This window comes from Oncorhynchus tshawytscha, linkage group LG01 (genome assembly GCF_018296145.1).
Source record: "Oncorhynchus tshawytscha isolate Ot180627B linkage group LG01, Otsh_v2.0, whole genome shotgun sequence".
In the NCBI taxonomy this organism is placed as follows: domain Eukaryota; kingdom Metazoa; phylum Chordata; class Actinopteri; order Salmoniformes; family Salmonidae; genus Oncorhynchus; species Oncorhynchus tshawytscha.
In genome coordinates, this window is record NC_056429.1 from 46,486,012 (window position 1) to 46,615,226 (window position 129,215).

The 129,215-nt window shown below is 43.2% G+C and overlaps 4 protein-coding genes, 1 long non-coding RNA gene and 1 pseudogene across 5 annotated transcripts in view; 2 read left to right on the forward strand and 4 right to left on the reverse strand.

The window, feature by feature from the left end:
• The window catches only part of LOC112261573 (tetraspanin-4), a 13,340-nt gene extending 1,304 nt beyond the window's left edge, over window positions 1-12,036 (forward strand). The window contains exons 2-8 of the mRNA XM_024437020.2: window positions 511-580; window positions 3,647-3,838; window positions 4,035-4,109; window positions 4,437-4,532; window positions 10,475-10,588; window positions 11,097-11,180; window positions 11,489-12,036. Coding sequence (XP_024292788.1) covers window positions 512-580; window positions 3,647-3,838; window positions 4,035-4,109; window positions 4,437-4,532; window positions 10,475-10,588; window positions 11,097-11,180; window positions 11,489-11,557 — 699 coding nt within the window. The 5' untranslated portion in view covers window position 511 and the 3' untranslated portion in view covers window positions 11,558-12,036. The remainder of the gene's footprint in view (window positions 1-510; window positions 581-3,646; window positions 3,839-4,034; window positions 4,110-4,436; window positions 4,533-10,474; window positions 10,589-11,096; window positions 11,181-11,488) is intronic.
• Window positions 12,037-40,924: 28,888 nt separating this feature from the next.
• On the reverse strand, window positions 40,925-47,016 carry LOC112261536 (paired box protein Pax-6-like). The gene is made up of 8 exons (XM_024436962.2): window positions 46,700-47,016; window positions 43,542-43,680; window positions 43,037-43,204; window positions 42,798-42,880; window positions 42,429-42,585; window positions 42,219-42,289; window positions 41,847-41,991; window positions 40,925-41,709 (listed from the first exon to the last, which is right to left on the reverse strand). Exons 2-8 carry the CDS (start codon window positions 43,627-43,629, stop codon window positions 41,642-41,644), a joined length of 780 nt encoding a protein of 259 aa, XP_024292730.2. The 5' UTR covers window positions 43,630-43,680; window positions 46,700-47,016; the 3' UTR covers window positions 40,925-41,641.
• A 10,155-nt stretch (window positions 47,017-57,171) lies between these two features.
• Window positions 57,172-65,473, forward strand: LOC112260606 (annotated as a pseudogene).
• Window positions 65,474-69,795: 4,322 nt separating this feature from the next.
• Window positions 69,796-79,893, reverse strand: LOC112261549 (sarcoplasmic reticulum histidine-rich calcium-binding protein-like). Its single transcript, XM_024436983.2, has 6 exons — window positions 78,856-79,893; window positions 73,447-73,598; window positions 73,215-73,283; window positions 72,226-72,277; window positions 72,031-72,067; window positions 69,796-70,218 (listed from the first exon to the last, which is right to left on the reverse strand). The coding sequence occupies exons 1-6, from the start codon at window positions 79,304-79,306 to the stop codon at window positions 70,185-70,187; spliced, it is 795 nt and encodes a 264-aa protein (XP_024292751.2). The 5' UTR covers window positions 79,307-79,893; the 3' UTR covers window positions 69,796-70,184.
• A 4,292-nt stretch (window positions 79,894-84,185) lies between these two features.
• On the reverse strand, window positions 84,186-86,979 carry LOC121846529. The gene is made up of 3 exons (XR_006083444.1): window positions 86,171-86,979; window positions 85,619-85,848; window positions 84,186-85,521 (listed from the first exon to the last, which is right to left on the reverse strand). It is a non-coding gene; the product is annotated as an uncharacterized LOC121846529 (long non-coding RNA).
• An 8,494-nt stretch (window positions 86,980-95,473) lies between these two features.
• Window positions 95,474-121,559, reverse strand: LOC112251482 (splicing factor, arginine/serine-rich 19). Its single transcript, XM_042322073.1, has 9 exons — window positions 121,550-121,559; window positions 119,205-119,314; window positions 119,005-119,084; window positions 118,079-118,182; window positions 114,073-117,942; window positions 113,850-113,932; window positions 99,803-100,084; window positions 98,424-98,552; window positions 95,474-96,029 (listed from the first exon to the last, which is right to left on the reverse strand). Exons 5-9 carry the CDS (start codon window positions 117,833-117,835, stop codon window positions 95,880-95,882), a joined length of 4,407 nt encoding a protein of 1,468 aa, XP_042178007.1. The 5' UTR covers window positions 117,836-117,942; window positions 118,079-118,182; window positions 119,005-119,084; window positions 119,205-119,314; window positions 121,550-121,559; the 3' UTR covers window positions 95,474-95,879.
• Window positions 121,560-129,215: the final 7,656 nt, after the last annotated feature.

Consider the following 129,215-nt stretch of genomic DNA (forward strand, 5'->3'; position numbering starts at 1 on the left):
ATCATGTCTCTGGCTGGTCATGGTAACCTTCCACGACCGCCCCACATGAGTTAAATTAGCACGCACACATGCACACAGACACAATTAGCAGTCCAGCAGGAGAAGGGAGGTTCCTTCCTGTCCGCTCCAACAAGCTGACTTCCTGTGTGTGGAACAAGTCACTAGATTCCACCACAGTGACTGTGTGACTCAGACCCACTCAGGAACACAGCCTAGGGAGTCCACGATACACACTGTATTGGCTGGCTAAGAACACTACAACACAGGCATAGCCCCCCCCACACACACACACAACTAACCGCAGCCATACCATATAAATACCTTTACAAGTAAGCTAACCACAATACACAAAACCATCTGCCACCACAACCACACCTCAAATGTGCTGCATGTCCAAGATCCAAGGAGTAAAGTTAAGTTGATTAAACTTCTCAAGTCTTGAACTTGTTATGAACTAATTAGCTTGAACTTGATATTAGTATATAAAATAATTTGTTCTCTATCTGACAGGATGTCAGCCTCTCGGAGGTGCCTGTGCTGCGTGAAATACCTCATGTTCGTCTTCAACCTCATCTTCTGGGTCAGTACCTTTACATCTCTGTTCTTTGGCATGCCTCAGATTTTTGAAGGCACAATCTGTACGATTTTAAATGAATAACATACAGTACAGTATACCCATTGTTTGAATCTTGAAGAATATAACTTACCAAACAAAGTGGGAGGGACAGGCTGTTGAAATCACAGATTGGGCTTTTCAGCTCCAATTCCAGTTCTGATCTGTTTCTGGTCTTTGTCTAGTCCTGTTTGTGTGGTTGTATTATGGTGTTCCTCTAGCTCTCTTCTTGTCCTGTTCTGGCTCAGTTCTGGTCTGTTCTACTCTGGCTTTGTTCTAGTTTTGTACTAGTTTTGTTGTGATACTGTTTTTATTATGTTCAAGTTTGGTCTATTTATTTGTCTCCCAAATGAATACATTTGTGATCCCAGATAAACGTGAATATGACCTTAGGATGGGGAACAAGTTCACCATGCACCACACATAATGTACACTATTGGCTAACAACACAAAGATGTGAATACAAAATCTGAATTAGATATAATAAAGTGCAAAGTCATAAAGGGCCATGGAGTAAAACATCTTTTTTTAAAGGGTCACGAAGTGGGAAAACACATGATAAAGCCTCTGGTTGGTGCCCCCAGGACAAAAAACTACACTCCAATAACTCTGGACATACAGTACTAGTCAAAACTTTGGACACATCTTACTCATTATAGGGTTTTATTTTCTACATTGTAGAACAATTGTATAGACATCAAAAGTATGAAATAATACATATGGAATGATGTAGTAACCAAAAAAGTTTTAACAAATATATTTTATATTAGAGATTCTTCAAAATAGCCACCCTTTGCCTTGTTGACAGCTTTGCACACTCTTGGTATTCTCTCAACCAGCTTCATGAAGTAGTCACCTGGAATGCATTTCAATTAACAGGTGTGCCTTGTTAAAAGTTAACCATTCAAGTAACAGACAAATCTCAATATCAACTGTTCAGACGAAACTGCGTGAATCAGGCCTTCAACAAATCAAATCAAATTTTATTGGTCACATACATGTTTAGCAGATGTTATTGCGGGTGAAGTGAAATGCTTGTGTTTCTAGCTCCAACAGTGCAGTATTATCTAACAAGTAATATCTAACAATTTCACAACAATACACACAATACATACAAATAAATAATTTTTTGCCCCACTGTACATGGATGTGGCTATAACCAAAGAGACTTCTCTTGGGGTGTAATATGGACAGCATTTGATTGTTAGGTATTCTTGGGTTGGGTGAACAATAGGACTTGGGTTTCTGTATGTTATCACAATCACACCATGAGTAGTTAATCTTCTTCTTCCCGGAGAGATCTATATTCCTGTCCGTGCGATGAACTGAGAACCCAACTGGCTGTACTGACTCAGACAGTATATCCAGAGAGAGCCATGTTTCCATGAAACAGAGTATGTTTCAATTACTGATGTCTCTCTAGAAGGAGATCCTAGCCCTGAGGTTGTCAACTTTATTATCCAGAGGCTGAACATTAGCGAGTAATATACTCGGAAGCGGTGGGTGGTGTGCGCGACTAGGAGTCCACTCCGAATACCTCTTCTCCGCCGGCTGTGTTTTAGATCAGCCTCTGGATTCAGTTCAATTGCCCTGGAGGATACGAACAAAGGATCAAATTCGGGAAAGTCGTATTCCTGCTCGAAATGCTGGTGAGTTACAGCTGAAAGTTATTTCCGGTTGTATGTAATAACAACAAAAAAATCAGGGCTAATAATCAAAGAAATAGCACATAGAAAAAATTACTGCAAAATTCATTGCCCTGGGAACTAAAAGCACAACTGCCCTATCTGTTGGCGCCATTTTATCATGGTCGAATTGCTGCAAAGAAACCACTACTAAGGGCCAAGAAACACGAGCAATAGACATTAGACCGGTGGAAATCTGTCCTTTGGTCTGATGAGTAAAATGTGAGATTTTTGGTTCCAACCGTCGTTTCTTTGTGAGACGCAGAATAGGTGAACAGAATCTCTGCATGTGTGGTTCCCACCGTGAAGCATAGAGGAGGAGGTCTGATGGTGTGGGGGTGCTTTGCTGGTGACACTGTCAGTGATTTATTTAGAATTCAAGGCACACTTAACCAGCATGGCTACCACAGCATTCTGCAGCGATACGGCATCCCATCTGGTTTGTGCTTTGTGGGACTCTCGTTTGTTTTTCAAAAGGACAATGACCCAACACACCTCCAGGCTGTGTAAGGGCTATTTGACCAAGAAGGAGAGTGATGGAATGCTGCATCAGATGACCTGGCTTCCACAATCACCCAACCTCAACCCAATTGTGAAGGCTTGGGATGAGGACCACAGAGTGAAGGAAAAGCAGCCAACAAGTGCTCAGCATATGTGGGAACTCCTTCAAGACTGTTGGAAAAGCATTCAAGGTGAAGCTGGTTGAGAGACTGCCAAGAGTGTGCAAAGCTGTCATCAAGGCAAAGGGTGGCTACATTGAAGAATCTCAAATATAAAATATATTTTGATTTGTTTAACACTTTTTTGGTTACTACATGATTTCATATGTGCTATTTCATAGTTTTGTTGTCTTCACTATTATTCTACAATGTAGAAAATAGTAAAAAATAAATAAAAACCATTGAATGAGTAGGTGTGTCCAAACGTTTGACTGGTACCGTATGTTAGTTGCTAGGAACATATGGAAACACAATCAACAGGAGACTCCTGCCAAATCTCTGCGTAGCAGGCAGCATTGATGATCTCATTCTGTTTTAGCTTTTAAAATGCACAACTTATAACACAGGGTAGCATGATCCCATATGCAAGTGCTTTTATACATGTAAACACATACAGATCTGGGACCAGTCACAACAGGCAGGGTGAGTCCCAATGCAAAAACGTCCTTTCCTATGTCCTATCTTCTATCTATGGAGGCGACTACTTCTGACTCGAAAATCTGAGTTTATCTGACAAATGGGTTACTTTTGAGTACTGAAAACATGGGTCAAACTTTGATTTTGGAAAGAACTACCACTACGTATTGGGATTCACCCTAAGTCACCTTTTATGTCTCCTCTCTCTGTAGCTGGGAGGGTGTGGTCTGTTTGGAGTGGGAGTGTGGCTATCATTCACCCAGTCCGAGTTCTCCTCCCTCCCGCTGTCTTTTCCCTCACTCTCTGCAGCAAACCTACTTCTGGTCGCTGGGGGCGTCACCATGGTGACAGGCTTCCTCGGTTGCCTTGGCGCCCTGAAGGAGCAGCGCTGCCTGCTGATGACGGTGAGTCCCCATGACATCACAATACATGGGTCAACCTCAATCATGTTAAATACCGTTACAAGTCAACTTACCACAACACACAAAACCACATACACACGCACAGGTCCAAATAATTTTAAATATCTATTCACATCTCTCTCTCCCGTCTCTCTCTCCCATCTCTCTCTCCCATCTCTCTCTCCCTCCCTCTCCACAGTTCTTTGTAATCCTTTTGCTCCTGGTGTTGACAGAGGTGACTCTAACCCTGGTTCTCCATATCTTTCACAACGAGGTGAGTCCAGTCTACCATCCATCTACAACCCTACTGGCCACTCATAAAGATCCAGTTTCACCCACTAATGTTTAACAACCCCAAATGGGGGTCGTTAGTAAAGTTTTACCGCTATATTACCACTAAATTAACAACCAGTGTTTAAAAAAAAATGATATACTGATACAGAGATTGATGCAGAAGACAAAGAGGTGGTACAGTCATCTACATTCTAGAGGCCTTCTGTACATCTGCATTATCCCCTATATCTGTCTCATATGCTGCAAGTATATGAAGGCCCCCACTTCATCCTTCTCTTTCTTTCTCCCTTTCCATCCCTTCTTTCAGCTGGACACGAAAGCTCAGGATGATTTAAAGGAGGGGATGAAGAATTACTTGACAGACGAAGGACTGAAGAAGTCATGGGACAATGTGCAGAAAATGGTAGAGGGGGATCAAATCAAATCAAATTTATTTGTCACATACACATGGTTAGCAGATGTTAATAAGAGTGTAGCAAAATGCTTGTGCTTCTAGTTCCGACAATGCAGTAATAACCAACGAGTAATCTAACCTAACAATTCCAAAACTACTTCCTTATACACACAAGTGTAAAGGAATAAAGAATATGTACATAAATATATATGAATGAGTGATGGTACAGAACAGCATAGGCAAGATGCAGTAGATGGTATAGAGTACAGTATATACATATGAGATGAGTAATGTAGGGTATGTAAACAAAGTGGCATAGTTTAAAGTGGCTAGTGATACATGTATTACATAAAGATGCAGTAGATGATAGAGTACAGTATATACATATACATATGAGATGAGTAATGTAGGGTATGTAAACATTATATTAAGTAGCATTGTTTAAAGTGGCTAGTGATATATTTTACATCAATTTCCGCTGCTGCGCCTTCTTCACGATGCTGTCTGTGTGGGTGGACCAATTCAGTTTGTCTGTGATGTGTACGCCGAGGAACTTAAAACTTACTACCCTCTCCACTACTGTCCCATCGATGTGGATAGGAGGGTGCTCCCTTTGCTGTTTCCTGAAGTCCACAATCATCTTTTTAGTTTCGTTGACGTTTAGTGTGAGGTTATTTTCCTGACACCACACTCCGAGGGCCCTCACCACCTCCCTGTAGGCCGTCTCGTCGTTGTTGGTAATCAAGCCTACCACTGTAGTGTCGTCCGCAAACTTGATGATTGAGTTGGAGGCGTGCTTGGCCACGCAGTCGTGGGTGAACAGGGAGTACAGGAGAGGGCTCAGAACGCACCCTTGTGGGGCCCCAGTGTTGAGGATCAGCGGGGTGGAGATGTTGTTACCTACCCTCACCACCTGGGGGCGGGCCCGTCAGGAAGTCCAGTACCCAGTTGCACAGGGCGGGGTCGAGACCCAGGGTCTCGAGCTTGATGACGAGCTTGGAGGGTACTATGGTGTTGAATGCCGAGCTGTAGTCGATGAACAGCATTCTCACATAGGTATTCCTCTTGTCCAGATGGGTTAGGGCAGTGTGCAGTGTGGTTGAGATTGCATCGTCTGTGGACCTATTTGGGCGGTAAGCAAATTGGAGTGGGTCTAGGGTGTCAGGTAGGGTGGAGGTGATATGGTCCTTGACTAGTCTCTCAAAGCACTTCATGATGACGGAAGTGAGTGCTACGGGTCGGTAGTCGTTTAGCTCAGTTACCGTAGCTTTCTTGGGAACAGGAACGATGGTGGCCCTCTTGAAGCATGTGGGAACAGCAGACTGGGATAAGGATTGATTGAATGTGTCCGTAAACACACCAGCCAGCTGGTCTGCGCATGCTCTGAGGACGCGGCTGGGGATGCCGTCTGGGCCTGCAGCCTTGCGAGGGTTAACATGCTTAAATGTTTTACTCATGTTGGCTGCAGTGAAGAAGAGTCCGCATGTTTTGGTTGCGGGCCGTGTCAGTGGCACTGTACTGTCCTCAAAGAAAGCAAAAAAGTTATTTAGTCTGCCTGGGAGCAAGACATCCTGGTCCGTGACGGGGCTGGTTTTCTTTTTACAATCCGTGATTGACTGTAGACCCTGCCACGTACCTCTTGTGTCTGAGCCGTTGAATTGCGACTCTACTTTGTCTCTATACTGACGCTTAGCTTGTTTGATTGCCTTGTGGAGGGAATAGCTACACGGTTTGTATTCGGTCATGTTTCCGGTCACCTTGCCCTGGTTAAAAGCAGTGGTTCGTGCTTTCAGTTTCACACGAATGCTGCAATCAATCCACGGTTTATGGTTTGGGAATGTTTTAATCGTTGCTATGGGAACGTCATCTTCAATGCACTTTCTACTGAACTCGCTCACCGAATCAGCGTATTCGTCAATGTTGTTGTTGGACGCAGTGTGGAACATATCCCAGTCCACGTGATGGAAGCAGTCTTGGAGCGTGGAATCAGATTGGTCAGACCAGCGTTGAACAGACCTGAGCGTGGGAGCTTCTTGTTTTAGCTTCTATCTGTAGGCAGGGAGCAACAAAATGGAGTCGTGGTCAGCTTTTCCGAAAGGAGGGCAGGGGAGGGCCTTATATGCGTTGCGGAAGTTAGAATAGCAATGATCCAAGGTTTTACCAGCCCTGGTTGTGCAAACGTTATGCCTATACAATTTAGGGAGTCTTGCTTTCAGATTAGCCTTGTTAAAATCCCCAGCTACAATGAATGCAGCCTCAGGATATGCGGTTTCCAGTTTGCATAGAGTTTAATAAAGTAAAGGGCCATCGATGTGTCTGCTTGGGGGGGAATATATACGGCTGTGATTATAATCGAAGAGAATTCCCTTGGTAGATAATGCGGTCGACATTTGATTGTGAGGAATTCTAAATCAGGTGAACAGAAGGACTTGAGTTCCTTTATGTTGTTGTGACCACACCACGTCTCGTTAACCATAAGGCATACACCCCCGCCCCTCTTCTTACCAGAAAGATGTTTGTTTCTGTCTGCGCAATGCGTGAAGAAACCAGCTGGCTGCACCGATTCCGTTGGAGTCTCTCGAATGAGCCATTTTTCCGTGAAGCAAAGAACGTTACAGTCTCTGATATCCCTCTGGAATGCTACCCTTGCTCGGATTTCATCAACCTTGTTGTCAAGAGACTGGACATTGGCGAGAAGTATGCTAGGGAGTGGTGCGCGATGTGCCCGTCTCCGGAGCCTGTCCAGAAGACCGCTTCGTTTCCCTCTTTTTCGACGTCTTTGTTTTGGGTCGCAGGCTGGGATCCATTCTGTTCTCCTGGGTGAAAGGCAGAACACAGGATCCGCTTCGGGAAAGTCATATTCCTGGTTGTACTGATGGTGAGTTGACGTTGCTCTTATATTCAGTAGTTCTTCCCGACTGTATGTAATGAAACCTAAGATTACCTGGTGTACCAATGTAAGAAATAACACGTAAACATTTTTTTTTTTAAATGCATAGTTTCCTAGGAACGCGAAGCGAGGCGGCCATCTCTGTTGACATCGGAAGTAGGGTTAGGGGAAACCCACCAATCTCTAGTTTGTCACCTTATATGGTGCTTGTGTCTGTTCTGTGTATATTTTGTGTATTTCGTGATAAATCACTTAATCTGACTGACGATGATAGTAAGGACTTACACTGAGTATAGAAAACATTAGGAACACCTGCTCGTTCCATGACATAGACTGACCAGGGGAATTGAGAGGTGAAAGCTATAATCCCTTATTGATGTGACTTATTAAAATCTACTTCAATCAGTGTAGATGAAGGGTAGGAAGATTTTTAAGCCTTGAGACAATTGAGACGTATTGTGTATATATGCCATTCAGAGGGTGAATGAGGCAAGAAAAAATATTTACGTGCCTTTTAATGGGGTATGGTAGTAGTTGCCAGGTGCACCGGTGCAATGCTGCTGGGTTTTCACAATCAATAGTTTCCCATGTGTATCAAGCCAACTTAACACAACTGTGGGAAGTTTTGGAATCAGTATGGGCCACCATCCCTGTGAAACACTTTCAACACCTTGTATAGTCCATGCCCCGACGAACTGAAGCTGTTGGTTACATTATTTCAAATTTGTGTCATTATTTCGACAGGCTATACAGCCTACACTTTCTCATTTTGAACTTCTAATGTGAGTGGGATGGGTTAGCTTCATGACAACTACACCAGCAGACACTCACCGATTTGACAGCTCTAATGCAGTTACACATCCAACATCGCAAAAACACCAGGGGTGAGTTCAGTTCACTTGAATGCTTGCTACGTTGTGGAACAGCTTGTACTGAATGTTCTTGAACAGACTTTGAGGTACGTCTGCTCTGTTTGGTGGGTGTGCCGGAGTGTGGCTTGAAGCAATGACAGACGTATTTAAAAGGCAGAGGTGCATTTTTAAATCAGAATCCAACCCCTCCCTGTTTTTTAACTGGTCGTTCAGTATAGCAGTTTATGTTCAATTTAACGTTCTATTAAGTTTTATGTACTGCACGCAGCCCAGCTCTGCGGGTGTAGGCCATCCCGGCCTTAGTGATCATCCCGGCCTTGGAAATCAGCTAACTTCCTGCATTTCAACACATTTTGGCATGCTGCAGAGAGAAACATTTGCAGTTTTATAATGCCATTCCACACATTTTGTCTTGAGGCTAAGTGAAAATGATGCAGTTTTAAAGCAAATGTCCTGCAATTCTATACTTTTGCTGTTTTATTGCTCTCCGCTGGGCACTATTCCATGTTGATTCAACGTAATTTCATTGAAATGACGTGGAAGCAAGGTTGATTCAACCAGTGCGTGCCCAGTGGGCCATTCCATGCTTTTGTTCACATTTTACCATGAGGCTGAGAGAGAATTGTGCAATTTAACAGCTAATTTCCTGCAATTCTACACATTTTGCTATCATATGCTATCTGGGGGCCCCCCGACCTCCTGATGTGGGCCCCAAAACCCCCCAAATTAAAAATGTCACGTTTTTGGGGGGTTTGGGGGCCTGGGGCACGTCCCCTGCATGCCCGTTTCGGTAATCCGGCCCTGTACCCTCTCCCATAACAGGAAAAAGCTGAAGGATGGGCTGGAGAAACGTAACCACTCTCAAATTTAAAGACAGAGCTATGGATGCTAGAGGGGTATCCTACGAAGCACGCTATATCTTCTCAGAGTTATCGAAAGCGAACCCGCTTCAATTAGCTTTACATTCCAGATAAGGCTTCATCCATACTACAATGGTGGATATTGCTCGTTCATCTGCCGCTAACTCTAGCAGGCTTGTAACTGTACGTGCATGTTGCACATGGCTAGTCGAACACCCAACTTTTCATTGAGACAATGCTGAAACATCAATCCGTGGGTGAGTCCGTGCCATATTTTCAATCGTGCCGAAATCAAAATGAAAGAAAAGTTATCTTGCAAATTCAGCAGCGTGAAATAGGCTTTTAGAAGTGCCGTTATTGTATTAATTATCCTTAATATGCTTATCAATGCACAAACTCCTTTTTTCCCCCACTCCTATCAATATTTATTAAGTCATACAAAAATGTTACATTGCGTGAAGTTGCATTCTGTCATTACATTGCATTCTGTCATTACTAAATGTGTAATTTTACATTTTAACCAAAAAATGTTACACACAAAAAAAAGTGGTTAATAAAATATTTAAAATCAGTCAACTTCCTCAAATGAAGGGATGATGATGCAATCTTTGCAAGAGGGAGGGATCTCGCCCTCAACTCGCAGCTCAGTCAGTTCATGCAGGGTAAATGGAGTTAGCCGTGAGTTCTGACTGATTCGTTGCCATAGAAATGTACCTGGCAAAAGGTGAGCCACATTCGTATGACCAGTTATACCTAGTTGAACTCAGAGTTGACCTAAGTTACCTCCTAACTCCTCAAACCTGCTTCGTAGGATACCCCTCAGAACTGACCATCCATTGTTTTACTTTGTTTACAAACATTGGAGTAAAACAAGCTTATATTTTGGGGTGCTCTGGTGGGGTACGACAGTTGAACTAAGCTTATGAGGCATTTATAAGTTATATTCTTCAACAATCAATGGCTACATATCATTAATTTATATGTCCAAATATGGATGTAGCTATTGCAGATTGTCCCTTTTCAGGGACCTGACTTAACCAGTCAGCAAGCTACTGGACACAGAGACATAAAAATAGTATCCATGAGTTCATCAGACTCTGCGTAAGTAGAAAAGGGGCCAACATCTGGCACTATCCCTTTAAATCTCCCGAATTGGCTAGAAAGTTACATCCATGTACATACTGTATAGTATCAGTGAGTCTGAGGGGCTGTGCAGTTGCCGATTCAGGGACACATTTTTTAGGGGCACATTTTCAAACAAACAAACTAACAATCTGAAAGAGTCAGAGACCAACAGAGATAATAACAAATGCAATATTTGTTTCTTAGTTCAAGTGCTGCGGCGTGACCAACAAAACAGATTGGTACCTCGTGGTCAACGGAACGCTCCCCTTTTCCTGCTGCTCTGGGGGGATGGACCAATGTGTTGAAGGATGGATCGAGGTCAGACTACTTCTCAAATGTTGGGAGGGATGGGGAGGAGGGAGAGTCAAGGTTCAACAGCCTGCTCACAAGACATTTCCCAGCTGTCTACATGTCTTGCTGTGCGATGTGCATGTGCGCTCACACTTACAAGAATGTAAAGAATGACCCTGACTGTGATAATACAATTTATTTTCTTGACTGTGTTCTTTCAACACTCAATTCTCATCAACATATTGCTCTCCTTCTCACTCACATCTGTCCTCCACTCTTCTCTTCTCTTCTCTTCTCTCCTCTTCTCTCCTCTACCCAACCCCCATCTCTCTCTCTCTGTCCCCCACCCTCCCCCTCATCTACTGCTCCTTTGCCTTTGCCCTTTTCCTCTCATATTTCCCTCTCCTCCTCCCATCCCTCCCTCCCTCTCCTCCTCCCATCCCTCCCTCCCTCTCCTCCTCCCATCCCTCCCTCTCCTCCTTCCCCTTTGTCCTTCTCTCTTCTCACGGTTTCCTCTTCCTCTTCCCTCTCTCAGCCGTGTTATCAGAAGGCCAGACAGTGGCTCCTGGACAACATCCTCTCTGTCCTGGTGTTTGGAGTCTGCATTGGCATTGTCCAGGTAACTACCACATATTAATTGATCAATCAATTTCCACCAAGCATGATCATTGTTAGTCAACTAAATGTGCTTAACACCCAGATATAACTTAACTGGCATGTTTACGAAGAAAGCTTGAATCTGGGTTATTAGTTATTTAGTCTGTTGTAACATATCTAAACTTGATGAACTAAGAAATATGAGCTTCAAACATTGAGTTAAAAAAATCTAAACATTTAGGAAAGTTATCTGGCAAACAATTAACTTATCCGGTTTTGTGAAATATAGGTCACCATTTTTATAACTCAAACATTCTCTTGTCGTTTCAGATCCTGGCTCTGATTTTCTCCCTGCTGATGTACTGCCAGATCCTCCGTGCTGAGAAGTACCTGGACTGATCTGGGACTGGTCCTTCACAGACAGGAGAAGCTGAATGAGAGACTCCCTAGCTGGCACAGAGTTCATCTAACGTTTCTTTAAGGTTTTCCTTCGGTTATTTGAAAAATAACTTCTCCACGCCGATGTGGGAACTAAAAGAAAAGTGTTAGCTGGTGTGTTTTATACCAACTGCTGGGAATGGTTTTTCAGAACATTAAATCCAGATCAAAATCATCCTTTTTGTGTGTTCAATTCTGTTAAGTTTAATAAAATATATTTGAATGAGAACACATCACCCATTTGAAGGGTTATTTTCATCTGGATTGATGGTTCTTAGAACACTGCACTAAAAACCATGGACAAGCAGTGAGACTTGCCCCAAAGAAACACTTAACACTATTCTGTTCAACTGCAGCATATTTTAAACAAAAGTCTAAACTATATATTTTAAAGTGAGCCTTACCAAAACAAATAAAATGTAAATACATTGTAATTTGTATGCATGTGAAGTGGTAGTTGTTTTGTGAACTTCAGCATTTTGTAAAATACACAAATGTATGACTCTGATTGTGAATGCGGTAATAGTTCAAATAACTTGTTTTCCATATTGTGCGTATGAGGTGTTGTCGGTATGAATTCACTTCTCTTATAGTTGAGATGAGCCTATGCTTTCATATACTTATTCAGTCCAATAGACAACTGAAGAGGTAATTGACTTGCAACAGGGTTCGTCATTCTAATGAAATATATATCACATATATAAATGGACTATGAAAGTATGCTTTTTAATCATGATCTGCAGTCATAACACCAAGTAATTGAAACCCAAAACAAACCGATGACTACACTGTACAGTGTTTTGTAAAACATGTCTATAGAAAAACATTGATAAGAAAAGAATTGTACAAGTACACATGATTCTCAGACATAAATACAATTGTGACAATTCACGTGTCGTAGTGTTATAAAAAGCTAATGCCTTCTCCGTCTCTCACCACAGGAGAGACTGAGGTCATAGGAAGGGCCCTGAGTTCTACCTGACCTGACCGGAAACAACCGGAAACAACTCCAGGCCTTTGTCATAGATTACAGTTCATAAAGTATTCCTGTGTAGTAAGGCTTTCCGAGCTGCCTTGACGGTGTAGGGTTGTCAGTCATACTCCAAAATCTCTAGCAAACTGGACGATACTTTCCTGCAGATGGAAAACGGGAGACGTGGGATTAGATTTTGAGGGAAAATCAGCACCAGATGCTTGCTGTGGTCAGTAACTTCTGCCTCCTGGTGGTTGTGTTTGAAAACAACCTTTAAACAGATAGGGGGCGCCAACGTCCACATTTACATTTTTTAAAAGAGGGGTTATCTTACAATGTCACAAAAACGATGCGCATGCTTTAATGGGGCAGAAATCTGTGTGTTGTTGCGATTCTGGATGGCTAGAAGGCTAGCAACAATGACAAGATGCCATGTTTGATTTTTAATTTTTTGATTTTACCTTTATTTAACCAGGAAAGTCAGTTAAGAACACATTCTTATTTTCAATGATGGCCTAGGAACAGAGGGTTAACTGCCTGTTCAGGGGCAGAACGACAGATTTGTACCTTGTTAGCTCGGGGGTTTGAACTCACAACCTTCCGGTTACTAGTCCAACGCTCTTACCACTAGGCTACCCTGCCGCCCCATGTGGGGAATCGTAGGTGGCTCGTTTCAGCTAGTTTTAACTTGTTTTTGATACCATGTCTTGTTTTGATGTATTTTGACTGATGTCACTTCTATGCTAACATGGTCAGAATTCCGTAGCTGGCTAACCAACACCACAAAAAGTGCTCATTGTGCAAGTGTATTTATGTTTTCAATAAACATTGGAGACGAAATATAGTTTACAACAATCTAAGTGAATCCCGTCTGATTTGCCCCATAGTTGCGCAGGTATCGGTTTTGTTGCTAAACAACCAACCAGTCTATACAACCAAACAAGTTACTCTTATAAAATACATGTATATATTCTTCACATATTTAGCTTTTTAGAAGAAATGGAAAACAATGAAAACGCTAAGCTAAATCTGCATTAAAAGTTAGGGCTAACTTCCATTTTGCAAAAAGGGTTTAGAGATAAATAGAGAGTTCTGACAGGGACAGGGCCTGTTACTGGCTGGCGAAGGTGTCCAGGAGCTTGACGAAGGACGGGTATGATAGACCGGGGGGAGCACACCATACGAGGGTATGTAGTTCGTAACAGTGTAGGTAGTTCGTAACGGTGTAGGTAGTTAGTTACTAAATGCAGTGTCAGGGGAACTAGATCTAGTTCTACACCAGAAGCCTTACCTTGTAGTGGATGCCTTCCCATTCCATAGACAGTACCTGGATGAGCTGGCGCACCATTTCTTCTTTCTGAGGACAGGAGAGATGGATAGATGGGTAAAAAATAAAGAATAGCCATACAGCAGCATAGCATGTGTGTGTGTTTCCACTCACCAGGGGGAGGACTGACCGGGGTGGTAGCAGGGGTCTTGGCTGGACCTTTTGAGTCTCTTCGTACTGTGGGACCACTGAGCAATCCTGTCCAGAGTCTCAGCCACCTCCTCATAGAACTCAGAAGGATGTGCTACAGAGAGGGATGGGAGGAGTGAATAGTACGAGTGTATAAAATGGGCCTCTGGATGTTGCAGGCTTTAATTCCAGCTTTTGTTCCAACACTCCTGTTTGAAATAATCAACTAAACATTCAACTTTGAATCAGGTGTGTTGCAGTGTTAATTTCGTCAACAATAACTATGACGAAAAATAGTCGTCAACAACCTATTGTTCCTGACAAAAACAAAATTACGATAACGAGACACCCTGAAAAAACTATAACTATTACCAATTGCCTTTCATTTTACTTGAAAAAATATAACGATAAGTCCACGTGGGACTAATAGACATTCATTTTGACATGAAGTTCATTTTCATCTGTTTGGCAGGGGTTCAAACTCATAAAAGACCTCGTCCACCTACCCTTGCCTTATGCCCTTGGGGAATTCCCGTCATCATCTTGGGGGGCAGTCCAAATGATTAGCCAAGCAAGGGAAGTTTGCAGCGTAAGTCCATCAGCCCTCGTTCAGTCGAGTTTGCGAGTGAACAACTATGTTCACCCCGGGGCCTGAAACTCAACATACAAGTGTATATAAAAATGAATGTAAAAAGGGTAGAAATTGTGCTACTAATGCATACGACTGCACAAACACGTCTCGTAAAAGTAATGTTTTTGTTTGGTTAGCTTTTGGAAATTGTAGAAATAAAACATTTTCCTTCTTCAGAAGTTTTATCTACGCAAGCTAACGTTAGTTAGCTAATTAATTTGCTAGCTATCATACAGTAGGCTTAATAATTATATAGTTAATATGATTAGACATGCAATCATAATTGACTGTAGCGCATATAAAGCACCCACAAGCTACCGGTGGCTGAAAACACAATCATTGCGGGATGAAAGAGCAGTGTTGCCAACTCCTCAGTAAGGAAAGTAGCTATTGGCTGTCCTAAAAGTCGCTAGAAGTTGCTAAATGACGTCATTACCTAATTTGCATATTTGGCCATATGCATGTAATTGTGATGGACGCTGTAGGAGAGAGGAATGACTTAGTGGGAGAGACAAAAAGTGAGTAAAAAACACCCTAAATATGTTTAGAACTACAAATGAACTTTCTGTCAAGTCTTGTTTTTTTTATGTCACAATTTCAACCCTCCTGCTTTTGGGACCGGCAAAAGTGACCCCCCAAAAAAACAACCAATAACTGTCAATGGGAGAAAATTATGGTAACTAGTCTGGCCCTAATTGTTATGATTGGTGTTTATATATTGGAGAGTTGAGACCAAATCACGGACGCTGGACAGAGTGGATTTCAGTTGTAACAAAAGGCAGTTTTAATGAGTCAAAGATATCTTGTCCCGCAGTTTTACGTGCACGGATCTAGTTCATATAACTCGGCAAGGAGTCAGGTGAAAAAGAGGCCTTATACAAAGGTTACATTCATTTTTATACATAGAATAAAGTAGGTAGAGTCTTGTCGTTTTTTGTCTTCTGATTGGTCCCAAAAAGTTGGAGGCGGACCTGCTCTAATCCAGAGCATGAGCCCCATTGGTACAGAACAGAGTCTTGTTCTCTGAGCCCCCGACCAGTAGAGGGGGGGAGATGTGTTTATACTAGGAGATGTTTGTGTCAGGGGTTCGTGAGGTAGAGGGGCAGTTTTTATGGCTGGGTGCATGTGTTCATGCGATGGAATGTCTTTGTTTCCTGGGGTCGGGAGACAACCAAGCTGAGGGGATGGTTTTAGGGGGGGTAGTTTTATTGCTGGCTGTGTGAGCTAGTTCCTGCTTTAGCAAGGGTACGTAAGATGACTTGAGTCAGGCGGTTTAGCTTAGCGCTGTATACTATATGAGTTATGTGTATGAATATTTATATAACAAATCCCCCTCTTCACGTCTATTAGACGTGAAAACTATAGTGCAATGGTGGTGGTTGCATTCGTGGGTATACATAAGGTGGTGCCTCTAACCTTGTCTGGTGTGCATGGTGGGTCTGTAGGTGTAGTGCTACGTTTGGTGCGTGTGAGATTGAAGGGAGTGGTGCTAGGAATGTTATCAGGGATATGGGTTGGGGTGAGAAGGGTTGATGCTTCAGTATGTGTTTGTTGTTCTATTAACCATGTGAGAGTGCCTAAGGACACCCCAAAGATCAGTAGGAATATCACAAACAAAGGGCCAGATATCCCCAGCCTCACCCAGGGAGGGAGAAATGTCCCTCTAACTGGGCGAGGTTCCTTTTTCAGGGGAGGCGGAGTTTGATGCCGCATCACCTGAGGAAGGAGTGTCTTCATTTGGAATCGAATTTAGGCCGCTCAAATCAGCTCTGACTTCGGTCAGTGTTTTGGAAGGAGTTGGGGCTAGGGTGCAATGTGTAAGGTGGTGCCAAGGTGCGCCTAATTTACCTTTGACCTGGACTGAGTGTGAAGTAACCTCCTTCACTTCGTACGGTCCAGTCCACCTGGGTTCCAGCCACTTTCTCGTGTGGACTTTAACCCTACCCAGTCACCAACCTTTACCTTCAGTGGTGGCGTGTCCCCGGCAGCTCCCCTTCCTGGACCTTGTGAACCTGGGTAGAGAGTGCTGCAGAGAGAACCGTCAGTTTTTTCACATAATCAGACATTACACTTTGTTGTACATCAAGGGCGGGCATATGACCTCCCTCCCTTGGTGGACCAGGCATGACTCTTCCAGACACTTTTGCTATCTTAGCTTTCAAAATCTGATTTAGCGTTCCAACAGACCTTGGGACCGGGGGGTGGTACACAGAACCAAATCTGTGTGTTATGCCAAATCTTTCTTCCACCTGTCTCAGGTGTTTGTTATTGAAATGTGAGCCATTTGTCAAATTTGATTTTTTTCTTTGGATGCCATACCTGGGTATTAGTTTGGTTTGTTAGCCATTTAATGACTGACTCGGCATCCTTCCTTGCTGTTGGTATTGCCTCTACCCATTTGGAGAACCTATCTATCATAACTAGGAGATAGTGTTTATCTTTAGAATACATTGTCGGGGCCCATGTCGGTGTAATCTATACTAATGTCCTGAAAACATGCATTAGGTACTGGGTATTAGCCCCTCGGTGTTTGATATGATTTCTTTGGGTTGTGGCTGCCACCTATGCTGCATTTGTCACAAAATAAGTCAGTCATACCTAATCATATGAGGGTGCCACAAGATGTGCGAGACCTTTTGAAGGGTCTTTAGTTTGCCTTTGTGTGTGGGGCCATGTGCTTCTCGTAAAAGTTCTGGGTCCATCAATGTGGACTGCTCCATGGGCATAGGCTGAGTCTGTATAGTTATTCACAGTCTTTCCTTTTCCTCTGATGAGGGCCTGCGTCAATCCGATGATTTCAGCTAATTGAGCAGGTACTGGTTGAGGGATGATGCTTGATTGCAGGGTGACATCACGAGGTGAGCTGTTTTTTCAATAGCTTTTGCTACTGCAGCAACGTATCTGGAGCATGTTGTCTGTCCTACCTCAATGTGGTCAAGTTTGGAAGAGTAGTACATCAAGACCCTTCTCTCCCCCTCTTGTTTCTGGAATAGGACGGGTGAGGTGAATCCTAAAGCTAGTTCCTGCTTTAGCAAGGGTACGTAAGATGACTTGAGTCAGGCGGTTTAGCTTAGCGCTGTATACTATATGAGTTGTGTGTATGAATATTTATATAACATAATTCAGGTAAAAAAATGTTTTTAATGTAAGCCAGGGCGGGATCAGCCAGCGGCGGCTTCCCGCATGCACGATTCATTTTCAGCCTGGACACGGAGGGGTGAACATCTGCTCTGACTGCAGCTGGGAGGGACAACTGCGAGGACTGGGCCACCTGTGAGGGGTGGGGCCCACGGCAGCACCCGCTGCTCTTTGAGAAGAGTAAGAATGATATGTGCTTTCACGTCAGAGTCTCCAAAAGTCTCCAAAAAGTCTCTAGATTTGTCGCTCGTCGCTTTTTTGAAAATGTGTTGCTAGAGGGGTCTGAATACTCGCTAAATATAGCGACAAAGTTGCTAAGTTGGCAGCACTGTGAAAGAGTGACGTATTTCTGGGCAAGGGCGGTCTATTTAAATATCATTCCTTCCTCCCGCGCCCCTTTTTAAATAATATTTTTTTAAAGAAATGTATTCTTTATAACAACAAATCAATACAGGATGTACATGTGGAACACAAGTATATATAAATAATATACAAAGGACAATTGGGCTAGGGGGTACAATATCAAATTACACAAGGACCTTAATTAAGGGACATACATAAACGTATTATTCAAACAGCTTTTTTGTTAGTATTTAATTGTCTTACAATACAGTTCAATTTATTTTTGTAAGGTAAGGAAATGTGGTGTATTGTTTGTTTGTAAATGTACATTTGTGAATATGCAATTTGGCCAAAAGAATAATGAAATTGATTACATGAAATTATTTCAGCTTATTTCTATCGTAGGTAATGAATCCAAGCAGTACATCTCTCCACAATAGTGTCAAATATTCACTGTTTTCAATTATAAATCTACTGATGTCTTGAGACAGTTTTCTTACATGAATACAATGCCAAAAATGATGCAACACCGTTTCTGGGTGGTCATTACAAAAAGGTACAATTTGAGTTGATGTTTCCCTTAAACTTCTTAATATAGTGGTTGGCAGGATAATATTTATGAATAATTTTAAAAGAAACTTCCTTAAAACTCCCGCGCCTCTTGCCCTGCAAGTGTATACTCGTTAGACGTAATGATACGTCATCAGAAGTATCCACTTAATTTGAGGGCTGAGGGAATAGGGTGTGTCTTTTAAGTGTTGGGAATGCAAGTAATTTTCCCCCCCTTTAAATAATTAATATTTAGATATCGTGCACCAGCTGTTATTTACAAAAATACATAGTCCGCCAGCCCTTGTCTTACCAGACGCCGCTGTTCTATCCTGCCGATACAGCGTATAACCAGCCAGCTGTATGTTGATAATGTCGTCGTTCAGCCACGACTCCGTGAAGCATAATGTAATACCGTTTTTAATGTCCCATTGGTAGTTTAATCTTCCGAGTAGGTCATCGATTTTATTTTCCAAAGATTGCACGTTTGCTAGCAGAACGCATGGCAGTGGGGGTGTATTCGATCGCCTACGAATTCTCAGAAGGCAGCCCAACCTCCGGCCCCTTTTTCTCCGCCTTCTCTTCACGCAAATGACGGGCATCTGGGCCTGTTCCTGGGAAAGCCGTATGTCATTCACGTCGGGCTCGTCGGAATTGTTAAAGGAAAAAAAGGATTCTGCCAGTTCGTGGTGAGTAATCGCTGTTCTGATGTCCAGAAGTTATTTTCGGTCATAAGAGACGGTAGCAGCAACATTACGTACAAAATAAGTTTAAAAAAAGTTACAAACAACGCAAAAAAACAAACAAAACAATACCATTGGTTAGGAACACGTAAAACGTCAGCCTTCTTCTTCAGCACCATAGTATTGTGGGATTCTGTGTTTTACATTATAGCCATTACCATATATATATGATTAAATATTATCTGATGTTGGCTGTGTGAAGTATCTGCATTTGTGCACTTGAGCATCATCATGAGATTAAACAACTGCTTGCTACATCTACTTGCCTGTTTGTGTGTGTGACAAGAACTGAGTAACATGGTGTGACCTGCATGTTGCAAAACTGTAGATAACAGCCCAGCAGATGCTTTGTCCTTGTGTTTGTATGTGACAATATTGAGCACATGGTGTGACTTGCTGTATCTTACAAAGTTGTGGTTAATCAAGTATAGGGAGGGGTGGTCATCACAACGTTTAACTGAGATGGAAAAATACTGAACAACACAATAGCAGGAACTGAGCAACTGTTATAACTAGGGAGTGATACCAGTACAGTAGGAATCTATACATCGACGGAGGGAGGACTCCAAGAAGCGCCAAGAGGCGGGGACCAGCCTGAGCGCCTGCGATAGGCTGAGGAAGTCTAAACCACGCTCAGCCTCTACTGTGATAGGCCAACAGATGGGTTGGAACTATGTCTATCACAGTATAAGAACAACTGTCTACGTACATCCTGTCAGTTCCCTGTTCTGCCCTGCGTGGTAATTACAGTGAGCCCGTATATACGAAAATTGCATTTGCCATTTTTATTGCTTAGTTAATTAAAAATACATAGTATACAATCGGTGACTCATTGTCATATTTATCCTGATACCAGATTCGAATTTACGCAACTCTAACAGTATCTCAAGGGTTATTTAAAAAAAGTATATTTTCTACATTGTAGAATAATCGTGAAGACATCAAAACTAATCAAATAACACACATGGAATCATGTAGTAACCAAAAAAAGTGTTTAAAGAAACAAATCAAAACAGATTTTAGATTCTTCGAGGTAGCCACCTTGATGATGACTTTGCACACTCTTGGCATTCTCTCAACCAACTTCAGCTGGAATGCTTTTTCAACAGTCTTGAAGGAGTTCCCACATATGCTGAGCACTTGTTGGCTGCTTTTGCTTCACTCTGCGGCCCAACTCATCCCAAGTCATCTCAATTGGTTTGAGGTTGGTTGATTGCGGAGGCCAGGTTTTCTGACACAGCAGTTCATCACTCTCCTTCGTGGTCAAATAGCCCTTACAAAGCCTGGAGGTGTGTTGGGTCAGTGATAGTCCCTCTAAGCGCAAACCAGATGGGATAGCGTATCGCTGCAGAATGCTGTGATAGCCATGCTGGTTAAGTGTGCCTTGAATTCTAAATAATTCACAAACAGTGTCACCAGCAAAGCACCCCCACACCTACTCCTCCATGCTTCAAGGTTTGAACCATAAATCTCAAAATCAGACCAAAGGACAGATTTCCACTGGTTTAATGTCCATTGCTTGGTCCAATCAAGTCTCTTCTCCTTGTTGGTGTCCTTTAGTAGTGGTTTCTTTGCAGCAATTTGTCCATGAATGCCTGATTCATGCAGTCTCCTCTGAACAGTTGATGTTGAGATGTGTATGTTACTTGAACTCTGTGAAGCATTTATTTGGGCTGCAATTTCTGAGGCTGGTAACTCAAATGAATGTATCATCTGCAGCAGAGGTAACTCTGTCTTCCTTTCCTGTGGCGGTCCTCATGATAGCCAGTTTCACATAGCGCTTGATGGTTTTTGCGACTGACCTTCATGTCTTAAAGTGATGATGGACTGTCGTTTCTCTTTGCTTACTTTTACCAAATAGGGCTATCTTCTGTAAACCACCCCTATCTTGTCACAACACAATATATTGGCTCAAACACATTAAGAAGGAAAGAAATTCCACAAATTAACTTTTAAGAAGGCACACCTGTTAATTGAAATGCATTACAGGTGACTACCTCATGAAGCTGGTTGAGAGAATGCCAAGAGTGTACAAAGCTGTCATCAAGGCAAAGTGTGGCTACTTTGAAGAATCTCAAATCTCAAATATATTTTGATTTGTTTAATACTTTTTTGGTTACTACATGATTCCATATGTGTTATTTCATAGTTTTGATGTATTCACTAGTATTCTACAATGTAGAAAATAGTACATATAAGAAAAACCCTTGAATGAGTTGGGTGTGTCTAAACTTTTGACTGGTACTGTATGTGTCATGTCATTTTTTTGTACATTTTGAATAATGTGCTGTGAATAACAACGTGAATCCATCTCACCTCGAGTTTGTCTCTGAAGAAGCCTGCCAGACCTGGGTTGGTTCCGTTTGGTCTTTTGTTCTTCTCCAAGGAGCCACCATTTTGTGTCATGTCTGGACCACTGTCCTTAGCTGAGCGACCACAGGGTGGATGGCTGTGGCTGCAGTCGTCTCTTAATGAGGTCCTTCAAGCCATGTTTCTTCTCTACTGAGCTGATCGTTTCATTCAGAGAGTCCCAGCCAATGTCCGGCCGCTTCCTTGACTCCTTTGCACTGGAAGGAATGGATAAAGTGATAGGAGGGTTGGATTGATTACAAAAAAATATTCTGTTAAAAATAAAGGTTCAAGAATATGGGTAGCATCTTTAAAACACAACTACGATGGGGGGTTGGCAGGGATGTGAGGTTATGGGGATGACAGATAACAGCCTGGATGAGAGGGGGTAGGCCTACGTGAGAGAGTTGTTACCTGTACATGTTGTGGTCTTTGTAGCTTCCCCCCACCGTCCCAGGCCGCTCGGGCGAAGAATTAGAGAGAGTGCTGCTGCGGAGGAAAGCTTTCAGCACCAGATGAGTGTCTGCTTGATCTCAACCAGACAGATGGGCAAGACAGAGAGATGACATCAGCTGACATCACAGAAAGAGAGAGAAATATTTTTGGCCTATACCTGACATTTTTTGTGTCTTAGTATGCAGTATAGCAACTCCTACAAGTGCATGTTTAAAATCAACTCCAAAGGCAACCCCAACCTGAAGACAGCAACGCTTTCATTAGTCAAGGGATTTGATTGTAACTTCTATCGCCTTTATTGACTAACAAACAGACTGACCCTTTGTAGCCTAGATCTGTCATGGTTCCACAGATGGGTTAGCTGACCATGTCACGAAAACGATGTGCATGCTTCAATGGGGCAGAAGTCAGTGAGTTGTTGTGATTCTGGATGGCCAAATAACTACCAAAAATGACAAGAAACGGCCATGTGGGGAATCGTAAGTGACTAATTTCAGCTAGTTTCATCTTGTTTTGAGGTGTTTTGACTGATTTCATGACAATGCTAAGATGGCAAAAAAATTGCTAGCTAGCTAACCAACAACTGTAACAAGTGCTCAACACTGGAGAACAAATATAGTTTGCAGTCTGTTTTGCCCCATAGTTGCCCGAGTGTCGGATGTGCTGCTAATGGAACAGTGTTTTTTTTACCTGAATACGACAGTGACGAACACCATGGTAACTAGGCTAATGCCATCACACTCATAGGGAAGTGAAAGCAATGCCGCACACAAACAAACGGCTAGAGAATCTAGTCTACCCACAGTTCATTCATTCTACACACAAGAGTTTGAACACCTCCACAATGATGTTTTAGTCATGAAATCTATGCAGCCTACTCAATCACGTTTTATTGCTACTGTTTACAGGCCTCCTGGGCCATATCCACAGTGTTCCTCACTGAGATCCCTGAATTCGTAATTGGACCTTGTATTCATGGTAGATAATTTTCAAATTTTTGGTGACTTTAATATTCACATTGAAAAGTCCATAGACCCATTCCATAAGGCTTTCGGGGCCATTGTCGACTCAGTTGGCTTTGTCCAACATGTCTCCGGACCTAGTCATTGCCACTATCAAGGCTCAGGAGAAGACCCAGATGCAGAAAGTTTCAAAGTAACAAAAGTTTATTACAAAAACCGGGGGGCAGGTAAACGACAGGTTGAGGGCAGGCAGAGGTCAGTAATCCAGAGCAGAGTCAGAAAGGTACAGAACGGCAGGCAGGCTCAGGGTAGGCAGAGGTCAGTAATCCAGGGTGGTGTGACAAGGTACAGAATGGCAAGAAAGCTCAGGGTCAGGGCCGGCAGAATGGTCAAAACTGGGAAAGCTAGAAAACAGGAACAAGAGAAATACAGGCACACGGGGAAACGCTGGTAGGCTTGACGAAACAAAACGAATTGGCAACAGACAAACAGAGAACACAGGTGTAAATACACTGGGGATAATTAGGAAGATTGGCGACACCTGGAGGGGGATGGAGACGAGCACAAAGACAGGTGAAACAGATCAGGGTGTGACAGCCACCCTGGATCTAGTTTTGTTCCGTGGAATAAATATTGTGGATCTAAATGTTTTTCCTCATAATCCTGGACTATCGGACCACCATCTTATTACGATTACAATCGCAACAAATAATCTGCTCAGACCCCAACCAAGGATCATCAAAAGCCATGCTATAAATTCTCAGACAAACCAAAGATTACTAGATGCCCTTCCAGACTCTCTCCACCAACCCAAAGGTGCCAGAGTAAAAAAAATGGTTAACCACATAACTGAGTATCTAAATTTAACCTTTAATACCCGAGCACTGAAGTAAGCTTCCAGAAAAAAGGAAAGGAAATGGTGCTCCACCAAACTGGATGTCTTCCGACTAGCTTGGAAAGACAGTATCATGCAATATCGAAGACCTAACCTAATTGAGGAGAATAAGAACAATCCAACATTTATTTTTGATACTGTCGCATAGCTAACTAAAGAGCAGCATTCCCCAAGAGAGGATAGCTTTCACTTCAGCAGTGATGAATTCATGAAATTCTTCGATGAAAAGATCATGATCATTAGAAAGCAAATCACAGACTACTTTGAAGCTGCATATTTTTCCAAAACTCAGTTGTCCTGAGTCTGCACAGAACTGCCTGGACCTAGGATCAATGGAGACAATCAATTTTTAAAATCCTGTATCTCTTGACACATTCATTGAAATAGTCATGGCCTCTAAATCTTCAAGCTGCATACTGGACCCTATTCCAACTAAACTACTGAAAGAGCTACTTCCTGTGCTTGGCCCTCCTATGGTGAACATAATAAATGGCTCCCTATCCACCGGATGTGTACCAAACTCCAAACCAAACCTTGACCCGGAAAATGTCAATCGGCCTATATCAAATCTCCCATTCCTCTCAAAAACTATAGAAAAAGCTGTTGCGCAGTAACTCACTGCCTTCCTGAAGGCAAATAATGTATATGAAATGCTTCAGTCTGGTTTTAGACCTTATAGTAGCACTGAGACTGCACTCGTGACGGTGGTAAATGACCTTTTAATGCGATAGACTAAGGCTCTGCATCTGTTCTCGTGCTCCTAGACCTTAGTGCTGCTTTTGACGCCATCAATCACCACATTCTTTGGGAGAGATTGGATTCCCTAAATGGTATAATTAATTTCTCTACATGGACAAGTTGCTTGGTTTAGATCTTATCTGCCGGAAAGATATCAGTTTGTCTATGTGGATGGTTTGTACTCTGACAAATCAATTGTAAGTTTCAGTGTTCTTCAGGGTTCCATTTTAGGACCACTATTGTTTTCACTACATATTCTACACGGTTATTCGGAAACACAATGTCAACTTTCACTGCTCTGCGGACGACACACATCTGTACATTTTGATGAAACATGGTGAAGCTCCAAAATTGCCTACCCTGGAAGCCTGTGTTTCAGACATAAGAAAGTGCATGGCAGCACATCTTTTGACCTTCAAAACTCAGACAAAACAAAGTCCCAAGAAACAAAGAGTTCTGCTGTTGGATCTGACAATTAATATTGATGGTTGTATAGTTGTCTCAAATAAAACTGTGAAGGACCTAAGGCGTTACTCTGGACCCGGATCTCTCTTTTGACGAACATATCAAGAATATTTCAAGGACAGCTTTTTTCCATCTTTGTAACATTGCAAAAACCAGAAACCTTTTGTCCAAACATGATGCAGAAAAAGCTAATCAATGCTTTTGTCTCTTCTAGATTAGACTATTGCAATGCTCTACTCTCTGGTTACCTGGATAAGGGCACTAAATAAACTTCAGTTTGTGCTAAACATGGCTGCTGGAATCTTGACTAGAACAAAAACATTTGATCATATTACTCCAGTGCTAGCCTCTCTACACTGGCTTCCTGTTAAAGCTAGGGTTGATTTCAAGGTTTTACTGCTAACCTACAAAGCATTACATGGGCTTGATCCTACCTCTCTCTCTGATTTGGTCCTGCCATACATACCTACGGTCACAAGACACAGGCCTCCTTACTGACCCTAGAATTTTGAAGCAAACAGCTGGAGGCAGGGCTTTCTCCTATAGAGCTCAATTTTTATGGAATGGTCTGCCTATTCTTGTGAGAGACGCAGACTCGGTCTCAACCTTTTTATTAAAGACTCATCTCTTCAGCAGGTCCTATGATTGAATGTAGTCTGGCCCAGGGGTGTGAAGGTGAACAGAAAGGCACTGGAGCGACGAACCGCCCTTGCTGTCTCTGCCTGGCTGGTTCCCCTCTCTCCACTGGGATTTTCTGCCTCTAACCCTATTACGGGGGCTGAGTCACTGGCTTACTGGTGCTCTTCCATGCCGTCCCTAGGAGGGATGTGTCACTTGAGTGGGTTGAGTCACTGACGTGATCTCCCTGTCTGGGTTGGTGCCCCCCTCGGGTTCGTGCCGTGGGGGAGATCTTCGTGGGCTATAGTCAGCCTTGTTTTCAGGGTAGTAGGTTGGTGGTTGAAGATATCCCTCTAGTGTTGTGGGGGCTGTGCTTTGGCAAAGTGGGTGGGGTTATATCCTGCCTGATTGGCCCTGTCCAGGGGTATCGTCGACAGGGCCATAGTGTCTCCCGACCCCTCCTGTCTTAGCCTCCAGTATATATGCTGCAATAGTTTGTGTCAGGGGGCTAGGGTCTCTCTCTCTCTCTCTCTCTCTCTCTCTGTCTCTCTCTTAGGACCATGCCTCATGACTACTTGGCCTGATGACTCCTTGCTGTCCCCATTCCACATGGACGTGCTACCTTGTCCCGGACCTGCTGTTGTGGACTCTCTCTCTACCGCACTTGCTGTCTTTAACTCTGAATGATCGGCTATGAAAAGCCAACTGACCTTTACTCCTGAGGTGCTGACCTGTTGCACCCTCTACAACTACTGTGATTATTATTATCTGACCCTGCAGGTCATTTATGAACGTTTGAACATCTTGGTCATGTTCTGTTATAATCTCTACCTGGCACAGCCAGAAGAGGACTGGCCACCCGTCAGAGCCTGGTTCCTCTCTAGGTTTCTTCCTAGGTTCCGGCCTTTCTAGGGAGTTTTTCCTAGCCACCATGCTCCCACATCTGCATAGCTTGCAGTTTGGGGTTTTAGGATGTGTTTCTGTACAGCACTTTGTGACATCAGCAGATGTAAAAAGGCTTTATAAATAAATGTGATTGATTGAGTAGGGAACTTGTTTGCCTGCCATATATTAAATATACAAATTGGCTAAAAGGAACTGGCATAAATAGAAAAATATACAAGTTTCATCTGAGGACAGCTGGGAGGAATGGGAGGAGATTTTCGATGTACCAAATCCATCCTTTTTCACAATTCTTGACATTTAATCCTAAAAAATAAATAAAAAATTCCTGTTTTAGGTCAGTTAGGATCACCACTTCATTTTAAGAATGTGAAATGTCAGAATAATAGTAGAGAGAATGATTTATTTCAGCTTTTATTTCTTTCATCACATTCCCAGTGGGTCAGACGTTTACATACACTCAGTTAGTATTTGGTATCATTGCCTTTAAATTGTTTAACTTGGGTCAAACGTTTCGGCTAGCCTTCCACAAGCTTCCCACAATAAGATTTCTCCTGGCAGAGCTGGTGTAACTGAGTCAGGTTTGTAGGCCTCCTTGCTCGCACACACTTTTTCAGTTCTGCCCACAAATGTTCTATAGGATTGAGGTCAGGGCTTTGTGATGGCCAAACCAATACCTTGACTTTGTTGTCCTTAAGCCATTTTGCAACAACTTTGGAAGTATGCTTGGGGTCATTGTCCATTTGGAAGACCCATTTGCGACCAAACTTCAACTTCCTAACTGATGTCTTGAGATGTTGCTTCAATATATCCACATAATTTTCATTCCTCATGATGCCATCTATTTTGTGAAGTACACCAGTCCATCCTGCAGCAAAGCACCCCCACAACATGATGCTGCCACCCCCGTGCTTCACAGTTGGGATGGTGTTCTTCGGCTTGCAAGCCTCCCCCATTTTCCTCCAAACATAACGACTGGCATTTATGGCCAAAAAGTTATATTTTTGTTTCATCAGAGGACATTTCTCCAAAAAGTACGACATTTGTCCCCATGTGCAGTTGCAAACTGTAGTCTGGCTTTTTTATGGCGGTTTTGGAGCAGTGGCTTCTTCCTTGCAGAGCCGCCTTTCATGTTATGTCGATATAGGACTCATTTTACTGTGGATATAGATACTTTTGTACCAGTTTCCTCCAGCATCTTCACAAGGTCCTTTGCTGTTGTATGATGGCTGCATGGTCCCATAGTGTTTATACTTGCGTGCTATTGTTTGTACAGGTGAACGTGGTACCTTCAGGCATTTGGAAATTGCTCCCAAGGATGAACCAAACTTGTGGAGGTCTACAATTTTTTTCTGAGGTCTTGACTGATATCTTTTGATTTTCCCATGATGTCAAGCAAAGAGGCACTGAGTTTGAAGGTAGGCCTTGAAATACATCCGTAGGCACACCTCCAATTGACTCAAATGATGTCAATTAGCCTATGAGAAGCTTCTAAAGCCATGACATAATTTTCTGGAATTTTCCAAGCTGAGAGAGCTGAAATGAGAGCTAAAATTATAACTTTAAACTTGAGATGGATTAAATGGAATACTAACTAAAAATCTGGTCACTGACAGGCCTATAACATCTCACATGTAGCCAAATATGAAATGAATGACGTATTTCTTGATACTCCAAATGGTATTTTTGTCTCTGGGAAAAGTGTGGTAAGATTTATTTCTTGAGCAAATGTGAATATGGATGGGTGTCTTATTCAGAGATTGATCGTTTTACATAACAGCTGTCAGTATTTCAAACACATAAAATATGGATCAATGACAAAGTGCATTCTTTCACTGTTTTTAATCTGAAAATGTTTGCAAGGGAATAATATTCATGCTACCCTATTTAGAGCTATTGCGTTCCCTCCCTGGTCCCGTCAAGAGAAGCAACATTGAAAGAGAACTTGTCAGCTAGATGATGCATTCATTCTATAATTTAAGACAAAGAAAAAAGTTGTCCCACTGTCTATGCAGGTCATACAAGGAGGCTAAGGTGTCCGCTGCACAGCTCCCCTTATGCCAGTTGCTTCTCACCACTACCTAGGCCAAGTAGCCCAAGTTCTCTGAAGTGTCTGGCTAGCTAGCTCTCCTCCGACTTCTCCATACACTGACTAGACTACAAGTAACCCAGCTTTTCAGTCTTTATAAGTAAACTTTATTTCTAATTGTAACATGCACTTGATATGTTGAGTTCTCTGGTGCAGCTAGCTAGCCAGAAGTAGAGTGGGGCCACTTGTAGATGAGTTTTATTGTTTACGTTCCAAAAAATATCTATTGCCTGGTCTGACAGCTTTTGCCATGTTGCTCCTATACTGCCCGAATCTGAGTGATGAAAGCGGGGAGAACAGGCCGTGGCTCGGGTGGCGGAGGTCCTTGATGATCTTCTTGGCCTTCCTGCGACACCTGGTGTTGTAGGTGTCTAGGGGGACAGGCAGTTTTCACCCAATGGTGCATTTGGCTGAGCATACTGCCCTCTGTAAAACCTTGCGGTCAGCAGCAGTGGAGTTGCCTTACCAGGCTGTGATGCAGCCCAACAGTATGCTTTCGATGGTGCTCCTGTAGAATACTGAGGGCCCTCGGGGACAGGCCAAATTTCTTCAACCTCCTGAGGTTGTGTCACCGTCGTGCCTTCTTCACCACGGTGTCTGTGTGGTTTGATCATTTCAGCTCCTCAGAGATGTGTATGCAGAGGAACTTGATGTTTTTGACCATCTCCACGGCGGCTCTGTTGATGAAGAAGTGGGCATGCCCAGCCTGGTTCCTCCTGAAGTCCACAATCAGCTCCTTTATTTTGCTGATGTTGAGAGTGAGGCTGTTTACCTGGCACCACGCCGTCAGAGTGCCTTCCTCCTCTCTGTAGGCCATATCATCGTTGTTGGTAATCAGGCCTACTACTGTCGTGTTGTTAGCAAACTTGCTGATGGAGTTGGAACTGTGTGTGAGGCCACGCAGTCGTGGGTATACAGGGTGTATAGTGGGGGACTGAGGACGCACCCTTGTGGGGCCCTTGTATTGAGGAGGTAATATTGCCTACCTTCACCACCTGGGGACCGCACATCAGGAAGTCTAGGGCCCATTTGCACAGGGAGCTGGTGATACTCAGGCTGCAGTGTAGGCCTCCCGGTTTTCACTACCACCGGATCTTCAGAGATACTCAATCTTTCTACCCTTTTGTCAGCCTCCGCATAGAACTTTCTCCTGCCTTGATTTTGGCAACCTCACTCTTTCACCCTTATAGGGCACTCCAAGGATTGCACTTTATTATCTATGCATAGTCACTTCACCCCTACCTACATGTACAAATTACCTCGACTAACCTGTACCCCTGCACATTGACTCGGTACCGGTACCCCCTGTAATATAGCCTCGTTATTGTTATTTTGTGTTACTTTTTTCCAATTTTTTACTTTAGTTTATTTGGTAAATAGTTTCTTAACTCTTTCTTGAACTGCACTGTTGGTTAAGGGATCGTAAGTAAGCATTTCACATGTTGTATTCGGCGCATATGACAAATAATGTTTGATTTGAGTACGTGCTCTTCACCACAGTTACATTTTGCTTCTTGACTATTCTCTTCTACTAAACATACAATATCTCCTTCATAGTGATCTTTCCCACATCTCAGCTTCTCTCGTATGCAGTCACTTCTTGCATCTCCAAATATTTTACAGCAAGAACATTCTAAAGTCTGTTTACAAAATCTTTGACAGAATAGTACACACATCCCAGCTGCACTAGAGTAAGATGAGACTCCACATAACAAAAAAACACTAGAACAGACCAACTCTTCTCCTTCCTGCTGTTAACCATATGATTCATCAAACATGCATCAACCACTCCTGGAATTTTCATTAATAGATTAATGTCAACATCATCTGAGACTCCAGACATTTCTCCATTGACAGGTGCCCTGCGCCGTAGCGCAACACATGATACATAATATCCATCAACTCAACTGATATCCAACACCCTTTTTTTCCTGATCCGCAGAAACCAGAACAAGCCTACTTCTCGTGATCTTCACTGATTCTACTTTACCCAATGCTTTCTCTATTTTGGATGTTTCGAACGAGTTCCACAAGTCGGGCATGTCACAGTTTAGTGTGAACCCCTTTTAACGCCACCCAACACAGGATTTAATGTTCTCCAGCACACAACCAAGACAGAAGACCAGGACAGGTAAGTATGCTCAAGGTACGTTCTTTATTTTCAATTCATAGGTTAACATGGATTGTACCCTGTTTCCCCACCTCCCACAGCACCCACGATTTCCCGGACTGTGTCAACACAGAAGAGCCTCCCCTCAGGAACATTACCCTCCCCTGTCTGTTTGCTGTGATTGCACTGGACCAGTGTCTGCGGGACGAGAAGTCTGGTAAGTATCAGGCATGTAAAAGTGATACACTGCATTACTCTGATATGGCACTGCAACAATATGGTGAAAGGCATAACAAATCTCACTCCAATGCACACTGAATTATTCTGATATGGCACTACAACAATATGGTGAAAGGCATAACAAATCTCACTCCAATGCACACTGAATTATTCTGATATGGCACTACAACAATATGGTGAAAGGCATAACAAATCTCACTCCAATGCACACTGAATTATTCTGATATGGCACTACAACAATATGGTGAAAGGCATAACAAATCTCACTCCAATGCACACTGAATTATTCTGATATGGCACTACAACAATATGGTGAAAGGCATAACAAATCTCACTCCAATGCACACTGAATTATTCTGATATGGCACTACAACAATATGGTGAAAGGCATAACAAATCTCACTCCAATGCACACTGAATTATTCTGATATGGCACTACAACAAGGTAGTTATTCTAAGGGAAGACACTGCAAACAATATGGTGAAAGGCACTACAATCTCACTCTGGTGCAGCACACAATATGGGACCCAACCCTGGCCCTACTCTACTCTCCAAACCTCTCTAAAGGACAAAATAGGGAGGGGGAAAGACAGACAAGACAACATATAGAGGGTGGGGTATAGGTTTTGGATTTCTAGGGCCCGATGAGAACCATATCCCCACAACAATAAAATGGTAAACGTGTCAGTCTAGCGATATCCAGATCCGCACAGCTCCCTGTCCTAGAACGCGGACGGTCTGAGACTGCTTGGCGATGTCACCGATGGCCCCGCCTCCGGTGCTGAACGAGAAGAAGACAGACGGCAGGGAAACCTGCCGACAATAGTGATTTTCAGTGGCGTGGCAAAACAACCCAGAGAGAGAAAGTACTGTAACACAGGAAGAATCACGTCCCTTACTTGGCGGAGCTAAAGCTCCTAGATTTGCGTTTGTACCATGCCTCTCTCAGTCCTCTGCTCTCAGATCACCAATCAGCTCCACAGTCCCTGTTCATCATCAGTGCAGCCGGCCACTTGCTCACTCGAATTAGCTGGTAAGACTTCTCGTCCCGCAGACACTGGTCCAGTGCAATCACAGCAAACAGACATTTGTACCCCCTTTTTCTCCCCAGTTTCGTGATATCCAATTGCGATCCAATTCCGATCTTATCTCATCGCTGCAACTCCACAACGGGCTCGGGAGAGGCAAAGGTCGAGTCATGCATCCTCTGAAACATGACCCCCCAAACCGCGCCTCTTAACACCCGCCCGCTTACCCCGGAAGCCAGCTGCACCAATGTGCCAGATGAAACATTGTTCAACTGACGACCGAAGTCAGCCTACAGGTGCCCGGCCCGCCACAAGGATTCGCTAGAGCGCGATGAGCCAAGTAAAGCCCCCCTGGCCAAACCCTCTCCTAACGATGCTGGCCCATTGTGCACAGCCCTATGGGACTCCCGGTCACGGCCAGTTGTGTGACAGCCTGGGATTGAACCTGGGTCTGTAGTGACGCCTCAAGAACTGTGATGCCAGTGCCTTAGACTGCGCTACTTGGGAGGCCCAAGACATAGACACGGAAAGTCATTCTCAACTCTCAGCACCGAACAACACAAAACACAGAGCTTTTAAAGGAAATGACAGCCAATCCCCAGCTATTAGCTAACTCACTGCAGGCGCATATGATCACACCAGTCCCGCCACCCACTTATCTACCAATCCATCTCGTGACAGGCATATCCTTTTTTTCAACAACAAAAATGACTCCAACCAGATACAATGGGGTGTTATCAGAACTACACATTATTTCCCACAACAATTTACCTTTTTTTCCGTTCTTCTGGACCAAAGCACCATATCCGCTTCTACCAAACATAACAGCTGCACATATCCACTCTTTTTTTCTTCTTTAAAGTTTTATGGCAGACTACACCTATTGATGTATTGCTGCCACCTACTGTACGGGGTCTTCTTTTATATTACTGCGGTCCGCAAATAAATGCTATAAGTGCATGCCGCCACCTACTGTTTTGGCTGTATATCAGCCCAAATAATTAACCAAATAAAACTAAACTAAATAAACCAAACTAAACTCAATGTACTAATTTATTCAGATTAAACTGCGAACGCCCATCCACTACCGGCTTTGTGGCCTGAGAAGGAAGAGCATCTTCGGAAAAGTCCTGGAAACCCAAAAACCTTTCAGCCGCAGATACTATTCTGCCCTACCAAGCAAAAAGGCAGTAACTCCTCATTTGGCCAAAAATTATGTCATTTTTGCTTCATTAAATACATGCTTAATCATATGGACAAGTATCCTGCCTCGTATTGTGTTTTAGAGAAAATGGGGGTCATATTAGCAGTAACTGCAATAAGTTAGTGTGAAACCAAGGTAAATAAAAGCAGTTTTTCTCAGTTCCACGATATGAGCAGTTACTGCCTTTTTGCTTGGTAAGGCAGTATTATGTCCAGTTTCTTGGACATTTTGTTCGTTTGTACAGTACAGTACAATTAATCACATGTGCAATAAAGACCATAAAATCCACCATCAGCATATCAGTTTCCCTCAACTGTTGAACAACACTCTGAATCTCCACAGTCTGCAGAGCATCCACCGCCACTTCTTCAGCTCCCTTTGCTCCTTCAACTATTTCATGTGCCAACGTGTAGGAGACCTGCTGTTTTGAGCCCAGTACTCCCTGTTCCTCCTCCCCGCACTCGCCCTGAGGTGCGTGTTCTCGGCCCAGTATCACCAGCGCCGGCACCACGCACCAGGCCTACAGTCCTCCTCGTCTGTCCAGAGGTGCTAGAGTCTCCCATCTGTCCAGAGGTGCTAGAGTCTCCCGTCTGTCCAGAGGTGCTAGAGTCTCCCGTCTGTCCAGAGCTGCTAGAGTCTCCCGTCAGCCAGGATCCGCCAGAGCCGCCAGTCAGCCAGGATCCGCCAGAGCCGCCAGTCAGCCAGGAGCCGCCAGTCAGCCAGGATCCGCCAGAGCCGTCAACCTGCCTGAGCTACCTCTTAGTCCTGAGCTACCCCTCAGTCCTGAGCTACCCCTCAGTCCTGAGCTACCTCAGTAATGAGGCACCCCTCATTCCAGGTGGGCCCGTTGTTAGGGTTACTAGGCCAAGGTCGGCTCCGAGGGTCGCCACTCAAAGGACGCTAAAAAAGCGGACTAAGACTATGGTGGAGTGGGGTCCACGTCCCGCGCCAGAGCCGCCACCGTGGACAGACGCCCACCCAAATCCTCCCCTATGGGTTTAGGTGTGCGGCCGGGAGTCCGCAACTTTGGTGGGTGGTACTGTCCCGCCCTGGCCTTAGTTATCTTTGTTTTCTTTCTTATTATTTTGGTTAGGCCAGGGTGTGATATGGGTGATTTGGGTCTTGTCTAGGGTTTTTTGTAGATTTATGGGGTTGTGTTCAGTTTAGGTGTCTAGGTAAGACTATGGTTGCCTAGATTGGTTCTCAATCAGAGGCAGGTGTTTATTGTTGTCTCTGATTGGGAACCATATTTAGGCAGCCATATTCTGTGGGTATTTTGTGGGTGATTGTTTCCTGTCTTTGTGTTTTATGCACCAGTTAGGACTGTTTCGGTTTTCACGTTTATTGTTTTGTAGTTTGTTCATGTTAAGTGTCTCTTATTAAAGAACCATGAACTTCAACCACGCTGCGTTTTGGTCCGCCTCTCCTTCCCAGGAAGAAAGCGGTGACACCAGTTCCCAAACTATGTGGGGTCGCCTGGTATGAAAATAGGTTTGCAGGAGAATTTTCAAAATCCTGAATTTTTTTAATGAATTTATCTAGAAGATCAAATTCAACCAGAGAGCGCCCTTAGATCATGGAAAAAGACTTGAATGAGTCTAACACTTACACACATGTATTATAATAATCTAATGATTCAAATTAATTTCATACAATCCCATGGTATCAGACCTATTGTTTCAGGACTGTAACATTCTAATCATTTATTAAAACATATTTCCTTATCACTTTGATATTACTGGCCACAATTGATATGGTGAAAACGATGTGTGGGGAGGCAGAGGCACAGGATCTCACATCAATGCCTTTGTCAGATAACACTGTTGAACAAATCATTTATGCTGTTACTAGCAATCAAGAGGAAACTCTGACTGAAGGTGAAGTTTATGCTCAACAAATGGACGTTAGCTGTGAGGACCAAGATGCCCATGTATTGACTTTGGTTTACTGTACATGTCGAGGGATGCTATTCATGAGGACATATTGTTCTGTCTCACAAATCCCGAGTATAGAACAACACTAGATGTGTGCTGCGTGGATATATTGACGAGAACCAGATTCCAGGGGATCGAATGGTGGGCTTTTGCATAGACGGGGCTCCATCTATTACTCTCTCTGCCTTATGGACGCATTGTATGATACACAGAGAGCTACTGGCGGCAGAAGAGCTGAGCACAGACCTCGGAGACATACTGCAGCAGGTAACTTCGATTGTAAACTACATCATCAACTGCACGCACGCATGTTCGCAAAACTAGGTGGAGATATGGGATCAGAGCATGACAATGTTCTTTTTGTTATCGAGGGTGAGTGCAAAACTAGGTGGAGATATGGGATCAGAGCATGACAATGTTCTTTTTGTTATCGAGGGTGAGTGTTGGAAAGATTTTTCACATTGAGAGAGGAACTGTTGTCTTTCACAATGGATGTAAAAAACAAACAAAAAAACACGTTGACTTTCTATGTAATGAAAAGATCATGTGTTTCCTTGCCTATATAAAATACATACAGTATTTGCAAGCATACAAGGGAAATACAAAAAACCGAGTGATCGATTCAGGGGAAATCATTCTTATTGGAGAGTCTTTCAAAAGCTAACCATGCCCCCCTTCCCTGGCTGTGCAGGTTTCTAACAGAAAACAACATTTGTAAGTGTCCCACACGACTGATGACTGCTCAACTCCAACGCTTGGAAGAGCACTTTGGGACCTACTTCCCAATCCATTTGACTGTGATCCTGGCTCAGTTGACATGTGGGTAAGGGAAATCGAACATCTGATCGAGCTGTCATGTGACCGAATGCATTCACGGGTCACTACGGAGGAGTTTTTGGCTGCAGTCCAAACACTTAAAAGACACACGTAGGACCCTCAGCCCTCAAATTAAGTTCTGATGACGTATCATGATGTCTGACGAGTATACACTTGCAGGGCGAGGGAGGAAGGAATGGTTTTTAAATGGACCGCTCTTGGCCCGGAAATTTGTCACTCGTTCATCCCGCGATGATTGTGTTTTCTGCCACCGGTAGCTTGTGGGTGCTTTATATATGCTACAGTCAATTATGATTGCATGTCTACTTATATGAACTATATAATTATTAATATGCCTACTGTATGATAGCTTGCAAATGAATTCGCTAACTGACGTTAGCATGCCTAGCTGGAACTTCTGAAGAAGGAACATTTTTTATTTCTACAATTTCCAAAAGCTAACCAAACAAAAACATAATTACTTTTAGGAGATGTGTTTGTGCCGTCATGTGCATTAGTAGCACAATTTCTAACCTTTTTACATTCATTTTTACTTAAACATGTATGCTGACTTCTCCGTTGATGTTGTTTTTACATTTTGGCTGACTTTCCTTAGCAAATGTACAATCATCGCGAATTGAATTATGGGGAGTTTACGTTGAAAACTTCTCTTGCTTTGCTCATCATTTGGACCGCCATCCAAGATGGTGACAGGGATTCCCCAAGGGCATGAGGCGAGGGTAAAGTGGATGAGGGTGTGTCTTTTCTGAGTTTGAACTGCAGCCTATGTTCCTGTCTCAAAGGGAATACCATGCCGTCTCCCTCTGAGCAATAATGCCGCGTACAAAACAACTGGGAACTTTCAGTGTTTTTAAGACAACTGGGATCTCGAAAAAAAAATCTCAGACTGAGAATAATCCTTTTGAATGGTCATTCCAACTCGGGATCTCGGGCCTCTTTCTAGAGCTCCGGCTTTCCGACCTGAAGATCACTGACATCACCATCAGTGCTCTAGTCTGCATTAAAACCAAATATCGATCCAGTTTGGATGTGACAGCAGAGATGAGGTGCGCACTGTTGACCCCGCCCCCTGACTTTTGAGAAGCTCTGACGCGACATGCGTCACGCATACCCATCTCATTAGTGGTGGTGAGATAAGATTATGTCAGACTAATTTCCAATTTACTTTTATAGCCACACATTAAAGGTATGTGAAGGTGAGTTGAGAAGACGATCAGAAATAATATTAGAATGTTTTCCAATTGACTCCCATAGCCCCAAATGAAAAAGTAAACATTGGCTGTTAATTACAGAATTCTTTTTGATGTGGTTGGGGTCCTGAGAATGTTCAGATATCAAAATGGGGGTCATGGGCCAAAGAAGTTTGGGAACCCCTGAGCTACACAATCTTTTCACAGCACTTCGATACAGTTAAGGCCAGAAGTGATTTTCGTAGCAGGTTAGGAGAGCTAACCCCAACCCTACTCCTTTTCCTAACCTTAACCTAAATTTCCTAACCTGCTATGTTAATTATCACAATCTGCTGTGTAAATTCTCCCAATCTGCTAGGAAAAATTCAAGTCTGGTCGTAGCTGTATCTAAGTGGCGTGAAAAGAGTTTCTCATCTCCTTACAGTAGTGCATTCAAAGATCAATCAACATTTTTCGAACTATTGATTAATTGGATTTAGTTCAATTTTAGGTTATAAAATATCAAAAAGTAATAAAAAAAACCAGCACAGTTTTCATTATGTAATCGTACTATTTATTAGTAGCCTGTACAGGCTGTACATTTACTCATCAATAAATACATGACATGTATCTAACATCAATGGCATGGAATCGTTGTGAGGTCCAATTAATATTAAACCAATTATGAAGTTTACCACAAAAAGCAAGGTGGTGCTGTTTATGGTGATGATCAAGAGTCTTATGAAATTCTCTCTTAATTTTGATGACCCCCCCCCCCTCTCCTCCCAACACCCAAACACACACTTGTTGCAGAATCCTCAGCACGGCCCCCCAAACCCTGCCCAGCGTCAGCTTAAAATCAAACACTGGTACAAGGATTGGGAGAGGCTGTACAGAGAGAGACTGTACAGAGAGAGACTGTACAGAGAGAGACTGTACAGAGAGAGACTGTACAGAGAGAGGCTGTACAGAGAGAGACTGTACAGAGAGAGACTGTACAGAGAGAGACTGTACAGAGAGAGGCTGTACAGAGAGAGACTGTACAGAGAGAGACTGTACAGAGAGAGACTGTACAGAGAGAGACTGTACAGAGAGAGACTGTACAGAGAGAGGCTGTACAGAGAGAGACTGTACAGAGAGAGACTGTACAGAGAGAGACTGTACAGAGAGAGACTGTACAGAGAGAGACTACAGAGAGAGACTGTACAGAGAGAGGCTGTACAGAGAGAGACTGTACAGAGAGAGACTGTACAGAGAGAGACTGTACAGAGAGAGACTGTACAGAGAGAGAGAGCGAGAGAGTACTACATGACAGACAGGTTTGAAGGAATAATGAAAACACTGCTGATAAGACCATGCTCCGTCTGGAATGATAGAAAAAAGTCTGACCACCTTCAGGTTATATGAGTTACAAACAGAAGTACATAAACAAAGTACATTCAAACAAATACTGAACAGAACATACAAATAAATGCCACTGCAATGATACGGAAATATAGTGTAATTAACAAAAACATTATGGAGCTCTTTCTCCAGCCAGCCTATCTCTTTCACTAACTCGCTCTCCCTCTCTTTCTGTTGTTTTCTAATGTCTCTGCAAGGACAGTTTCCTGACTTGCTTCTTGTCGTGCTCTTCTTACCGCTTACGCCTTCACAGCCATTCCCTCGCCGTCATGTTGAACACATTAAGCAAGTCCTCTCTCTCTTTCTCCCTTTTAATTTAGCCTGGCACTCATCTTCCTGTCTGCCCAATGCCCTGTCTCGTGCCCTTCTCCCTCTCTACGTCTCCGCTCCCTCTATCTATCCCCCTGTCCTGCCCTCCCTATCTCCCCCCAAATCACTATTCCTCTGAGCCAGGACCAATGGGGAGCCAGCCAGCAGGGTGAGGCATTTCCTTTGTGACAGGAAGCTGGGGGGGGGGGTGATAGAGACTAGAGAGAGAGATAATGAGTGAGAGATAATGAGTGAGAGAAGGATGGAGGGGGTGAAGTGAGGGCTAGATGTCAATGTTGAAAATTCACCCTAGAGATACAACTCTTGGTGGACTGTGTTCATTACCATCATACAGTATAAGGGTAGATGATGTATGCTTCTTTGATTACTTTGACTGAACTCACTCTAAAACCTGATAGGCAGCAGTGCTTTTTTACACCAAGGAAACTCTTCCTGTCCTGTGGTATTGTCATAGGAGAGTGAATACAAAAACACACACAGTGACCCTTGTGAAGTTCAAGAGTGTATGTTCAAAGTTGAAAGTGGTTTGAAGTGAGGTCAAGTTTAGCTGGAGAGAGAGAGAGCGAGAGAAGTGTTTGAGTGGGCAAGACCAAGAAGAAGGGAGTAGAAAGCGGGATGGGAAAGATGTGATAGAGTGATAGACAGAGGGCCATGTTCAAAGACCGACAGTAGATAAGTGCTCTCTGATAGAAGTTGAGTTGATGGGTTGGGTGGGTTAGGAGGTAGAGACAGTCCATAGGGGATATAGTGGGGATGTGATTGTTCGAGCAGGGGTTAAGAGTGTCTTGCGTGCAACATCCTCTCGGAATTTCCATACCTCGTTAACTCTGAATCTAATTGCACAAATTTAAACATTGCCACGTAAACCCACAAATAATTCTGTTAGCATATAGGACCTAATATGGGCATGGCTGTGACTGGGTGTTTGTGTTGATTGTGAATATCAAGATTACAAGAACAGTATACGGTATACATATACACAGTTTGGGTATGTGTGTGTGTGTACATGCGCGTGTGTGTGTGCACATTCATGCCTGTGTGTGTGAGTGTGCACATTCATATGTGTGTCTGTGCGTGCATTTGCAAGTTTGTACGGGTATGTTTCATGTCCTTGAGAATTGGTTTGTCAGTCAGTCAGGGCATTATTTACAGTGGGTGTGGTGATGTGAGTAACAAAAACAGGAAATCCACAGTCACATAGGCAGGAAATGCTCCTGCTCAGTGACAGAGTGAGAAATAAACAAAAGCTAAAGACCATAGAATACACAAGCTTCACCAGAAGTCTCTGAGGGGTGGTTCACTAACATAGATCAATATGTTATTGAAGATTTGGTAAATATTCTCACATTGAAATTAGCCAAAGTCTTTTTGCGTTCAGAAAGAAAGCCACATCAGGATTCCTCTCTTTCCAGCCATTATTTCCCTGTTTGTACAGTATATGTGGTGTAAATTCACTTGAATTGGATTGATTTATTTAAAAATAAATGCAATGCACATTCCAACTCTTACATCAATCAAGCTAACTGTCTTATTACTGATCAATTACTGTTAAATAACAGGCATTGTTTTGTTTCACATTTAGATTTTATTTCTTTGTTCAAACAGCTTCACAAAAAGGGAATACACTAAAATGATTAGCAGTTTAAAGACATACACATACACGAAATGCAACTACACACATACAAACACTCACTCATGCCTGCACGTACACTCACACACGCACACACACACACACACACACACACACACACACACACACACACACACACACACACACACACACACACACACACACACACACACACACACACAGTGCTAAATGTACAGGTGAAGGAAAGGACTTTAGAAGGGGTAGGATTGCAAAAGTCCGATTGAAAGAATGGAATGGAGAGAGGAGGAGGACAAAAATATGGCATCACAGTAAGATCCTTATTCACTAGTATTGGTTTTTGATTGTCTTCAACTCTCCTAGGTCATTGGTTACACTAATCCCTGCTGGACTGTCATTGATTAAATGAAATCCATGCTTGACTATGATTGGGGATTTCATTTCAATGCTTGATTGTCTGTTTGATCTGAACAAACATCAAAAGGATTGAGTGAGTGAGTGAAAGAGTGAGTGAATCTGCTGGGATCCAGTTCCAGTTCATCATTTGATGGCATTGTACGCTGAGATCAAGCTTAATTGTAATTACTAGTCCAGTACCAATACTTGATTGTCATCGGCTGCTTCAGGCCCATACTAGATTGTCATTGGTGGTTCCATGGCCCATCCATGATTGTCATTGGCTGTTGCAGGTCATTGATACTTTTATTGGTAGTTTTTGCCATTATTTTAGAATGACTGATTGTAATCGCTTTGGATTGTAATGGATTGGGTGTTTGCGTATCTTAGTCTGTCACAGTCACAGTGAATAGGTGGATCTTCAGATACTGGCAGGTTTGGTGGTGATCTAGTGTCATGCCGTAACTGTGTTATTCTCACTGGAGTCTGGTCCAGTACTGACCTAAGTCCTGCTCACTACCCGACACACCAGGAGAGAGATATCCTGGGAGACAGACAGAGAGAGACAGAGAGACAAAGAGAAAGAGAAACAAAGACAAGAAGGATGAGTTGGCAAAGTGGCACCTAAACTAAATGCTAGATCTTCACAGACACACATGCACACATGCTGCAGAGACTCACCTGTGTTGGAGCTGGCAGAGTGAGAGGGAGGCAGGTGAGGAGAGGGGTAAGAGAGGGAGTCAAACTTCCGGGCCAGGGGGGGAGGAGAGGAGGGGGAGGGAGGGAGCATGCAGGGGTAAGAAGGAGCGGACTGGGGTGGCAATGACTGGAGAGACAGAGAGAGAGCAAAGAGAAGAGGAGAGAGGGACAGGAACAGGACATGCAGGAAGAGAAAAGAAAAGAGAGAAGATTGTTAACCAGTGATAGGACTGATGAGACAGAACAAAGATTCAGTGAAAGTTTTGGTTGAAAATGAAGGACCAATAGTCATGTTAACAATGAACGACATGGGGTTCATAGCACAATAAAAAAAGAAACATTTGTTGAATTTACCTGCATATTGGAGAAGACTGAGAGAGAGCCGTAGCCTGAGAGAGAGTTGTCACTGCGACTGTGCATTGAGGCTTCATCAAGAAACACAGAAATGTTTTAAAATAATATTGTATACAGTAATACACACACATACACGCATACTGTACATTAACACACAAACACACACTTGTACCCCTACAAACATATTTCAAAAAGTGGATGGTTTCTTACCTGAGCTGTTGCCATGGTGAGAGTGATAGACACCTGTGTTGAAGGAGGTGCTGAGGGGGGCGTGTGCCTGAGAACAGGAAGTCCCGCCCCCTGACCTCTTCTGATTGCGCAATTTCTCCTCCCTCCTCCATTTGGCTCGCCGATTGGAAAACCACACCTGTCAATCAATCAATCAACCAAACTAACCATTCAGGTGTGTTTTTGTTGGAATATAACAAATATATGAAAACTGGTGGTCCCAGAGGACTGGTTTGAGAACTGCTCAGGTACACTTTGGTAGCTGCCATACTCTAAACTGGCCACTAGAGGGAGTAAAGGATAAGAATAAAGAGACGGAGGGTTAAACAGATGGAGTGAACGGTTGGTTACCTGAATGCGAGCCTCTGGAAGGTCGATTTTAGCTGCCAATCTCTCTCTGGCAAAGACATCTGGGTAATGTGTCCGTTCAAACTCTGTAAGGTGGAGAAAATTTTGTCAAGAAGCCCACAATGTTTCACATTAACACACACATGCCCGTGGCATTAAACGTAGCTTTTCCTTCATGTTTATTACTATAATTTAATTGACTCTCCACAGGCCTCAACTGAAGCCTGGGGCTGGGGTTAGACCTTTCTCCAGCGCGTCAATCTGCTCCTGAGTGAAACTAGTGCGATTCCTCTGGAGCTTTCTCTTCAGCTGGAGGTGATGCTGTGCGTCCTCTGCCTCATCCCTCTCTCTTTGCACTCCTTCTCCTCCTCCTACCATCCGCACACTCACGTCATCCACCACACAGCCATCTAATGGAAAGGGGGAGAGAGATTGTTCTAGAACAGAAGGATAATTGAAGCTCTTTTCTTGGTGAAATGAGTGTGTGTTTGTGTGTGTGTGTGTGTCTGCCTGAGTGTAACAAGCGTTTATGCATTCTCCATATCTCCACATGTACGTATACATTTCACTGTTTTGTGTTTGTGCACTCTGTCTCTGTAGGTGTGTGTGTTTGTGTGTGTGTGTGTGTGTGTGTGTGTCTGTGTGTGTTGTAGCTGTTGACACACTGTTTCTGCTCAGTCGTGGAAGATTCTCCAGCTCACCCTACGCTGACTCCACAAGTCACACAAACACACACACTATCTGTACCGTGCTGTGTTGGTTGATGGTACCAGTTGTTTGGCCCAGTCCAGCTGGAGGTGTTCTGTAGATTCAGCATGCTGAGTTTCTCACACATAACACTTCCCCTTCACCTTCTCTCCTCCAATAAGAACACAGATCAGAACTACTGGAAGATGGGGAGGAGGAGATAAAGAGAGGTGGAGGAAGAGGAGAGAAAGGTAGAGGAAATAAGTGATAAGGTACATACACTACCGTTCAAAAGTTTGGGGTCACTTAGAAATGTCCTTGTTTTTGAAAGAAAAGTAAATGTTTTGGTCCATTAAAATAACATCTGATGGATCAGAAATACAGTGTAGACATTGTTAATGTTGTAAATGACTATTGTAGCTGGAAACGTCTGATTTTGTTTTATGGAATATCTACATAGGCGTACAGAGACCAATTATCAGCAAACATCATCCCTGTGTTCCAATGGCACGTTGTGTTAGCTAATCCAAGTTCATCATTTTAAAAGGTTAATTGATCATTAGAAAACCCTTTTCCAATTATGTTAGCACAGCTGAAAACCATTGTGCTGATTAAAGAAGTAACAAAACTGGCCTTCTTTAGACTAGTTGAGAATCTGGAGCATCAGCATTTGTGGGTTCGATTACATGTTCAAAATGGCCAGAAACAAATAACTTTTTCTGAAACTCATCAGTCTATTCTTGTTCTGAGAAATGAAGGCTATTCCATGCGAGAAATTGCCAAGAAACTGAAGATCTCGTACAACGCTGTGTACTACTCCCTTCACAGAACAGCAAAAATTACCAGAATAGAAAGAGAAGAGGGAGGCCCTGGTGCACAACTGAGCAAGAGGATAAGTACATTAGTGTAGTTTGAGAAACAGACGCCTCACAAGTCCTCAACTGGCAGCTTCATTAAATAGTACCCACAAAACACCAGTCTCAACGTCAACAATGAAGAGACGACTCCGGGATGCTGGCCATCTAGGCAGAGTTCCTCAGTCCAGTGTCTGTGTTCTTTTGCCCATCTTAATCTTTTCTTTTTATTGGCCAGTATGAGATACAAATTTTTCTTTGCAACTCTACCTAGAAGACCAGAATCCCAGAGTCACTGTTGACATTGAGACTGGTGTTTTGTGGGTACTATTTAATGAAGCTTCCAGTTGAGGACTTGGAAGGCATCTGTTTCTCAAACTAGACAGTCTAATGTACTTGTCCTCTTGCTCAGTTGTGCACCGGGGCCTCCCACTCTTTCTATTCTAGTTAGTGCCAGTTTGCCCTGTTCTGTGAAGGGAGTAGTACACAGCGTTGCACGAGATCTTCAGTTTCATGGCAATTTCTCCCATGGAATAGCCTTCATTTCTCAGAACATGAAGAGACTGACGAGTTTCAGAAGAAAGTTCTTCGTTTCTGGCCATTTTGAGCATGTAATCGAACCCACAAATGCTGATGCTCCAGATACTCAACTAGTCTAAAGAAGGACAGTTTTATTACTTCTTTAATTAGCACAACAGTTTTCAGCTGTGCTAACATAATTGCAAAAGGGTTTTCTAATGTTCAATTAGCATTTAAAATGATAAACTTGGATTAGCTAACACAACGTGCCATTGGAACACAGGAGTGATGGTTGCTGATAACGGGCCTCTGTACGCCTATGTAGATATTCCAGTAATAATCAGCCGTTTCCAGCCACAATAGTCATTTACAACATTAACAATGTCTACACTATATTTCTGATGAATTTTATGTTATTTTAATGGACAAAAAATGTGCTTTTCTTTCAAAAACATGGACATTTCTAAGTGACCCCAAACTTTTGAATGGTAGTGTACATTTGGAGAGAAAGAGAGACACACACACTTGTGCATTAGCCTCCCACGGCAACACACGGGGAGTTCATTACAAACACACTCAGTAATTAGGAGCTACATCCCCTCCACTCTGACACTGACTATACACACACGCATGAGAGGAGAGAGTAACACTGTCAGCTACCATTAACCACACAGGCAGAACACAACCCCAGACACTAACTACACTAATGATACACAGTCACAAAGTAGGGACCAAAACACTCACAACATTACACACATTACTATACACACTCTGACTATGATGCACACACAGACAGACGGGGAGCGTAAATATGTATGCACAACACTAAAGCTATACTAGTGATACAGGGGAGCAGAATTACACACCTGTAATACACCTGTAATTCTCACAACACCACTACTCTAACCTTAAACCTAACTTCACATTCATATGGTGCACTGAAAGGAGGGACAAAAGTACATACAACAATACACACTGACTATGTGTGATAGTGATACCGGTATACATAGAATTGGAGCAGAAATACTCACAACACTGTCGTTAACACTGTAACTATACTCTAATGACACATGATGATGGAGAAATAGAACAACTAAACACTCAATGGACATTGGAGAAATACACAACAATAGGCCCTAATACAGTAGCGATGGAAGAGACTAACAACTCACAACACTGGACACACATTGTGGGGTAAAATATGTCCTAACACTATACACTTCACTTTACAGTTGATTCATTGATCCATTAATCAAGTATTAGGATTAAGACTGGAATAGATGGGGATGAGACAATTAGAAGAAATAAATCCTGCCTTTTATTCAAAAGTTGTGAGTGTGCTGTGCATTGATGGATTCCCAACAATGACTGCAACCAGGTATCATAACCAGCACAGAGCCATACCGGTTAAAAGCACAAGACACCGGACAGGCAGATTTCATAAATCATTATTAGCAGACCTTTAGCTTGAATACATACAAAGTAAAGTGGGTAAAGGTTATACATTACAGAAGAAGAGGAGAAACCCTGAAACATCAGCGAGTGAGAGCTAGTTCTCTGGCCATATATTCATAAATCTTGCTAGAGGGGTGTATCTCTACCTATTTTGGCTCACAGTGCCTTTCCGTATGTCTACGTCGAGTCAAAGATCAAGTTATCTTGATTCCGTGTGGTTTCACCCTCTCTAGTCTAGTTGGTACTTTTGCTATCTCTCACCGTCTGTCATAAATAGTTCCGTTATGTTTCGTTCAAATTTGTCTTGTTCTCTTATTCGGTCTCTATCTGTGTCTGTCTCTCTCCTGCAACATTAGTGTTGGTTGACAAGTTTAGTGAAAGGGCACTCACCTACTCAAGAGAGAGGATGCCGATGGTTTTCCAAACTTGCGTTTCTCTAGACTCTCCACTGTTTCCAAGGTTTCTCTCTTCCTCCTCTTCCTCTCTTTCGTTATACCCTCATCCCTCTCCCCTGACCTCGCTTTTGTTGACTGTGTGTGCAAAGAGAAAGAGAGAGCAGGGAGGCGAGCCAGAGAAGAGATGGAGAGAGTTAGACAGAGCGAAAGAGAGGAGGCGAGGGAGGGGGGAGTGGGCCAGGGAGAGAGAAACAAGTCTGCAGGCACTCTGGTCCTCGGAGCGATGGATAGAGAGGGAGAGAGAAGGAGGAGGGAGGGAGGAAGAGAGGGATGACACACAGACTCAGTGTCAGTGTCAGGTCTGGACTTAATGCCAGGAAAAGGGGTGATGGAGAGAGAGAGCGAGAGAAAGAGAGAGAAAGAGAGAGAGAGACAAGAGTAAGGAGGGAGGGGTGGTAAAGGTATGGAGAGAATGGAAGAAACGGGAAGGGAGGGTGAAGGATGAAGGGAGGATGATGATCACCTATATCAATTTTAAAACGAGGCCTAGTAACGCTTTATTTGAAGGATGGCTTCTAAACATTATTCAATAGTGTACCCAATATTATGTAAAAGCCATATAATTCATGATCTATATGATTATACATGTCCTTGTAATGAATGTTGTTAGACATGCACCGGTATTTACTTGTTTATAAATGTATAACAAATGATATAGAAACGGTCTATGAATAACAACCTACTTAATACAGGCTTATAAGCAATTCATAAGAACACCGTAGGTAAAGCTTTAAAACTGAAATGTGTTTGGCCTCATAGTGTTCCAAAGGGTTGGACTGTAGAGAGAAACTCTGACCTTTCGGATACAGAGGACAGGGAGAGAGAGACCACTGGCCCAGTTCTGGCTCTTTCGAGAGAAACTGCATACATTTACATGTGCAAATAAGAAGGAAAGGGTCGCATTCTAAGAACACACAGTTATAGCCATAGTACAAACACTTTGAGGTATACACTTTCATACACAGTACTTTGATTATTTTTTTACGCACACATACACACACACACACACACCAGTGACACCCTCACACACCAACTTGGTCAGTTGCTATCCTTACAATCTACGATGTGAGGCCCCTCCCCACATTCACAAACCCTACACAGTACAAGCTGCCAAATATACGTGCTACGGCATGTTTGGCTTGGTTTCTCTCTGACTACACTTTGTCACTCGTGACACCACATTTGCATATTTCATTGGATTAGCCAAGAGAACTAGAGAGTCCTTGACAGTACAACAATGAGAAGAGAGAATGCATCTACAGTTTGAGCAAACTTATGTTGAGTCCTGTAGGGTAATACATCTGTAATGTAAAAGAATATAGTGGAGATGTATTGAGGAGAACTCTATTACTCAAATCCCCTTTATCCATCTTTAGTCTCCATTCAGTGTCTGCTGAATTAGAGAGCTCACTATGTTTTACAGTCATAATACAGCATCTCTTGCCTGATATTCTAAAAACTACACTACAAACAGATATTTTTGGGGAGGTAGACTGGAGTGTTTGTTTTTTCGTAACCCACAAGGTTGGGGTCAATTCCATTTTAATTCAGGAAGTGCCGAAAAAAGGAGGATCCCGCACACTGCTCTTGATAGTATCACTGCTCTTTAATAAGATTTACGTATCGTCAGAAGTGCCTAATTTACTTTCAATAAGGAGGAGTTTTCACGTCTTGATTTTGGATTTTCTAATGACCTGAATTGATTGAATTGAAATACTTCTGACCCAAACCTTAACAGAAGTGCACAACTACTTCAAGAACAACTACTTCTAGAAGACAGAGAGAGAATGGAATGAGGAAGAGCATGTTGTTATTATGAAGACTATAGAAAACACAAAGAGGACTTAAGTATGACTATAATATTAGAAGAAGAAGAAAGGGGGACAGAGAGAGAGAGACGGGAGGAGGGGGGAGGTGGAGAAGGAGGGTGCCAACATGTTTTATTTCCGGTTGACAAAACTCTGCGCTCTCTGGCTCCCTCCCTTCTTTCCTTCCCTCCCTCCCATCTCAACCTCCCTCTCTCTCTGTCATTCTCTCTCTGTCACTGGCTACAGAGAATAATCTGAGGTAAGAGATAGATGAGAGAAAAAAGAAGGGATTTTGTTTTCCATAAACAATGAAGGAAGAGAATAGAAGATATCTCTGGAAATGTGTTTTAGATGTTTCTATGCATGCCGTCTTTGTGTGAGTGAGTTTATGGGCATACGTGTACACTGTATCTTGTGTGTATACCTGTATGCACAAGTGTGTGCAGGGCAGGCTCAAGTCATAAGCAGTCACTTAGAGCCCCAATCCCCCCAAATATAAACACAACATGTAAAGTGATGGTTTCATGAGCTGAAATAAAATATTACCATATGCACAAAAAGCTTATTTCTCTCATTTCTCGCCAAGATAATCCATCCACCTGACAGGTGTGGCATATCAAGAAGCTGATTAAACCGCATGATCATTACACAGATGCACCTTGTGCTGGGGACAATAAAAGGCCACTCTAAAATGTGCAGTGTTAATTGTACAACACAATGCCACAGATGTCTCAAGTTTTGAGGGAGCGTGCAATTGGCATGCTGACTGCAGGAATGTCCACCAGAGCTGTTGCCAGAGGATTGAATGTTCATTTCTCAACCATAAGCCACTTCCAATGTCATTTTAGAGAATTTGGCAGTACTCACACCTGCTCGCGAACTAATTTCAAAATCATGGGCATTAATTAGTTGGTCCCTCCTTTGCTGCTATAACAGCCTCCACTCTCCTGGGAAGGCTTTCTACTAGATTTTGGAACATTGCTGCGGGGACTTGATTCCCTTCAGCCACAAGAGCGTTAATGAGGTCGGGCATTGATGTTGGGCGATTAGGCCTGGCTCGCAGTCGGTGTTCCAATTAATCCCAAAGGTGTTGGATGGGGTTGAGGTTAGGCCTGTGTGCAGGCCAGTCAAGTTCTTCCACACCGATCTCGACAAACCATTTCTGTATGGACCTCGCTTTGTACACGGGGGATTGTCATGCTGAAACAGGAAAGGGCCTTCCTCAAAATGTTGCCACAAGGCTGGAAGCACAGAATCGGCCTACCACTTCACGGCTGAGTTGTTGTTGCTCCTAGACGTTTCCACTTCACAATAACAGCACTTACAGTTGACCGGGGCAGATCTAGCAGGGCCGAAATTTGACGAACTGACTTGTTGGTAAGGTGGCATCCTATGACAGGGTCACGTTGAATGTCACTGTGCTCTTCAGGCTATTCTACGTCCAATGTTTGTCTATGGAGATTGCATGGCGGTGTGCTCGATTTTATACACCTGTCAGCAAAAAGTGTGGCTGAAATAGCCAAAATAGCCAACTAATTTGAAGGGGTGTCCACATACTTTTGTGTATATATAGTGTTTTTAGAAATTCAATTGTGGTCTCAACTTCCTGTTGAGAGTAAGAGTAGTAGAATATTCAAGGGGCAAGTTTGAAATTTGGTTGTGCATCAGCTAGTTTTATCTTGTTATGTCAGTCATTGACAGTCACTCAATTAGCCATATCAGCTAACAATTTTTATATTGGTAAATTTGTCTTGCAAGCTATCTAAACTTGTAGTAATCATGGCCGAATACCGACCGGTCACACAGTACATGTGCCCAGGGGCCCTGACCTCCAGGGGGCCCCTGTTGATTTTGTTAATCACTTTTGCTTGTGAGGTGAGGGGGCCCAATAAAGGCTAGAGCCGGCCCTGAGTGTGAGTACTGTATATGTGTATGCCTGTGTGTATGTGTGTTACTTGAATATTCGTGCAGCTTTAGGGCACATTTTTTCAGTCTCTTGTTAGTTCATCCCTGTCACCCTCTCTCTCTCGCTCTCTTTCCCTCTCTCTCTTTTTCACTGCTAGGGGGAGGGGAATGGAGGTCACCATAGCAACCATGCCGGGACAAATTAATATCAAGTCTTTAAAACAAAACACACAAGCTTACGTGTGCATGCGGGTGTGTGTCTGTGTGTGTGTCCTTTTCCCTTTCGTGATTCTGTTACTCTGTGAATTTCCATAAAAGGGGAGGGGCTACATTAATTACGAAATATTCATTTCTAAATCCATCTCTCTCAGTTTGTCAATTTCCCCCACTCAATTCACTCTTCCCCTCCTCTTCCTTGCCTTTGTCTTTCCTTCTTTCCAGTCCCTCTCTTCCTCCTCTCTCCATCTCTTTGCTGTGGTGTGCCCCCAGGCTACAGTGTGGCACGTCCTCCCTCCATCCCTCCCTCTCCCCTCCTCTCTCACTGCCCCTGTCACCTTCAATTGCTCCATGGAACTAGACACACCGCCTTAGGCGAGGGAAGAGAGGAGCGGGAGAGGAAAAAAGAAAGAGAGGAAGAGAGAGACGGAAAGGGAAAGAGAGAAGAGAGAAATGAAACCGAGCGGAGGGAAAAAGTGTCAGACGGTATGTGTGAGAGGGAGATAGTAAAAGAAAGGAGAAAGAAACAGCGAAAACGAGTTTGAATTACATAAAAAGAGAGAGAAAGAGAGAGGGAGAAAGAGAGAGAGAGAGAGTGAGCGAGAGAGAGAGAGGACATAATAAAAAGGTGTGGTTAGAGGAGGGGATAAGAAAGTCAACAGCAACACCTGCTGTCAACCATTGTCCTGACTGAGGAGTCCAAAACTGAGAACTAATCGATTCCTGTTAACTAAGATAGCAAATTGGTTCCATTCCCAGAATGTTGTGAGAAAGTCTTTAAATTCCATGAGTTTATGAGAAAAACTCATGAAAGGACAAATTTAGTAAATAACACAATTACGTAAATAATAAAATGAAGTAGGACTAAATAACACAATTAAGTAGGATCAATTCGGAATAAGTGGGACACTTTTTGCATTTCTGTCTGCCTTCACCTCTGTAGACATTTATCCAACATATTAGTCCAACACATCCTCAAGAAGTTTCCTAATCACAAAAAAATCTAATTGTTATTTATTTCCTTAACTTACCTCATTTGCACTCACTGTATATAGACTTTTTGTTTTCTTTCGTTCTACTGTATTATTGACTGTATGTTTTGTTTATTCCATGTGTAACTCTGTGTTGTTGTATGTGTCGAATTGCTACGCTTTATCTTGGCCAGGTCGCAGTTGCAAATGAGAACTTGTTCTCAACTAGCCTACCTCGTTAAATAAAGGTGAAATAAATCAAAATAAATAAAATATTCACAGTAGGCATGACAAACCCCTTTGTGTACACTGAGTCCAAAGTATATTTTCGGTTCGCATTTGGTAGACTGGGACAGAAGGCTAAATAAACTGGGACACCATTATTATAGTCCCAATTGTACCCCAATAACAATTCAATTCAATTGTGTGTGATTAGGAAACATCTGAGGATTTCAGAAATGTATCATGTATTGGGCTAATATGTTGGCTAGATCTCTGAAGAGTACAGAAGACGTAAATGCAAAACGTGTCCCACTTTTACAGAATTCACACAAATAACAGTACTAATAACAATATTACAAGAAAACATTTACAGGACATAGTACTACAAGTACCAGAGCCCTGCCTAACCTACAGGGGGTCCCTAATGTAAACTGGATCTCATTCCTCCATTGGAAAATCCTATAAAACTGTCCCGCTTTAGCTACTCCATGCGGTCCTACTTTAGCTACTCCATGCGGTCCTACTTTAGCTACTCCATGCGGTCCTACTTTAGCTACTCCATGCGGTCCTACTTTAGCTACTCCATGCGGTCCTACTTTAGCTACTCCATGCTGTCCTACTTTAGCTACTCCATGCTGTACTACTTTAGCTAGTTGGTAAAGCAGGACAGCTAAAAAAAACTACTGAAAATTTAAACAAAATGTTTTTTATATATTTTGAGGCACTAGACCATAGTATGCACATTTTTATTTTATCCAATTGGTAGTAGTTACAGTCTTGTCTCATTGCTGCAACTTCCGAATGGACTCGGGAGAGGCGAAGTTCAAGAGCCATGCGTCCTCTGAAACACGACCCAACCAAGGCGCACTGCTTCTTGACACAATGCCCCATCCAACCCGGAAGCCAGCCGCACCAATATGTCGGAGGAAACACTGTATACCTGGCTACCGAGTTGCTAGTGCGCAATGAGACAAGGATATCCCTGCTGGTCAAACCCTCCTGTAACCCGGACGACGCTGGGCCAATTGTGTGCCACCCCATGGGCTTCCCGGTCGCGGCCGGCTGCGACAGAGCCTGGACTCAAACCCAGAATCTCTAGTGGCATAGCTAGCACTGCGATGCAGTGCCTTAGACCACTGCGCCACTCAGGAGGCCGGCATAGTATGCACATTTACATCACAATGTGGCACAGAGCATTATTAATGATCATTTTATAACCTTAACATCAAAATAGAAAACAACCTATGTGGCCGATCTTATCATGTGCTTTGCAGGTGAGCTTCCTGTTTGAAGCTTGCTCTGCCCCCCTCTATGGCTGCGTTTCAAACTCAAAGTAGACAGCCCTCGGACCTAAACCCTCAGCCCTATGCCCTTGGGGGAAACCCCGTGGCCATATTTGCCATTGGTCCAAATTATTAGCCAATCAAGGGAGGTTTGCAATGTAAGCTCCTAAACCCTTGTTTTTAATGGAGTTTGCAAGTGTCCAATTATGTTCACTTCGGGGCCTGAAACACTCCATAATTCAATTTGCAATGATTGGATATCCGCTAAGAAAAGTCGGCCAAAACTTAAAACCTCAACGTCAATATGGAGTCAACATACAAGTGTAAGTAAAAATGAATGTAAATAAGTTAGAAATTGTGCTACTAATGCACAAACATGTCTCGTAAAAGTAAGGATGTTTATTTTTTGGTTAGCTTTTGGAAATTGTCGGAATAAAATATTTTCCTTCTTCAGAAGTACCAGCTAGACTGGCTAATGTTAGTTAGCTAATTAATTTGCTAGCTATCATACAGTAGGTGTATATTAATAATTATATAGTTAATATAAGTCGACATGCCATCATAATACTCTGACTATACTGCTCGTGTCATGTTGCAAAATACATTTAGAAATCTGTGTTATTCAATTATTGCACCCACACTGCTCGTGCGTGTCAAAGAGCGTCTGCGTTGCCAAGGGCTAAAATAGAAGTCCTTTCTATTTCTGACGCAGATCGCTCTACAAGTCCTGCCTCTCCCATCTCCTCATTGGTTTATAGAAGCAGGTACCCACGTGCCATCTCCTCATCGTATCCACATGGGTGATTGAAAGATGAACTGTGTTGCCGGTCGTTGTAGTAATACTAAGAAAGTTTAGATGCCAATTACCATATAAGTTCAAAGATGAAAAAGCCTGGAAGGAGGAGAGATGACTAGAAATGATTCGGTTGACCGTTTTATGTGTGGATTAATTGTCGGAATAGAGGACCTTGTGCATTTCAGGTAAAATAACAACTCGATGTTTGTATCCCAGGACAAATTAGCTAGCAACAGCAAGCTAGCTAAATTGGACAAATTAGCTAGAAAGTGCTAACTAATTTGCCATAAATGTTTAATGCTTTTTGACCTGTCCTCAAATTAATGTAATTGGTTCAGAGTTTGTTTTGATATTTTAACCTGCGTGCCGTGATTGCATTTGGTGTAGGGGGACAAAATTAATGTATGCACGATGGCGCACGCGCGCAGCCGGTTTGGGGTCCGCGTAATCATAATTGACTGTGGCACATATAAAGCACCTACAAGCTACCTGTGGCTGAAAACACAATCATTGCGGGATGAACGAGTGATGAATTTCTGGGCAAGGGCGGCCTATTTAAATATCATTCCTTCCTCCCTCGCCCCTTGCCCTGCAAGTGTATACTCGTCAGACATCATGAGACGTCATCAGAAGTGCCCACTTAATTTGAGGGCTGAGGGGATAGGATGTGTATTTTAAGTGTTTGGTATGTAGCCTATGATGTCTCTCCAATGAAGTGATGTGATGTTGATCATGTGGTTTGCCTGAAAGGGCATAACAGCAATTGTTAAGGGCTGCATTCAAAACACATAAAAGACACACACTCTCCCCTCAGCCCTCAAATTAAGTGGACACTTCTGATGACGCATCATGACGTCTGACGAGTTTACACTTGCAGGGCAAGGGGCGAGGGAGGGGGGAAGGAATTAATTTTAAATGACCACAGGTAGCCAAATGGTTAGAGTGTTGGGCCAGTAACTGAAAAGGTGTGTGCGAGCAAGGAGGCCTACAAACCTGACTTAGTTACACCAGCTCTGTCAGGAGGAATGGTCCAAAATTCACCCAATGTATTGTGGGAAGCTTGTGGAAGGCTACCTGAAACTTTGACCCAAGTTAAACAATTTAAAGGCATTGCTACCAAATACTAATTGAGTGTATGTAAACTTCTGACCCACTGGGAATGTGATGAAAAAAATAAAAGCTGAAATAAATCATTCTCTCTTACTATTATTCTGACATTTCACATTCTTAAAATAAAGTGGTGATCCTAACTGACTGATCCTAACTGATTAGGGACTTTTTACTAGGATTAAATGTCAGGAATTGTGAAAAACTGAGTTGAAATATATTTGGCTATGGTGTATGTAAACTTCCGACTTCAATTGTATGTGCTAGGAAGGAATAAGTCCAGAAACGGAAAAGGGAGGATTTGGCAGGAAAAAAATATCTGCTGTGGTTTTTAGATTGTTCTGCTCAAAAGGCATCCCAGTCTGCCCTCAAGTGTTAGGTTTCCAGAACAACGTAAGCATATATTATTTAATCAAACAACCCTCTCTGAAATGAAATGTTTCCCCCAAAGCTGAATGCAGACTAACTTCCTTTATATTAAATATCACGTTAGTCTGTCTTTCCGATATTATTATGGACTTCATTTTCGGACTTTAGAGTGGGAAAGGCTACAGTGGTGGGGTTTTCCATCCTCTCTGTTTTCATATGAATGGGCTAGATGGATTGTAATTGCATTGGGTTTGACCAAACAGTGATGCCTGTCATTCATTGCCATATGTTTATAAACCTCGGTGTCCCTTTACATTGCTGATGAAAACTTTGTTAAAAATCTTGAAATATTGATTGTGATATTTCAAGATTTTAAACAAAAATCGCGCTCTGGTATGGAGGTTTCCACCGTGCGCGTGTCAAAATGGCGCTTCAAAATCAATCGAAATCAGTCTCCGCTCCGTTAATTCCATTTCCACGTTTCTATTGGTTACGTTTCTTGTCGTCGTGTCTGGCAATGGTCGACTGAGCAAGCGTGGCACCGCCTCCTTTATTGTAGAATTTAAAGAGGCATGTAGATCTTTACAAACCCAGAAAAAAACGTGAATGAGACGTTTTGCTAAAAATTGGTACGTTTTTGTATTATTATTATTATTATTATTCATCCAGTAAACGAATTGAGGGATTTCCAGTAAACGAATTGAGGGATTTCGGTTGTATGAAATAAAAACGTGTAAAGTTTGTTATTGGAGTATTTTTGTTTATTTAACTAGGCAAGTCAGTTAAGAACAAATTCTTATTTGCAATGACAGCCTAGTGAGTTAACAGTGGGTTAACTGCCTTGTTCAGTGGCAGAACGACAGATTTTTATGTTGTCAACTGGGAATTCGATCTAGCAACCTTTCGGTTACTGGCCCAATGCTCTAACTACTAGGCTACAGATTGATACATCTGTACAGAAAGCAGGCATTCCTGGTTTCTCTGGTTGCATGGAACATACTAGTATGATTTGGCACCAGATCCAAACAGCTAAGAAGGACAAGAGAGACCTCTATGTCATCTTCCTTGAACTGGCCAATGCCTTTGGCTCAGTTCCCCATGAACTCCTCTGGGAATCCTTCAACATTTTCCACGTACCAGAACCCATCACTACACTGGTAAAGGCCTATTTCCAAGACCTGCAATTGTGTTTCACAACACCTGACTTCACAACAACATGGCAGCGCTTGGAAGTAGGCATAATGGCAGGCTGTACAATTTCTCCTCTGGCCTTCACTATGGCCATGGAAGTCATCATCAGGGCATCGAGATGGGTGGTCGGCGGTGAGAGAACTAAGGAAGGGCTCCGTCTCCCACTTATCCGAGCATACATGGATGACATGACTACACTGACCACCACTGCAGCATGCACCAGGCGGTTACTTGCAAAACTGCAGGATAACATCAAGTGGGCCCGGATGAAAATCAAGCCAAGCAAATCTCGAAGCATCTCCATAGTCAAGGGACAGCTTAAAGATGTGAGGTTCTGCATTGGATATGACCCGATACCAACGGTGTCTGAGTAACCCATCAAGAGCCTGGGTAGATGGTACAACGAAAGCCTCCGGGATAAAGATCAAGTGCAGCAAGTAAGGCAGGACATCGCCGACGGTCTTGAGAACATCAACAAAACACTACTGCCTGGGAGGCTCAAGCTTTGGTGCCTACAGTTTGGACTTCTCCCCCGGGTAATGTGGCCACTCACCGTCTATGAAGTCCCAATAACAACAGCGGAGAAGATGGAGCGAACCATTACCTCATACGTGAAGAAATGGCTGGGTGTCCCACGATGCCTGAGTAACATCGGCCTCTATGGCAAAGGGGTCCTTGAACTACCTCTTACAAGTCTAACGGAGGAGTACAAGTGCTCTAAAGTAAGACTTCAGATGACATTGAAGGACTCCAAAGACCAGACCATTAACAAGGCTGCACCACCCCTACAAACTGGACAGAAATGGACATCATCCAAGGCTGTGCAGCAAGCAACATCAGCTCTGAGACACCAAGACATTGTGGGCAATATCCAGCATGGAAGAGGAGGCTTTGGCCTGGCAGCAAGCAAACCAACGTTCCATAAGGCAACAACATCTGAACGCAGGAAGCTGGTGGTCGAGGAGGTGCGCAGACAGGAGGAGACTGCAAGAAGTGCAAAGGCTGTCTCTCTTGCTAAACAAGGGCAATGGACGCAGTGGGAAGGCCTGGAGAGGAGAAAGATCAACTGGAGTGAGCTTTGGCAAATGGAGGCAAGCAACATCAGCTTCATCATAAGAGCTGTTTATGATGTGCTTCCATCACCAAAAAATCTACATCAATGGTATGGCGAGGACTCGACTTGCCCCCTCTGCCCAGCTCCAGGGACTCTCAGGCATATAATGACAGGTTGCAAGACCAGCCTCTCACAAGGCCGCTACACCTGGAGGCACAATCAGGTCCTCAAGAGCCTGGCTGCAGCACTTGAGATCAAGAGGAGTGCAACCAATTCATTACCTCCAAAAACAAGCAACCCCGTCAAAACAACAACATTCATCCGGGAGGGACAGAAAAGGCCCAAGTATCCTCCTACGAAGCCAGAAACTGGACACCTAGCCATGGCCCGGGACTGGAAGATGCTTGTCGATATTGGCCAGCAACTAATTTTTCCACCTGAGATTGCTTCTACCAACCTTAGGCCAGACATGGTACTCTGGTCCCCTTCATGAAAGGCTGTGTACATCATAGAGCTCACAGTCCCGTGGGAAAACTCTGTTGAAGAGGCCTACGAGCGTAAGAAACTGCGTTACACAGAGTTGGCAGCAGACGCAACTCAGCGTGGCTGGAATGCAAAAGTCTGGCCAGTTGAAGTGGGATGCAGAGGATTCGTGGCTTCTTCCACCATCAGGTTGCTGAAAGAACTTGGAATCCATGGACAGGCTCCTGCGGCAGACCGTCAGAGCAGTTTCTCAAGCAGTTGAAAGAGGCAGCCAGTGGATCTGGATCAAACGGAAGGACCCTTGCTGGGCTATAACTTCATGACCCCCCACCCCCACCTGAGAACCCAATTCAGATCCCTCCAACTTGAGGAGGGCATATGAGGTATGCGGTCAGCTGTAGGGCTGGCTCAGGGAAGAGGACGCCCCTGCCTTGCATAGTCCCGTGGGACATCTTAATTGGGCATGGGACACAAGCTAAGGCTTGATCACCCTTTAGCTGGCCACCTTTGATGAGGGTGTTTAGTGATTAAAGGCCGAAACACCCACTGATTCGAAGGCACACTACTGAGGATGTGTCCCAAAATTGACATCTTAACCCAGTCTAAGAAATAAACCTCCCATGCCACTCTGTCAACATCACGGCAAATCTCATGCGAGTGCATTCCATCTATTGGCACAATGGACAGTTTTTAACATCTCGTCCCGTGTTTTATGATTCCTGCCACCCCAATTAAGAGTTGCCTAGACTCATTGACATAAAATATGTAGACAACCTAACTGCATCCCTTTTCTATTTTTCATTTACAGGCATTATTGATGTAATTCATTGTTGTGTTCATTATTCAGAAGACTTAAGACAACCGACATTGACTGAGTTATCCCAATTCAAGTCTGGACTCAAGACAGTAGCCTATAAATAGGGCGAAAAGTTTGACCAACTTTTTTATGCCCATATTTATCACTGTTGCATTAAATAAACATTGTAAAAACCAGTAATGTATTATTTTGAGTGAGTCCCATATCATCTGGCAAGTATCATCTCTGTCTGTTTGTAGGCTAAGTTCTGTTCAGTCTGCTGTAGTGTCTCTCTTTCTCAGGACAGAAGATGCTGCGGCAGTCACTACCGTCCCTCATTCTCATCATCGGGGTGGCGGTAGCTGTGCCTGCTAAAGAGAACCGTGTCCATCGCCATCGTGACCTGAGTGACCATGCCCATGACGACTCCACTGGTTTCCATCATGACCACGAAGCCTTCCTGGGCAAACAGGAAGCCAAGACCTTCGACCAGCTGAACCCCGAGGAAAGCAAAGACAAACTTGGGTACATTATGTTCCACGACACCCAGGCTGGCAGCTTCCCAAATGGCCAATATGCACTACTTTTGACCAGGGCCAATATTTCTTATGTTATGTATTTCTTTAGACCCAGGTCCATATTCCCTATGTACAGCAGTACCTTTGACCTGGGCCCATAGGACTCTGGTCAAAAAGAGCGAACAATGTATGAAATAGGGTGCCATTTGGGATGTAGCCCCACTCTCACTGCTCTAGGTTAGAAGTTACCCCCAGGCGCATATCTAGGATCAGCTTGCCTTCTCTAAACTCATACCCTTAACTATTAGGAGGAGAATGCAACTGACCTGAGATCAGTGTCTAGGAACAACTTCATCCTACTCCAATAGACACCCCTCCCTTTCTTTCTTTTGTCCCTTTCTCATCCCTTTGTGGTGCATTATTTCATACACTAATTCTTTATCCCTAGCCCTACCCATCTGGTAGTCAACATTACATCCTGAATCATTTTTGTTTTACTTTCAATCCTTTTTCTCTCTTTCTACACATTCATTCCCCGCTCTTCTCCCTCCCCCAACCACCTATGCTTGCACTCTTCCGTTTGACTACAGTCATTGTGTTTATGTGAAGACATCTCACCCCCTGCCTCTGTCTTAGCATACTGTTAACCTTGACTTGTTCAATCAATCAATCAAATGTATTTTATAAAGCCTTTTTTTACATCAGCAAGTACACAGTAAGATTTTTTGTAAAATTTCCTCAGTTTTTTATTTCCACATTTAAAAAAACTCTTAAATATCTGTTCCAAATTAAGATTCAATGAAGTCTGCAGAACGGTTGGGTTGTCAGCTAATTCATTGACTTTAAAATATATATATATTTTGGCTATTATACTACAGTAAGTGAAGTGGATTTATACCCAGTAATATAATTGCGGTAACATAATTTCTTCATGGGTCCTTGATCTGTACTACACAGAAATGCATAATTTTGGATATGAATGTCATTCTCTTCATGGTGATGTATCCTAAATATTCATACCAAGGTATAAATATGCAATATCCTCCTTAAAATATTTGGCTATTATTCTACTATTATTTTAATGAGCTCTGTCCCAAATAAGACTGAATTTGGGTGTAACATGTGTTTAAGTTCCCCAGAAAGAAAACCAAAAAATGTTGCTTAAAAAGAAAGGGGGATCTAACAAAGACTCACTGACAACAAACAAAACAGGTGGGGTTTTAGGAGGGATTCTAAAAGACACTCATGGGGGTGTTCACTGAGAACTACATAGCAACAAAAACTGGGACCTAAAAGACACCCACCTGAGTACCCACTAAATTTGCCAAGTAAGAGGCTGTAAGGTGTGCGTGTTGATGGCAGGGAAGTCAGGTCCAGGAGAACGAACTTGGTATAAACGGAGTCATTTAATAAGAACTCACAAAAACAAACTCCAAAAACCAAAATATACAAAAAATAATAAAATGGGTACAACACCCGTCGCGCACCAACACATACTAGCACTAACATACAATCTCCAACAAGGACATGAGGGGAAACAGAGGGTTAAATACACAACATGTAATTGATGGGATTGGAACCAGGTGGGAAGGAAGACAAGACAAAACCAATGGAAAAATGGATCAGTGATGGTTAGAAGATCGGTGATGTCTAACAACTAAAGGTGTTGACACTGCACATCTCAACTGAAGCACTGGGCCAGCCGCTCTTAAATATCACTTGGGCCAGCACAGGTGAAACACCTTCTAACTAACGAGATGGACAAGCCAGCAAAGATGTAACACATACTGACTAACAAGGTGACACCAATCGGTGCGCCCTACGTGCTAATGTGCTAAGTCCAAACTCAAAACATGAATGGCAAAAACTAATCCTGTAACAAATGTATATACAATATGCCTTCATTTCTCAAAAATATACTCTTAGCATTAATTTGACACCCAATTTGATATGCTCCTATGAACTTCATGTTGGTGCTCATGGGTCCTTTTACATAGAAATTACCTTATACAGAAACCAAGCCTAAACCCTAAACCCTAGTACGACCAGAACAAGGATGGGAAGATCGGCTGGGAGGAATACAAAAACACCACCTACGGCTACTACCTGGTTACGACAAGGGAGGGTAGCCTAACTTTGAGGCAAATGAGCGAGGGGGTTGTGATTTTAAAAAGGTCGTCCCAATTTACCGTACAGTCAGTGTATAATTAGTAGGCGATATGGGTGCTAAAGATTGTTGGAATGATGGGCAGGCTTGGGCACAACCAAGATACTATTTATGTAGGGTCTAATTTTATATAATTACCACGTGATATGAGGAGAGATTGATCATGAGCTACAAACACAATCCAAGAATGAGATGGGAATGAGAGGAGAGAACTCAACATGACAGTATAGTAGTGTCTATACAGCTATGTGATAGTGGTGTCATCTTAGGTTTGTGTTGTTAATACAAAGGCAGGGGAAGGAGTTACCACAATATCCATGTATTTTATACATGATACAAAGAAACAAACAGAGGTGGAAAACAGAACATGTTAACACATTTTTCCCTTTGGAGTTAAAGTAGAGATCTGTAGTAGAGAGGGTAAATTAGTGACACATCACTGATAAACTCTGATTCAGAAGGTTTTAGTAGGCTAGACTTTGACTGCAGTACACAACCCAAGAGTATTTACACGGACAGTGTAGTTCTGGGCCAGTATGAATAAAGCGTCACAGAGTAGGAGTGATCAGTTTAGCCTATTAGATCATAATAAGTAACATTACATGGACAGGGGGGGGGGACCTGATCTTAGATCAGCACTCCTACTCTGAGACGCTTGATACATACAGACCCTGATCTTTGCTTTACAAAGCCATGTCTTGACTGAGAATGTCCTCCGCTCCCTTGCAGATGACAAGGCTAGCTACAAGGCCATGCTGACTAGAGACGAAAGGCGCTTTAGGACAGCTGACCGCGACGGGGACGGCATCGCCACCAAGGTCTAGTTCACCGCCTTCCTTCACCCTGAGGAGTACGACCACATGAAGACCGTTGTCATACAGGTCAGTCAGAGGACTGGGTTCAGTCAATAGTCACAGGATCAATCAAATTCTGAGGAACATCCAGGTGGTGCACTTTTTTTCTCCAGCCCACTTCTAAACAACTATATTTTTTTCTGTTTCGCTTCAGGAAACAGTAGAAGACATTGACAAGAACGGTTATAGGAAGATCACCCTTGATGAATACATTGGCTCGTCTCTCCTTCAACCGACTACCCTCCAAACAGATAACATGCAATATGTCATCAACCAAACATAATATCTGGTTCTTTATACATTTTATGAGAACAAAAAATATTTCATTTATTTTATTACAAATGTATGAGTGATATTCTTGGGTCCACAACCAACTGTATATGTCAAATGAAAAGTGCTAGTATGCATACACAAACAGAAGATAACCCAGAGATGCACAGTAGGCATGATTTTAAAAGTGATTTTTCTCCCCAGTGAATCCCCCAGTGAATCCCCAGTGATTTTTCTCCCCCCACAGACATTTCACAATTTTGTTGTACACCTGAACTAGCTCATAACCCCTGGAATAGACTTTAGAATTACAACACCTACTGTATAAGCTGTATCCTGTTCTCTCCACCACAGGGGGACATGTTCACACCTGAGAATGGAGAGAGTGAACCAACCAGACTGGGTGCTGATGGAGAAAAAACACTTCACAGAGTTTAGAGACAATAACAAGGTACACTAGTCTGCTGCTACTGGATCACCTTAACAACATCCTCTCCTTATACATTACTATAACATCACTTTTTAAGTCAGTACACTTAAGGTACCCTACCCCTCAGACCAGCTATGTCAATACTTAAGACACACACACACACACACACACACACACACACACACACACACACACACACACACACACACACACACACACACACACACACACACACACACACACACACACACACACACACACACACATACACACACACACACACACACACACACACACACACACACACACACACACACACACACACACACACCTCTTTCTCTTTCATACTAAGTTAACAGGTTTGTGTCTGTTGTGTCATCAGGATGGTTTGTACCAGCTCTCTATGTGTGTGTTGTGTTGCTAGGATGGTTTCCTGGATAACCATGACGTAGCTCAGTGGATCCTGCCAGGAGAGATTGACCATACTGACAATGAGGCTAAGCACCTCATCCACGAGACAGACACAGACAAGGTACGCGTCTCCCCAGTCTTACTGCCTGAACTCTCACCCTTACCCCAAACCAAAAGCCCTGTACACTCTTGTACACTCTTATACATACCTGTACACTCTTATAAGTGTTTCTTAATCCACTTCCACACACAATCTTATCCCCTCCAAAGCACCCCTAGCCAGGTGTCCTCTTCACCCATCCCCCATCCCTGTACCCCTCTAAAACTCACACCTTCGCCATCTGTGTACCCGTTTTTACCTTCACCCTACATCCTAACCACCCTCATCACTGCAACTATTGTGCAGTGCATACCCCCACACGTTCACGCCCCTTCCTCTCTGACCTTCTCACACCTGCCCCCAACCTCACACCTCGACTTCCCAAACGAAAACCAAATAACACCCTGTTACAACTGACAACTGTACTTGGTGACATGTGCAACGCATAAACCTATCCTACATTACAGGGAGTAAATTGTATTTTTTATTTAATTAGGCAAGTCAGTTGGGCTCCCGAGTGGCGCAGCGGTCTAAGGCACTGCATCTCAGAGCTTGAAGCGTCACTACAGACTCCCTGATTCGAATCCAGTCTGTATCACAACCAGTCAGGATTGGGAGTTCCACAGGGCGGCCCACAATTGGCCCAGCGTCATCCGGGTTTGACCGTCATTGTAAATAAGAATATGTTCTTAACTGACTTGCCTAGTTAAATAAAGGTTACACACACATTAACAAATTCTTATTTACAATGACGGCCTACCCCGGACGACGCTGGGCCAATTGTGCGACTCCCAATCACAGCCGGTTGTGATACGGCCTGGAATTGAACCAGGTCTGTAGTGACGCCTCTAGCACTGAAATGTTGTGCCCTAGACCGCTTCACCAATGCTCCCCTGCGGTATACTGTTATCCACCATGCCTGTTAGACTTCACCACCCTCACCTGGATAGACCTTCCGTTCTGCTCTTGAGCAAGGCACTTAACCCTAATTGCTCCTGTAAGCCGCTCTGGATAAGAGTGTCTGCTAATTTACTCAACTGTAAATGTAATGTTCGTATCCTGTATGTAAGCTCAAGCTTGATTAGGAACCCCTCCTTCCATATCATATCATATGCCTTCTACACAGACAAAAAAAACAGCCACAACCGTCTCCTCCACCTGGACCTTCCTGACCTCTGCTTCTAAGCAGAGCACTAGGTCCATAGTTCCCCTCCCCTTCATGAACCCACTCTGATTTGGCGATACTAGCCCCCTGCTCTCCTGGAAGTAAGTTAGCCTCTCCATAATCATACTTTCCATAATCTTATACACAGTGCCTTCGGATAGTATTCAGACCCATTGATTTTTTCCCACATTTTGTTACGTTACAGCCTTATTCTAAAATTGATTTAACTGTTTTTTCCCCTCATCAATCTACACACAATACCCCATAATGACAAATTAAAAACAGGTTTTTAGATTTTTTTGCTAGTTTAATCAAATAAAAAAACTGATATCACATTTACATAAGTATTCAGACCCTTTACTCAGTACCTTGTTGAAGCACCTGTAACTGATGTGAAATGGCTAGCTAGTTAGCATTGGTGCGCGCCAATAGCGTTTCATTCGTTGACGTCACTTGCTCAGACCTTGAAGTAGTGGTTCCCCTTGCTCTGCAAGGCTTTTGTGGAGCGATGGGTAACAATGCTTCGTGAGTGACTTGTCTGTGTTCAGAGGGTCTCTGGTTCGAGCCCGGGTAGGGGCGAGTGGACGGACTAATACTGTTACACACCTTCGGCAGCGATTACAGCATCGAGTCTTCTTGAGCTTCTCCCATTCTTCTCTGCAGATCCTTTCAAGCTCTGTCAGGTTGAATGGGGAGCGTCGCTGCACAGCTGTTTTCAGGTCTCTCCAGAGATGTTCGATCTGGTTTAAGTCCGGGCTCTGGCTGGGCCACTCAAGGACATTCAGAGACTTGTCCCGAGGCCACTCCTGCGTTGTCTTGGCTGTGTGCTTAGGAGTGCTCTGGAGAAGGTTTTCATCAAGGATCTCTCTGTAGTCCTCGATCCGGACTAGTCTCCCAGTCCCTGCCGCTGAAAAACATCCCCACAGCATGATGCTTCCACCACCATGCTTCACAGTAGGGATTGTGCCAGGTTTCCTCCAGATGTGATGCTTGGCATTCAGGACAAAGAGTTCCGTCTTGGTTTCATCAGACCAGAGAATCTTGTTTGTCATGGACTGAGAGTCTTCAGCTGCCTTTTGGCAAACTCCAAGCAGGCTGTCATGTGCTTTTTACTGAGGAGTGGCTTCCGTCTGGCCACTCTACCATAAAGGCCTGATTGGTGAAGTGATGCAGAGATGGTTGTCCTTTTGGAAGGTTCTCCCATCTCCACAGAGGAACTCTGGAGCTCTATCAGAGTGACCATCATGTTCTTACCAAGGCCCCTACTCCCACGATTGCTCAGTTTGGCCCGGGGAGTGATGGAGGCCACTGTGTTCTTGAGAACCTTCAATTTTGCAGAAATATTTTAGTACCCTTCCCCAGATCTGTGCCTCGACACAATCCTGTCTCGGAGCTCTCAGGACAATTCCTTCGACCTCGTGGCTTGGTTTTTGCTCTGACGTGCACGGTCTACTGTGGGACCTCCTATAGACAAGTGTTTGCCTTTTCAAATCATGCCCAATCAATTTCATTTACCACAGGTAGACTCCAATTATGTTGTAGAAACATTTCAGGGATGATCAATGGAAACAGGATGCACCTGATCTCAATTTCGAGTCTCGTATCAAAGGGTCTGAATACTTATGTATACATTTGCAAAAATGTCTAAACCTGTTTTTGCTTTGTCATTATGGGTTATTGTGTGTAGATTGATGATGGAAAAAAACATTTAATACATTTTATTATAAGGTTGTAACATAAAAAATGTGGAAAAAGTCAAGGGGCCTGAATACTTTCCAAAGGCACTGTACATGTAATGTTAGGGTTATGTGGTTGTCTCAACTAGCTATCTTCAGATGAATGAACTTACTGTAAGTTACTCTGCATAAAAGCATCTGCTAAATGACTAAAATGCCAAATACAGATCACATATTACTGTATTAAATCGTTTTTACATAACAAAAATTGTTTGTCACATGATTAGACATGTATCATTTGTAAAGTTCTTTATGAAAAATGTAGTTATTTGTTACATTTGACTGTATAAAATCTATCAGTACTACTTATTTCTCTGAGAATGAGGCGGATAATAGAATTTAGAAAAAGAAACATGATTATTTGCCTCTGAAATGAAACCATCAAGTGATGTCATGGCATGATTAGATATTAAAAAAACACACCAATCTCTTTAATAATTTCAGAAAATCTATAGCGTTTTTTTAATGAATCTCTTTATATTTAGAGTTGGCAACAATATTTAGAGTTAACAACTTCCTCAATGGTCAATTAGTCCTGCATAAATTATATTATGTGATATTAGTGCCCAAAAAGATGTAGGCAAATTAATCTCTATATTGAAAAAAAATCTGAAAATTCTGGAACCCTATTTTGAATTGTAGGCCTATTGTCAAACCAAACATGTATGACAATCACTGGTTAAGGTTGCACATCAAAATATCATCCATTCCTGCTTGGACATGCTAATTAGTTAAAGTTAGTATGGAGCCCTGTGTATATGCTCTCACCCGAATATATAATATGTGAATAATAAGATCTGTGTAAACGCACGGCACCATTGCTCTACGATATCTCGGGTTTGCCACAATATACATTCCGAAGAGGCACTGGTTCAGCTCTGTGTGCAATTAGGAGAATTTAGTGTACTATGCGCAGGGTTGGGCAGTTTCCTGAAAAATGGAATCCGTTACAGTTACATAAAAAATAAAGTAATCTGTAACGTAATCCTTTTGATTACTCAAAATGAGTACAGTAATCAGATTACTTTAGAATTACTTTAATCTATAACACGTTTTTAAAAACATGTAACTAATTATTCTATTTAGTAACATTACTATTTTCAATTTGGGGACTTGTATATTCTATGTGTGAGAGCATACATAGGGCTCCATATTAACTTTTTCCTAACATTTTCAATTGGTGGCACAAGCCTATGATTTGGTCATGCCACAATTGAATTGCGGGGTCAGAAAATAGAAAGAAATTGTAGTCTAATGGTCATATCAAAACCCATTCAATGTGTTTCATTCTAAGTGTACTTAGACTACTAAAATTGTATGATTTCATGAAAACAATGTTAAACTAATAAACATGTCCAAGCAGGAATGATGATACTTAGATGGTTTCACAATAAGCCTATCAAATTATAGATATAGAGATTAATTTGTATACATTTTTTTGGACACTAATATCACATAAGATAATTCATTTGGGACTAATTCAGCACCTGAGGAAGTTGTTAGTTCGCCAACTCTAAATATAGTCTAATTGTTGCAAATAGTTTGCGTTGTAATTGATAGGCCTATTTAACATAAAATTTAATGTAGCTAGTTAAATCAAAATTTTATGCACTCACCGTGAATGGCTGACTTGAGTACCCTTTGCTCAATATAAGCTGATAAATAAAATCATGACCAACAGAAAGCTTGGTACCCTCTTCTTTTCAACAGTGTTTGAAATGTTGCGCAATCAGAAAGCATTTTCTCTCCCACTACTCAGAGACAGAGTGAAAATACACTGTAAATAGGCTGCAAACTAAGCATCAAGCAGCAACTCTATGGAGTCCATATGACTATCTGATTGACCAGTGGGCCAGGTGTAAATGGTATGGCAGCCTTACCTACTCATTCATTCATTCATTCATTCAATTGGAATACAAAATAAGCCATCACCAGGACAGTAGATTCTTGCTGAGTTGAGAGCATGTGAGAAGTCTTTAGGGTGCGTGACATGACAGCAATGCTGACAAAATAAAATGTTCCTATTGATGTTAGATGAAGTAATCCAAAATATAATCAGATGTTTTTAATACATTAACTGTAATCCCAATGACATTTTTTTAAAGTAATCCGGGCTGATTAGTTACTTCATTTTTGTAATCGGATTACATAATCCCCATTACATGTAATTCGTTACTACACAACCTTGCCTATGTGAATACTACTTGACGTAAAAATATTGATTTGCCCAAAAACTATATTAGAGGTATGTTCAAATGTTATGCAGTAATAGTATTTGACCCCAATTATGTTGACCTGTGAAGACCAAAGACATATACTGAACAGAAATATAAGCTCAACATGCAACAATTTCAGTTAACAGTTCATATGAGGAAATCAGTCTATTGAAAAAAATCTATGGATTTAACATGACCGGGAATACAGACATGTTGGTCACAGATACCTATAAAAAAAATGGGCCTCACAATGGGCCTCAGGATTTTGTCACAGTATTTTTGTGCATTCAAATTGCCATTGATAAAATGCAATTGTGTTCATTGTCTGTAGTTCATGCCTGCCCACATGACGCCATACACAAATTCTCTAAAACTATGTTGGAGGTGGCTTATGGTAGAGAAATGAACATGAAATTCTCTAGCAACAGCTCTGGTGGACATTCCGCATGCCAATTGCATGCTCCCTCAAACTTCTGTGGCATTGTGTTGTGTGACAAAGCTGCACATTTTAAAGTGGCCTTTTATTGTCCCGAGCACAAGGTGCACCTGTGTAATGATCATGCTGTTTAATCAGCTTCTTGGTATGCCACACCTGTCAGCTGGATGGATTATTTTGGGAAAGGAGAAATGCTCACTAACATGGATGTAAACAATCTTGTGTGCAAAATTTGAGAGAGATATAATTTCTGGGACAATTTATTTTAGCTCATTAAACATCGGACCAACATGTTGCGTTTATATTTTGTTCAGTATATACTGTACATTCTACTCAATGGCAGTCAACAATTTACACTCTATGCTTATATTCCCCATTACAAAATATGAATCTTCTAATTGAAGCTGAAATGATAAAATACCCAATGTTTGCGCACATCTGCCAACATATTCTGTTCTATTATAGCCTAATTCTAGATGCATTTTCCATTTGATATGACAGTGCACATAAAAACAGTATAGCACAAATGTTTAAAACTTCCCCTTTAGTTTATTTCATACAACCCCACTGTTTTTAAGAAACACAGATATGACTTTAAAATACGAATGCATGTTCCTGAGAAGAATACCATAAACCTGTCATCTAAAAATAATACACAAATAGCTCAATTAAAGTTATTCTCATTCTCATATTCTCACAACTTCTATTGGCTATCCATTATATCCAATATGTGTATCCAATCTATCCAGTATCTCTATATCCAGTTTGCATGTTTGTGGTGTTCTCAGTCAACAACAAGAAAGACAGAAAAATTATTTATAACTTATTAAAAGTGAGAATAATGACAGTGAATCTAAGAGATAATACAATCCCTTGGTTGCAGCATCTTCCTTGGCCACATGGTGGCGACAGGGGCTTATTTGTCAGCTTCGAAGACATCGGCTACAGTCCTAACGGATAAAGGGAGACAAGTGGTTGGTTTATTGATTTTACTGCGCATCAGTCTTCACATTTCTACTCACACGGGTAGGCCTATTGAAAGAATCACAGGGTGAGGTGCATTTGGGTGTGATAGCTTGCCATTTGGATTTGCTAACTATATATTTTTTCTCACCAATCTACACACAATACCCCATAATGGCAAAGTGAAAACATGTTTTTAGAAATTTTTGCAAATGTATTGAAAAGGAAATACAGAAATATCTCATTTACATAAGTATTCACACAGTCAATATTTTGTTGAAGCACCTTTGTTTGGCGATAACAGGTTTCTTGGGTATGTCTTGGGTACGTGTGTATCAGCTTTGCACATCTGGATTGGGGATTCTCTACCATTCTGCCATGTTGCTGTTGGAACGTGAATCTTCACCCCAGTCTAGGGTAGTTTGCAATCTGAAGCAGGTTCTCATCAAGGATTTGCCTGCATTTGGCTCAATTCATTGTTTCTCTTTATTCGTACCAGTCTCTCAGTCCCTGCTGCTGAAAAGCATCTCCATAGCATGGTGCTGCCACTACCATGCTTTACGGTAGGTATGGTGATAGACAGGTGATGAGCTGTGCCTGGTTTTCCTGGCACTTTGCATTCAGGCCAAAGTGTTACATTTTTGTCTCATCAGACCACAGAATATTTTGCCTTATGATCCCAGTCTTTCACATTCCTTTTTGCAAACTCCAAGCATGCTGTCATGTACCTATTTCTCAGGAGTGGCTTCCACCTGGCCACTCTCCCATAAAGCCCAGATTGGTGCAGTGCTGTAGAGAGTCTTGTCCTCCTGGCAGGTTCTCCCATCTCAGCCAAGGAACTCTGTAGTTCTGTCAGAATGGTCATTGGGTTCTTGGTCACCTCCCTGACCAAGGTCGTTCTTGCCAAGTTGCTCAGTTTGGTCAGACGGCCACCTCTAAGCAGTTCCATTTTTTTCCATTTCCATATGATAGAGACCACTGGGCTCTTGGAAACTTTCAACACTCTAGAAATAGTTTTTTTTTACCCTTCCCTAGATATATGCCTCATCACAATTATATCCAAGAGATCTAAGGACAGTTCCTTAGACTTCATGGTAATACAATTGCAAATATGTGTTTGTTTTCAGTTTCTCATTATGTTTTCAGTTTCTCATTATGGGGGTATGTTGTGTAGATGGGTGAGAAGAAGAACCCATTCAATCCATTTTGAATTCAGGCTCTAACACAACTAAATGTGGAATAAGTCGAGGGGTATGAATACTTTCAAAAGACACTGTAGCTAGCTACTTCCCTCGCCGTAACGTTAACTGTGAGAAAGCAGTGCTCAACAGGATACAGCTGCCCAGTGGGAAGCACCTCAGGTCGGCAGGCACCTCGGTACAACACCGGTGTGCACTGGTCATTTGCACTGGCTTGTCCTGGTGCTTTACAAAGGCAGTAATGTTAGCTAATTGGCATGTCACTGTGAAATAAACATAACTATTTTTAACTAATGGCTGGCATTTAATGTCTGTTTTTACATGTGTGTGGCCGAAGACGTCTTTCCACATTGTGTGGATAATCGTTTCTCCGTCCATTCGGTACGAGCCGCACTGTTAGAAGCAGCCTCAATGGCAGTGGGCGCGGCATGTAGTGACTCGATGCTAATGGCAGATTCAGGTGGGGCGCTCCTTGTAGTAACTGCATTCCGCAGATAGACATTATTTGTCATTTTGAGAATAAACGTAATTCTGTGTCAAATGGAATATTGATAGCTCACACTGAGGCATTCAAAAGGTGTTTATGTAACTGTGTCTTACTTATAGATTGATCCAGTCAGCTCGTCCAGAAAACCACCTTGGGGATTAAAAACATACAGTGAAGCTGATGTTTCTGCTGCCTGGCTTTCAACCTCAAACATTCCTCTAATAGCAGCTAATGACATGTCAACAGTTTTTTTTGCAAGCAGTTCATACAATGATTCTTTATCAAACAGTCCCACACCGCTGTCTTACCTGGTTGGCAAAGTGTGCTGCAAATGGGACACACGTAGCAGAAGTTGCACATCTAAAGAAGGAAGCATGAAAAGGGTAAGGCATTAGAGAAGGATAACAAATGAAGGACTATATAACGTCATAGGACATAACTGGAGGGAGGAGCTTCTCTGATCTGACTTTGTCATTGCATCATAACCAGCCCTCTTGATGTAAAAAAATTTATCATCATATTAAGATCAGCTTCCTACTTCCGAGGAGCATGCAAATGCAAAATTAGAGTCAACTCATCGTTATGATAAAAAGTGAACCCCACTATCAAATAATCTTTTGAGAGTCACCCAGTCCTACAGTCACAGGCGTCATCATTTTTTACAACCCTCTCACCAGCCACGTTCCTGATTACAGCCATAGTCCTGATTATTATGCAGTAGTAATTATAACAGAGTTATGTGGTTGTCATGATGTCTTTCAGTGTAGACAGCTGCACTGCATAGAATTCTGCATGCCAAAGGAAGGCTCTGCCTAAGTCACCATATCTAGGTCTTATCTGATTTCTGCTTAGTTCAAGGGTAACAGTGAGGTTTGATGATGATTTGGTCAGCTTGATTTTGACTAGTCTTCTCACAACCGCTGTATGGAGTGTGCGAAGCGTAGAGAGCTCCCAGAGATTTGAGAGACTATGTTTTGACTAGCTCTGGTGTAACCTTGCCTAGGACCTGAAGACTTGTGTTAACTTCCCAAGCTAATTATAATGCAAAGTCTTGTGGTGCACAGATGACCTGGGTTCAAAATCCAGTCCGTCTCATTTTCATACTGTCGCTGGAACCAACATTATTTTTGGTTCCAGGCAGAATCATTTTGGATTCCATGTAAAACCCTCTCGAAAAAAGTGTTCTCCCTGGAACCAAAAAAAGTGTTATCCTACATGGACAGCTTAAGAACCTTTTTGGAACCCTTCTCTCTGGGAGTGTAGGTTACTAGTGGTTGAATGGGAAGGTAATTCTTACCTGACAGGTGTCACAGTGCGCAGACTTATCTCCCTCTGCACATGGGCACTTGTTGCAGGTGTCACAGTGCTGAGAGAGAGAGAGAGAGAGAGAGAGAGAGAGAGAGAGAGAGAGAGAGAGAGAGAGAGAGAGAATTTTTAACAATGATGGGGAAAACATATTAAAAGGGTGCAAATGGTTTTACCAATAAATGTAATCAAACTGGTGTTTCTATCTAGATGGTGAGACCTACCTCACAGTATTCACAGTATGAACAGAGGGATCCTTTGTGATACAGTTGATCGTCCTCTTCCTCATCGTCATCATCATCATTGTCGTCATCATCATCGTCGTCATCAGCTGCAACCAGTTCATCATCATCATCGTCATCATTACCGTCAGCCTCTGTAAAATAAGTTGTTCATTCCCATCCTAACACGTACAGTGGGGAGAACAAGTATTGTTCAAGTATCAAGTAATTGAACAAGTATCTATTGTATAATCTAAAACAAAAATCCAGAAAATAACATTGTATGATTTTTAAGTAATTAATTAGCATTTTATTGCATGACATAAGGATTTGATCACCTACCAACCAGTAAGAATTCCGGCTCTCACAGACCTGTTAGTTTTTCTTTAAGAAGCCCTCCTGTTCTCCACTCATTACCTGTATTAACTGCACCTGTTTGAACTCGTTACCTGTATAAAAGACACCTGTCCACACACTCAATCAAACAGACTCTAACCTCTCCACAATGGCCAAGACCAGAGAGCTGTGTAAGGACATCAGGGTTAAAATTGTAGACCTGCACAAGGCTGGGATGGGCTACGGGGCAATAGGCAAGCAGCTTGGTGAGAAGGCAACAACTGTTGGCGCAATTATTAGAAAATGGAAGAAGTTCAAGATGACGGTCAATCAACCTCGGTCTGGGGCTCCATGCAAGATCTCACCTCGTGGGGCATCAATGATCATGAGGAATGTGAGGGATCAGCCCAGAACAAAATGGCAGGACCTGGTCAATGACCTGAAGAGAGCTGGGACCACAGTCTCAAAGAAAACCATTAGTAACACACTATGCCGTCATGGATTAAAATCCTGCAGCGCACGCAAGGTCCCCCTGCTCAAGCCAGCGCATGTCCAGGCCCGTCTGAAGTTTGCCAATGACCATCTGGATGATCCAGAGGAGGAATGGGAGAAGGTCATGTGGTATGATGATACAAATATAGAGCTTTTTGGTCTAAACTCCACTCGCCGTGTTTGGAGGAAGAAGAAGGATGAGTACAACCCCAAGAACACCATCCCAACCGTGAAGCATAGAGGTGGAAACATGGGGATGCTTTTCTGCAAAGGGGACAGGATGACTGCACCGTATTGAGGGGAGGGTGGATGGGGCCATGTATTGCGAGATCTTGGCCAACAACCTCCTTCCCTCAGAAAGAGCATTGAAGATGGGTCGTGGCTGGGTCTTCCAGCATGACAACGACCCGAAACACACAGCCAGGGCAACTAAGGAGTGGCTCCGTAAGAAGCATCTCAAGGTCCTGGAGTGGCCTAGCCAGTCTCCAGACCTGAACCCAATAGAAAATCTTTGGAGGGAGCTGAAAGTCTGTATTGCCCAGCGACAGCCCCGAAACCTGAAGGATCTGGAGAAGGTCTGTATGGAGGAGTGGGACAAAATCCCTGCTGCAGTGTGTGCAAACCTGGTCAAGAACTACATGAAACGTATGATCTCTGTAATTGCAAACAAAGGTTTCTGGACCAAATATTAAGTTCTGCTTTTCTGATGTATCAAATACTTATGTCATGCAATAAAATGCAAATTAATTACTTAAAAATCATCATCTCTCACAGTTGAAGTGTACCAATGATTTTAAAAAATACAGACCTCTACATGCTTTATAAGTAGGAAAACCTACAAAATCGGCAGTGTATAGAATACTTGTTCTCCCCACTGTATATGTGTATCTGTACATTTTCTGTGATGGTGTTCATTAATGTATTTTTGTTTGTGTAGCAAGGTAATGGTGTAACAGAATGGCAGGGTAGAGTTCATTCATACTGTACAAAAACGAATTTCCTACATACAGTCCCGCATGTATACACTAGTTCTACACGCTCATATTCTGTAGACACACAAATTCTAACCACATACACAAACCAGTACAATGTACAGACTACCTCACAGAACATGCTTTGTACACACAAATACACATAGGTAGATTATAATCACAAATGCCCATAAAGAAAGTCTAGTCATTTTAAATATGCACTGCTCAAAAAAATAAAGGGAACACTAAAATAACACATCCTAGATCTGAATGAATGAAATATACTTATTAAATACTTTTTTCTTTACATAGTTGAATGTGCTGACAACAAAATCACACAAAAATGATCAATGGAAATCAAATTTATCAACCCATGGAGGTCTGGATTTGGAGTCACACTCAAAATTAAAGTGGAAAACCATAATACAGGCTGATCCAACTTTGATGTAATGTCCTTAAAACAAGTCAAAATGAGGCTCAGTAGTGTGTGTGGCCTCCACGTGCCTGTATGACCTCCCTACAACGCCTGGGCATGCTCCTGATGAGGTGGCGGATGGTCTCCTGAGGGATCTCCTCCCAGACCTAGACTAAAGCATTCGCCAACTCCTGGACAGTCTGTGGTGCAACGTGGAGTTGGTGGATGGAGCGAGACATGATGTCCCAGATGTGCTCAATTGGATTCAGGTCTGGGGAACGGGCGGGTCAGTCCATAGCATCAATGCCTTCCTCTTGCAGGAACTGCTGACACACTCCAGCCACATGAGGTCTAGCATTGTCTTGCATTAGGAGGAACCCAGGGCCAACCGCACCAGCATATGGTCTCACAAGGGGTCTGAGGATCTCATCTCGGTACCTAATGGCAGTCAGGCTACCTCTGGCGAGCACATGGAGGGCTGTGCGGCCCCCCAAAGAAATGCCACTCCACACCATGACTGACCCACCGCCAAACCTCATGCTGGAGGATGTTGCAGGCAGCAGAACGTTCTCCACGGCATCTCCAGACTCTGTCACATGTGCTCAGTGTGAACCTGCTTTCATCTGTGAAGAGCACAGGGCGCCAGTGGCGAATTTGCCAATCTTGGTGTTCTCTGGCAAATGCCAAACGTCCTGCACAGTGTTGGACTGTAAGCACAACCCCCACCTGTGGTCGTCGGGCCCTCATACCACCCTCATGGAGTCTGTTTCTGACCGTTTGAGCAGACACATGCACATTTGTGGCCTGCTGGAGGTAATTTTGCAGGGCTCTGGCAGTGCTTCTCCTGCTCCTCCTTGCACAAAGGCGGAGGTAGCGGTCCTGCTGCTGGGTTGTTGCCCTCCTACGGCCTCCTCCACGTCTCCTGATGTACTGGCCTGTCTCCTGGTAGTGCCTCCATGATCTGGACACTACGCTGACAGACACAGCAAACCTTCTTGCCATAGCTCGCATTGATGTGCCATCCTGGATGAGCTGCACTACCTGAGCCACTTGTGTGGGTTGTAGACTCCGTCTCATGCTACCACTAGAGTGAAAGCACCGCCAGCATTCAAAAGTGACCAAAACATCAGCCAGGAAGCATAGGAACTAAGAAGTGGTCTGTGGTCACCACCTGCAGAACCACTCCTTTATTGGGGGTGTCTTGCTAATTGCCTATAATTTCCACCTGTTGTCTATTCCATTTGCACAACAGCATGTGAAATCTACTGTCAATCAGTGTTGCTTCCTAAGTGGACAGTTTGATTTCACAGAAGTGTGATTGACTTGGAGTTACATTGTGTTGTTTAAGTGTTCCCTTTATTTTTTTGAGCAGTGTATATAGGTTCACACTCAGTATGACTATACAATAAACCATTCCACAGTAAGATGAACATTTGAACTTTTCCTGTTCATTTGACTCAAACAGACTTAGTACTGAAACAATCTCCCACCTTTTTTATACCACACAGATTTACTCCATGCATGTAGTCAGTCACCAAACCAAACATGACTCCAGGCAACAACAAAAGTACATCCATGCAACACTTCATGATCAATTGATTTATTCTATGATTGAAAGTGGGGTTAGAGAGACATGATCAGAGGTGATATTTTGTCACAGTTTTCACAGAAAGGGGTTGTTTCACAGTCAGCAAAAAATCAATTTTAAAAATCCACATAAAAATAAGAGCAGAGTCAAACACTTCTATTTATGCAACACTTGGAGTAACTGTCATGTCTTGTCAATTAGCTACCTAAAACAGATATATTTCTCTCTTTTTCCAAATACTATTTTTCCTCCAAAATATGAAAAACCTCAACATCTACGTTGAGTACCAGGCTAGAGGTAGCCCACACAAACATTGCTTGATCTGGTTTAATCTTTGATATCTGACATGTAATCTAACTAAAGTGGTATCATACGCAATTATACAAATGAATGTATTATAAGAATAATTCATATTCCAATTATCCTCTCTAAAGTGACAAATGACGAATGGCCATATAAATATTTCAAATTAGTTTAAGAAAATAACGGAAGTTTCTGTTCTCAGTATGTGAATGATTATCTTTGTACAAACATAATAGTCTGAGAACCGCTTGAGTGAGTTTGAGTGAGAATGACAAAATATGAATGGATACATTCACAGATGTGTTATTAATATGCATTCAAAGATGACGTAAAAACATCGACCAGGGTTGCATATACAGTACATTCATTTCATTGGAACTATTCAACATAGTGACAAAGAAGGAAGCTCTACAGAGAAAGAGAGATTGAGAGATGTGGAGAAAGTAGAAACTCTATTGACACCCCTGTTACTATTACCACACCTTACTACTCTTATCTAGTAAATGAATGAATTCTTTAGCCCTCATGTGCCTCCCCTCACCCCTCACTCCTTCCACCTCCTCCTGTCTGTCTGTCTGTCTCTATCAAGCCTCCTCTTTCTACACCACTGTCTCTCTTTCTTTCTCTGTAGGTTAACATGGAGGAGACACGAATACATGTCAATCCAATCCATAACCGTGAGAAAGGAAGGACGGAGTGAAAAAGAAGAAACCATTATTTCAAACAAGACACAAATCAAAAGATCTGAATTATATTATGATCCGATGACTGATTCTATCAAGTCTCTGTGTTACTTAAAAAAAAACAAAAAAAACATCTCCTTTAACTCATCATTACAATGCTTCTGTAGTCCCCGGGTTCATATCTAGTGTACTGTACGAAGGATGACACACAGTTGGGACTCCAGGCGGGCCAGTTCAATTTCCCCAGAGTGTTCATAACTCTATTTAAGCAGGGAAGAGAACACAGAGAGAGTCAGACAGACACAGCAAAGGTAATGGACAGCTGTAAAGGGGTGAAGGAGGGACTTCTGTACTAGTCTCTTTTCCTATATCTACTCTGATTGGACAGCTGAACTGAGTGACAGGCTGAGCTGAAAACTAACTGACAAGGAGAGGTTCTGCAGGGCATGGAGAGGTAAGGAGAGGGGAGCAGCCAAGGTGTGGCTAAGCCCCTCCCCTCTCCCTTTCTCTTCTGATATAGTTTCAGACAGGCAGAGCGGGATGGGGTTAGGGTCACACAGAGATGATGGCGAGGGAAGGTGGGTAAAGAATGCAGCATAATTTAAGTGAAAAGACGTAACTTACCTGTGTGGTCATCGTCGTCATCATCATCATCATCGTCGTCATCATCATCATCGTCGTCGTCATCATCATCGTCGTCGTCATCATCATCGCCGTCATCATCGTCGTCGTCATCATCATCGTCGTCGTCGTCATCATCGTTGTCGTCATCGTCATCATCATCGTCGTCATCATCGTTGTCGTCATCATCGTCGTCATCATCATCATCGTCGTTATCATCGTCGTCGTCGTCATCATCATTGTCATCATCCTCTTTACTGTCCCCATCATCATCATCATCGTCGTCGTCATCTCCCCCTACATCCGCTGCATGCTCCCCCTCGTCATCAGCTACTACATCCTGTTGGGGGGCCAGCGGCAGGTCTTGAGCCTTGACTCCAGGGGCAAGAGGGGTCTGGAAGGTGCAGAGCAGGGCTAGGAACAGTCCCAAGAGCCACGTCTTAAAGGAGGCCATGATTAATCTCAGAACAAAGGGTTGAGAGGGACGATAGATAAACGAGGAGAGTGAGGGATGATACCAGATAAACGAGGGATCACTCCCTTTGCAGTGCAATGGTTTAGCACGTGCACACTGACACCCCCAGAGTTTGTTGCCTTTCTGTCCCACACACACACAATACACCCACACACACACACCCTAAGGAGAGCGATGGGGAACGGGCACCAGTTATAAAGAAGTGCACACAATAGGCCTATGTAATGCCCAGTTGAACGGGGATATTCCAAATAGAAATCCAGACACTTGTTCTCAACTCCTCACAACACAACGATAAACCAAATCCCTCCTGGAAAAGGTAGGTGTCCTTCTCCTTTGAAAAAAAAAAGCAACCCTCTTGTCCTCCTGAAATAGTGCTTGTTTAGTACCCCTTTAAAGTTTAAGCATGCAGTAAAATGGCACAGTTTGAAGAGACACCGTTGCAGACCTGACACAGGCGGCACTAATGTGGGACGGGCAGGAGAAGAGAGAGACCAGCCCGGGGGGTAAGATGAGAAGGAATGGGGCAATTAGGCTGAGTGACAGGGGCAAATGCTCCACCGTTGACCATGCTTGCACCGTCTAAAATGGAATGAACAGGGAAGAGAGGCAGATAGCGAGAGGGAGGGAGAGAGAGGGGCAGATATTGCTTGCTTTTTGCTGTCATCAAATGTTCAAGTTTAACTTTAGAGAGGACGGTGGGAGAAGGAGGCTCAGGCCAGGATGACCATATATCGTGAAAGAAGGGAGGTGTAAGGAGGAAGAGTTGAAATAGCAAAGGAGAGAGTGAGAGGGGTGATATCAGAACTACAGTGCCTTGCGAAAGTATTCGGCCCCCTTGAACTTTGCGACCTTTTGCCACATTTCAGGCTTCAAACATAAACATATAAAACTATTTTTTTGTGAAGAATCAACAACAAGTGGGACACAATCATGAAGTGGAACGACATTTATTGGATATTTCAAACTTTTTTAACAAATCAAAAACTGAAAATTTGGGCGTGCAAAATTATTCAGCCCCCTTAAGTTAATACTTTGTAGCGCCACCTTTTGCTGCGATTACAGCTGTAAGTCGCTTGGGCTATGTCTCTATCAGTTTTGCACATCGAGAGACTGAAATTGTTTCCCATTCCTCCTTGCAAAACAGCTCGAGCTCAGTGAGGTTGGATGGAGAGCATTTGTGAACAGCAGTTTTCAGTTCTTTCCACAGATTCTCGATTGGATTCAGGTCTGGACTTTGACTTGGCCATTCTAACACCTGGATATGTTTATTTTTGAACCATTCCATTGTAGATTTTGCTTTATGTTTTGGATCATTGTCTTGTTGGAAGACACATCTCCGTCCCAGTCTCAGGTCTTTTGCAGACTCCATCAGGTTTTCTTCCAGAATGGTCCTGTATTTATCCATCTTCCCATCAATTTTAACCATCTTCCCTGCTGAAGAAAAGCAGGCCCAAACCATGATGCTGCCACCACCATGTTTGACAGTGGGGATGGTGTGGTCAGGGTGATGAGCTGTGTTGCTTTTACGCCAAACATAACGTTTTGCATTGTTGCCAAAAAAGTTCAATTTTGGTTTCATCTGACCAGAGCACCTTCTTCCACATGTTTGGTGTGTCTCCCAGGTGGCTTGTGGCAAACTTTAAACGACACTTTTTACGGATATCTTTAAGAAATGGCTTTCTTCTTGCCACTCTTCCATAAAGGCCAAATTTGTGCAATATACGACTGATTGTTGTCCTATGGACAGAGTCTCCCACCTCAGCTGTAGATCTCTGCAGTTCATCCAGAGTGATCATGGGCCTCTTGGCTGCATCTCTGATCAGTCTTCTCCTTGTATGAGCTGAAAGTTTAGAGGGACGGCCAGGTCTTGGTAGATTTGCAGTGGTCTGATACTCCTTCCATTTCAATATTATCGCTTGCACAGTGCTCCTTGGGATGTTTAAAGCTTGGGAAATCTTTTTGTATCCAAATCCGGCTTTAAACTTCTTCACAACAGTATCTCGGACCTGCCTGGTGTGTTCCTTGTTCTTCATGATGCTCTCTGCGCTTTTAACGGACCTCTGAGACTATCACAGTGCAGGTGCATTTATACGGAGACTTGATTACACACAGGTGGATTGTATTTATCATCATTAGTCATTTAGGTCAACATTGGATCATTCAGAGATCCTCACTGAACTTCTGGAGAGAGTTTGCTGCACTGAAAGTAAAGGGGCTGAATAATTTTGCACGCCCAATTTTTCAGTTTTTGATTTGTTAAAAAAGTTTGAAATATCCAATAAATGTCGTTCCACTTCATGATTGTGTCGCACTTGTTGTTGATTCTTCACAAAAAAATACAGTTTTATATCTTTATGTTTGAAGCCTGAAATGTGGCAAAAGGTCGCAAAGTTCAAGGGGGCCGAATACTTTCGCAAGGCACTGTATATCATTGGAACGAGTGAGGGGGAGAGAGAAAAGAGAGCATTGGTGAGACAAGCAGGTGTTGAGAGAAGACATATCAGCTATCAATTTTATTTAACTAGGCAAGTCAGTTAAGAACAAATTCTTATTTTCAATGATGGCCTAGGAACAGTGGGTTAACTGCCTTGTTCAGGGGCAGAACAACAGATTTGTACCTTGTCAGCTGGGAGATTTGAACTTGCAACCTTTCAGTTACTAGCCCAACGCTCTAACCACTAGGCTACTCTGCCACCCCAATTGGGAACTATTTGCCAATGCCTATGCCAATTAGCTTTGTACCAAATGTCACACAGTTTTTACCCACCATTTTTATATGCCCACCACTCTCACAATTCCAGCACTATAGGAACAAGCAATGAGCCAGCCCTTGGTTACACACACACATTACCAAGCATTGCAGGCACAATAATCAACAATGAATGGCCTGGTCTTCACACTCAACCCATATAGCCTTTTCACTACCTTCCTTCTGAGTACACCCCCTCCCCGGTACCCCTCAGCCCCTCCTGAACATGTAGCCCCCAAAATAACCACTCTATTTAAAACCCTGCACTCCCAGAGTCAGTGTAATGTGACCCTCCCTGGCACTGTGAGTTGACTGACACTGAAGATACTACCATCTCTCTCTCTCTATACCACCCCTATTTTTCACTCTTTCTCTCTCTCTCTCTCTCTCTCTATACCACCCCTCTTTTTCACTCTTTCTCTATCCCCCTCCTTTCATAATCCTCTCTTCCACATCTCCAGCTGCTCCCCATGAGAGGAGCCTCTGCAAACTATATCTGCAAAGCCTCCAAAATGAAGCCAAACCCAAGCAATCAGAGCCAAATTTAACCAAAGCTTCTGCACTTGTTGCACCTCCCTTTATTTCATATTTTGTTCAACACTCTGTTATATTCAGATTGGAAAATACAAGGTGCAAACTTTCTGCAATGGTTAGTGAATCTGGCCCTATGGTCCCCACTCCATTTCTCACTGCTATCAACCCAAACTTCTACATTACTGTGTGAAACAGTTACGATTGAGACCACCAAAGGAGAGAAAGAGAGCGATATGAGATGCAGATGAACAAGAGGAGAGATATGCAACACCGAAGACTGCAATGTAGCTGAAAGTGGAGATGTACACACACATGCCTAAGACATATTTCTCTCTCCATTTGGGTGAGCTGCAGTATACATGACTTGCCTCAAGCTGGGTTAGAAACGCTTGACCCAAATATTTAACACTTGGCATCTTTAATAACATCTTCAATGTACAACGTCCCCTGAAAATTTGAGCTCTATCTCTGAAATGAGTGAATGTCACCTAACCTTCCTTCAGGTTACCAGGTGCTCCCTGGGAAAAGGCCACAGCTGAGGGCAAATGTGGACACTAGCCCTCCGCAGCCTTCCTCCCTCAACTCAGTTAACGGCACATCTACTCGGACAAAAGGTGCTAATAACTCCAAACTGATATTTTAAAATAGCTGGTTATTAATACCCGTTGTAGAAATATGGTTGTTGTGGGGTGAAAAGGCAGTAAGAGTCGGTAAAACCTAGTTCTAAAGTACACATTTAGGCTTCGGTCGGTTAGAAAGATCTGACGCTACAGATGTAGGATCTTAATTTGAGCCAGTTTGCTACAGCAGGAAAATAATCCTGCAGCAACATTAAATGTGAAGTATTATGTGGATTATAATTCATCTGCATTTTTGTAGGGGTTGATACATTGTTTGGGAAAATCAAGTCTGAAATTTCAAAGTGGAAATAACAAATCTCAGAAACCTTTTTAAACCTCAAATATACTACAAGTTTTACATTTCCTGAATTGCAGGAAAGTTCTCCTGCAACAGGGTGATCAAGTAACGATCCAACATATGTAAAAGAACTCCATTCATTCACCTCCAACATCATGAACCAAGCTCGTTCCCTGTAAGGATCGGCTGAAGCGGAAAACAGTGGTGGAAAAAGTACCCAATTAACATACTTGAGTAAAAGAGAAGATACCTTAATAGAAAATGACTCAAGTAAAAGTGAAAGTCACCCATTAAAATTCTACTTGAGTAAAAGTCTAAAAGTATTTGGTTTGAAATATACGTAAGTATCAAAAGTAAATGTAATTGCTAAAATATACTTAAGTATGAAAAGTAAAAGTATAAATAATTTCAAATTCCTTATATTAAGCAAACCAGACAGCATAATTGTCTTGTTTATTTTAATTTACAGATAGCCAGGGGCACACTCCAACACTCAGACATCATTTACAAACAAAGCATGTGTTAAGTGAGTCCATCAGAACAGAGGCAGTAGGGATGTTCTCTTGATAAGTGTGTGAATTTGACAATTTTCCTGTCCTGCTATGTATTACAAATGTAACAAATACTTTTGGGTGTCAGGGAAAACATATTGAGTAAAAAGTATAGAATTTTCTTTAGGAATGTAGTGAAGTAAAAGTTGCCAAAAATATAAATAGTAAAGTACAGATATCCCTAAAACTACTTAAGTAGTACTTTCAAGTATTTTTACTTAACAACTTTACACCACTAGCGGAAAATCATTTCCGAGTTTCCAAATAGAGCACTAACGGTTGCAGCAGTTTTAACAGTCTGAACTTTCATGTGTTTTATCACCACATATACTGGTGAAATTCCTGTGCTTAAACTGTATACAGCAATTCACCATTGAAAAATATAAGAATTTACAGAGGTACTTAAAAGGTTATTTAGCAAGCAAATATTCTGCTATACAAAGGGAGTAAAAGGGTCCAAAGACTCAAAATAGCTACATTTAAAGGTCCAATGCAGCCATTTTTATCTCAATATCAAATTGTACCTAAAGCGGACATTGCCATTGGCGGCATGGAGTGGAGCGTTAAGAGACATCCCCATGCAGCCTTGTTGACAAGTTCAATCACTGGAATTTGTGACATAATCTACACCTCAAGATGATTGAAATCCTCATGATTTAGTTATTGATTTTTCAAATTGAGAGTAATTGTTTCTATATAGCCTACACTTTCTTGTCCTGAACTTTTAATGTGAGATGGGCAGGTGTGGCTTTTTGACAATGATCACAAGAGCAGCTGCTCACCGATTTGACGGCTTGTAACAAGGCTACATGCGATTACTACTACTGTGTCTCTGCACATCCAATGGCAATGTCCGTGATAGCTATAAATCCGGGAGGCGTTTGATGATTTGACAGCTCCAATGCAGTTACACCTCTAACATCGCCTTAATAAAAACAATGTTGTCGGTTATCAAGGGTTAAGGCAGAACTGATTGAATCTAGCTTAGTGGAGCATTTTTTCGAGTGTAAAACCAACATACAATCTGTTTTTGTGATTGTGTCAGGTTGAATGTGTTTGTACTTGGTCATGTCATTATGGGGGGTAGAGATATTTGAATTGCACCTTTAAAAATGTTTGTACATATTACATTAAGAACAGATTGCCAATCCATTCTATAACCCACAGGAACAAGATTTCTAGACCAACATAGGAACAACAAAGTAACAGAAGAGCAACAATAGTCCACATATAAAATGGCAGCAGTTCAAATAATCAAAGTTGAAAGACAACATTGAAAGGATGGCTGAATGAGCATCAAGTCCATCTTTGGCATTTCCCCGAACCACAAGAGGAACATTCGTCATCGATGGATTGGTAAGAGGTGTGTTTGTGAGTGTCTAGATTTCACTGTTCTCCATCAGACATGGGTCAGCTAGTTGGAGAGAGAGGGGTCAGATCTGAAAGAGAGAACAGAACAGAAACTAGTACATAAAAAACTAAGTAGTACAATTGACTGGGGTTCAATAAAGTTCATTTACATTTTGACAACCTTACCTCAGAGTGGGTGGAGGACATGTGGGCTTTATCAAGTTACTCTGAAAGAGAGCCTCTGTCGTCCAGGAGAGGGCACTAGAACTGTGCTACAACTGGGGGTGAGGAGAGGTGACCATGACAGATTGGCTCTGTACAGTGCTGAGCAGGCAGATACAACAGCAGCAATCCAAATGCAGAGAGAGAAACCAGAGGAGCCATATTGGGCCTGTCATGCCAAATAATGTCCCCCCCTGCGTCAGAATGGGAATCGATAAACTATTAGCGTCCGTTGCTATATCAACGGTGTGATGACCAAATAATTTGAATTTTGGAGATCATTACAGCCTAAATAAATGACGTTCTTTTCATCATCGCTATGAAAACAAGGATGATTTTCACTACAATTTCGCTGTTTAAACAAATTGCGCTTAGCAAATAAAATGAAAACATGAATTTAAACTACTTTTAGGTACCTTGTTAACATTACAACATGAAATCCATGTCTTAAACGTTGCTACATTTCAGAAATGGCGCAAAATTGTGTAATCTGCTTGACACATTAAAGTTACTTACCGTAGTCAGTTAATTTCCACTGCATTCATGTTTTTAACCTGCCCTTTCCTTATCTACACCGAAATAATACAATTGCAGTAGTCCTCTATTATGATTAAAAATATACATATCTCGCATAGCTCATTAGTACCTCCTTGTGGTTGAATATATGGTAACTTTAGGATGTTAAATGTTTTGGAAAATGAAACTACTTTTTATCTATCTGAATATTTTCTTCACTGTCTGGATACAAGATTTAATATTGGCTGAGATCATACTATTTAAGGATAAAAATAATTTGTATCGTTTCACCAAATTCCAGAGGGGAAATGTCATTACCAACACATCATAAAATGTGCAATTTTAGTTGAAAAGGAAATGACCGAAATTGTGCATATGGTCTTTTACATAATATTTCACTTTTTTTTTTTTTTTTTTAAATGTTATTAATTTACTATTTGGAAGTTTTCTTAAACATATGTATTAATCATTGTCATGTCCATATATGCCTTGATGATACTCAGAAACATGTATTTACCACAAAAATCTTAAGATAATTTCTAAAGGAATGTAAAATATTGAGAACAAGCATATAATGTTCACATATGGGAAAAATCATCAATATCAATTGTAATTTAATGCACCTTTACCTCTAAAATATGTACCTTGATGGTAATGACTTAGTGTTGTGGTAATGACAGTGTGGTGGAAAATACATTTCATATAAAACTGATATTCAACTACCATTTGGAACTCAGTGAGTGTTACGTCACAGGACAGACAATTTTTTTACACGCTTCAGCACTTGGTGGTTCCGTTCTGTAAGCTTGTGTGGCCTACCACTTCGTGGATGAGCCGTTGTTGCTCCTTGATGTTACCACTTCACAATAACAGCACTTACAGTTGACCTTGGCAGCTCTAGCAGGGCATACATTTGACGAACTGGCTTGTTGGAAAGGTGGCATCCTATGACGGTGCCATGTTGAAAGTCACTGAGCTCTTCAGTATGGACCATTCTACTGCCAATGTTTGTCTATAGAGATTGCATGGCTATGTGCTTGATTTTATACACTTTTCAGCAATGGGTGTGGCAGAAATGGCAAAATCCACTCATTTGAAGGGGTGTCCACATTCTATATAAAAAGTGAGTACAGTTGAAGTCGGATGTATACATACACTTAGGTTGGAGTCATTCAAACTCATTTTTCAACCACTACACATTTCTTGTTAACAAACTATAGTTTTGCCAAGTCGGTTAGGACATCAACTTTGTGCATGACACAAGTCATTTTTCCAACAATTGTTTACAGACAAATTATTTCACTTATAATTTACTATACCATAATTCCAGTGGGTCAGAAGTTAACATACACTAAATTGACTGTGCCTTTAAACAGCTTGGAACATTCCAGAGAATTGGAGGTGAAACTGGCTCTCATGAGGACCGCCACAGGAAAGGAAGACCCAGAGTTCTCTGCTACAGAGGATCATTTCATTAGTTACCAGCCGCAACCCAAATAAATGCTTCAGAGAATTCAAGTAACAGACACATCTCAACATCAACTCTTTAGAGGAGACTGTGTGAATCAGGCCTTCATGATCAAATTGCTGCAAAGAAACCACTAAAGGACACCAATAAGAAGAGACTTGCTTGGGCCAAGAAACACAAGCAATGGACATTAGACCGGTGGAAATCTGTCCTTTGGTCTGATGAGTCCAAATTTGATATTTTTGGTTCCAACCACGGTCTTTGTGAGATGCAGAGTAGGTGAATGGATGATCTCTGCATGTGTGGTTCCCACCGTGAAGCATGGAGGAGGTGTGATGGTGCTTTGCTGGTGACACTGTCAGTGATTTATTTAGAATTCACACCTACTCACACTTAACCAGCATGTCTACCACAGCATTCTGCGGCAATACGCCATTGATCTGGTTTGCGCTTAGTGGGACTATCATTTGTTTTTCAAAAGTACAATGACCCAACACACCTCCAGGCTGTGAAGGGCTATTTGACCAAGAAGGAGAGTGATGGGATGCTGCATCAGATAACCAGGCCTCCACAATCACCCAACCTCAACCCAATTGAGATGGTTTGGGATGAATTGGACCGCAGTGTAGGAAATGCAGCACACAAGTGCACAGCATATGTGGGAACTCCTTCAAGACTGTTGGAAAAGCATTCAAGGTGAAGCTGGTTGAGAGACTGCCAAGAGTGTGCAAAGCTGTCATCAAGGCAAAGGGTGGCTACTTTGAAGAATCTCAAATATAAAATATATTTTGATTTGTTTAACCCTTTTTTGGTTACTACATGATTCCACGTGTTATTTCATAGTTTTGATGTCTTCACTATTGTTCTAGACTAAAATATAATAAAAATAAAGAAAAACCCTTGAATGAGTAGGTGTCCAAATTTTTGACTGGTACTGTATATAAAAACAATTTCCTTTACTAGACTCTCTAATCGAGAGTGATTTACAGTTAGTGCATTCATTTTAAGATGGCTAAGTGAGAATATACTATGTTATATACACATGCAAACCACATTTATGGGGATCTATCCAAATATGTGGAGGTGTGGCCTGTAGAACACTGATAAATATCCAACAAGGACGAAGGTCATAGGAGTAGAGCAGCTCCTAAATGGCTACACTGTAGGCTATGAGCCACACCGCTAGGAAGAAGAGGAAAAAGAAGATGCCTTTCATCTGCCAATCAGGAGGGGAACAGAATATTAAATTCAGGATTATCACTGTTTTTTGTGTGTGCAGTTTTTACACTTTTCTTTCAATACTAGTTGTTCCTGCCAAAACCAGCACTTCAATCTAGACAGACTCTAGTGACCAAAATCCCATTTCAGCATGGCCAGCGCCATTAAGAACTTTCACTACTGTTAAGTAGTCAATTGGGTGAGACTTCCTATGGGTTAAGGAAGGATCACATGATTCCTTGCAGGTCATCAGAAGAGATCAGCCAATTAATTAAACTCCTGAACATAACTTTCATAACTGCAGGTGGCAGTAACACGCAAACATTGGCTTCATACCTGTTCAAACAACACACACTAGGTGGCTGTAGGCACCCTTAGAGACAGATACAGCGAGACATCCTTCTCCCTTATTTTATCTGATCGGGTGGGGCCTACTTATTGCCCCCAACCCGCGGAGGCGGTGCCCCAGAGACGGTAGAGAAAGGAGACATTTTTTTTTAGCCAGTGATATGTCGGATCGGCCTGGTGGGGCGAGCCGAGCGGGGAGAGGACAATAAGTAGACCAAAGTCAGCAGTTCACTCTCGCGGGGCAGAACCATGAGCTCTCGCGGGAAAGCATTCTCACGTGAGAGAGGGAACGCCTACTTACACAGGCAGGAACCTTGAAAAATTAAATGGTGCATGGCTTGAGTCATTCATCTTAAATTTATCCACCATCTAGAAGTAGTAGAAGAAGAAAATTGACTGCTTCAAAATGAAGATGGCCTCAATGGCACGGTCTATGCTCTCACAGTCGCCATAACGGAGACGGCTACAACAACCCAATGTCTATCTAAGTATATTAGACACACTGCAGTGCACAGTGTTCTCTTTCTTCTTAGAAAGCCCTCAATTTGGTCAACAATGATCTTGGGTCCCAGCTGTTTGTGGATGGCGAAGATGTAGATGAGACAGAGGGTAAACACCATGTAGTCCACAGCCAATCTCGTAGGACCACTCTATCACACACAACAAACGCCTTGGTCACAGGGATGGACACACAAATAAATATTTGGATTTTATTTATTAGGATACCCATTAGCTTTTGCTGATGCAGCTGCTACTCGTCCTGGGGTCCACACACAAAACATAAAATATGACATAACATAATACAAATACTGAGCTAAATTGTATGCTAACAAAATAGGAATATTATATTATACTAATACAATTACTTTGAGAAAGAGATTGTTTAACAAGTAACAACAATATCTCAAAAAGATAGAAAGGTGTGAGAATGATTGGCACGGGTCCCTGTTTTCAATACTTTCTGCACCCTCCCTTGCTAGGATAACGGCTGTAGTGACTAAATTGTCCATTATAAATTGTCCTAATATTTTTTTTTATCATAATCCTTTAGCCACAATGGAGTGGTGAAATGTTAGTCTTGAAGCATACAAATCCAATGTTCAGAGTTCAATTCAAGTTGAAAAATATGTAATGTTTTTTAGTTGTGGAAAAAAACTCATTTTTTGATGAATTCCTGGTGATTTTAGTTTTTTTTAAATCCAGAACTAAAGTCATCCCCCCCACACCCATACACACACACACGTGTGTGGGTGACACACAGTTAAAAGATTGGGGGGAATACACATTGGCAACAAAGTGTGTGAACCCCCCCTCTACAAGGCTGAAGGGGGGTACACGGAGTTTGATTCAGGTTGAAAAATATTAAAAGATCTTTTAGTTATGGGAATAGCTGGGAACTCATTTTTTTATGAATTCCTGGTGATTACCCACAAATAAAGTCCATTCTGGGTTAAAAAAAAACAACTAATAATATATTTTTTTTAAATGCAAAATCACCAGGATTTCATTTTTTTGTTTTTGTTCCCAGCTATTTTCCCACAGCACTTCGAACTTGTTTTTCTTTCCACATTGCAGTACATTTCAAACAAAACAGCAGCAGACTAAACAAAAACATGAACAAAGACTAGTGGGCTCAAGGAAGGGGAAGAGTGTGATGTATCTGTGTATGGGGAGGGTAGGGTTGGGGTTTGGATACAAACCCGATTTAGGATACGGGGTCGGGTTAGGCGTAAGGATGCAAAACCAGTTTAGGGTAATGGGTAGGTTACCAGTTTGGGTTAGATGGTGATCAGTATGGTGCAGAGGGGAATGTCTTTGTAGTGTATTGCTTTGCTTGTATGCATGTGTGTGGTGGGGAGGGGAGGGGGGCTTATTGGTAGGCCTTGTCAAAAAGGTGGGGCTTTAGGAAGAACTGAAGGATGGTGATGGAGTCAGTCATGGATGGCTGGAGAGAGGGAGCTTGGACCTGGGGATGACAAGGTGGCCTTCTGTGGTGGAATGGATTGCTTGTGTAGGTTGGTAGGGGAGAAGAGGGTCTGAGAGGTGAAGGGCTTAGCAGGTCAGAAGGAGAATATTGTGATCAATACACAGTTGAAGTCAGAAGTTTACATACACTTAGATTGGAGTCATTAAAACTCATTTTTCAACCACTCTACAAATTTCTGGTCAACAAACTATAGTTTTGGCAAATCGGTTAGGACATCTACTTTGTGCATGACAAGTAATTATTCCAACAATTGTTTACAGACAGATTATTTCACTTATAATTCACTGTATCACAATTCCAGTGGGTCAGAAGTTTACATACACTAAGTTGACTGTGTCTTTAAAAAGCTTGGAAAATTCCAGAAAATTATGTCATGGCTTTAGAAGCTTCTGATTGACTCAAATTATGTCAATTAGCCTATTGGAGGTGCATTCGTGGATGTATTCAGTGCCTCTGTGTGTGACATCATGGGAAAATCAAAAGAAATCAGCCAAGACCTCAGAAAAGAAATTGTTGACCACCACAGGGCTGGTTCATTCTTGTGAGCAATTTCCAAATGCCTGAAGGTACCACATTCATCTGTACAAGCAATAGTACGCAAGTATAAACACCATGGGACCACGCAGCCATCATACTGCTCAGGAAAGAGTTCTGTCTCCTAGAGATGAACGTAATTTGGTGCAACAAGTGCAAATCAATCCCAGAACAACGGCAAAGGACCTTGTGAAGATGCTGGAGGAAAAAGGTACAAAAGTCTATATCCACAGTAAAACAAAGTCCTATATCGACATAACCTGAAAGGTTGCTCAGCAAGGAAGAAGCCACTGCTCCAAAACCGCCATAAAAAAGCCAGACTACGGTTTGCAACTGCACATGGGGACAAAGATAGTCCTTTTTGGAGAAATATCCTCTGGTATGATGAAACAAAAATAACTGTTTGGCCATAATGGCCATCGTTTTGTTTGGAGGAAAAAGGGGGAGGCTTGCAAGCCAAAGAACACCATCCCAACTGTGAAGCACGGGGGTGGCAACATCATGTTGTGGGGGTGCTTGGCTGCAGGACGGACTGGTGTAGTTCAAAATAGATGGCATCATGAGGAACAAAAATTATGTGGATATATTGAAGCAACATCTCAAGACATAAGTCAGGAAGTTAAAGCGTGGTCGCAAATGGGTCTTCCAAATGGACAATGACCCAAAGCATACTTCCAAAGTTGTGGCAAAATGGCTTAAGGACTACAAAGTCAAGGTATTGGAGTGGCCATCACAAAGCCCTGACCTCAATCCCATAGAAGATTTGTGGGCAGAACTGAAAAAGCGTGTGCGTTCAAGGAGGCCTACAAACCTGGCTCAGTTACACCAGCTCTGTCAGGAGGAATGGGCCAAATTTCACCCAACTTATTGTGGGAAGCTTGTGGATGGCTACCCGAAATATTTGACCCAAATTAAACAATTTAAAAGGCAATGCTACCAAATACAAATTGAGTGTATGTAAACTTCTGGCCCACTGGGAATGTGATGAAAGAAATAAAAGCTGAAATAAACCACTCCTATTATTCTGACATTTCACATTCTTAAAATAAAGTGGTGATCCTAACTGACCTAAGACAGGGAATTGTTACTAGGTTTGAATGTCAGGAATTGTGAAAAACTGAGTTTATATGTATTTGGCTAAGGTGTACTTCGACTGTAGATATTGCAACATAGTAGCCAACAAGGGGGCAGCTTGTACAAATGCAATAGGGGAGTGATTGCTTCCTACAAGAGCAGAAAAGGTGATCTCAAAGATCCCTAAGGCATCTTTGAAAAGACAGGGAAAAGATGGTCCTACCTGCATTTTAATCAGGATTGGAATGATTTTAGCCTACTTTGCTGTTGCTTACTTTACATTTTTGGCCTTGAGCTAGGCTATGGCGACTGCCCCGGATAGAAATGTTCTGTTTTCACATATGTAGACACTGGTTTAGTGCTGAAGATGAATAGGAGGTTGGAAAGGGTCCAAGTTCATACAAAAACACATTACACATATAGTGAGGTCTTGATTTTGTCTCAAGTAACAGTTAGCAAATTAGGTCAATTGAGAAAGCTCACTTTATTTAAACCTCAATGCCAACTTGTAGATTTTTTTCTGTATAGATCATGTATTTTGGATGTTTTCAATGCATTTCCAACACTTTCAGATAATTGTTATAAAAATAAAATGGTGCATTAAAATGTCAAAAAGTATATTTAATCTGGGTAACTCTTACAGCCTTAATAATTATATACTTACATAGTGTTGAGGTGCTCTTGATGTTGCTTGGAGTTGACTCTTTTGGGACTGTTTCATTGGTTCCAATTCTGACTAGTCAAACACTTGTAGAGAAACTGACTGAGGTGTTCACTCACTAACTACCGGAGACCTGACAATGAAAGGAAAGAGGGTGTGCTGATATATCCACCACAGTTTACACATCCCAGGCATCCGACACACGTTGACACACCTTCTATAGCTTCAACTTCCAACATGATTCTATTTCTTGGGTGTCAACGAGTGACATTTTTTTATATTTTGATTAGGACTTAAAATAAGCTCTAACCTTGTAGAAAATGGAACGTGTGAAACCATCAAGCTTACAGAAGACTTCATTTTCATGGTTGCTTTTAACAGTCAGCTCTGACGTCACAAGTCATATGATTTCAATGTGTATTACCGTTTTATTTTGTCTGTTTATTTACTGATAACACTAATAGAAAACCATGTAGACTCAGACTAAGCAGAGTAGTAGCATGAAATTGCACCTAAAAACATGCTGAGTTTACAAAACATTAAGAACACCTTCTCTTTCCATGACAGTCTGACCAGGTGAAATCTATGATCCCTTATTGATGACACTTGTTAAATCCACTTCAGTGCAGATGAAGGGAAGGACAGGTTAAAGAAGGATTTTTAAGCCTTGAGACAAGGAGTGTGTGTGCCATTCAGAGGGTGAATGGGCAAGACAAAATATTTAAGTGCCTTTGAACTGGGTATGATATTAGGTGCCAGGTGCACCGGTTTGTGTCAAGAACTGCAACACTGCTGGGTTTTTCCACGTGCAACAGTTTCCCCGTGTGTATCAATGTTCCACCCCTCAAAGGACATCCAGACAATTGTGGGAAGCATTGGAGTCAACATGTGCCAGCATCCCTGTGGAACGCTTTGGACACCTTGTAATTTCCATGCCCCGACGAATTGAGGCTGTTCTGAAGGCACAAGGGGATGTGCAAGTACAACTCAATATTAGGAATAATGTTTGGTGAACTCTGTGTCGGCCTAAGGTTTCATGCTTTTGGTTGATAAGGGAAGGGGATGGAACTGGGCCTTAATCAGTTTATCAACTTTTTGACTAACTGACAGCCTTTATAATTATATACTTACATAGTTTCGGAGGTGCTCTTGATGTTGGTTGGAGTTGACTCTTTTGGGACTATTCCATTGGTTCCAATTCTGACTGCCTGACTGGTCAAACAGTTGTAGAGATAAACTGACAGGAGTGTTCACCCACTAACAGAGACCTGACAATGAAAGGAACAAGCGCGATGATACATCCAACATAGTACACACATCCCAGGCACCCAACACGCGTTGACTCACCACATAGCTTCAACTTCCAATGTGTAAACTCATCAAGTCGCAGGGGTACTTCATTTTCATGGTTACTTTTAATGTTTAAATTGATGTCCGTTTATTAACGGATATCACGTGGTCATGGACTAGAAAAATTGCTCACTAACACTAATAGAAACCAATGGAGACTCAAACAGACTTAGCACAGAGTAAGTGTCAAATTGCACCTAAAATCTATCTATGGCCAGTTTTGCCGTTCCCTACTTTAAATGGGTAGGGTAAGGATTGTGTGGAGGATAAAACTGATCCTAGATCTGCCTCTGTATGACAGAGAGGGATACACAGATGCGTATAATTACTTTAGGCTGGTGTTTACATTCTTACATAACTTAAACAGTACCTACAGTATTTAAGCCTGGTTCAGAAACAGCATTGATAAAGAATCTATTACAAACAGTTCACTCAGTCAGTGACAAGTACACTGCAAGCCTGTAAATTCATAGCTTGTAGGACAGTGACACCTTGCGTTCATTTATTTCGCTCTCTGCCTAAGCACTGATCAGAGTACAAAACCCTTCAGGGTTGGTTTCCCGGACACAGATTAAGCCTGGTCTTGGACTTAAAAGCGAACTCGCTTGTGCTCAGGAAACCGCCCCTCAGAGTAGACTTCAAATAAAAGACGGGAACAGAAAATCAAGTGTCAAATCTCTATATTTAAACCAGCCGACCAACAACCTGACAGGTTTATACCACACAGAGAGAAAGGAGTCAGTGTAGTGTACTTACAGTATGTACAGTATGTGTGTGCGCGCACGTGTAAGTGTGTATGCATGTGTGTTCTGCATCGCTCCCATAACATTGTAATTTTTTTATTCATATAGTGCGTGTGTATATTTTGCGGATATCTACTCAATATTTCTGTACAGCAAGACACACAGGAGACGAGAGAGGGGGCGGGGCGGTTACGAGTTTACATGGGGACAGCAAATAGGGAGGTGAATAAAACAAATGTCACTCTACGGCCTCAGTGGGCCCAGTCACGTGCAAAGAGTGGGCAGCAGAACCAATGGGAATAGTGTGAGAGCGACCCCTTCTCCAATCAATAGGAGGAATCCATCTCTCTGTCCTCCCTCACTTCCTCATCCATCTTTCGACCGTGCTTCCTGAAGTACTTGTACCTCTGAACATAAAGCTTGACCAGGTTGCTCACCTTGACCGGGTTGATCTCTCCATTTCGACTGTGGCAGATCTGAGAAGCAGAGACAACCACACACACACACACAGGTCGGTATTAGTCATAAACACACAATATCAAATTGCTGTTAAACTAACTACACAGTAATTTCGCTAGGCTGTAATTACTTACAACTTCCAATTGTTACTGTGTTGGAACATAGTTACATATTCTGCATTATAAACCGGGTAGTTTGCATCCTAGATGCTTATTTGCTGAAACAGTATTCCAGCCTTGTGTATATTAGACAATATACCACGGGTATGATGCAAAAATACTTGTTTACTGTCCTTTTTTATGTTGTTTATAATAGCAATAAGGCACCTCTGAGGTTTGTGGTATATGGCCAATATACAGTTTTGTGTCGTGCATAAGAAAAGCCCTAGACTAAATCAGTTTTAGAGAATTTGGCAGTATGTCTAACTGGCCTCACACTGAACAAAAATATAAACAAACATACAACAATTTAAAAGATTTTACTGAGTCACAGATCATAAGGAAATCAATTAAATAAATAAGGCCCTAATCTATGGATTTCACATGACTGGAAATGCAGATATGAATCTATTGGTCACAGATACCAGATACCAAAAAAAGTATGGGCGTGGATTAGAAAACCAGTCAGTATTTTGTGCGACCACCATCTGCCTCATGCAGTGCGAGACATCGCCGTCGCAGAGTTGATCAGGCTGTTTATTGTGGCCTGTGGAATGTTGTCACACTCTTCAATGGCTGTGAGAAGTGGATGGATATTGACGGGAACTGGAACGTAGACCCAGAGCATCCCAAACATGCTCAATGGGTGATATATCTGGTGAGTGTGCAGGCCATGAAAGAACTGGGACATTTTCAGCTTCCAGGAATTGTGTACAGATCCTTGCGACATGAGGCCATGTGTTATTATGCTGAAACATGAGGTGACGGCGGTAGATGAATGGCACGACAACGGGCCTCAGGATCTCATCAGTGTCTCTGTTCATTCAAATTGCCTTCGAGAAATTGCAATCGTGTTAGTTGTCCGTAGCTTATGCCTGCCCATACTATAACCCCACCATGGGGCACTCCATTCACAACATTGACATCAGCATACCGTTCTCCCACACAATGCCACACACGGTGTCTGCCATCTGCCCAGTACAATTGAAACTGGGATTCATCCGTGAAGAGCACACTTCTCCAGCTTGCCAGTGGCCATCGAAGGTGAGCATTTGCCCACTGAAGTCAGTTACGACGCCAAAACTGTAGTCAGGTCAAGACCCTGGTGAGGACTACGAGCATGCAGATGAGCTTTCCCTGAGACAGTTTCTGACAGTTTGTGCAGAAATTCTTTGGTTGTGCATACCCACAGTTTCATCAGCTGTCCGGGTAACTGGTCTCAGACGATGCCGCAGTTGAAGAAGCCGGATGTGGAAGTCCCGGGCTGGCGTGGTTACACATGGTCTACGGTTCTTATGAACATTACATTCTCTGGCAACAGCCCTGGTGGACATACCTGCAGTCAGTCAGCATGCCAATTGCATGCTCCATCAAAACTTGAGACATCTGTGGCAGTGACAAAACAGCACATTTTAGAGTGACCTTTTATTGTTCCCAGCACGGGGTGCAACTGTGTAATGATCATGCTGTTTAATAAGCTTCTTGATATGCCACACCTATCAGGTGGATGGATTATCTTGGCAAAGGAGAATGCTCACTAACAGAGATGTAAACCAATTTGTGCACAAAATTGAGAGAAATAAGCTTTTTGTGCACATATTATTTTTTTATTATATTACAGCTCATGAAACATGGGACCAACACTTAACCTGTTGCGTTTATATTTTTGTTCAGTGTATTGTCCAATATATCACACCCCCTCGGGCCTTATTGCTTAAATATTCTACACTCCCTCTGGCCTTATTTATGAAGTTTACTTCCAACAACTGCCAATACCTGTTTTGTGGAAATTCTATAAACATTCACAAACAAGTCAAAAGTAATTGTATCGACACCACACCACTCAGTCTAGTAATTATGCCAATCTTTTAACATTGTGTTAGCCAATCTATTAAAATGTCACAAACAGGTTGTTATTCCTATGGAACAAAATGCACCTACACTCCATTACTGAGAGACACTACAGCCTAAACCCAAAAGCCTGACCGTTGGCGGAGCAGACTTTTTTGTTCCAGCCCAGCACTAACACACCTGATTCAACTGTTTATCAAGTCATTCATAGAATAAGGTGTTTGTTTTACACCATCGAATAACAAAGTTAACAACACTGTGCTAAGCCACGTAACACTGTGTGCCTAGCCACTTAATAACAGCGTACTTAAACCATGTAATAACACTAATAACATTGTGCTAAACCATGTAATAATAAGGTAATACAGCTAAAGCAGGTTTATGGTTAGAGGGCTGGGTTACCTTGGTTACTGCCTTTCTCAGGATGTCCTTGTAGTCGTCCTTGTTGATGTCTTTACGCTGGTAGTAAGGCTTAATGGCCAGCTTCACCTCCTCCACCGCACGCTCCTGAGTGTGGAGCTTCTTCAGGTACTGAGAGCGAGAGAAATAAAATAAGAGGTGCAGTAAGAGTGTTGCACGGTATACCGAAACGTCACTACTTTTCAGATACCAGAGCATGAAAAACTGTTTTGCAGTAGAATGTTACTTTCGGTACTTCTGTCAAATGTGTCTCACGGGTCAAGCCGTTCTTATCAGCGCAGTTGACCCCTTATTATAGAGCGCACAGTGCCTGCTCCACTTGCTAGCCTGCACTGGGAGTCTAGGCTGCATTCATATAAGCTCCCACTCACACTGCACAGAAGTTAACAGACTTGAATAATGCGACAAGGCATGTAGATGTTGAAACTGTTAATTACTGATTCGCAAAACAAGGTCAATACAGACTAGAACCCTTTACAATGGAAGAATATACCGATAGTGTCCAGCTTTGTAGGCTAACTTTCCTTGCTAGGTGACAGCTGAAGCTAACATCAATTCACTACCCTAGACTTTGTTTGTGATGATATGCAAACTAAGGCATAATATTGATTTCATAGCTGATTGCCAATAAAAACTTTATGGATTCACTTATTCGGTCTCTTTCTCATCTCTCCAAAATATGATCTATTGCCTTGTGAATGACATCATTAAAGAGACAAACATTCTCATGAAAAAAGCTACTTCTATACAAATGCTGTTGATGAACACAATAAAATGTGTCCCAAAATGGAAAGGAAATGGTTTGTCATCTGTAGCCCCATGGATTCACCCAAAAACAAGTTCGATAACTCAATGCATGTACACACTCCAATTGAATATGCATTCACCTGTATTGTGGATATGCTACAGATTTATTTACCATTGAAATAAATTATTACCATTAGGTAGTTAGATCGTTTTTACCTAAGTCAAACTGATTACATAATTGATTCATTAATGCATACATGGCTGTCTCTGGAAAAAAAATGTTTGTAAAAAAAAAAAAAATGCAAATGTGTTGATATTTAACTCAAAAGATGCCCAACGATTGAACAGAGCAGTAGCTGAGCATATCTGTCTGGATCATGTGCCATTCTGTAACTTTGGCTAATATGCCTTTTTTTTTGCCTCGGTATCGTTTTGGTATTGAACATCGTGATACAAAACCTAGTATCAGTAATGAAGTCAACATTCTGGTATTGTGCCAACACTATGCAGTACTGTACTGATAGTCAGATGACCTTATTCCTTTCCACACACACACACATCAGTAATTGGAAGATATGAGAGTGGTAGAAAGATATGGTTTTTAATGGTGCTACCTTGTCAGGGTCCTTGCTCTCGTTGTCCCAGCCTATATCACTGGAGTCTCCGGACCCTCCCGAGAACCCAGAGGGCATGAGAGGGGGCGGGGTCTGGGCACAGCCGCCACCCAAAGACATGCCAAGGTGCAGGTGGTTGGGCGGGGTTTTGGTGCAGCCCACCAGTGGGAGAGCGCTGTGCAGGATGAACTGAGCAGGGGTGGGGCCAGGGGAAGGAGGAACCTGGGAGGAGGAAGAAGGGGCATGCTGCGATGAATGGTTCTGATTGGTTTGGGAGAGAATCTGCAAGAGAGAGATGGAAGGTATGATGAGAAATGGTTGATCAGATATCGAACACCTTCAAAACAATCTAAGACAAATATGTAACACGTATACAGTGCCTTCAGAAGGTATTTACCTCCTTTGAGGTTTTCCACATTTTGTTGTGTTACAGCCTGAATTTAAAATAGATTCAATTGAGACTTTGTGTCACTGGCCCACACACAATACCCACAATGTCAAAGTGGAATTATGTTTTTAGAAATGAAAGGCTGAAGTGTCTTTAGTCAATAATTATACAACCTCTTCAGGAGGTTCAGGACCAAAAATGTGCTTAACAAGTCACATAAGTTGCATTGACTCTGTGTGCAATATTGGTTTTATTTTTTTTATGGCACCTTTATTTAACCAGGTAGGCTAGTTGAGAACAAGTTCTCATTTGCAACTGCGACCTGGCCAAGATAAAGCAAAGCAGTTCGACACATGGAATAAACAAACATACAGTCAATAAATAATACAGTAGAAAAAGTCTATATACAGTATGCGCAAATGAGGTAGGATAAAGGAGGTAAGGCAATAAATAGGCCATGGTGGCGAAGTAATTATAATATAGCAATTAAACACTGGAATGGTAGATGTGCAGAATATAGAGAGTCGGCCCGAGAATGAATGAATAAATAAGTGTGTGTGTATGTGTATATATATGTACAGTATGGGGATGAGGTAGTTGGATGGGCTATGTACAGATGCAGTGATCTGTGAGCTGCTCTGACAGCTGGTGCTTAAAAGCTAGTGAGGGAGATATGGGTCTCCAGCTTCAGTGATTTTTGCAGTTCGTTCCAGTCATTGGCAGCAGAGAACTGGGAGGAAAGGCGGCCAAAGGAAGAATTGGCTTTGGGGGTGACCAGTGAGATATACCTGCTGGAGCACGTGCTACGGGTGGGTGCTGCTATGATGACCAGTGAGCTGAGATAAGGCAGGGCTTTACCTAGCAGACTTGTACATGACCTGGAGCCAGTGGGTTTGGCGACGAGTATGAAGCGAGGGCCAGCCAACGAGAGCGAACAGGTCGCAGTGGTGGGTAGTATATGGGGCTTTGGTGACAAAATGAATGGCACTGTGATAGACTGCATCCAGTTTGTTGAGTAGAGTGTTGGAGGCAATTTTATAGATGACATCACCAAAGTCGAGGATCGGTAGGATGGTCGGTTTTACGAGGGTATGGTTGGCAGCATGAGTGAAGGATGCTTTGTTGCGAAATAGGATGCCGATTCTAGATTTAATTTTAGATTGGAGATGCTTAATGTGAGTCTGGAAGGAGAGTTTACAGAATATGTAGTTGTCCACATATTCTAAGTCAGAACCGTCCAGAGTAGAGGTCAAACCGATTAATCGGAATGTCCAATTAATTAGGGCAGATTTCAAGTTCTCATAACAATCGGAAATCTGTATTTTTGGGCACCGATATGCCGATTTTTTAAATGTATACATCTATATTTTTTTATACCTTTATTTAACTAGGCAAGTCAGTTAAGAACACATTCTTATTTTCAATGACGGCCTTTCAATGACGGTGGGTTAACTGCCTCGTTCAGGGGCAGAATGACAGATTTTCACCTTGTCAGCTCGGGGGATCCAATTTTGTAGCCTTACAGTTAACTTGTCCAATGCAATAACGACCTGCCTCTCTCTTGTTGCACTCCACAAGGAGACTGCCTGTTACGCGAATGCAGTAAGCCAAGGTAAGTTGCTAGCTAGCATTAAACCTCTTACAAAAAACAATCAATCATAATCACTAGTTAACTACACATGGTTGATGATATTACTAGATATTATATAGTGTCCTGTGTTGCATATAATCTGACTGAGCATACAAGCATACAAGTATCTACGTATCTGACTGAGCGGTGGTAGGCAGAAGCAGGCGCGTAAACATTAATTCAAACAGCACTTTTGTGCGTTTTGCCAGCAGCTCTTCGTTGGGCGTCAGCAGCTCTTCGTTGGGCGTCAAGCATTGCACTGTTTATGACTTCAAGCCTATCAACTCCCGAGATGAGGCTGGTGTAAGCGAAGTGAAATGGCTAGCTAGTTAGCGCTTACTAATAGTGTTTCAAACGTCACGTCACTCGCCCTTGCTCTGCATGGGTAACGCTGCTTCGGTGGTGGCTGTTGTCGTTGTGTTGCTGGTTCGAGCCCAGGGAGGAGCGAGGAGAGGGACGGAAGCTATACTGTTACATAATCGGTCGACCTCTAGTCCAGAGTAGTGATGCTGGACGGGAGGGCAGGTGCGGGCAGCGATCGGTTGGAGAGCATGCATTTAGTTTTACTTGCATTTAAAGAGCAGTTGGAGGCCATGGAAGGAGAGTTGTATGGCATTGAAGCTCGTCTGGAGGGTTGTTAACACAGTGTCCAAAGAAGGGCCAGAGGTATACAAAATGGTGTCAACAGGCCCTCCGATTTGACACACTGAACTCTATCAGAGAAGTAGTTGGTGAACCTGGCGAGGCAATCATTTGAAAAACCAAGGCTGTTGAGTCTGCTGATAAGAATGTGGTGATTGACAGAGTCGAAATCCTTGGCCAGGATGAAGAAGACAGCTGCACAGTACTGTCTTTTATCGATGGCAGTTATGATATCATTTAGGACCTTGAGCGTGGCTGAGGTGCGCCCATGACCAGCTCTGAAACCAGATTGCATAGCAGAGAAGGTATGGTGGGATTCGAAATGGTCGGTAATCCGTTTGTTAACTTGGCTTTCGAAGGCCTTAGAAAGGCAGGGTAGGATAGATATAAGTCTGTAACAGTTTGGTTCTAGAGTGTATCCCCCTTTGAAGAGGGGGATGACCGCAGCAGCTTTCCAATCTTTTGGAATCTCAGACAGTACGAAAGAGAGGTTGAACAGGCTAGTGATAGGGGTTGCAACAATTTCGGCAAGATAATTTTAGAAAGAGAGGGTCCAGATTGTCTAGCCCGGCTGATAATAGCATTTAACATTATTTTTGAATTACTTCCTCATCTCTGTAACCCACACACACAATTATCTGAAAAGGTCCCTCAGTCAAGTAGTGCATTTCAAACACAGATTCAACCACAAAGATCGGGGAGTTTTTCCAATGCCTTGCAGACATTGAATATCCCTTTGTGCATGGTGAAGTTATTAATTACACTTTGAATGGTGCAGCAATACACCCAATCACTAAAAAGATACAGGAGTCCTTCCTAACTCAGTTGCCGGACAGGAAGGAAACCCCTCAGAGATTTCACCATGAGGCCAATGGTGATAAAAAAAAAAGCTTTTTAAATCCCTCCCAATTTCGATCTTGTCTCATTACTGCAACGGTTTCGGGAGGCGAAGGTCGAGTCATGCGTCCTCCAAAACATGACCTGCCCGCTTAACTCAGAAGCACCAGTGTGGAAGGAAATACCATTCACCTGATGACTGAGGTCAGTCTGCAGGCGCCCAGCCCGCCACAAGGAGTCACTAGAGCATGATGAGCCAAGTAAAGTCCCCCCTGCCCAACCCTCCCCTAACCCGGACGACGCTGGGCCAATTGTGCGCAGCCCTATGGGACTCCCGATCACGGCCGGTCGTGATACAGCCTGGGACTGAACCCTGAGCATGTAGTGACGCCACTAGCACTGCACTAGCAGTGCCTTAGACAGGTGCGCGACTCGGGAGGCTCAACCAACGGTGATAGAAAACGGAGGATGGACCAACAACATTGTAGTTACGCCACAATACTAACCCAGTGAAAAGGAACCCTGTACAGAAAAATATTCCAAAACATGCATCCTGTTTGCACTAAAGTAAAACAGCAAAAAATGTGGCAAAGAAATAAATTTTTGTCCTGAATACAAAGCATTATGTTGGTACTAACAACACTTCAGAGTACCACTCTTCATATTTTCAAGCATGGTGGTGGCTGCATCATGTTATGGGTATGCTGGTCATCGGCAAGGACTAGGGATTGTCTTTGTATAAAAAGAAACGGAATAGAGCTCAGCAGAGGCAAAATCCTATAGGATAACGTGATTCAGTCTGCGTTCCAACAGACACTTGGAGACAAATTCACCTTTCAGCAGAACAATAATCTAGAACACCAGGCAAATGTACACTGGAGTTGCTTACCAAGACAACATTGAATGTTCCTAAGTGGCCTAGTTACAGTTTTAACTTAAATCTGCTTGAAAATCAAATATTATTTGACACAAATAGTCCAGGTGGCCATTTGATTAATTGTTCAGCAGTCTTATGGCTTGGGGGGTAGAAGCTGCTACGGAGCCTGTCGGATCTAGATTAGGCGCTCCGGTGCCGTTTGCCATGCGGAAGCAGAGAGAACAGTCTATGACTTGGTGACTGAAGTCTGACAATTTTTTGCGACTTTCTCTGACACCGCCTAGTATATAGGTCCTGGATGAAAGGAAGCTTGGCCCCAGTGATGTCCTAAACTGTACGCACAACCCTCTGTAGCGCCTTACGGTCAGATGCCAAGCAGTTGCCATACCAGGCGCTGATTCAACCATATTCAAATCAACCTCATCCCAGACTGCTGTCCCCACATGCTTCAAGATGGCCACCATTGTTCCTGTTCCCAAGAAAGCTCATGTAACTGAACTAAATGACTACTGCCCAGTAGCACTCACTTCTGTCAAGGATCATACCACCTCCACCCTATCGGTTACCCTAGACCCACTCCAATTTGCTTACCGCCCCAAAAGGTCCACAGACGATACGATCACCATCAAGCTGCACACTGCCCTATCACAAATGGACAAGAGGAATACCTATGTAAGAATGCTGTTCATTGACTACCGCACAGCATTCAACACCATAGTACCCTCCAAACTCATCATTAAGCTTTGGACCCTGGATCTCGACCCCACCCTGAGCAACTTGGTCTTGGACTTCCTGACGGGTCACCCCCCAGGTGGTGAAGGTAGGAAACAACATCTCCACTTTGCTGATCCTTAACACTGGGGCCCCACAAGGGTGTGTTCTCTGCCCTCTCCTGTACTCCTTGTTCACCCACGACTGCGTGGCCATGCACGGCTCCAACTCAGTGAAAGTTTACAGACGACACTAGTGGTAGACTTGATTGCCAACAACGAGACAGCCTCCAGGGAAGAGGTGAGGACCCTTCGGAGTGTGGTGTCAGGAAAATAACATCTCACTCAATGTCAGCAAAACAAAGAGAGGATTGTGGACTTCAGGAAACAGCAAAGGGAGCACCCCTCTATTTACATTAATGGGACAGCAGTGGAGAAGGTGGAAGGTTTTAAGTTCCTCTGTGTACATATCACGGGCAAACTGAAATGGTCCACCCACACGGACAGTGTGGTGAAGAACGCACAACAGCGCCACTTCAACCACAGGAGGCTGAAAAAAACGTGGTTTTTCACCGAAAACCCTCACTAACTTTTACAGGTGCACAATTGAGAGCATCCTGTCAGGCTGTATCACCGCCTGGTACGGCAACTGCACTGCCTACAACTGCAGGACTCTCCAGAGGGTGGTGTGGTTTGCACAACGTATCATCAGGGGCAACCTGCCTGCCCTCCAGGACACCTACAACACCCGATGTCACAGGAAGGCAAAAAAGATCATCAAGGACAATGACCGCCCGAGCCACTAACTGTTCACCCCACTTCCATCCAGAAGGCAAGGTCAGTATAAGTGCATCAGAGCTGGGACAGAGAGATAGTAGCTGTTTTTCAATCTCAAGGCCATCAGATTGTTAAAACAGCCACCAATAGCACAGAGAGGAGGCTGCCTACCTACAGACTTGATATCATTGGGCACTTTAATAAAAGGAACTAGTCACTTTAATAATGCCACTTTAAGAATGTTTACATATCTCACATTACTGATCTCATGTATATACTGTATCCTTAACTATCTATTCTTTACTATCTATTGCATCTTAGCTGCTCGGTCACTGCCCATCTATATATTTTATACTTATATATTCTCATCCCATTCCTTTACTAGATTGTGTGTATTAGGTTTTGTGGAATTTGTTAGATATTACCCCTTAGATACTGCTGCACTGTCGGATCTAGAAGCAAAAACATTTCGCTACACTCGCAATAACATCTGCTAACCATATTTATGTTCGCAATAACATTTTATTTGAACCAGTCCCGCTCTCAATAGTGCAGCTGTAGAACGTTGAGGATCTGGGGACCCATGCCAAATCTTTTCAGTTTCCTGAGAGGGGAAAAGGTGTTGTCATGCCCTCTTCACGACTGTCTTGGTGTGTTTGGACCAAGATAGTTTCTTGGTGATGTGGACACCAAGGAACTTGAAACTCTCGACCCGCTCCATAACAGCCCTGTTGATGTGAATGGGGGCGTGTCTAGCCCTCCTTTTCCTGTAGTCCACGATCAGCTCCTTTGTCTTGATCATGTTGAGGGAGAGGTTGTTGTCCTGGCAGTCTCCGACCTCTTCCCTATAGGCTGTCTCATTGTTGTCGGTGGTCAGGCCTACCACTGTTGTGTCATCAGCAAACTTAATGATGGTGTTGGAGTTGTGCCTGGCCACACAGTCGTGGGTGAACAGGGAGTACAGGAGGGGAATAAGCATGCACCCGAGAGGCCCCCTGTTTAGGATCAGCATGGCAGATGTGTTGTTGCCTACCCTTACCACCTGGGGGTGGCCCGTCAGGAAGCCCAGGATCCAGTTGCAGAGGGAGGTGTTTAGTCCCAGGGTCCTGAGCTTAGCGTGTATATGAGCCATATGATCAGCCTTTCAAACCACTTCATGGCTACCAACATGAGTGCTACGGGGCGGTAGTCATTTAGGCAGGTTAACTTCGCTTTCTTCGGCACAGGGACTATGGTGGTCTGCTTGAAACATGTAGGAATTAGACTCAGAGGTTGAAAATGTCAGTGAAGACGCTTGCCAGTTGGTCCACACGTGCATTGAGTAAATGTCCAGGTAATCCGTCTGGCCCCACAGCCTTGTGAACGTTGACCTGTTTAAAAGTTCTTGCACACATCGGCTGCGGAGAGCGTGATCCCACAGATGTCTGGAACAGCTGGTGCTCTCATGCATGCGTCGGTGTTGCTTGCCTCAAAGCGAGCATCAAAAGGCAATTAGCCCATATGGTATACAAGCATCACTGGGCAGCTTGCGTCTGGGTTTCCTTTTGTAGTCCGTAATAGTTTGCAAACTCTGCCACATCCGACAAATGTCAGAGCCGGCGTAGTAAGATTCAAAATCTTAGTCCTGTATTGATGCTTGCCTGTTTGATGGTTAATCTGAGGGCATAGTGGTTCGTATAAGCGTCTGGATTAGTGTCCCGCTCCTTGAAAGCGGCAGCTCTAGCCTTTAGCTCGGTACAGATGTTGCCTGTAATCCATGGCTTCTGTTTGGGATATGTACGTACAGTCACTATGAGGACGGCGTCGTCGATGCACTTATTGATGAGGCCGATGACTAATGTGGTTTTCTTCTCAACGCCATCGGATGAATCCCGGAACATATTCCAGACTGTGCTAGCAAAAGTCCTGTAGCGTAGCATCCACATTAGAGGTCGACTGATTATGAAATTTTCAACTCCGATACTGATTATTGGAGGACCAAGAAAAGCCGATACCGATTCAAATCAGCCAATTTTTTTATGGATTTATTTATTTGTAATAACGACAATTACAACTACACTGAATGAACACTTATTTTAACTTAATACCCTGCTCAAAAAAATAAAGGGAACACTTAAACAACACAATGTAACTCCAAGTCAATCACACTTCTGTGAAATCAAACTGTCCACTTAGGAGGAAGCAACACTGATTGACAATAAATTTCACATGCTGTTGTGCAAATGGAATAGACAACAGGTGGAAATTATAGGCAATTAGCAAGACACCCCCAATAAAGGAGTGGTTCTGCAGGTGGCAACCACTTCTCAGTTCCTAGGTAAGCAGTTCCCAGGCTGATGTTTTGGTCACTTTTGAATGCTGGCGGTGCTTTCACTCTAGTGGTAGCATGAGACGGAGTCTACAACCCACACAAGTGGCTCAGGTAGTGCAGCTCATCCAGGATGGGACATCAATGCGAGCTGTGGCAAGAAGGTTTGCTGTGTCTGTCAGCGTAGTGTCCCGAGCATGGAGGCGCTACTAGGAGACAGGCCAGTACATCAGGAGACGTGGAGGAGGCCGTAGGAGGGCAACAACCCAGCAGCAGGACCGCTACCTCCGCCTTTGTGCAAGGAGGAGCAGGAGAAGCACTGCCAGAGCCCTGCAAAATGACCTCCAGCAGGCCACAAATGTGCATGTGTCTGCTCAAACAGTCAGAAACAGACTCCATGAGGGTGGTATGAGGGCCCACTGGCACCCTGTGCTCTTCACAGATGAAAGCTGGTTCATACTGAGCACGTGACAGACGTGACAGTCTGGAGACACCGTGGAGAACGTTATGCTGCCTGCAACATCCTCCAGCATGACCGGTTTGGCGGTGGGTCAGTCATGGTGTGGGGTGGCATTTCTTTGGGGGGCCGCACAGCCCTCCATGTGCACGCCAGAGGTAGCCTGACTGCCATTAGGTACCGAGATGAGATCCTCAGACCCCTTGTGAGACCATATGCTGGTGCGGTTGGCCCTGGGTTCCTCCTAATGCAAGACAATGCTAGACCTCATGTGGCTGGAGTGTCAGCAGTTACTGCAAGAGGAAGGAATTGATGCTATGGACTGGCCCACCCGTTCCCCAGACCTGAATCCAATTGAGCACATCTGGGATATCATGTCTCGCTCCATCCACCAACGCCACGTTGCACCACAGACTGTCCAGGAGTTGGCGGATGCTTTAGTCCAGGTCTGGGAGGAGATCCCTCAGGAGACCATTTGCCACCTCATCAGGAGCATGCCCAGGCATTGTAGGGAGGCCATACAGGCACGTGGAGGCCACACACACTACCGAGCCTCATTTTGACTTGTTTTAAGGACATTACATCAAAGTTGGATCAGCCTGTAGTGTGGTTTTCCACTTTAATTTTGAGTGTGACTCCAAATCCAGACCTCCATGGGTTGATAAATTTGATTTCCATTGATAATTTGTGTGATTTTGTTGTCAGCACATTCAACTATGTAAAGAAAAAAGTATTTAATAAACATATTTCATTCATTCAGATCTAGGATGTGTTATTTTAGTGTTCCCTTTATTTTTTTGAGCAGTGTATAATACATCAAAATCAATTTAGCCTCAAATAAATAATGGAACATAGTTTAAATAATGCAAAAACAAAGTATTGGAGAAGAAAGTAAAAGTGCAATATGTACCATGTAAAAAAGCTAACGTTTCAGTTCCTTGCTCAGAACATGAGAACATATGAACGCTGGTGGTTCCTTTTAACATGAGTCTTCAATATTCCCAGGTAAGAAGTTTTAGGTTGTAGTTATTATAGGATTATTTCTCTCTATACCATTTGTATTTCATATACCTTTGACCATTGGATGTTCTTATAGGTACTTCAGTATTGCCAGTGTAACAGTATAGCTTCCGTCCCTCTCCTCGCCCCTACCTGGGCTCGAACCAGGACTACATCGACAACAGCCACTCTCGAAGCATTGTTACCCATTGCTCCACAGAAGCCGCGAGCAAGGGGAACAACTACTTCAAGGTGCTGTTTGAATTAATGCTTACGAGCCTACCACCGCTCAGTCAGACTCCTCTATGAAATCATAGAGTTAATTATAACATACAGAAATACGAGCCTTCGGTTAATATGGTCAAATCCGGAAACTATAATTTCGAAAACAAAACGTTTATTCTATCAATGAAATGCGGAACCTTTCCGTGGCAACGGGTGGCATCCGTAAGTCTAAACATTCCTGATACATTGCACAACCTTCAATGTTATGCCATAATTACGTAAAATTCTGGCAAATTAGCTCGCAATGAGCCAGGCGGTCCAAACTGTTGCATATACCCTGACTCTGCGTGCAATGAACGCAAGAGAAGTAACACAATTTCCCTAGTTAAAAGAAATTCATGTTAGCAGGCAAAATTAACTAAATATGCAGGTTTAAAAAAAATACACTTCTGTGTATTGATTTTAAGAAAGGCATTTAGGTCTATGGTTAGGTACAGTGGGGCAAAAAAGTATTTAGTCAGCCACCAATTGTGCAAGTTCTCCCACTTAAAAAGATGAGAGGCCCGTAATTTTCATCATAGGTACACTTCAACTATGACAGACAAGATGAGAAGAAAAAAAAATCCAGAAAATCAAATTGTAGGATTTTTAATGAATTTATTTGCAAATTATGGTGGAAAATAAGTATTTGGTCAATAACCAAAGTTTCTCAACACTTTGTTATATACCCTTTGGCAATGACAGAGGTCAAACGTTTTCTGTAAGTCATCACAGAAGGTATGGTGTTCTTTGGATGCAACTCAGCATTCTTTGTCCTCCAAACACGACGAGTTGAGTTTTTATCAAAAAGTTCTATTTTGTTTTCATCTGACATACTCCCAATCTTCTTCTGGATGATCCAAATGCTCTCTAGAAAACTTCAGACGGGCCTGGATACGTCTGGCACTGCAGGATTCGAGTCCTTGGCGGCGTAGTGTGTTACTGATGGTAGGCTTTGTTACTTTGGTCCCAGCTCTCTGCAGGTCATTCACTAGGTCCCCCCGTGTGGTTCTGGGATTTTTGCTCACCATTTTTGTGATCATTTTGACCGCACAAGGTGAGATCTTGCGTGGAGCTGCAGATCGAGGAGGATTATCAGTGGTCTTGTAGGTCTTCCATTTCCTAATAATTGCTCCCACAGTTGATTTCTTCAAACCAAGCTGCTTACCTATTGCAGATTCAGTCTTCCCAGCCTGGTGCAGGTCTACAATTTTGTTTCTGGTGTCCTCTGACAGCTCTTTGGTCTTGGCCATAGTAGAGTTTGGAGTGTGACTGTTTGAGGTTGTGGACAGGTGTCTTTTATACTGTTAAGTTCAAACAGGTGCCATTAATACAGGTAATGAGTAGAGGACAGAGGAGCCTCTTAAAGAAGAAGTTACAGGTCTGTGAGAGCCAGAAATCTTGCTTGTTTGTAGGTGACCAAATACTTATTTTCCACCATAATTTGCAAATAAATTTATTAAAAATCCTACAATGTGATTTTCTGGATTTTCTTTTCTAATTTTGTCTGTCATAGTTGAGGTGTAACTATGATGAAAATTACAGGCCTCATCTTTTTAAGTGGGAGAACTTGCACAATTGGTGGCTGACTAAATACTGTTTTGCCCCACTGTACATTCGTGCAATGATTGTGCTTTTTCACAAATGCACTTTTGTTAAATCATCCCCCGTTTCGTGAAATTGGCTGTATTTGTTAGGAATCACTGCATGTACCCTGACTGCGTCGCACAGAACGCAGGAGAAGTGACACAATTTCCCTAGTTAAAAGAAATTCATGTTAGCAGGAAATATTAACTAAATACGCAGGTTTAAAAATATATAGTTGTGTATTGATTTTAAGAAAAGGCGTTGATGTTTATGGTTAGATACACATTTGTGCAACGACAGTGCTTTTTTTGCGAATGCGCTTGTTAAATCACCTGTTTGGCAAAGTAGGCTATGATTCGATGATAAATTAACAGGCACCGTATCGATTATATGCAACGCAGGACAAGCTAGATAAACTAGTAATATCATCAACCATGTGTAGTTAACTAGTGATTATGTTAAGATTGATGGGTTTTTTATAAGATAAGTTTAATGCTAGCTAGCACCTTACCTTGGCTCCCTTGTTGCACTCGCATAACAGGTAGTCAGCCTGCCACGCAGTCTCCTCGTCTAGTGCAATGTAATCGGCCATGATCGGTGTCCAAAAATGCTGATTACCGATTGTTATGAAAACTTGAAATCGGACCCAATTAAATCGTCCATTCCGATTGATTGGTCGACCTCTATTCCGCATCATCTGACCACTTCCGTATTGAGCGTGTCACTGGTACTTCCTGATTTAGTTTTAACTTGTAAGCAGGAATCAGGAGGATAGAATTATGGTCAGATTTGCCAAATGGGAGGGCGAGGAAGGGCGTTGTATGAGTGTCTCCATGTGTGGAGTAAAGGTGGTCTAGAGTTTTTTCCCCTTTGGTTACACATGTGACATGCTTGTAGAAATTACGGAAAATGGATTTAAGTTTGCCTACATTAAAGTCCCCGGACACTAGGAGCGCCGCTTCTGGATGAGCATCGGTTTGTGATGCTAAATAGACGGCTACGAAAAATATAGATGAAAACTTGGTCGACTTGCTTCGTTAAATAAAGGTAAATTTAAAATTGACACAAAACAAATTGTGTTGTCTACAGCTTATCATGAGGTACTCAACCTCAGGCGAGAAATACCTCAACTTCCTTAATATTAGACATCGTGCACCAGCTGTTATTGACAAATAGACATACCACCACCCCTCTTCTTACCGGACGTAGAAAAACCCAGCCAACTGTTTATTATCCGTGTTGTCGTTCAGCCACGACTCTGTGAAACATACGATTTTACAGGTTTTAATGTCTCGTTGGTAGGATAGTCTGGAACGGAGCTCATCCAGCTCATCAAACGCATTAACCTGTAGTGACGCCCAGCCCATGAACGTTATCATCATCTGACACTAATTAGCATAACGCAACGGACACAAATATTCCTATTCATGAAAATCACAAGTGAAATATATTGGAACACAGCTTAGCCTTTTGTTAATCACCCTGTCATCTCAGATTTTCAAAATATGCTTTACAGCCAACGCTAGACAAGCATTTGTGTAAGTTTATCATAGCCTGGCATAGCATTATGCCTTGCTAGCAGCAGGCAAACTTGTCACGGAAATCAGAAAAGCAATCAAATTAAATTGTTTACCTTTGTTGAACTTTGGATGTTTTCACTCAGGAGACTCCCAGGTAGACAGCCAAAGTTCATTTTTTCCCAAAATATTATTTTTGTAGGCGAAATAGCTTCGTTTGTTCTTCACGTTTGGCTGAGAAATCGCCCGGAAATTGCGGTCACCACAACGCCGAAAAATATTCCAAATTAGCTCCATAATATCGACAGAAACATGGCAAACGTTCCATCCTCAAGGTGTTTTTCTAATATCTATTCGATAATATATCCGTCGGGACAATTCCTTTTTCTCTAGGACCGATTGGAGTAATGGCTACCTCTGCACTTTACGCGAGAATCTCTCTCGGAGCCACCATGTGACCACTTACGCAATGTGCCCCCATATGGCTATTCTTCAACAGAAATGCGTAAAACTATGTCACAATGCTGTAGACACGTTGGGGAATACGTAGAAAGCATAAGCTCGTTGATGGTACATTCACAGCCATATAGGGAGTCATTGGAACACAGCGCTTTCAAAACCTGGGGCACTTCCGGATTGGATTTTTCTCAGGCTTTTGCCTGCAACATGAGTTCTGTTATACTCACAGACAATATCTTTACAGTTTTGGAAACGTTAGCGTGTTTTCTATCCAAAGCTGTCAATTATATGCATATTCTAGCATCTCTTCCTGACAAAATATCCCGTTTAAAATGGGAACGTTTTTTTTCCAAAAATGAAAATACTGCCCCCTAACACCAAGAGGTTTTTAATTAACACTTTTTTGGTTACTACATAATTCCATGTGTGTTATTTCCTTGTTTAGATGTCTTCACCATTATTCTACAATGTAGAAAATAGTAAAAAGAAAAGAAAAACCCCGGAATGAGTAGGTGAGTCCAAACATTTAACTAGTACTGTATATATACCCCCACACTGATAACGGAATATAATAATTACTCAAAGACACACACACCTGGCTGGTAGCATGGATGAACTCCTGGGCTTTGGCTCTACTTGCAATATTGGCCTCTTCCATCTTAAACAGCAGAGCTGTCACTGAAATACAGAGCGCATGGGGTTAGTAAAACCTTATACATATTATATACACTTCATAGTAGCAACAGGAATACACAAAAACGTACCAAAACTGCACCTGTTGACATTATTATAATGAATGCTACTGACAAGTGACTTACATGCTAAAACTCCTCCGGCCGTGCAGTCCACTCCTGTCTGCAGACTCCAGGGGAGGGTAGGGGCAGCAGGAGGGGGAGGTGGGGGTGGTGGCAGCTTGTTTGCCGAGGAGGAAGAAACAGAAGAGGAGGAAGAGGAGGGGTCTGTGGAGGAAGGAGGAAGGGAAAGCGAGGCGAGGGCAGAGACAGATGAGGAGGAACAAGGGGGTGAGGCCAGGGATTTGGGGTCTTCGTCTAGAGGGAGTGGCTTCATGTTGGAGGGGCCGTACTGTGAGAGGCCTCCCCCCTGGGACGAGGGACTGGAGGGGGACAGGTTGAGGGTGCTCTGGGTCTGAGCGGGGCAGTCCTCGGGTAGGAAAGAGGGCTCAGGAGTCTTACAGCTGCTGTCCACTGTCTGAGAGTCGGGAGATGACTCCCGAGCATCACGCGAGGCGGTGAGGGAGGGCGGAGGGGTGTGGGGGGGTGAGGAGGACGGGGGGAGGACACTAGTGGAAGAGGATGATGAAGAGGATGAGGAAGGGGTTGGACCAGCTGGACCAGAGTGCGGACTGGAGGGTTTAGCCCCCACTCCTGATTGGATGTCGGAGGAAGACCCACCCCAGCCGCCGCCCTCAGAGCTACAGTTGGCTATAGCGCCATCCACGTCCATCAAACCGCTGGCTAGGCCTTTCTCTCCCCGTGTCTTCTTCGCCAGCCGCCTCCTACGCTTGGTTGCTAGGGACAATGAGGGCGAAGACGCCGAGGAGGATGTGGAGGTGGTAGAGCTGGGCTTGGCCTTCTTGGACTTCAGCGCTGCCACCGTGGGATTAGCCAGCAAGGAGGAAGGTGGAACGGCCAGGGAACTGCGTCTGCCCACCTTCCCCAGGTCCTTGTTGCGTCCACTCAGCAATAGAGGCTCAGAGCACGGCTTGAGGAACGGAGATCTGCTCTCATTGTCCCTCCTAAAGACCACGGCAATGGAGCCTCCCACCACCGGCCCCCCAGAGCCCCCTACTGGCCCACCCACCCCGAGGAGCTCCATGCCCAGCTTCCCCGAGCCCACCGGGCCCCCCGTGGTGCTGCTCACACCCTCGCGCACCAGCACTGACACTTTGGACTGCAGCTTGGCTTTCCTCCCACCACTTAATTTCTTGGACCTGCCAGACCGACCAGACTCTTTCTTTCCTCCTTTTTCCCCACGCTCTTTCTCCTTCCCTATCTTCCGCCCTCGTTTGGCCGAGGGTAGGGTGGCTGGGGCGGAGGCCAGGCCGGGGGTGGCCTGGGTTGGGGAGAGTGAGGAGGTGGAGAGCTCCTTACCTTTAGGTCGAACCGAGGAGGAAGAGGACGACTTGGACTGACCAGCTTTCTTGCCCGTTCGTGATTTCTTCTTGAAGTGGTGGCGTCCAGGTTTGGTAGCGGTCTTGGGTTTGGGTTTGGCGCTGAGGGCAGCGGGTTCCAGAAGCTGGGGAGGGGAGTCTTCTATAGAGGGGTAGTCTGAATCCAGAGCCTCCCCGTCCAGAGAATGCATGTCTATCTCCAGTTTGTCTGAGAAGTGGTCCGAGTCATAGCCATGGTAATGTGACGGCGGAGAGAGGGAGAGGCTCCCACGCCGGCCAATGCTGTCTTCTAACTCTTCGTCCGAGCGCCGACGGCTCTTCTTCTTCCTCTTGTGGGGCTTTTCGGAGCCCTGGGAGGGGCTGCGGGGGGAGGATGGAGCCAGCGGGGGGGATCCGGGGAGAGTGGTGGTGGTGGTCGTGGTGACCGTGATGGTGCGCTTGATGGCGAACAGGTCAGAGCCATTGAGATCTTGGATGGATGGCGGCACCACGGGTCGACCATCTCGACGTCTCTCCCTGTCCCCTTCTCTGTCCTGGTGCATTTCTCTGTCCCTTTCTCTGTCCTGGTGCCTTTCTCTGTCCCTTTCTCTGTCCTGGTGCCTTTCTCTGTGCCTTTCTCTGTCCTGGTGCCTTTCTCTGTCCCTTTCTCTGTCCTGGTGCCTTTCTCTGTGCCTTTCTCTGTCCTGGTGCCTGTCCCTTTCCCGGTGCCTTGGTTCTACGCTTCCTTTGGACCTCTTGGAGCTGCCTCTTTCTCGACTGGTCGATTTGCGGACGCCGTCTCGCTCTCTTTCCCTCTTTATCCGGCTAGAGTCTCCATCCCTCTCCCTTCTCCGGGTGTCATCTTTCTTTCTGTCCTTGTCTCGATCACCGTCTCGTTCCCCAACTCTGTCTCTGTACCGGTCTCTGTTATTCTCTCTGTCTCTGTGTCGGTCCTCTGAAGTGTTTGACCAGGAGCGGCCCCCGTGGGCCTGCTGCGCTGAAGTGTTTTGTGAGCTGGGGCGTGCTGAAGATTCCGGGGTGCTCCGTCGTCTCTTCTTCCTCTTCCTGCTGTCGCTTCTGCTGCTCCTCCCTCTCTCCTTCTCCACTTTTGTTTTCTTCTCTTTCTCACTCCGCCGCCCCCTCTCCCTGTGTCTTTCCTTCCTCTCCCCACCATTCTCTCTACCACCATCCTTTTCTTTCCTTTTCTTCCTCCTCCTCTCCTCCTCCTGCTCCTCCTCCCTTACCTTGCACTCCTTTCGCTTGCGCCGCTCCCTCTCCTTGGAGCTCTTGCGGCTCTTGTCCTTCTCGGCAGTGAGCGGGGAGGGGGCCAGAGGGACGGTGTGAGGAGACGGTGGGAGGTGCTGAGGCGAGAGGGAAGAGGGGAAGGAGGAGCGGTATCTCGCATTACGCCGGCTGACCAGCTTCCTCCTCAGATCTCCTATCCCGACCACCACCAGCTCCTCCTCCTCTTCTTCCTCCTCCTCCTCATCCATGGGCTCCCCATCCTCCCTGCCAGGCATCACCAGCCCCACCCAGTCCCCCTCAGCCCGCACCGATACAAAGCTATCCCCGTCCAACACCCTGAGGATCCTCTCCGGTTTGGCTCCCCTGTGGAGGAAAGGACTGCCAGAGGAGATGGGGAGGACGAGAGGAAGGACTCCTTCCCGGCCTCTCTCCTCCCTCTTTCCTCCGTCCCTCTCAGTGGCCCCAACGATCTCACCCTCCTCAATCTCAGAGTGGTCCGAGTGGTTCGCCTTCTCTCTCCTGTCCCGTACTTTCACCCGGGGCTCTTTGGTTCGGTCCAGCCTCCTCCGAAGGGGGAGAGGGAGGGAGCGCGGTGAGAGCGGGGGAACAGAGAGAGCGTCCGTGGAGTCTGGAGGAGCATTGTCTTTCTCCTCTCCTCCTGTCCTCCCCGTCTCTACCTTCCTTCTCTTCCCTCTAGCATCGCTCCCCATGCTGCTCACGCTGTTCCCTCTCTCCCTCCCTCCCCCCGTCTCACGCTCCCCTTCCTCTCTCTCTGAGGGGGGAGAGCCGGTCGGATCAAAGGGGTCGTACTTTTCCCCTTCCTCCTCCTCCGCCGCTCCTTCCTCCCTCTCTCCTTCCGTGGGGTGAAATGGGTCGTAAATCTCCGTCTCAAGCTCTTTTTGTCCGTTGGTGCCCACAAGGGGTGAGAGGCATAACAAGGGATTTGAGGAGGAGAACGAGGGGTCAGAGTGAGAGGGGGGAGCCAGGGAGGCAGAAGTGGAGGACACCACATCACCCATCATCATGCTGTTGGCACTTCCCTCCTGGATATCATTGTTGTAGCCGGTTGCCACGGCACCAGGAGAGGAGGATGAAGAGGAAGGTGGGGAGGCGGGAGAGGAGGAAGATGTGGAGGAGGGCAAGGGGCTCTTGGCAGTCTCTGTGATCCCGTGAGGAGGAGGGACATCAGGCATCCCTTTAAGGCATGGGATTTGCGTTAAGTCCATGGCCAGGATGGGAGCTGGGCCTGGGGTAAGCTGTAGTCCAGAACTCCCTGGAGCCTGGGGTTGTGGGTGGAGGAGGGATACTGAGGGTCGGGGATTAAAGAGCAACCCTGAAAGATGAGACAAGAAATGTTAGGCCTTTATCAACCACCTGGGGCCCACAATCTGTCAAGTGTGTGTGTGTGTGTGTGTTTGGGGGAAGTAGAGTACTGTATGTGTGTATTAGAGTTGGTACAAAGTATTTACCTGACTTCCTGTTGCCTATACCAGGGGCGACAGTGGACAGGATACTGAGCAGTAACGAGCCTTCCACTCTCACCTCAGCTGTTAACTCCACTTCAAAGTCAGAACTGGAATACAAATACATCACTCATGAAACCACGCACAGTGGAACTGGCACATCTAAATTCCCTGTTATGCAATTCATTATATAGGGTCTCTCACTCTCCCATACATTTCAGCTGACTTTTCACTCTGACATCCTCTCCTTAGTCAGGCATGTGATTTTGGCCCCAATTTAGCTGTCCCAGACAAGTTTGAAATCGGAGACAAAATACCCATGGTGTTGCCTACTCAAAGCTCGCAGCTGTCACCGATGCTCGTTTAATGTGAGCGAGTCAGAGAAGAAATCTGAGGGCTACCGATCCGTCTATGAGACATCCCGATACGTTCTAAAATGTTGGATTTTATTGTCATAAAATCTGCAATGCTCTTGTAGAGTGACATGTTTAACGACAAGTTGAGAACGGTGATCAGCAAAAGCCAATGAGATCCTACCAGTGATGACGTATCACATCAGCCAGAATGTGTACAAGAGCGATGACTACTACTAGCATGCATTTGTACTTGCCTTTAACCAAAGCGTCAAATCATTACAGCTCTGAAGTTGACAAGCAATGTTACCCAATTCTAAATGTATTGGCTTGACATTTCAACTATGTATGTCAAGCGTGAATGTCTGACTGAAAACGTTTATGAGGCGGCTTTGAGCCACAGCTCGTTCTAGCTAATCTAATTTAAATATTTTTCGCGAGACAGTGTGGTATCGCGAATCCTCACGAATAAGGGAAGAATTTTATACGTGTGTGACCCCCATCTCTGCACCACTACGTTGGCAGGACAAAAAATTACAGGAAAGATTTTCAAATTAATGTAGCGTAGGCCGGCATTACCTGCCAAGGAGATGCTGTGGATAGCAGTGAAGAGAGACCAGGCAGGAAAGTGTTTCGGGGGTTGCAGTAATGGCAGCTCCCTATATGAAGGGGACAGACAAACACACACATTAATAGCTGCTACAGTCAATGGAAGAGCTTAAAACACACACACACACACACACACACACACACACACACACACACACAATAACACTCACCAGTTCGCTAGGCTCGTCATCTGGGTTCTCCCTATCACCTTGGTAACACCTCAACCTCGTCCTACTCCTTTCTTCATCCTTCTCTGTTTCCTCTTCGCTGATGTCTTTGTCTGATGATACATAACTTAAGTCAAATAAAATTTTGAAGAATCTTGCAGTGTCGTGTGTGACGATGTTAGCTAGCTATCTAATTAGCCATTGCATTAACTGGAAGTGGCAAGCTAACGTTAGCCGTTGCGAAATACCTGGATCAGGCAGCACTCTCGTCTGTTGCTTGCAACACCAGTTGACCTGGCTGGTAAACTACAAACTAACTTAACTAGTAAATACACGTGATCACTGAAACTACTTATAATCGTCACGTTTTCACTGGAATCAGATTCGTCGCTAGCTAGCCAGACCTGCCAGAAATAGCAGTAACGTTAGCTAGCTAGCCAGGTTTGCTAACGTTAGCTCTCCTCCTAGCTACACCGGTCAAATACATACCTTAGATCCAGTTATATGTTTTGTCCGTTTAAATCCACAATCTTCAACTAACCTTTACTTTCTAAAACGTGACATTTACGTTTAAAATACAGTATTAAAGGTTGAGATATTGTTAAAAGCACATTAAGAGGCCCATCCCATCCATCGCCGACATTTGACTTCCCTTCACTTGAAACAAGGGCCGACGGGAATTGACGTTTTTCGTTGATCGGGCTAATTTTGGGGATGGCTTCTTCTTCTTCGAGGTTTAACGGCGGTTGGCATCCAATTTGTTTCTTTACCGCCGCCTAATAGACTGGAGTACAACTCCCTTGTACTTTACTTGAAAAAGAAAAATGTACTAAATAAGTACCCTACCATCTAACACTATACTCACAAATTTCAAAATTACATTAAATCAAAGTAACACCCCCCCTACTCCACTAATTGGCATCTCCAAGGTGGCATAGCAGTTCAGACGTCTTTTGTCCCGTCTTGTCGTGTATGTATGTATGTATGTATGTATGTATGTATGTATGTATGTATGTATGTATGTATGTATGTATGTATGTATGTATGTATGTATGTATGTATGTTGTATGTATGTATGTATGTCGTATATATATATATATATATATATATATATATATATATATATATATATATATATATATATATTTACAATATATATTTTATATACAACTTTTTTTTATTTTATTTTTATTTTCCATCAACTCATCTTCAAAACACTCTCCTGCAACCCGCCTCACCAATTTATATTTATAAAAAAGTATTATTTACCTCAAATCTGTAATCCTCCAAGAAGCTAGCCAGAAACTCCAAGAAGCTAGCCAGAAGCTAATCAGAAGCTAGTTCAGAAGCTAGTTAGCTTCTTTACTGGCAAATCGTTAGTATTCAGCTAACCACGGTTTGTAGTCATCAGCTATCCTTTAGCTCGAAAATCTATCGCCAGTTCTGTACGGCGCAGCGCGGCTCGGAACGGAACATACCGGACCAATTTTTCTCTCCATGTCCCTGGATTTCGACTGCTCTCTGGACATTCATACCCGGATCTCACAGCTAGCTAGCTACTATCCGTGTGACTATCGGCCTTCGTCGATTCCGGAGCAAACATAAATTATTCCGGAGCGAGCCAGCTCCGTCAATCACTCCTGAGTTCCATCAATCACTCCTGGGCTGCAGTCACCTATCCGGACCCGTTTTATTGCCTACGCGGAGCCCCACCGGGCCTTCACAACTGGACTGCCGACGTTATCTACCCGAAGGAGATCCGGCTGGCTCCTCCGTCGCGACGTTACCTGAACGCCCATCTGCGGCCTGCTAACCGTTAGCTGTCTTACCGGCTGCTATCTGAATAGACAATCGGACAATTTATTCATTATTATTATGTTTTCTTCTTGGGCCTCTATAACTATACCTATTGTTTTTATTTTTGTTGTTGTTGTGTGATTTGGATTAATCCCCTCTACCACACGGAACCCCACTAATCTACTGACGGAACGCAAGAGGTGGCTAACAACAGACCTCCATCCTATGCTAGCTTGCTACCGATGGCCTGGCTAGCTGTCTAAATCGCCGTGACCCCCAACCAACCTCTCCACTCACTGGACCCTTTTGATCACTCGACTAAGCATGCCTCTCCTTAATGTCAATATGTCTTGTCCATTGCTGTTCTGGTTAGTGTTTATTTCACTGTAGAGCCTCTAGTCCTGCTCACTATACCTTATCCAACCTATTAGTTCCACCACCCACACATGCAATGACATCTCCTGGTTTCAATGATGTTTCTAAAGACAATATCTCTCTCTTCATCACTCAATACCTAGGTTTACCTCCACTGTATTCACATACTACCATACCTTTGTCTGTACATTATACCTTGATGCTATTTTACCGCCCCCAGAAACCTCCTTTTACTCTATGTTCCAGACATTCTAGACGACCAATTCTCATAGCTTTTAGCCGTACCCTTATTCTACTCCTCCTATGTTCCCTCTGGCGATGTAGAGGTGAATCCATGCCCTGCAGTGCCTAGCTCCACTCCTATTCCCCAGGCGCTCTCTTTTGACGACTTCTGTAACCGTAATAGCCTTGGTTTCATGCATGTTAACATTAGAAACCTCCTCCCTTAGTTTGTTCTATTCACTGCTTTAGCACACTCTGCCAACCCGGATGTTCTAGCTGTGTCTGAATCCTGGCTTAGGAAGACCACCAAAAATTCAGAAATTTTAATTCCAAACTACAACATTTTCAGACAAGATAGAACTGCCAAAGGGGGCGGTGTTGCAATCTACTGCAAAGATAGCCTGCAGAGTTCTGTCCTACTATCCAGGTCTGTACCCAAACAATTTGAACTTCTACTTTTAAAAATCCACCTCTCTAAAAACAAGTCTCTCACCGTTGCCGCCTGCTATAGACCACCCTCTGCCCCCAGCTGTGCTCTGGACACCATATGTGAACTGATTGCCCCCCATCTATCTACAGAGTTCGTGCTGCTAGGCGACCTAAACTGGAACATGCTTAACACCCCAGCCATCCTACAATCTAAACTTGATGCCCTCAATCTCACACAAATTATCAATGAACCTACCAGGTACCTCCCCAAAGCCTTAAACACGGGCACCCTCATAGATATCATCCTAACCAACTTCCCCTCTAAATACACTTCTGCTGTCTTCAACCAAGATCTCAGCGATCACTGCCTCATTGCCTGCATCTGTAATGGGTCAGCGGTCAAACGACCTCCACTCATCACTGTAAAACGCTCCCTGAAACACTTCTGCGAGCAGGCCTTTCTAGTCGACCTGGCCGGGGTATCCTGGAAGGATATTGATCTCATCCCGTCAGTAGAGGATGCCTGGATATTTTTTTTTAAATGCCTTCCTATCCATCTTAAATAAACATGCCCCATTCAAGAAATTTAGAACCAGGAACAGATATAGCCCTTGGTTCTCCCCAGACCTGACTGCCCTTAACCAACACAAAAACATCCTATGGCGTTCTGCATTAGCATCGAACAGCCCCGTGATATGCAGCTGTTCAGGGAAGCTAGAAACCATTATACACAGGCAGTTAGAAAAGCCAAGGCTAGCTTTTTCAAGCAGAAATTTGCTTCCTGCAACACTAACTCAAAAAGTTCTGGGACACTGTAAAGTCCATGGAGAATAAGAACACCTCCTCCCAGCTGCCCACTGCACTGAAGATAGGAAACACTGTCACCACTGATAAATCCACCATAATTGAGAATTTCAATAAGCATTTTTCTACAGCTGGCCATGCTTTCCACCTGGCTACTCCTACCCCGGTCAACAGCACTGCACCCCCAACAGCAACTCGCCCAAGCCTTCCCCATTTCTCCTTCTCCCAAATCCATTCAGCTGATGTTCTGAAAGAGCTGCAAAATCTGGACCTTACAAATCAGCCGGGCTAGACAATCTGGACCCTTTCTAAAATTGCCGAAATCTGCCGAAATTGTTGCCACCCCTATTACTAGCCTGTTCAACCTCGCTTTCGTGTCGTCTGAGATTCCCAAAGATTGGAAAGCAGCTGCGGTCATCCCCCTCTTCAAAGGGGGGGACACTCTTGACCCAAACTGCTACGGACCTATATCTATCCTACCGTGCCTTTCTAAGGTCTTCGAAAGCCAAGTCAACAAACAGATTACCGACCATTTCGAATCTCACCATACCTTCTCTGCTATGCAATCTGGTTTCAGAGCTGGTCATGGGTGCACCTCAGCCACGCTCAAGGTCCTAAACGATATCTTAACCGCCATCGATAAGAAACATTACTGTGCAGCCGTATTCATTGATCTGGCCAGGGCTTTCGACTCTGTCAATCACCACATCCTCATCGGCAGACTCAACAGCCTTGGTTTCTCAAATGATTGCCTCGCCTGGTTCACCAACTACTTCTCTGATAGAGTTCAGTGTGTCAAATCGGAGGGTCTGCTGTCCGGACCTCTGGCAGTCTCTATGGGGGTGCCACAGGGTTCAATTCCTGGACCGACTCTCTTCTCTGTATACATCAATGAGGTCGCTCTTGCTGCTGGTGAGTCTCTGATCCACCTCTACGCAGACGACACCATTCTGTATACTTCCGGCCCTTCTTTGGACACTGTGCTAACAACCCTCCAGGCAAGCTTCAATGCCATACAACTCTCCTTCCGTGGCCTCCAATTGCTCTTAAATACAAGTAAAACTAAATGCATGCTCTTCAACCGATCGCTACCTGCACCTACCCGCCTGTCCAACATCACTACTCTGGACGGCTCTGACTTAGAATACGTGGACAACTACAAATACTTAGGTGTCTGGTTGGACTGTAAACTCTCCTTCCAGACCCATATCAAACATCTCCAATCCAAAGTTAAATCTAGAATTGGCTTCCTATTTCGCAACAAAGCATCCTTCACTCATGCTGCCAAACATACCCTTGTAAAACTGACCATCCTACCAATCCTCGACTTTGGCGATGTCATTTACAAAATAGCCTCCAATACCCTACTCAACAAATTGGATGCAGTCTATCACAGTGCAATCCGTTTTGTCACCAAAGCCCCATATGCTACCCACCATTGCGACCTGTACGCTCTCGTTGGCTGGCCCTCGCTTCATACTCGTCGCCAAACCCACTGGCTCCATGTCATCTACAAGACCCTGCTAGGTAAAGTCCCCCTTATCTCAGCTCGCTGGTCACCATAGCATCTCCCACCTGTAGCACACACTCCAGCAGGTATATCTCTAGTCACCCCCAAAACCAATTCTTTCTTTGGCCGCCTCTCCTTCCAGTTCTCTGCTGCCATTGACTGGAACGAACTACAAAAATCTCTGAAACTGGAAACACTTATCTCCCTCACTAGCTTTAAGCACCAACTGTCAGAGCAGCTCACAGATTACTGCACCTGTACATAGCCCACCTATAATTTAGCCTAAACAACTACCTCTTTCCCAACTGTATTTAATTTTAATTTATTTATTTATTTTGCTCCTTTGCACCCCATTATTTTTATTTCTACTTTGCACATTCTTCCATTGCAAAACTACCATTCCAGTGTTTTACTTGCTATATTGTATTTACTTTGCCACCATGGCCTTTTTTGCCTTTACCTCCCTTCTCACCTCATCTGCTCACATTGTATATAGACTTGTTTATACTGTATTATTGACTGTATGTTTGTTTTACTCCATGTGTAACTCTTGTGTCGTTGTATCTGTCGAACTGCTTTGCTTTATCTTGGCCAGGTCGCAATTGTAAATGAGAACTTGTTCTCAACTTACCTACCTGGTTAAATAAAGATAAAATAAAAAATAAAAAATTGAATGTATTTATTCCTATCTCATGTCATCACACTGAAAGGATGGGACATCACCACTTAACACATCCTGTAACTCTTCTGCTGTCAAGTCTCGCACACCCAAATACCTCTCTGCAGCTGCCACCACAACCTCAATTTTCTGAGACTTCTGATCCATCCCTGCAGTACAATTAATAACCATTGCTATAAATGCTAAAAATCCAATCTTACTGACAATTAACACAGTCCACTACTTTCCCCAATACTACACATTCCTTTGTCTCATGCCCTTCTGCACATTTTTCACACCTTGGACCCTTCCTTCTACAAACTGCTGCCACATGCCCATAAGCTTGACAACTGTAACATTTTAATGTATTCGGCACATACGCTCGTACAGGATAACTCATATATCCTAACTTCACTTTGTCAGGCAAAGACTCAACTTCAAAACTCAAAAGAACAGACAAGGACTCTTCTGTTTCCCCACTCTCACCACCCTATCTGTGTCGCATCAAACGACAAGCATCACATAAACCGGGAATCTTTGCCCCCTAACATTTACAGTGGGGCAAAAAAGTATTTAGTCAGCCACCAATTGTGCAAGTTCTCTCACTTAAAAAGATGAGAGAGGCCTGTAATTTTCATCATAGGTACACCTCAACTATGACAGACAAAATTAGAAAAAAAAATCCAGAAAATCACATTGTAGGATTTTTTATGAATTTATTTGCAAATTATGGTGGAAAATAACACACACACACACACACACACACACACACACACTTCCACGCAATTCAACGGCTCAGACACAAGAGGTATGTGGCAGGGTCTACAGTCAATCACGGATTACAAAAAGAAAACCAGCCCAGTCAGGATGCCTTGCTCCCAGGCAGACTAAATAACTTTTTTGCCCGCTTTGAGGACAATACAGTGCCACTGACACGGCCTGCAACGAAAACATGCGGTCTCTCCTTCACTGCAGCCGAGGTGAGTAAGACATTTAAACGTGTTAACCCTCGCAAGGCTGCAGGCCCAGACGGCATCCCCAGCCGCGCCCTCAGAGCATGCGCAGACCAGCTGGCCGGTGTGTTTACGGACATATTCAATCAATCCCTATACCAGTCTGCTGTTCCCACATGCTTCAAGAGGGCCACCATTGTTCCTGTTCCCAAGAAAGCTAAGGTAACTGAGCTAAACGACTACCGCCCCGTAGCACTCACTTCCGTCATCATGAAGTGCTTTGAGAGACTAGTCAAGGACCATATCACCTCCACCCTACCTGACACCCTAGACCCACTCCAATTTGCTTACCGCCCAAATAGGTCCACAGACGATGCAATCTCAACCACACTGCACACTGCCCTAACCCATCTGGACAAGAGGAATACCTATGTGAGAATGCTGTTCATCGACTACAGCTCGGCATTCAACACCATAGTACCCTCCAAGCTCGTCATCAAGCTCGAGACCCTGGGTCTCGACCCCGCCCTGTGCAACTGGGTACTGGACTTCCTGACGGGCCGCCCCCAGGTGGTGAGGGTAGGCAACAACATCTCCTCCCCGCTGATCCTCAACACTGGGGCCCCACAAGGGTGCGTTCTGAGCCCTCTCCTGTACTCCCTGTTCACCCACGACTGCGTGGCCACGCACGCCTCCAACTCAATCATCAAGTTTGCGGATGACACAACAGTGGTAGGCTTGATTACCAATAACGACGAGACGGCCTACAGGGAGGAGGTGAGGGCCCTCGGAGTGTGGTGTCAGGAATATAACCTCACACTCAACGTCAACAAAACTAAGGAGATGATTGTGGACTTCAGGAAACAGCAGAGGGAACACCCCCCTATCCACATCGATGGAACAGTAGTGGAGAGGACGGGCAAGTTTTAAGTTCCTCGGCATACACATCACAGACAAACCCCCTTCTTTACACTTCCTGTTTGGCATGATGCTCTCAATGTGTGTCTCTTTCTCATGTTGTGTGGTATTACCTATAGATGAATTCTAGACACTTTCACACCAACTCCTAGACACATGACCAAATGTATATGGAAACCCGCTCATCGAACATCTCATTCTAAAATCATGGGCATTAATATGGAGTTGGTTGTAACGGGATTCTTGCGTCGAAGGAGAGGCGGACCAAAATGCAGCGTGGTTATTTGTATACATCTTTAATAAAGATGAAAACACGAACAGTATACAAAAACAATAACCGTGAAAAAACCTAAACAGCCTATCTGGTGCAAACAAACACAGAGACAGGAACAATCACCCACAAACCCCAACACCAAACAGGCTACCTAAATATGGTTCCCAATCAGAGACAATGACTAACACCTGCCTGTGATTGAGAACCATATCAGGCCAAACACAGAAACAGACAAACTAGACACACAACATAGAATGCCCACTCAGATCACACCCTGACCAAACAAAACATAGAAACATACAAAGCAAACTATGGTCAGGGTGTGACATTGGTCCCTCCCTTTTCTGCTGTAACAGCCTCCACTCTTCTGGGAAGGCTTTCAACTAGATGTTGGAACATAACAAAGGCAGTGCGGGAAATCCCCAAATATTTTTTTTAAATATTTAACTTTCACACATTAACAAATCCAATACAGCAAATTAAAGATAAACATCTTGTTAATCTACTCTTCGTGTCTGATTTTTTAAATGTTTTACAGCGAAAACACAACATATATTTATGTTAGATCACCACCAAATCCAAAAAAACACACAGCCATTTTTCCCAGCCAAAGATAGAGTCACAAAAGCAGAATTAGAGATAAAATTAATCACTAACCTTTGATAATCTTCATCAGATGACACTCATATGACATCATGTTACACAATACATTTATGTTTTGTTCGATAATATGCATATTTATATCCACAAATCTCGGTTTACATTGGCGCCATGTTCAGAAATGCCTCCAAAATATCCGGAGTAATTACAGAGAGCTACGTCAGATAACAGAAATACTCATCATAAACCTTGACGAAAGACACATGTTTTACATATAATTAAAGATACACTGGTTCTTAATACAACCGCTGTGTCAGATTTTTTTTTTAAACGTTACGAAAAAAGCATACCATGCAATAATCTGAGACGGCACTCAGACGTAAATATATTTCTCCTCCATGTTGGAGTCAAAAGAAATACGAAATTACATCATAAATATTCCCTTACCTTTGATGATCTTTCATCAGAATGCAGTGCAAGGAATTCTAATTCTGCAATAAATCATTGTTTTGTTCCATAGTGTCCATTATTAGTGTCCAATTAGCTACTTTTGCTAGCACGTTTAGTTCACATGTCCAAAAGCTGGCGCTGGTCCAGGCAAACTCGGACAAAAACTTCAAAAAGTTGTATTCCAGGTCGAATAAACTGGTCAAACTAAGTAGAGAATCAATCTTCAGGATGTTATTATCATATATATCCAATAACGTTCCAACCGGAGAATTCGTCTACAGAGTAATGGAACGCAAGGCGATATAATGACTACTGCGCGTAACCAGGAACTGGCATTCTGCCAGACCAGTGACTCAAATAGCTGCCATCCGGGCCCACATCACACTAGAGGCTTCATTCTACGTTCTACTGACTGTTGACATCTAGTGGAAGGCGTAGGAATTGTGAACAGATCCATATCTTATTTGGATGTGAATAGGCGATGAGTTGAAAATCAACCAGCCCCAGAATTTCCACTTCCTGTTTGGAAGTTTGCCTGCCCTATGAGTTCTGTTATACTCACAGACATAATTCAAACAGTTTTAGAAACTTCAGAGTGTTTTCTATCCAATAGTAATAATAATATGCATATATTAGCATCTGCGACAGAGTAGGAGGCAGTTCACTATGGGCATGCAATTAATCCAAAGTGAAAATGCTGCCCCCTATCCCTAAAAGGTTCAATTCATCCAAGCTTTGTGAAATAACACGGAAATAACGAACACCAGCCTGGCGCGTTACAAAACACGTAACACACAAACAATGTCACACAAAGACATGAGGGGGAACAGAGGAATAAATACATGCAGTGTAATTGGGGAATGTAAACCAGGTGTGCAAAACAAGACAATAGAAATGGACAAATGAAAAATGGAGCGGCGATGGCTAAAAAGCCGGTGACGTTGACCGCCGAACGCTGCCCGAACAAGGAGAGGAGCCGACTTTGGCGGAAGTCGTGACAGTAACGTAACAAAATGTGGAAAAA

Coding starts and splice junctions, on each gene's coding strand:
- LOC112261536 (XM_024436962.2), bottom strand. CDS start 43,629: ATGTGTGAGAAACTCAGCATGCTGAATCTACAGAACACCTCCAGCTGG. Junction 43,205..43,541: donor CCATCAACCAACACAGCACG/GTACAGATAGTG, acceptor CCTTTCCATTAG/ATGGCTGTGTGGTGGATGAC. Junction 42,881..43,036: donor GATTGACGCGCTGGAGAAAG/GTCTAACCCCAG, acceptor TCCACCTTACAG/AGTTTGAACGGACACATTAC.
- LOC112261549 (XM_024436983.2), bottom strand. CDS start 79,306: ATGGCCTCCTTTAAGACGTGGCTCTTGGGACTGTTCCTAGCCCTGCTC. Junction 73,599..78,855: donor TGACGACGATGACCACACAG/GTAAGTTACGTC, acceptor CTTATTTTACAG/AGGCTGACGGTAATGATGAC. Junction 72,278..73,214: donor CGCACTGTGACACCTGTCAG/GTAAGAATTACC, acceptor TTCCTTCTTTAG/ATGTGCAACTTCTGCTACGT.
- LOC112251482 (XM_042322073.1), bottom strand. CDS start 117,835: ATGGACTTAACGCAAATCCCATGCCTTAAAGGGATGCCTGATGTCCCT. Junction 113,933..114,072: donor GGCCGGAGGAGTTTTAGCAT/GTAAGTCACTTG, acceptor TCTGTATTTCAG/TGACAGCTCTGCTGTTTAAG. Junction 96,030..98,423: donor TGAGAAAGGCAGTAACCAAG/GTAACCCAGCCC, acceptor TCTGCTTCTCAG/ATCTGCCACAGTCGAAATGG.